At 37.8% G+C, this 144,179-nt stretch overlaps 2 protein-coding genes across 4 annotated transcripts in view; both read right to left on the minus strand.

Moving 5' to 3' along the window:
• The window catches only part of LOC127790943 (NAC domain-containing protein 35-like), a 2,652-nt gene extending 1,386 nt beyond the window's left edge, over positions 1–1,266 (minus strand). The window contains exons 1-2 of the mRNA XM_052320677.1: positions 909–1,266; positions 531–821 (exon numbers count right to left, since the gene is read on the minus strand). Of these exons, the coding sequence (XP_052176637.1) occupies positions 531–821; positions 909–1,266 (649 nt within the window). The remainder of the gene's footprint in view (positions 1–530; positions 822–908) is intronic.
• A 52,551-nt stretch (positions 1,267–53,817) lies between these two features.
• LOC127789850 (uncharacterized) lies at positions 53,818–109,532 on the minus strand. Of its 3 annotated transcripts, none has more exons than XM_052318884.1 (11): positions 109,347–109,532; positions 106,190–106,241; positions 73,385–73,790; positions 70,602–73,192; positions 70,376–70,521; positions 56,652–57,874; positions 56,039–56,570; positions 55,746–55,797; positions 55,391–55,638; positions 55,162–55,269; positions 53,818–54,402 (listed from the first exon to the last, which is right to left on the minus strand). In XM_052318884.1, exons 3-11 carry the CDS (start codon positions 73,569–73,571, stop codon positions 54,168–54,170), a joined length of 5,322 nt encoding a protein of 1,773 aa, XP_052174844.1. In that variant the 5' UTR covers positions 73,572–73,790; positions 106,190–106,241; positions 109,347–109,532; the 3' UTR covers positions 53,818–54,167. The 3 variants fall into 3 exon arrangements, with proteins under 3 accessions (XP_052174844.1, XP_052174843.1, XP_052174842.1); XM_052318883.1 differs by lacking the exon at positions 106,190–106,241 and adding an exon at positions 108,812–108,990; XM_052318882.1 differs by lacking the exon at positions 106,190–106,241.
• Positions 109,533–144,179: the final 34,647 nt, after the last annotated feature.

Raw genomic sequence — 144,179 nt, forward strand, 5'->3', positions numbered from 1 at the left:
TAAATGTCTACTCAGTACCTAGCTCGCTCGCAACAAGGCTACCCACTTGACCCAATGGATTTTGAGTAGGATTTGAGGCAAGGAAAGGTAGGGGTTTGGAACGTTGTTCAGCAGTCAACCCAAGGGACTGTTGCATTCGTTGTTGTTGCGTGTTGTTGGCTTCATGACTGGTGGTCCTGGATTCATTCCAGTGCTGTTCAGAAACGTTAAATGATTGGCAATCAGCGACTACCATAATGCTAGTTGCTGTCATGTTGACATAATTTTGCCGCTATCCTGGAATGTTTCTACCACTGTTTTGGTGTATATAATGTTGCCAGCCATCTTTATCTCTCTCTTCTCCACGAACATATACATTCTGGAGGTACAGGTGGTAACTAAACTAGAATAGAACAGAAAGAAAGAAATGAGAGAGGAATTAACATGGAAAAATGAATCAGAATCACTACTACTACTAATTAGTATTACTCCTCCTACCTAAGATAATTTTCGTCTTTTGCGGCTTCTGCATCTACTGTAATCTCGCTCACTTCTAATTCTCTCGAGAACCCATTGACCATTGTTGTGGGGTAGTGTATACTCGTCCATTTTCCAACTAGTTCTCCTTGGTCTTCCCTGGGGTATCCCAGAATAGTAAGTGAAAAGAATCTTGAGGCCCATAGCTTCTTCTCCATTGGATGAATCACAAATTAGGAAATCGTCTCCAAATGATCTCCAAGAGCCTGCCGCGCCACCATTTCCGACGGCTCGGGTTTGTGTCGTTACCCCGCCGTTAACAAAGAAGAACCACTGTCTCTCACCCGCCGGAGCCTGGTTTGCCACTGCGGAAAACATAAATAAATATATAAAAGATCAGATGAAATTAAAGAAAGAAAGATGAAATATGGAAGAAGCTTCTAGGTACGTACCAAGATCGATAGGGGGCATGCTATAGAACTGTGCGGCATGAATGGCTGGTATCACAGGATAAACGGGAAGAGGATTGCCCAGGTTCATGTTTATAAGATACTGACTGGCCAAATCCTGGTCAGTTGGATCAAATATAACCCCATCTGGAAGATCTATTTCGTCTAAATCTTCGTCTTCTTCTTGTTCTTCGGCTTCGTGGCCTTCTTCTTCTTCTTCTTCTTCTTCTTCTTCTTGCGCAGCCGTTTCTTGTTCGTCTTCTTGTTGTACTGCGCCTTCTTCTTCTTGACGGGGTGTTTCCTTATCCAAACAGAAATGGATGAATCGAATGTGAAGCGTCAACCAGTTCCAAGAGCGCATCAAAGTGAATAGCTACGTATGAATGAATGATTCGACGAATTAATGATCGCTCGATCGTCCTACTGTTTGACGGAAACACGGTATCAGAGAAACGAGATGTCAATGTTCTGTTTGGGATAGGATACATAGCTACATATATATGTATATATATACGGGGCGTAGGGGGGTAGGGGGCAGGGGTATGTTTATACACATAGAGTCTGCATTCGGTTTATCAGTTGGAGTTCGTTGGATATTTACGTAGTGAATTATATTAGGTTTCTTCAAGTTTTATTTACTTTTTTATTATAATAAGTATACTAATAATGTAGTTGATTATATTAAAATAAAACTTATTCATAGATTGTATTGATAATAACAAAAAAACTCAAATATATTAATTATTTATCTATATATATATATATTATAACAAAACAGCAGTCAAATTTTTTTTCGCCCATTTCTAATTACTACTTTGATATTTTATTATGTTTTTTTAATTTTTTTTACTTACCCGAAATGAAATTTTTATAGGTCATTAATTAAGTCTATATTTGTGAAAAATATTTCTTAAAACATGTAAATGATTTTTTTCATGGTTAAATAGTATTTGGAGAATGTGTAAGATATATGAAAAGTCAAGATAAATATTATTAATTTATCTATATTATTAATTTTTAAATATTAGCATAAAATTTTAATTAAAATAAATTACAGAAAAATGAGACTTTTTTAAATCGAAATAAATCTTGATATATTAAGTAATACTGTCGAATACCGACTGTCAAGTAAATTTTTTATCTTTTTATTTATATATAGTTTAATTAATTTAAATTTATTTTTGTATAATTTTAAACGTTATAATGTTATATATAACCTAAATGTTATAATTTTATTTTTTAACTTTATTTTTTTTGTTGCTTTTTTAAAAATGTAACTTGTCTTAAATGTGATAATTGATTGTTAGGAACAATATGTAAAGTCATGTATGGATAATCAATTTTAAAATTTTGATTATTATTATTTATATAATTAATTAATTATTTAAATTGTCTTTATTTTATATATAGTTTAATTATTTTAAATTTATTTTTTTATAATTTAAATTTTATAATTTTATATATAACTTAAATGTTATAATTTTATTTTTTAACTTTATTTTTGATTGTTGCTTTCTTAAAAATGTGACATGTCTTAAATGTGGTAATTGATTGTCAAGAGAAATATGTAAAGTCATGTATGTATAATTAATTTTGAAAATTTGATTATTATCATTTATATAATTAATTAATTATTTAAATTATATGTATGTTATATAGTTTAATTAATTTAAATTTATTTTTTTATAATTTTAAATCTTATAATGTATGGATAATCAATTTTGAAAATTTGATTATTATTATTTATATAATTAATTAATTATTTAAATTATTCTTATTTTATTTATATTTTAATTAATTTAATTTTTTTATATTTTTAAATATTATAATTTTATATATAATTTAAATATTATAATTTTATTTTTTAACTTTTTTTTTTGTTACTGTCCTAAAAATTTGACATATGTAATTGATTGTTCGGAGAAATATGTAAAGTCATGGATAATCAATTTTGAAAATTTGATTATTATCATTTATATAATTAATTGATTATTTAAATTATCTTTATTTTATATATAATTTAATTAATTTAAATTAATTTTCTTATAATTTTAAATATTATAATTTTATATATAACTTAAATGTTATAATTTTATTTTTTAACTTTATTTTTGTTTGTTGCTTTCTTAAAAATGTGACATGTCTTAAATGTGGTAATTGATTGTCAGGAGAAATATGTAAAGTCATGTATGTATAATTAATTTTGGAAATTTGATTATTATCATTTATATAATTAATTAATTATTTAAATTATCTTTATTTTATATATAGTTTAATTAATTTAAATTTATTTTTTTATAATTTTAAATATTATAATTTTATATATAACTTAAATGTTATAATTTTATTTTTTAACTTTTTTTTTTTTTTTCTTTCTTAAAAATTTGATTTGTTTTAAATATGGTAATTGATTGTCAGAAAAATATCTAAAGTCATGTATAGATAATCAATTTTGAAAGTTTGATTATTATAATTTATATAATTAATTAATTATTTAAATTATTCTTATTTTATATATAGTTTAATTAATTTAATTTTCTTATATTTTTAAATATTATAATTTTATATATAATTTAAATTTTATAATTTTATTTTTTAACTTTTTTTTTTGTTACTTTCTTAAAAATTTGACCTGTCTTAAATGTGGTAATTGATTGTCAGGAGAAATATGTAAAGTCATGGATAATCAATTTTGAAAATATAATTATTATCATTTATATAATTAATTGATTATTTAAATTATCTTTATTTTATATATAGTTTAATTAATTTAAATTAATTTTCTTATAATTTTAAATATTATAATTTTATATATAACTTAAATGTTATAATTTTATTTTTTAACTTTTTTATTTTTTTACTTCCTTAAAAATTTGACCTGTCTTAAATATGGTAATTAATTGTTAGGAGAAATATGTAAAGTCATGTATGAATAATTAATTTTGAAAATTTGATTATTATTATTTATATAATTAATTGATTATTTAAATTATCTTTATTTTACATACAATTTAATTAATTTAAATTTATTTTTTATAATTTTAAATGTCATAATTTTATTTTTCAACTTAATTGATTATTGTCATTTATTTAATTCTCATTTTTTCCATTAGTCTACTCTGAAGATGTACTATATGTTGGACTTAGAGAAATTAAATGCAAATTAAATTTGTGTTTTGAAAGTTATGTTAAGTGAGTAAGATTCAAATTGTGTGGCAAAACGTAGGAAAAAAGAGAAACTAATGATGGCATGTGATTTGATAAATTGAGAGAAATAGGAGAATTTGAAGGAAGAGAAATTAATAAAAGAAAGTAAATATCTCTCTTTTCTTCCTCTCCATTCCCGTTCAACCCTTCCATTTCCTCTCTTCTCCTTTTTCGATTATTCTTCTCAAATTTTCCCTTTTTCTTTACTTTTATTTAGTAAATTTTAATCATATTTTTTTACCCAGTTTGATTTTCTGGTATAACATAGCACCACTATTCTGTCAAGTGAGTGATGTGAATGCAACTAAGAAAAATTAGACCTTGAGGGTTCGTGTGGTACACAAATGAGACAAATACACGTGAAAATCCAAAAAAAAAACGTCTACCCTTGAATGCATATTTCAGAATAAAGAGGTTGGTTATCGTTTATTTTTTTCCCGTTATTGTGTAATTTTTGTATTTTTTTATGCATTGCTTATTTATTACATGTTAATTTAGATTTATTTTTTACATGGTTTTGGGATAGAGTTATGTGCTTTTAATTGTTCATCTACCCTTGAATGCATATAAGAAAATCTTTCAAAATCTGTAATCTTTTTGTTGTATTTTCATGATTGTAACATGATTATTTTATTTATTTTTTACTTCTTTACTGTGGTTTTCATTTATTGTAACTACTAAATTATATAACTTTCACCTTAATATATATATATATTTTTTTACGATATCCATGCATCGCATGGGTGATCCACTAGTTTATTAATAAATAACAAGAAAACAAATATATATTTTCATAATTAATATAAAATAACTTATGCATATAAATATCACTTGTAAGGCCCACTCCTTAAAAATCTTGCTAGCATAGAAATGCGAGAGAAGGTCTTCACAAAATTGATACAATCACAATTCAAAATAATTATATTTCCCAACTTGCTCACTAATAATAAGAGTCACAATAACTTGTTATATTATTATTTCTTGACTTTTCAACTCACATAAATTTTTATTTTTATCACATTGATCAAGACATAACAAAATATATTAAAATACCACACATAAAAATAATAACCAAATAATCTAGACCCACTAACGGGTCGTTGCATCATTTGTGTGATAAAAATTAATTTTATTATCATAAAAAATTATTGATTGTACCGTGAGACTAACAATTAAGAGATAAGTTAGATATATTATACATGACATAGGACTTTGAGATATTTGTTGTTAATTGCTAGAATACAACAATTAAAATTTACTTACTTCGAGAAAACTTAGAAAGAGACCGAGAGGGCTTGGCGCAAAATAGCGTCTTTCGAAAGAGTGTCGGGAGAGGCTCCACTGCTATTCGAGAGAAGCTAACTGTCTAGGAGAAGCTTTGCAAGATATATATAAGCAAGCTAAAAGGCATGCAGGGATTTCTTCTGCACAAGCCTTCTGATACTTAAATCAGAAAGTATTATGGTGAAGTCTAAATGCGAGGAAAAGTATGCAGGAGTATGTTATGGAGTGTAGTGAATGGTCTAGTAGAAAGGAATTTCTTTTGGAGGATTGGAATTGTAAAGGGTGTCATGAATGTGAAAGGTCGGGCTTTGAAGGCTAAAAGTCCTAAAAATGAAAAAAGGTCTTGGAGCAGAAAAAGAGTCCTCTACATATGTGAGGTCCAAGAGGTATTTATAGCCTTCGGCCATTACTAAGGCATGTGGCATACATGCATTGTGGACACAGTGCTTTTCTAGTCGCAAGACGCAATGTTATCTGGGCCGCATACGATGCTTGACCAGGTGGTTTATAGCGTGAGATATTTCTTTAGGAGAATTGGCCAGGGATATTGTTTCGTAAGTTTCTCTGAGAGAGCTTCTTTTCCCAAGAGAACTCCTTCGGGATAACCTTGTCTCCTGGGATTAATACACTACAAGAATTTCGAATTTTAGCAACGAAATATTTTCGTCATTAAATCCAAAAATTCGTTGCTAAATCAATTTAGCAACAGATTAGCAACGGACTTTTTTCATCGTTGAAGCAATCGTCACTATCTTTTTTTCGATGGATCCATCGCCAATTTAGTGACGGATTAGCGACGAAAATTTTTTGTCCCCAAACTAGGGACCCACAACAAGATGACATAATTGTCAAACCAATTAGAAACATTACACATCCTCCTTCATATTGACAACGGAAGGCACACTCATACATTCTTACTCATAGACAAATACATTCGGGTCCACATACTCATAACGTAACTTAATATTACACGCCTTATTAGGGTCCCCAACCCACCATATCCCCTCAAGGGTACAACCTAAAACATAAACAAGCATAACTTAATATTACACATCACAAAACACCCCTAAAAGACCTTTAATTGAGACGGCTCTGTACACACTACTACCCCATGGATCCTGATTCACTTGGCTCACCCTTTACTTTAGCCTTACCCTTACCTGGAATGATGCAAGCAAACATGAGCCACAAGGCCCAGCAAGTATAACTGGAAGAAAGCGAGCATAAGAGTCATGGGTAATAAGAAGCAAAAGAGACATGAATGTTATTTAAGGTAGTTTCACATGATAAAATGATGATACATGCATCCATGCTCATATGCAGTACATTTTAGAACTATAAACATGGGATCGAAGTCCATAACGTAAACTTAGGACCGAAATCCATAGCATAAACTTGGGACCGAAGTCCAACTTTGAGCTCAACACTTTCTCTATAGATATATCCTGCGGACTCGTTCGCTGCACACATCATGAGGCCTTTACAGATTTAAAAAAAAAAAAACCATTTTCATGTATATGCTTCATGCATTATCATAACATGCATATTCGGAATAACTTCTCATATATAACTGACATGCAATTAACGAAGCAATATGTACAGTAGGGCAACATTCATGCAAGACAACATCAAACCCTTGCATGTCCACAATAAAGCCTCATTTCCAAGGAAATATAGGGTGATACAAAACCCTATTTGAGATTCAATAGGTATAAATGTAATTCATGGAATAATTTACTAGTAAAAGGGAAATAACTTGTAAAATAAGAAAATAACATACAAGATAGGGATAAGAACATGCTCATTAATAGAAAGACTTAGATCTTGCCTTTTAAGTGGAACAAAGAGGAAGAAGAATTTACCTTAATAGGAATAAGAACTTGTAAATTAAAAACATGAACTTGAGAAGAGGAAAAAACTGAACTTCCAAGATATGAATAAGAACTTGCAAAAACTAGGAAGAGAACTTGCCTTAATTGTTTTCCTTAATTTTGCAGCGTATCGGGGTCGTTGGTGACTCAACTGAAGTCCAAACCAATAAGAATCCACCTTCACTCCCTCCCTTAAACTCCCATTCACTCAAGCATCAATGGCCTATTTATAAGCCAAAGGGGGTTGGAGAGGTGCATATGGGAGAAATTTTACTTTTTTTTTTTTTTTTTACATAAACCTAGCTTTGAACTTGTTTGGTTACTGGTTCAATCTCGCGACCTCTCCCTCCTCAATTAATCAAAATAATTGCTCATTTTCATCCAAAAATTCCATTAAATTTCAATTAATTGGGTCGTTACAAATCCTCCCCCCCTTAAAAGAATTTGGTCCTCCAAATTCGTACCTGGTTATTCAAGCATTTGAGGGAATGAATGATTCATTTCTTCCTCTAACTCCCATCTGGCCTCTTCTAGACTGTGATACTGCCATTTGACCTTTATATATGGAATGGATCTGCTCCTCAACACTTTTTCTTTTCGTTCCAGAATGGCTACTGGCAATTCATCATATGATGCATCTTTCTTAACTCCAAGAGTTCGATAATCAATAATATGTTGAGGATCTGGCACGTACTTTCACAGCATGAACACATGAAATACATTATGAACATTGGCTAATTGTGGAGGTAAGGCTAGCCGGTAGGCTAATGATCCTACCCGCTCCAATATCTCGAATGGTCCTACATACCGAGGGCTAAGTTTTCCTGACATCCCGAACCTCCGCACGCCCTTCACAGGCATTACCTTGAGCCATACATGATCCCCGGCAACAAACTCGAGGTCACGTCATCGTCTATCAACATAACTTTTCTACCTATCTTGGGTTGTCTTCATTTGGGCCCTAATGAGTCGGATCTTCTCAGAGGTCTGTTCAACTACTTCTGGTCCGAGTAAAGTCCTGTCTCCTATTTCTTCCGAGCAAATGGGTGATCTACATGGCCGACCATAGAGCGCCTCATACGATGGCATCCCAATACTAGAATGGAAACTATTGTTATAAGCGAATTCCACTAATGACAAATGATTATCCCAGCTTCCGTGGAAATCTAGCGCACAAGCTCTTAACATGTCTTCCAAGGTCTGGATAATCCATTCTGTCTGCCCGTCTGTCTGAGGATAGAATGCAGTACTAAGTTTTAGTTGAGTCCCTAAAGCTTCATGTAAAGCTCCCCAGAACCGAGAAGTAAATCTGGGGTCATGGTCTGAGACAATACTGGTTGGGATTCCATGCAGCCTTACTACCTCTTTAATATACAACTTAGCCAACTGGTTCATGGAAAATGTCTTCTTAATTGGCAATAAGTGGGCTGAGTTCGTTAATCGGTCTATAATTACCCATATTGCATCATGCCCCTTCGAAGTTCTAGGCAAGTCTGTGATAAAATCCATAGCAATGTGATCCCACTTCCATTCTGGGGTCGGCAGTGAGTGTAACAAACCGGCAAGCTTCTGATGTTCTGCTTTCACTTGCTAGCACACCAAGCATTGTGAGACAAACTTAGCCACGTCCTTCTTCATACCATCCCACCAAAACTATCGCCACAAATTCTGATACATTTTTGTCGTGCCCAGGTGAATGGTATAACGGACTTTATGCAGTTCAGTCAGAATTTCTTGTTTCAATTCTTCGTTCTCCGGTACACAAATCCGACCTCAAAACCGTAATAATCCGTCACCCCTCTGGTTATAACCCACAGCCTCGAATTTCTCCCCGTTGGCTAAAACTTTGGCTAGCTTCTCATCAGTAGACTGTTGGACCCAAATCCGCTCAATCAATTCCGATTGCACCTTCATATAACCGCAAAACACGATTGGTCTTTCCTCAGATGGAGAGATAGATAAACCATTCAGTTGCTCCAACAATAACCATTCTTGCACCATCATAGTTGCAATGGATGCTCCACTTCGACTCAAAGCATCAATCACTACATTGGCCTTTCCTGGGTGATATAAAATGTCACAATCGTAGTCCTTAAATAACTCTACCCACCAACGTTGCCTCATATTCAATTCCTTCTGGGAGAAAAGATACTTTAAGCTTTTATGGTCCGTATAAATCTCCACCTTCTCACTATATAGGTAGTGCCTCCAAATTCTTAATGCGAATACCATAGTCGCCAATTCCAAGTCATGTGTTGGGTAGTTCATTTTGTGCTTTTTCAATTGTCGTGAGGAATAGGCAATTACACGACCATCCTGCATCAGCACACATCCCAATCCTGAATGTGAAACATCACTATATATGGTAAATTTCGCCCCACTCCTAGGGATAGCTAACATTGGAGTGGTAGTCAATCTTTGCTTCAATTCTTGGAAGCTGGATTCACACGCCTCACCCCACTCAAACTTTACCCCTTTCCGAGTCAATTTAGTCATGGGAGCAGCTAAATGGGCAAAGCCCTCTATAAATCTTTGGTAATAGCCAGCTAAGCCTAGAAAACTACGAATTCCAGTCACTGTCGTAGGCCCTAGAGACTACATGGCCTAGAAATACCCTCTCTAGAGACTACATGGCCTAGAAATACCACTTGTCGTTGCCAAAAGTCACACTTGCTAAGTTTGGCATACAATTGTTTCTCCCTAAGTCTCTACAAGACTAGTCTGAGATGGATCTCATGCTCCTCTAAACTCGGTGAGTAAATCAAAATATCATCGATAAAGACAATTACGAAGCAGTCTAGATATTCCTTAAAGACCCAATTCATAAGATCCATGAAAATTGTCAGGGCATTAGTTAATTTGAATGGCATCATCATGAACTCATAATGCCCATAGCGAGTTCTGAAAGTTATTTTCTGCACATCTTCTTCTCTAACGCGCACTTGGTGATAACCAAACTTCAAATCAATTTTTGAGAATACTGATGCCCCTCGAAATTGATCTAGCAAATCATCCACACGTGGCAATGGGTATTTGTTCTTTACCGTCACTTGATTCAACTTGCTATAATCAATACATAGTCTCAAGGATCCATCCTTTTTTCGTACAAATGATACCAGAGCACCTCATGGCGATGCACTAGGACGAATGAACCCCTTATCAATCAACTCTTGCAACTGAGTCTTTAACTCTTTCAATTCATTCGAGGCCATTCTATAGGGAGCTTTTGAAATGGGTTGGGTGTCTGGCACTAGGGTAATAGAGAATTCCACCTCTCTTTGATGTGAAAATCCTAACAATTCATCTGGGAACACGTCAGGGAACTCACAAACCACAGGAAGCTCTGATAATTTTTCCTTATTGTTCCCATCGGTGGTTACAAAGGCAAGGTACGCCTCACAACCATCTCGTACCAGCCTTTTTGCCTTCATTATTGAGACTATTGTGATTGCACTCATCAGCTTAATACCCCTATACACAATAACTGGTTGCTGGGGCAACTCAAAATGAATCACCTTTCTTCGACAATCCACCTTAGTATAGTGTCAAGATAACCAATCCATACCTAGAATAAGATCAAAGTCCTTGATGTCCAACACCACTAAGTTGCCAGGACATTTCTTATCATACACCTTAATCTCACAATTTTGGAGTATCTCACTCCCTACTAACACCACATCCCTAGGTGTAGACACAACCAGGTAATATGGTAAAATAGTTCTAGGGATGACAACATGACATATCACATGCGATACACTAAAAGAATGCGTAGAGATGGTATCAAAAAGCACACGCACATCTACACCATATAAAGAGAGAATACCTTGAATTATCTTGTTCCCTTGCTCTACATTTGCTACCGTTAGGGCGAACACCTTTCCTTGCATTCGGTGTTTATCTATAGTAGCAGGGCGCTGTGGAATCATCATCTATGGGACTAATCCTTGTGCCCTAGGTGCTACTTGTAATACCCCATACCTATGTGAGGTCACCGTGTAATTTAAGTGAATTTAAAATACTGAAAATAAGTTTGATAGTAAAATAAATCGCCGAATCGACCGAAGGGAGTACCTCGGACCCTAGATAATTAAGAAAACTGGTATAGCATCATCAAGTAATATAAGTTATGATTTTAGGTGATGAAAGAAATTTGATCGGGAACAGTTTTTGATACAACTGTCGATCGAGCTGAGAAAATTGAATTGATGTAGGAGAAGACCAAAAAGTCAACGGAGCATGTCAAGAACTAGTATTTTATGTATAGAATAACCCTTAAGTGATTCCAGGTTGAATCGAGTGGATTTAGGGTCAAAACGATCAATCGGGCCTAAGTGATAATTTTCTAAATTTGCCCGAGGGAGGTCAAAACGATAATTTTTTAGAAGTTTCAAAGGAGAAATGAGAAGTACTAATCTTGAGGGTCTTAGTGATGGTGCTAGGAAGATCAAGGGCTTGAGGATAAGGACCAAAATGCAAAAGAAAGTTTCATAAGGGCTAAAATGCAATTTTCAAAAATCTGCCAAAGCATGGCAAATTTGGTTGCGGATTTGGCCTGAAAATCCAGAAAAAATGGTAGCAAATCTCATCAGGGCAAGGCCAAGGACGGTCTAGGAGGCGTGCGGGAGAAGCTATGGCCAGAAATTGGCCACGTGGGGGTCAGTTTTGGCCTATAAATAGTGAGGGTTCTTGGCCGAATTTGGAGCAGCAAATCACTCGAGTTTGAGGGCGAATCGAGGGAAGCCAACAAGAGGCTTTTGATCCTTGAGGTAAGAGGAGCATTTCTGGTAAGTTTCGTGAGTTTTCGAGATGTTTTGAGAGTGTTTCGAGGGCTGATCGGAAAAACGATGTGAACTGTCGCGCCGCGCCCGTAACTGCCCGATCGGGGGCTTTTTCGTTGACCTTTCGGTTGGAGATCGGTACCATCATGATCGACTGGAAGTGGGCTTTTGATCAGTGTAGGAAAATTGGGCATCGGAGCATCGCCAGCGATCGAAAAATCGAAGAAGACGACCAGCGCGTGACTATCACACACCAGCTGAATCCTCCAGACCACGCGCCTTGGAATTTTTTTTATTATTTTTAGAAAATTATTTTATGAATTATTATGTAAAAACATTTGAGAAAATAGTTGCATAGATAATTATTTTAGATTATTAGTGATAAGAAAATGGGAGAAAAAATATGAGGAAAATTAAGAAGAAAATTATATTTGGATAATTGATGGATAGATATGATAAATAGGGTGCCTAGTAGGTTAAGGGGAAGTGACTCATGCGAAGTTCGAGGTGGGCATGCAAATCGAGGCATATCACGCTCTTCGAGAGAATTGAGTTGCGTCTAAAGGTGAGTGTTCGTCCCTATGGCTTGGTTTATTATGATAGTTTATCCAAACGATTATTTACACATGTATTAAATTTCGTACGGTAAATTGCATACATTGAAATGTTGATTTTATATGCATGTTATGATTTTCGGCATTGGCATGTTATGTGTTGTCCATGTGGGACGTAGGTTGTTAACCTGTGACGTAGCCCTTGAGTGACAGCACTCAGGATGCTTGCCGAAGATTAATGCTATATGACCCACTTGGGACGGGGCTGAGATGGACTTCACCCTATGGTACTCAAGTGACGGGGCTGAGAGTAGACACCACCCTAAGTTCCTTTGAGCAATAGCATTAATACCGAGGTGTCGTTGATTCCGGAGATAGTGCTGATATGATACTCTTGGGGCTAGGGTTGCGTTGGGTTTTGAAATGCTTTTGAGTATGAGCGTAATGCCTAACAATGACAATAGGGTGATTCCGAGTTCATGCGACGAGGTTGTCCCTCTTAAGCAATATTATGTTTGCCAATGGGTTGATAGGGTCATGTCACCTTTAGAGAGATTGCATTTTCCTTGGTTAGGGCTAAGTGTTATGTGGGATTCTCTTGGGCTAGGGCGTGTCAGGCTTATCAGTTTCATACATGATTTTGCATATATTCATGAAAATGTTTTAAAATCTCACTTAGATGACATCTAATTTGGATTATGTCCTTGGAATATTCAAACGTTCCAAGTGAAAGCAGTGGCGCCAAGGGAAAGGATGTCATCGAGATGTAGCTGATATGTTTAGCTTTCGTAGGTCTTTGTCTATGATGACGATGTTCAGAGGTCATGTAATATTTTGATATTTTCATGTGAAACATCATTTTGGTTATTTGTCTGTAAAAGGAATTTATCGGTTATATATCATTGAGGTTTCGATCTTGCTTCCGCTAATGTGATTGATAATACCTGTCTTAGTCTATTAATTTTTAAATTTTGATATGCTGAGAAGGTATAATCGGGATTGTCGGGAAATGAATATGATGAGAGTATGTATATTAAGAGACTTATGTTGTGTGTATGATATTGAAAAAAAAAAATATTCTCGAAATCTCGAGGTAATGCGCATTCTGGGAAGACGAGGCGTTACACTGCTGGCCTCTAGTTAAGCTGGGGTCCCTATCCTCTAAATCTTTGTCCTTCGTACTGAGGCTGGGCTGGTTGTAAACAATTATTTACTAGGTGACTCTTTTGTCCGCATCGAAAGCACTTCACTTTTAGGTTAGCCATTGCGTTATCTTGACTACGAGGACATTCTCTTTGCATGTGCCTTGCCTGTCCCCACAAATAGAAAACTCCACTACCTAAGTGACAGGGTTCCTTATGTCTTTTGCCACAATTACCACATGGCGGAACTTTTATCATCCCACTTGATGGGCGTGCTTCCTACTTTCTCTTCTTATTGCCCGTTCCTTTATGCATCCCTTGTTCATTTCCTAATTCAGTCTTATCTCGTTCAATGGCATAAGCTCTCTGTACCACAATCAAGTAATCCAAAATCCTTGCTCCAGCTAATGCATGTCGAATGTCGGCTTGTAGACCCCTCTGGAATTTTGCAGCTTTCTTTGCTTCAGTCGACACTAATTCTGGAGCAAATCTAGCTAAGGAAATGAACTTAGTCTCATACTGAGCCACTAACTTGCTTCCTTGCACTAGCTCAATAAACTCGTATGTCTTCTGCCCTTAAATCCAATCAAGGAAAAATTACCCATTAAATGCTTCTTGGAATTTGGCTTAAGAGGGTTCCCTACCTATGAACCTCTAACGAACGATCTCCCACCATCTTTCAGCATCCCCTCTCAAAAGGAAGGTGGCAAATTGCACCCGTTGTGCATCGCTACACCCCATGGTCCGAAGGTGCTTCTCTATGGACAACATCCAATTTTTCGCTGCCAAGACATCTATACCTTCGTAGAATTCAGGAGGTCTAAGTGCCATAAAATTCTTCAGTTGTTGGCCTCCCACATTGCTTTCCATCCCTTGAACCTCTGGATTGGAGACTTAACCATGATTATTCTCGGCCTCTTATCGTACTTGTTCCTACCCCTGATCATTCCTCACTTGATCGGCAGCAAGCATCTCAATCATCTGTATCCCTGCTAAAGCTTCATGCACCTCATCTATCTCTTGTCGCAGCCCTCCATTGGACTACCCCGAAGTATCAGACACAGGTGCAAGTGTGGGTGCAGGTTGGCCACGGTCTAGGCTTCAAGTCGGTGGCATTCCTCGACGAGCACTCATTTTCCTGCACAACTAACATTTTTAGAGTCTAATTCTTACATAGTCATACATTTATTTGCTAAAAATACTCTTAACTCTACCCAACATTTCTATTTGTACAGAGACTCATCTCAAACCTCACTCTAATACCACCAATTGTAGGCACCCCAAACTAGGGACCCACAACAAGATGACATAATTACCAAACTAATTAGAAACATTACACGTCCTCATTTATATTGACAACGGAAGGCACACTCATACATTCTTACTCATAGACAAATACATTCGGGTCCACATACCCATAACATAACTTAATATTACACACCTTATTAGGGTCCACAACCCACCATATCCCCTTAAGGGTACAACCTAAACCATAAACAAGCATAACTTAATATTACACACCATAAAACACCCCTAAAGCACCTTTGATTGAGACGGCTCTATACACACTGCTACCCCATGGATCCTGATTCACTTAGCTCGCCCTCTACTTTAGCCTTACCCTTACCTGGAATGATGCAAGCAAACATGAGCCACAAGGTCCAGCAAGTATAACTGGAAGAAAGCGAGCGTAAGAGTCATGGGTAACAAGAAGCAAAAGAGACATGAATGACATTTAAGGTACTTTCACATGATAAAATGATGATACATGCATCCATGCTCATATGCAGTACTTTTTAGAACTATAAACATGGGACCGAAGTCCGAAACCTTAGGACCGAAATCCATAACATAAACTTATGACCGAAGTCCATAACATAAACTTGGGACCGAAGTCCAACTTTGAGCTGAACACTTTCTCTACGGATATATCCTGCGGACTCGTCCGCTGCGCTCATCATAAGGTCTTTACATATTTTTTTAAAAAAAATCATTTTCATGTATATGCTTCATGCATTATCATAACATGCATATTCGGAATAACTTCTCATATATAACTGACATGTAATTAACGAAGCAATATGTACAGTAGGGCAACATTCAAGCAAGACAACATCAAACCCTTGCATGTCCACAATAAAGCATCATTCCCAAGGAAAGATAGGGTGATACAAAACCTTATTTGAGATTCAATAGGTATAAATATAATTCATGGAATAATTTACTAGTAAAAGGGACATAACTTGTAAAATAGGAAAATAACATGCAAGATGGGGATAAGAACTTGCTCATTAATAGAAAGACTTAGATCTTACCTCTTAAGTGGAACAAAGAGGAAGAAGAACTTGCCTTAATAGGAATAAGAACTTGCAAACTAAAAACATGAACTTGAGAAGAGGGAGAAACTGAACTTGCAAGATATGAATTAGAACTTGCAAAAATTAGGAAGAGAACTTACCTTAATTATTTTCCTTAATTTTGCAGCGTATCGAGGTCGTTTGTGACTCAACCGAAGCCCAAACCAACAAGAATCCACCTTCTCTCCCTCCCCTAAACTCCCCTTCACTCAAGCATCAATGGCCTATTTATAGGCCAAGGGGGGTAGGAGAGGTGGTAGGGCACATGGGAGAAATTTTACTTTTTTTTTTTTTTACATAAACCCAGCTTTGAACTTGTTTGGCTATGGGTTTGATCTCGCAACCTCTCCCTCCTCAATTAATCAAAAATAATTGCTCCTTTTCATCCAAAAATGCCATTAAATTTCAATTAATCGGATCGTTATAGTAAATTTCGAGTTTCACAAAAAAAAATAAAAAATAAAAATCCAAAACTTCCACCGCACTTAGGATTCCCAATTACAGAGTAGAACAATACTAATGGCAAAACCCATCTGATCAATACAGTAGGTTCTAGATTGTTGAATTTCATCTATAACTCAGAGACAAAATTAAATAGCACAAATAATAAAGAGATATATTTATTTTTTTCTTTGTCAACATTAATGTTTTATACATAACACTCAAACTTTAAAAATAAAAATTAACCCCTATAGTTTTTTTATAGTATAATTATTAAGGGAGAAAACCATTCCATATTTTCGTCCGAAAACCATTATGGACTTATCTTGATACTCTCTTATCATGATCAACACATGTAACTTCTCTAGTTGTTTAGTATGAATGACTTAATTGAACATTTAATTATGTTATAATGTCTATATATTAGATAGTGACATACGATAATGTTATCAAGTATAAGACACAATGTCATCCATATATTATGGTTTTAAAACTTTTTATCTTAGCAAAAAATTCTCCTATTTATAAAGAAAAAGAGATTGACAAATAGCTCCTAGACTCCTTTTTATATAATGTAATTCCTTAATATTGTTTCATTTTTATGATTTCTAAAATTTAAAATAAAGAAAATTTCAATAATATTATGATTTTTAAACTTTTTATTTATTTTTCAAATGTAGTGTTTGTTTACATTTTGTACACATTTAATAAATATCATAAATAATTAATTATTATACATTTAATATATTTTTTATTTTATGCACATGAAATATATTAATTGATATAGTTAGAATTTAGCAATATTATGATTTTTAATATTAATATATTTATTTAAACTTTATAAATTATTTTTTTTATATTCATCTCATGTTTAAATGTATATTTAATTTTTTATAAAATTTAAATATTTATATATTTAAATATTCATCCCAAATTTAAATATTTATAAATTAATTGAATAAAAAAATTAAAAATTAAAAAATTAACATTAACGACGGATTTGTCCAACTTTAATTTTTAAATTTTTGTTATTTAAACTAATTTTAATTTTAAATTTTTTATTGTAAAATTTAGCTACGAAAATCTATTTCCATCTCTAAATTTTAATAATAATAAATTTAAAATTAAAATTTTATTTTAATTATTAAAATTAATTTTTAAATTTTAAATTTTGAGACGAAATTTATTTTTCATTGCTAAAATTAGCAACAAAAATATATTGCATCGCTATATAAAACTTTTTTTATTTTTTTATTATTATTAAAATTTAGCAACGAATTATTATTTCCATCGCTAAAAAAATAATTTTTTTTTATTTTTTTAGCGAAGAAATTTTTTTCCATCGCTAAAATCCGTTGCTAATTCTCTCAAAAAAAAAATTCGCAATCCATCGCAATTCCATCGCTAAATCCCATTTTTCTTATAGTGATACCTTCTTCGGGAGAACTCCCCGTAGAGGATATGCTACAACAATGACTCCCCACTCTTGTATTTGATTAAAACTTAAAAGGAAGAGTATATTGAGAGGTGGAGTCGTTCTGGAAAAACCAAGACTTGCTTTGGTTTTGCACTTTGATTTGCTAGAAGGAAAGCTAAGTTTTTCAGGGGAAGGGTGCATGTTATTGATCCAAGAAAGATTTGTTTTCAATTCAAGAGAGGCATTGCGTGATGATTGTGTGTCGGTTCATCTTCCAAGTAAAGGATTTATAAATAGTAGAGGAGTCCCTTGCAAGGCCCTACTTTTTGGTCACGTTTTGCCAAAGCTCTTGCATGTTTGAATCTTCCCAAACAACTTCGCTTCCTGGTCACTCCGCAGAGTCTTTAGAAGAACGTTGCTAGTCGCCTAGGAGAACTTCACACTACAGAACTTGTCCTGGAAGGTTATCTCAAACAACTTTGTCCCAAATAACTCATTTTGCCTCAAACAAATTTAAATCCCAATTTTTCTCTTAACAGATGGATCGCTTTAGAGTAATAGCTCTAGTGAGAGTTGTTAAGAATGAGAGGCTTTCTTACGAAGTTGAGAGCGTGAGCAACAACAACTACAATAGCAACAACAATAAAAGTAGTTGTAATAAGAAATTGTTAAATGTTAAAGGGAGGTTGAAGTCCTATTCACAAGATGAAGCAAAAGAGAGAGTGACGATGCTCAAGATGAGGTCACCACTGATCATATGGATCATTAGGGGACTTGCCTCCTCCATCCCCTCCCCCCTGCAAGAGACACTCTGGGAAGCATTGGAGGAGGAGGAGTCAATGCAACTTGATATGGTGCCCGTGGAGAAGCACCCTCAATAGGGCCATGCTATTAGCCAACAACCTCGACAGTTGGAGCATTGTGAGATAAAGAGGTTGATTGTCAAACACCCTCAATACTCATTGGCCAAATCTTGGTCTGTTGGATCCATTATCACCCTATCTGGATGTTTTATTTTATCTAAATCTTTGTCTTCTTCTTGTCATCCGTCTTCATGGCCTTCTTCTTCTTCTTCTTCTTCTTATTGTGCAATTGTTTCTTGTTTGTCCTCTTGTTGTACTGTGCCTTCTATTTGTTGGGGAGCCATGTCTTGTTTTCACATCCAAAAAGAAAATGGATGAATCGAATGTGAAGCGTTTACCGGTTCCAAGAGAGCATCAAAGTGAATAGCTATGTAACACCCCACTTTTCCATGCGTGTTATAATTTAGGAAATTCCAAGCTATATATTTTTTCAAGAAACAATCTCGACATAACACATACTCCCAAAATTTCCATCTACCCAGCTAGTGTAGAATTCGTACATCATATAAGCTAGGTTAGGTACTTAATTGATAGTGGAAGACAATAATTGAATCTTAACTTTAACATTAACCATAAATAAGGCTATACATCATCATTCTTCAAAACGTTCAGAATTCAATATAGCAGAACTTAAATAAATAGTCTGCATAAACATATAGCCAATACAACATGCACTTTTGCTAAGTGCCATTACATGCTTCTTCCATGCTCACTTCTACTTCAATCTTCATCTGGAATATTTGAATATTCCTGAAACAAAGTCCAATTAGATGTTGAATCATTTAAGTAAAGGTATAAAATTCATATTTTGTGCATGTATGCAACATGCAAAATGTCCTCATTCTTTTATTTGAGCCAACGAGACATTAACCACTCTTTAATGCTACTCCCCATTTTACAACCTCTTTACTAGGTCGAGGTGTTGTACAACACCCGTGGTAGAGCAGCGATGCATGTCTGTACTCTCAAACGTATGCGATGCATAATCAATAATATCATTATGAACATATGTATATTTCATCATCATAACATGTGAATGCAACTACATGATGTATACATATCAAGGCATGTCAATACGTCAAGGAGATGGTCAAGCATCCTTGCATATACAAATCTCACCGATTTATAAAATATGTTAAGTTTGGATAGAACCATTTACCTCGACATATCACAGAATATCTTGATTCTCGTGCCAGGCTTCTAATATAACCTCAACGTACCCTATCCATCATATTTATTCAATGATATCAATATTCTATTTTTCCTAACTTTCTCATCATTTTTCTCCATTTTTTCCCTCAAAAATTCCAAAATAAATACTTTCTCAAGTAGTTTTTCAAATTTTTCTCCACCATAATTCATAAAATATTTTTCTAAAAATAATAAAATTAATTTTGAAAAAATACCTCGTCCCACGCGCCCTCACGCGCTTGTGGGTGAACTACCGTTGTGTTCCTTACACGCCCATTTTCGATCATCTTCTCCGGCGTATCCCCTTGTTGCTAGTGATTGCAACCTGCTCCGATCTTGGTTTTTTTTTTTTCTTTTTTTTTCGCACCTCTTTGAAGAACTCCACATCTTGAACACGATGGTAACCTCCTTAGCCTGAAAACACCATCAGAAATGCCTCAATTTGGCCAATTTCAATTCGTGTCCAGCGAGGCCCATGTTTTCCAACGAAGATCAAAAGTCACTCGATTCACTTCCAAAGCCTCTCAAACTTACCAGAAACAATCATTTTCTCTTGGGGAATAAAAGCCCCTTATCCACACCCTAAAAAACATTCCAAACACTACAAAAAATGGATTTTTTGCGGCGGTTCACATGGTATTTTGCGACGATTTTTTAATCACAATAAAATATGTTTTTTAAAGCGATTTATCCAATATTTTGCAGTGGTTTTGAAAAATTACCACAAAATTAATTAATTTAAAATTATAAAATTAAATTTAATGGCGTTTTTTTGAAAATCGCCACAAAAATCAGTAATAAAAAAATAAAAAATTAAATTTAGCGATGGTTTTGTCAAAACCGCAGCCAAATTCATTAATAAAAAAAATTCAAAAAAATTAAATTTAGCGGCAGTTTTAAACAACTGTCGCAAAAATCAGTAATTAAAAAATAAAAAATTAAATTTAGCGGCAGTTTTAAATAACCATCGCAAAATTCAATAATAAAAAATAAAAAATTAAATTTCAAAAAAATTAATAATTTAAAAATTAAATTAAATTAAATTTTACAAAAATTTTAAAATTTTATTTTTTTAATCAAATAATTTATTTATATCAATTAATTTATGTAATTTAATTCAATTCAGTTAAATAATTTATTTATTTTAAATTTATTAATTTATTTATTTATTTTTAATTAATTAATATATTTAATTTAATTAATTTGTTTAAAACATTTTATGTTCAATTAATTAATTTAATATGTTAACTTCTTTTTTAGGTGTTTTGAGAGTTCAATTAATTAATTTAATTTAATTCAATTCAATCAAAAATAAAATTATTTTTTATTTTATTTTATTTAATTTGGGGCCAAGAGTAATTTCGAAAACTTGAGTTTGTGGGTCCAAATGGAATTCTGAAAAATAGTGGTTCGATTACTTTATAATTAATACGCACGAGTATATTATAGGGTGGCTTTGTAGATCAGGTGGCTTCGTGCGTGCATGCGCGTACGGAAGGTCATGGGATTGAAACTCGGGGAAGGCCTTTGCTAGAAATTGCTGGAATAAATTCCAGTAGGCGCGATGGGGTGGGCGGATAGGCACGTAGGGATAGGGCCTGCCGCGTGCACTAGTTTGGCCCACGTGCGGGAAACAACGACAGTTTCAAAACTGCTGCAAAAAATTACCAAAATCGTTGTTAAATTATATTTTTGATAATTAAAATTAATATTAAATTAAATAATTTAATATTAAATTCAATTAATTTTAGTGACGGTTTTAAAACCGTTGCTAAATTTAAAAAAACATTGCTAATTGCAACGGTTTGAAAACTGCCGTTAAAAATATCACTTAGCGGCGATTATACCAGCAGTTGCTAAAAATTGTTGTTAAATGCTGCGTGGCGGCTGTATTTGCGGCGATTTTCAAAATCGCTACTAAATGCCAAAGAAAATCGCCGCTAAAAATCATTTTTTTTGTAGTTTAAAATGTGAGCAGTTTGAAGCTCAATCTTATGGAAAACCCTCAATTTTAAACCCTTCTTTATAAAAAAACATTTTTTTGTAGTTTAAGAACTGAGGTAATGTTACCTTGAGGAAACGACTCGTGGGAACGAGTCGTGTATGTTTTGGTTTAGTATCGACTTAGAATATGATATAGCCAAGGTATAGTCTTGAACCTCGTAGATGTTTTGAGTTCAAAAATTTTATGGTTCATGATTTGGATACATAGGTAGGTTACCCCTAAGACATTCGTGGGACTCAAAAATTGTTAACGATATTGAGGTTATTTCTAAGTAAGTTTGGCAGTGGCTGAGAAAAGTGTTTTCCTTTTTCAGATGGTGAAAACTCATAGAATCACGGATCTTAACAGACGAGATGAGAGTGGCAGTAGTAGTAGCCATCACAGTCGTTCTACGAATCATGTCCCAAGCAATGGACTAGAAGAAGAGCAATTAGGTCCTAGTGAGAATAGATTTGATCAAATGGAAAGGATCCTAGAGAATATGCTAAACTTGGGTAAAAAGAAATGAGCCACCAAGGCACACCCCCCATGTGTTGGATCAGTATCACCGGCAAAAACCCCTGGTGTTTAAAGGAAGGGCGGGAGATGACCCTATTGTTGTTGAGTACTGGATGGAGCAAATCGAGAAGCTGCTCCAACATCTCCAATGCAGTGATGAGGAGAAGGACAACTGTGCCACATTCATACTAGAAGAAGAAGCTGGGTGATGGTGGCAATTGACTCAAAGGGTATTACGAAGGACACCCAGGAAAGTAGAGCAAGATCCAAGGCCAAGGCAAGCTCAGCCTTTAACCTAGGAAGCATTCAAGGAAGCTTTTAACGCCAAGTATTTTCCTCGAAGCTAGAGGGAAGATAAGACTTGGGAATTTATGAAGTTGAGACAGACAGAAGAAATGTCGGTGTCTCAATACGATGTCAAGCTTACCCAATTGATTAGGTACATGCCTATGTATGAAGACGACGAGTGGCAAAAGGCACAGAAATTCGTGGGTGGATTGAAGGTGGAACTACAACAAGCTCTCAGCTCGTGTGTTGTTGACACTTACAACGAGGTGCTGGATAGGGCCCTAACTACTGAGGCAAATCTTCTGCGTGTAAGATTAATAAGATCGGATGATAAGAAAAGGGATTCGAATGGCACAGAGCATAGGTCGGGAGGAAAGAATTCCAAAGACGACGAGCCGTGTCCCCGATGTAGCAAGGTACACTTAGGGAAGCAAGGTTTCATGAGGCATATCTGTTGTTATACGTGCGAAGAAGACGGACATAAGAAGGACTTCCCCAAGAATAAAGAGGCACCTTTGACTAGGGATCGAATGGGGATTACATGTTTCACGTGCAACCAACCCGGTTATTATGTGAATAAATGTCTAAAAAGACAAAAGACAAAAGAATTTGGGAAGGTATATGAGCCACAAGGACCCCCCCACTGGATGAGTCTATTGTTTGACAAGAGAGGACAAAGAGGTTTACCCAAGCTTGTCAAGAGAAGACGAAGAGACCTACCCGACAATGACAAGAGGTATGATGATTCTAATTCAAATAGATTTCGATGCATATATGATCATGGCATATGCATTAGTTTGGAAGTAAACTTGAAAATTAGGTCTAGGGTTAAGGTTAAGGCTTGAGGTCTAGAACACCAGAAGTCAAGACGTTAAGAGCATATGGACCTTGTTAAGAAGATGAAAAATTTTGAGTTAGGAAGTAAATGATTGTATGGATCAAGTGTTACCCACCAAACATTGATTATCAACCACGTTACCTGAAAGAGTTAAGTGTAACACCCCACCTCGCCAAGCGTGTCACTATAAGAGTATTTTCAAAAATCTTTTTTTTTTTCCAAGTTCATTATGCCCGGAGATTTCAAGAACAATTTTCACATGTAGATAACGGATCCTGAAAACCCCAGCCTTGCCCGTCTAACTAGCAAGATCAATAATCTTAACAACTAAACGAGACATATCATAATGCAGCGGAAACAATAACATTAATACCGTGGCCTACCACGAGTTCCATACAAGGTGTTCTAACACCGAAACACTTATTACAAAAATACCAAATGATAACAATATTATCACACCCAAATACATACTAAAGCTTCCAAATGATACAATGACTAGCAAGCTAAACACCATTGGTCTCAACTAGCCACGTCCTCGCCCTCGCAACAGTCCTTGGCTGGAACGTTTGAATGTTCCAAGGGCATAACCCAAATTAGATGATAAAACATCTAAGTGATGGCATGAACAGTTTACATAATGCATGAAAGACATACGAGCATGGCATATACAGACAAAACGACACATGCAACACGTCTAACTTAAGAAATCTCCCTGACATACTTGACCTCCCGTGGAAAATCTTTTCCACACACCGTTGGGGTTAACCTTGCCGCTACATACTTAATCCTCGAGTGCCCTACCGTGTAACTCGTTCACCTGGATTAACCTTGTCCCATTCTCAAAAAGACCCCATCCCGTCCCATACAGACCCAATAACGACACGAAAACCAATACCCTGATGATATGAAAATCACATGCCATGCACCGACTCTTTTGCAAGTAAAAATAATTGATGCAATATACCACATGTTCAATATGCATACAATGCCAAAATTACATAAGTAAAAACACATAAGCATAACATCCCGAGTATCAGAGGGTACAACCACCCACTCGAATTGGTTTAATCACGTGTATCCTAAGCTCGAGAAGGTAAAACCGCTCACCAGAACTCATTACACATATCCAACATACTTTCAAAATAAAGTAAGACTAGGATTAAATCACTCACCTAAACGCATTCGGAATGCCTCGATCCTCATGCAACGCCTCAATTTGCATGCCAAATCACAATCACTTGAACTTACACTCAATCTCGAGCCACAACACTTCCTAAACACCATATTTAATTAAGGAAGCATTAAAATCCATTTTTCACAATTTTTCCATAATTTTCTCTATTTTTCTCTTATTTTTCACTTCGATAATTCAAAAATAATTATCTACTCAGACATTTTCAAAAATATTTCAACACAATAATTCCTAAAATAATTAAAGAAAAATACTGGAAGAAAATTACCGAATTGCCCCTATCACACTTGCCCTCACACGCCCTGCGCATAGCTGCGCGTGAATGATGAAGCGTGCAGCCACGCGCCGATCATCTTCCCCAATTTTTCGACGCCAATAACTGCTCCGATGGAAGATCCGATCCCACCCTCTTCAAGCCCTTGACCAGTTAATCACACCCATACCATTTTCCGACCGAAACACCACTGGCAAGGGGCCCAAACTGGCAGTTGCAAGTCCAGCGAGGAGGACCGCCTCGCGTTTTTCGGCTTTGTTCGAACAACCACTAAACAAACACTAAAATGCTCCAAATTACTCCCAAACTCTTCTCCTTGATGCAAGGATCAAAAGCCCTCTATCCACTCTCTCAAAAACATTCAAAATCGCGATCGATTTGTTGCCAAAATCCTTGAAACTCTCGACCCCTTCTATACCCAAAAACCAATCGGATTTCGGCCAATCAACGGCCAATACTTAGCCCCCAAGCCTCCTAGCACTGGATACCACCTCCTTCGAACCTTCCTCGGCCGTCCCATCGCCTGAAATGACGGCCATGTGCGGTGGATTTCGGCGGCCGATTTCTTCCTCACTATGTTCACACTACAAGTTTGGTTAATTACACTTTCACCCCCATAGTTTCTTCCAATCTCATTTTGACCTTTCCAATGCACCCTTGAACTATCCAATACCACCATTAAGTCCCACAAGATTTGTACTTCTCATATCACCCTTGAAAGTCCCAAAAATCTATCATTTTGACCTCCCTCGGGCAAAATTAGAAAATTGCACTTTGGCCCGATTGATCGTTTTAACCTTAAACCTCTTCGTTTTGACCCGAAATCGCTTAAGGGTTGTTTTATACATAAAATCTAAGTTCTCAAGACACTCTGTTGACTTTCCAAATATTCCCTATGTCGATTCGATTTTCTTAGCCTAGTCGACAACTGTATCGAAAACTGTTCCCGACCTTACTTCTTTCATCACCTAAAATCATAATTCGTATTACTTGACGATACCATTACATTTTCCTTGGCTATCTAAGGTCCGGGTTACTCCCTCTGATCGATTCGGTCGCTTAAGACTACAATAGTGTGCCTTACAGCCTCTTTCTTTTGATAATTCCAGTTATACCCTTCATAAAATACTATTTATAGCCTCAAACAATTCCTGGGTATTACATTCTCCCCCCCTTAATAAATTTCGTCCTCAAAATTTGGTCTGTGATAATTGTATCTCTACTATCGCTAATGACTCCCAATTGAAATGTCCTAAATACCATTCATAATTCTTAGCAATTATTCATAACTTACATCCTAACACGATCCATGCTTACCAAGCATTTTACTTATTTTCCAAAATATCCCGTTGTAACTCTAAATAGGCAGTTACATGCATCTCAAAATAATTTGTAACGCTTAATATCATTTCCAATCGTGTCCTCAAAATAAATTCTATTTGACTCTTAAATCTCCTAACCCACTTCTATACTAGTGCATATGTCATGATTGCACAAAAATTGATAACATTTAACCAATTCATCTGTCATGATCACATAGAAATTGATAACATTGAACTAACTCGGCATACCTTTTTCTCAATTATCAGTACCGCGATTGCACATTAACTTTAGAGATAATTTCTTAGCCTCTTGCGGCTGGTCACGTAAATCATCAATTTAGGTCTATCAAGAACTCAATTTCTCCTATGGCGACCTAACATCCTGGCATATTACTATTTCTCTTCCAAACACTATCCATCAATCAAATCAATTTGTCTCAACACAGAATTCTCGTGTCGTTTCAACTCATCATTCATAAATCAACATTCCATAATTATACTATCATCTCGAGTACTTAGACACATACATCATTTGTGGTATCCAACCTAGTACCATCGAGTTGCTTTATCTCAACTAAGTGATGTTTTCGCTTATCCTTCCCACGTGAGAAACAGTTTTTCTATTGAATCAGACAAGATCCCCGATCATCTTCAATTCTAAGAATAGATTTAATCTTGTCCTTCTAGGCGATCTAGTTTTTACACAACTTCTTTAAATGAAAAACCTTACAGGACAACTTTTGATTCTCACTGGATTTTCGGCAACACCCAACAAGACTTTAATAGCTTAACCTTCTGTCTTACAACCCAAATAAAATTTCCATAGTGGAACTAGAAACTCACGCCTTTCTTTATCATAACACGTCTCTTGGAAAGAACAACACTTTCGATTACCTATCAACATATAACTTACCATATCTTTATGTCAACTTCGTCTCTTTTAAAGACCAACTCATGTTCTTGAGAGTACCAAGATATCCCTACGATTGTTCTAATTTTATCACCAAAAGTAAGATTCAAGACAACTAAATCAGAGCTAATTGCTCACAACTCCTGGGGTGTGTAATGTTAAATACACTCAACCAAAACCAGGTCAATAATTGTAATTAAATTCTTCCAAAAGGCTATATCTGAAAAACAATCGTCCCACCGCTTGCTTAATCTGGAAACATATTTTTTTCCTAAGCAACTCCACAACACATGTCTATACCAAGGATTATTCCATTCCTGATTAGGACCCACCTCGACCTAGGAACATAATTACTATTTCACCACAACTCCTGAATTTTCAGGCCCACTCATCACTTTTTAGTAACCATAACCTCACGAGTTTCTGTCGTGGATGCAACTATCCTAGAAGAATCCTTTCGCAACCCTTTTGTAATAGTCTCTCAAACACTATTTCTTCGAGCGAGATTACATTTCTTTCTCGATTCTCTTTTGACAATCATAGCCCATAAGGCAATATCCAGGTTAAGTCATCTTCCAAACCTTCATCCTTTTCATAACGATTAGGGATCCTGCCATGATGCTTTGGTTCCTTGGAACTTGGACTCTAATCCATACATAACATCCACGTTGCTGCCCAAACCTTGGCACCTGACCGTCTCCACAGTTCACTTTGTTGCTCCGACCCATGGGTATCACACCCCAGGCCGCAAGCCAACCACCAGTCCTCTGCCTTGGTCCCTAGGCTCAAATTCGTTGTTACAGGCCAAACACCGATGGTGTTATCGCTACGCTAGAACTCATTATTCCCTCTCCGAGAGCTATAGTGATTCTTACTAATCTAAATCCCTAATCTCTTGGATTCTCAATTTTTTGAAAATATTACTCAATTGAGTGGTGCATCCTAGTCCTAACCATTCCCAGTTCCTCGAATTTTCTTCTATAGTCTAATCTCCTTTACATGTTTCGACTTCTTATTTTGCGATCGACTTTCAACTTGACACTTCACTTTATGGATCGCTCTTTCAATCAATCCTATTTCTTCCTTTGGACCAATTTAGATCAACGTGTTAAGACCTAATCTCCATATCATGCCTCAAGATATCTCTACGAGCTTCTCAAGTTTAGCAAATCTTATCTCATCATTTGGTGCCTTAAAACTCAAGCCACGACCTATATGATTACCCCTTGGTTCTTGACAATCGTCGTGCTAATTATTTTCCTCTGAGTTTGACTTTCTCAAATCAACTAGGGTCATTTCAAGCTTAAGATGTAATCATCTCCTCAGGTTGAAATATCATTTTATCTCCAAATCTATACTGTACGTATAAATTTTCCTTAGAAACATCAAAGTTAAATGCGAAATGCTTTTATCTCGAAATCTTTCTAAGATCCAAGATTCATCCTAAATAAAAAATCTCTAGATTATCTTTGACCCTTATATTATTTACCATCCCAAAATCATCAAGTGAGGTTTATTTTGCAAATCCTCTATACGCTAAAAGATTCTTTCAAATTTCCAATTTAACAGAAAAGTCCCAATCTTCAAAACATGTGGATCTTGCGTTTGATATCCAAGTAATTTTTCGGTCGCAACTTGACCCTAATTATAACCAATTTATGGTTGTTTCCTCTTTGTCTAGCAGTGACCATTAATAAGGGGAGATAAATTGGAAGCACACTTAAAGATTTCACTTCAAGGGAAAATTTCTATTGATTTTCATATCATGTTTACACAATTACCACCAAGATAAACTTTTAGAACCCCGAAATAGGAATTCGATCTTCAATTATTTCCGATTCGTTTTCCTCGTCTGATCCTAACTAATATCCTCAATACTGTTTTTTTTTTCCTTTTACCATTACCCACGCTTCCACAAGACTCAAGGCTATACCCTAACCTATATGAAACCAAACACCTACCGTTCCCCTAAGGTAATCTTTCCTTATTTCCTTTTTCATCGATTCTGGATCTTTTATCTCAATATCCCTATCAACAGTTTCAGATTCCTCAAACCCTCAAATTCTATTCCTAGGAGGAATTATTGAACCATCAACAACTCGCTCATTCTTAATAACCACCAGTTATCCCCATATTCAGCGAAGAGGATTTCTCCTAATGATCTCCAATTTATAATTTCTAAATCTCATAGATCCTCAATTATAGTTATCGAACCAACCTTATATCCAAACCACATCGTCGGCTCTACCTCTTATAGCTAAGTCACTCCAACTCGTTGTTATATCACCTAGCAAGGTTCAGTATTTTCCCATCAATAATCCCAAGGACCTCAACCACAAACCCCCAGATCTCTAAGTAGGGATTTCGTCTTTACGATCCATCAGTTTCTTTTCCCTAAATCTCCATTCGGAATTCCCACTAATTGGTTTTAACTGAATCCATTCCTCTTAAGTCCCTACTTGGGGTATCTAACTCAACTTTAAGATCTTCAAACCATTTTTTTTTTCACGCCCTTTGACAAGTTCTTCTAATAATCTCAACCGTTTCACTTATCCTGTCAGGCCATGACATCACCATTATTAACATGTCCCAATCGGGAAGTACTAAATGATTCACTAAAATTCTTCCAAAAAAGATTTTATGCTATGCTTCAAGTTGTACCAAAATCACCAAGGTATTCATTGTTCTAACATTTTGTTGATCATATATCTATGTCCTTTCGACAACTCTTATTACTGGCTCTCTCACCTTCTACTGATGCGCCCAAAATGTGAATAGAATTTGTTCGTCTCCTCTTGTTACTGAAAGTATATTCAAATTAAAACCCCAAATTTCGCCTCTTTAGAGTCTCCATACCATTTTCAACTCTGTTCCGAATGTCTCTTAGAATTCATAACCCTGTTCTAAGTTCTCATTCAACAGTTCTAACCATGCTAAGTTCAACAACCTAGCCAAACCATCCAAGGGTTTTAACCTAGGTCTCTAATACCAATTGTAACACCCAGCCTCGCCAGCCGTGTCACTATAAGGGTATTTCCGGGAATCTTTTTTTTTTTCCAAGTTCATCATGCGCGGAGATTTCAAGAACAATTTTCACATGCAGATAACAAATCCCGAAAACCCCAACCTTGCCAGTTTAACTAGCAATATCAATAATCCTAACAACTAAATGAGACATATCATAATGCAGCAGAAATAATAACATTAACAGCGTGGCCTACCACAAGTTCCATACAAAGTGTTCCAACACCGAAACACTTATTACAAAAATACCAAATGATAACAATATTATCACACCCAAATACATACTAAAGCTTCCAAATGATACAATGACTAGCAAGCTAAACACCGTTGGTCTCAACTAGCCACATCCTCGCCCTCACAGCAATCCCTGGCTAGAACGTTTGAATGTTCAAGGGGCATAACCCAGATTAGATGATAAAACATCTAAGTGATGGCATGAACAGTTTACATAATGCATGAAAGACATACGAGCATGGCATATACAGACAAAACAACACATGCAACACGTCTAACTTGAGAAATCTCCCTGACATACTTAACCTCCCGTGGAAATTCCTTTCCACACACCATTGGGGTTGACCTTGCCGCGACATACTTAATCCTCGAGTGCCCTACTGTGTCACTCGTTCACCTGAATTAACCTTGTCCCATTCTCAAAAAGACCCCAACCCGTCCCATACGAACCCAACAACAACACGAAAACCAATACCTCGATGATATGAAAATCACTCGCCATGCACTGACTCTTTTGCAAGTAAAAACAGTTTATGCAATATACCACATGTTCAATATGCATACAATGGCAAAATTACATAAGTAAAAACACATAAGCATAATATCCCGAGTATCGGAGGGTACAACTGTTGGAAATGTATGCCCTAAAGACACGTTTTGTTTAATTTATGGTAATGATGTTTCTTTTATTCAGTTTATGGCACATATATTATTTGCATTTAATTGTTGGAAAGGTGTCCATGCTATTAAGTAAGTGATTCATGTGATGGGTCGTTCTTCACAGTCAGGCATGAATCATGGGTACTTAATAAGCAAGAAAATATAACTCTTGATCTTTTGATAGAACTGGGCATTCTATCATGATAAGATCATTGTGCAATAGATCCTAATGGAGGATGGCTTGCCTTAGCCAGTAAACAGTCCGTTTACTCTAATTGTACAAGCGCATTTGGAATGCGTAGAGTGGACCTGTGATAGAAGCTAATGACAAAGTACTAATTATCATGGAGCTAGTCTATCACTGCTACTACGTGGACGAGTACTCTAATACTTGAGTATTAGTTGGTGGTCTAGTGAACCTAGATCTATATTCTTGGATTCATTGTAAGTGAGGTCTATCAAAGATCAATATCTTTTTGAGTTGGGAGTATGGTTTCTAATTAGCTAAGACAGACTATTACAAGATAGTTTCTGTGATTCACCCCCTTGTGATTGTCCAAGAATAATCGAATAATCCAGGGCCCTGGGAACGTGACTTAAGAGTGTGTGCTTCTGGGTAGCTCCCAGTGATAAGCAAGTACATTCGAGTAGTCACGGATTATTGGACTAGTGATCTAAGGATGGTAGAAGTCATTTAGAAAGGTGTTAGTACATTATTCCTTTCTAAATGATGGGTGTTACGCAGAGGGGTATTTTCGTCATTACACTAGTAGGTCAAAGACATGGCATATGCAAAATTATTCGTGGGGTCAGTGTTACCATATGGTGATAGTTGGAACACTTAGAATGACAAAAATATAGCTACTAGGTAGCAGGGATATTTTGGTCATTTTAGCAGCCGTGAATAATTTGTCTTTTGGTCCCCGGGGTAGCTCGATGTAACTCATGTATTTTTAATACATTTGGCTTGTTGGATGAATTACATTAAGAGAGAGTTATTTTATTTAGAATGGTCCATTGGGCTAAAATAAAATAATAGTTCATTAGGGTTTTAATTAATTAATTGGGCTAACCCAATTAGAAAATTAATTAAAAGGTCTTGGCCCATTAGGGTTTGGCCCACTAGGGTTTTAACCCTAGGGTTCTCCCTATATATATCTCTCTTTAGTTGTTTTTCATCCAAGTCGTTTTTTATTCTCCTTCACCGAAGAGAGGCCACGAGTTCGAGTCATACTCCGGAAGATCGAAAGGGGGCGTTTGAGTTCTGATGCGACGGAGCCGAAGGCTAGCAGGACAGCCGTCGTCTCCTCCACGCGAAGAAGCTCCCATCGCTCCATTCCGTCCGGTAATCCGCCGTAAAAGTAAGTCTCCTAGACTCTAACCAAATACGAGGATCGTTTTTATTTTAAAACGCTTCCGTTGCATGCTTTTGATCCTCGTTCATGATCCTACAACAACCACCCACTCGAACTGGTTTAATCACGTGTATCCTAAGCTCGAGAGGGTAAAACCGCTCACCAGAACTCATTATACACATCCAACATACTTTCAAAATAAAGTAAGGTTAGGATCAAACCACTCACCCGAAGGCATTCGGAATGCCTCGATCCTCGTGCAACGCCTCGATTTGCATGCCAAATCAAAATCACTTGAACTTACACTCAACCTTGAGCCACAACACTTCCTAAACACCATATTTAATTAAGGAAGCATTAAAATCCATTTTTCTCAATTTTTCCATAATTTTCTCTATTTTTCTCCCATTTTTCACCTTGATAATTCAAAAATAATTATCTCTTCAGACATTTTCCAAAATATTTCAACACAATAATTCCTAAAATAATTAAAGAAAAATATTAGAAGAAAATTATCGAATTGCCCCTATCACACGCGCCCTCACACGCCCTGCTCGTGGCTAAGTGTGAAGGATGGCGCGTGCAGCCACGCGTCGATCATCTTCCCCAATTTCTTAACGCGGACGACTGCTCTGATGGAAGATCCGATCCCACCCTCTTCAAGCCCTTGACCAGTCGATCACACCCATACTATTTTCCAGCCGAAACACCACTGGAAAGGGGCCCAAACGGGCAATTGCAGGTCCGGCGAGGCGGACCGCCTCACATTTTTCAGCTTTGTTCGAACAGCCACTAAACAAACACCAAAATGCTACAAATTGCTCCCAAACTCTTCTCCTTGATGCAACGATCAAAAGCCTTCTATCCACTCTCTCAAAAACATTCAAAATTGTGATCGATTTGTTGCCAAAACCCTTGAAACTCTTGACCCCTTTTATACCCAAAAACTGATCAGATTTCGGCCAATCAACGGCTAATACTTGGCCCCTAAGCCTCCTAGAGCCGAATACCACCTCCCTCGAACCTTCCTCGGTCGTCCCATCGCCTGAAACGATGGCCACGTGCGATGGATTTCTGCGGCCGATTTCTTCCTCACTGTGTCCACACTACAGGTTTGGTTAATTACACTTTGACCCCCCATAGTTTCTTTCAATCTCATTTTGACATTTCCAATGCACCCTTGAACTATCCAATACCACCATTAAGTCCCACGAGATTTGTACTTCTCATATCACCCTTGAAAGTCCCAAAAATCTATCATTTTGACCTCCCTCGGGCAAAATTAGAAAATTACACTTTGGCCCAATTGATCGTTTTAACCTTAAAGCTCTTCGTTTTGACCCGAAATCGCTTAAGGGTTGTTTCATACATAAAATCTAAGTTCTCAAGACACTCCATTGACTTTCTGGATATTCCCTACGTCGATTCCATTTTCTCAGCCTGGTCGACAGTTGTACCGAAAACTATTCTCAACCCTACTTCTTTCGTCACCTAAAATCATAATTCGTATTACTTGACGATACCATTACATTTTCCTTGGCTATCTAAGGTCCGAGTTACTCCCTCTAATCGATTCGGTCACTTAAGACTGCAATAGTATGCCCTACAGCCTCTTTCTTTTGATAATTCCAGTTATACCCTTCATAAAATACTATTTATAGCCTCAAACAATTCCTGGGTATTACATTAAGCATGATATAGAGTTTCAATTCCTGGGTGATGTAGAATTTTATTTTAAGGACTAGTCTGAAAGATATTTTGATGAATTAATTTAGGATCTCTTGAAAACACGATTAGAAATAAACGTGGCAGAAAAATTGTGGTGATACTGAGTGATATAAGTCATTTTGGGGGAGATGTGTAACTACCTGTAAAGGAGCTACTGCAACACCCTGACTTTCTAGGGCGTTAGGTAACGTTAGATTTCAGGGATATATATTTTTTTCAAATAGAAACCCAACACATAAACCGATCCCCGAAGATCCCGTTACACCTTCTCATTATATTAACTTAGAAACATTAATAAACTAAGACAGGTAAATCACCTCAAATGCGGAAACAAGATCGAAACCTCAATAGATCATAACCGTAATCACTTTATTCATATTATAAAGCCGAATCAACGTTTTATATGACGTCATCAAAATGAACAACACAATTGAAAACAACATACTATAAACTATCCACTAATCGCCGTCACTCCTCGGTAATCCCTTTTCCTTTCGCACTGCTGCCTTCACCTGGAACGTTTGAATATTCCAAGGACATAGTCTATATTAGATGATGAATCATCTAAGTGAGAGTTCAAAAATGCATTTTCATGAATGAATGCAAGACATGAAATAAACCAACACAACCCGACAATCCCTAGCTGAAGAGAATCCCATAGTGCTTAACCTTACCACGGGGAAAGAGCAATCTTTTTAAAGGCCATGCCACCATATCGATACATCGACACAACGCGGTTCTAGTTTAAGAGGGGCAAGGTCAACCCATCTCTCTAACATCTCGGGAACAATAGTTACCACTCCCAGCTCAAGATGGTCACATCAACGCAGGAACTCGGCTCACCACATTTACGTCAGGGATTATGTTCCCACTCAAAAGCATTCAGGAACCACTACTATAACACCCTGCCTTCCTAGGGCGTTAGGTAACGTAAGATTCAGGGGATATATATATTTACTTCCATTGGATACTCAACACAAAACCATTCCCCGAAGATCCCATTACACATTTTCAATATATTAACTATGAACCATTAATAAACAAAGACATGTAAATCACCTCAAATGCGAAAACTAGATTGAAACCTCAATAAACTTAATTTAAATCATAAAGTCAAACCAACATTTACATGATGTCATAAAAATAAATCGTGTAATTGAAAACGACATACTATATATTATCCACTAAACGCCGTCACTTCTCGGCAATCCCTTTTCCCTTCGCACCACTGCCTTCACCTGAAACGTTTGAATATTCCAGAGACAAAATCCATATTAGATGATGAATCATCTAAGTGAGAGTTCAAAAATTCATTTTCATGAATGAATGCAAGACATGAAATAACCCAACACAACCCGGCAAGCCTTAGCCTAAGAGAATCCCACAATGCTTAATCCTACCACGGGGAAAGAACAATCTCTCTAAAGGCCATGCCACCATACCGACACATCGACACGGTGCGATTCTAGCTTAAGAGGGGCAAGGTTAACGCATCTCCCCAACATCTCAGGAACAATCGTTACCACTCCTGGCCTAGGAGGATCACATCAATGCAGGAACCAGGCTCACCACATTTACGTCAGGGATTACGTTCTCACTCAAAAGCATTCAGGAACCACTACTGTAACACCCCACCTTCCCAGAGCGTTTGGTAACATAAGATTCCGAGGATATATATATTTCCTTCCATCAGATACTCAACACAAAACCTTTCCTCGAAGATCCCGTTACACCTTCTCAATATATTAACTATGAACCGTTAATAAACTAAGACATGTATATTATCTCAAATGCGTAAGCTAGATCGAAACCTCAATAAATCATTACCAAACCCATTTTATTTATATCATAGAGTCAAACCAACGTTTACATGACGTCATCAAAATAAATCACGTAATTGAAAATGACATACTATATACTATCCACTAAACGCCATCACTTCTCAGCAATCCCTTTTCCCTTTGCACCGCTGCCTTCACCTGGAACATTTGAATATTCCAGGGACAAAGTCCATATTAGATGATGAATCATCTAAATAAGAGTTCAAAAATGCATTTTCATGAATGAATGCAAGACATGAAATAAACCAACACAACCCGACAATCCCTAGCCAAAGAGAATCCCACAGTGCTTAACCCTACCACGGGGAAAGAGCAATCTCTCTAAAAGCCTTGCTGCCATACCGACACACTAACACAACGGGGTTCTAGCTTGAGAGGGGCAAGGTCAAGGCATCCCCCCAACATCTCGGGAATAATCGTTACCAATCCTGGCCTAGGAGGGTCACATCAACGCAGGAACCCGGCTCACCACATTTACGTCAGAGATTACGTTCCCACTCAAAAGCATCTAGGAACCACTACTCAATCCCAACTCAAAATCCCATATGGACCACCCAGTCATCTTAGTGCAACTTCCCTGATCAAATAGTATGGCACGAAAACCAATGCGGTTATCTCGGCATGCACACCAGCACAAAATACCCCTATTATTTCATCACGCCCTTGGAGAATTATGGCTTCACTATCCAAACAAAATTTTAGGCTAACATTCCATATGAATAACATAATATGCAAGACAATGCCACATTTCACAATTCAATGCATCATATAAACAATGGTTTTATAAAATGCAATGCACAAGTACCAAAACATTTTGGGATGAACCTCCCTCATAAAACCAACTGTCACCAGTTACCGTTTGCATGCAACAAAACCATTTTACATGAAATCACAACACGTTAAGATAGAACAAACACCAAGTTTTTAGGGTAGAAGCACCCATGCTAAATCAAGTTTTGGGTAAACTACTCACAAGTTAAAATCAAGCTTTGCGGTAGAACACGCCCTACGCGTGCCAAATCACAAACACCCGTACTTATACTCAATCTCGAGCCACGACACTCCCTAAACACCATATTTAATTAAATGAGCATCAAAATCTATTTTTCACAATTTTTTCATAATTTCTCTATTTTGCTCCCAATTTTCACCTCGATAATTCAAAAATAATTATCTCCTTATTTTTTTCCAAATTTTTCAACACAATAAATCCTAAAATAATTCAAAGAAAATACTAATATAAAATTCTAAAAAATACACCTATGTCACACGCCCTCACACGCCTTGCGCGTGGAGTGTGGCGCGTGTAGCTCACGCGCCACCTTCTTCTCTGATTTCCAACCTCCAACGACAACTTTGATGGCCGATCTGAGGGTACCCCCTTGAAGCTCTCTCAAAGTCAATCACGATGGCCCTACTTGGAGCCTAAACCCTCACCGAAAAACCTCTCAAACGGCGAGTTACAGGCGCAATGTGGCAGTCCGCCTCCCTTCTCCGGCCGAGCTTCAAACGACCACCAAACGCGATGAAAACTCTCTAAAAACCTCCAGATTTCTTCCTCTTGATGCAAGGATCAATAGCCCCTTATCCATTCTCTCAAAATCACACCAAAACGGGGCCAATTTGTTTTCTAATTATTGGCCGAACCCTTGCCCCTTTTATAGCCAAAATCTGGCCACTCCTCGGCTAATCACCGACCAAGGCTTGGCCCCCAAGCTTCCCACGCCGTATACGACCTTCCCCAGCTATCCCTCGGTCGTCCCATCACCAAAAATGACGGCCATGTACGGAGGGAAAGAGGCGGCCGATTTTCTTCCCTTGCGTTCACACTGCCAAATTTCCATTTGTTACACTTTGGCCCTTAACTAATTTTCAGCATCAGTTTGCCCCTTTTATTTAAGCCTCTAATCTTTCCAACTATACCACTAAGGCCCACAATTTTTGTACACTTCATATAACCCTCGAAATTCCCAAAAAAACTATCGTTTTGACCTCTCTCAGGCAAAATTGGAAAATTACACTTTGGCCTGGTTGATCATTTTGACCTTATGTCCTTTCGTTTCAACCCAAAATCGCTTGAGGGTTGTTCTAAATATAAAATATTGGTACTCAGCACATTCTGTTCGCACTTTGGAAGTTTCCTGTCTCAATTCAGTTTTTTCAGCCCAGTCGACAATTGTACCGAAAACTGTTCCCAATCCAATTTATTTTGATACTTAAAATCATGCCTCTTATCACTTATCGATACTATTCCATTTCCCTTAAAAATCTAGGGTCCAGGGTACTCCGTCCGGTCTATTCGATCGCTTAAGACTGTGTTAGTGTACCCTACAGCCTCATTCTTTCGAAAATTCCACTTATACCCTTCATTAAATTCCATTTATACCCTTAAAAATTTTTCGGGTATTACAGCTACCCAATCCCAACTCAAATCCCATATGGACCATCTAGTCATCCTAGTGCAACTTCACTGGAAAAACGGTCCGGCACGGAAACCAAGGCGGTTATCCCGGCATGCACAGCAAGATGAGATACCCCTATTATTCCGTCAATATCCTTGGGGAATTATGGCTACACTATCGAGATAACATTTTAGGCTGACATTCCATATGAACAACACAAAACGCATGACTATGACACATTTCACAACTCAATGCATAGGTATAAAACATTTATGGACGAACCTCCCTCATAAAACCAACCATCATCGGTTGCTGTTGGTATGCAACAAAACCATTCTGCATGAAATCACAACACATTAAATCAAGTTTTGGGTAAACTACTCACCTTGAACATATTCAGAATGCCTTGATCCTCGTGCACGACCTCAATTTGCGTGCCACACCTCAAACACCAAAACTTATGCTCAACCTCGAGCCACGATACTCCCTAAACACCATATTTAATTAAATGAGCATCAAAGTCCAATTTTCCTTAATTTCCTTTATTTTTCTCCTAATTTTCACCTTGATAATTCTAAAATAATTATCTCCTGAAACACTTTTCCAAATTTTTCAATATGATAATTTCTAAAATAAATTTAGAGAAATACTGAAGCAAAATATCAAAATTGCCCCAGTTCCACGCGCCCTCACTGGCCCTACGCGTGTTTGCGTGTGAAGTGTGGCGTGTGCAGCTCATGCACCACCTTTTTCCTCAATTCTGGCCGCCGGCAACTCCTCCGATGGCCAATTTGAGCACACCCCCTTGAAGCCCTTGCTTAGTCGATCCTAGGGGTACCACTTGCTGGACGAAAGACCACTGGAAAAGCCCCTGAATGTGCAGTTGTAGGTCGGTAGAGGAGGTCCACCTCGAGCTTCCGGCGAGCTTCGAAACCCTCCCAAAACTACTCATTTGCTCACCAAATGTTCCAAAATCCTTCCCTGTGATGCAAGGATCAATAGCCCCTTAACAAATCCCTCAAAAACACTCCAAAATGCGACCAATTTAATGCCCAAAGATCCAAAACCCTCAGCCCCCTTTTATAGAAAAATCTAGCCACTTCTCGGCCAATCAATGGCTAAGGCTTGGCTTCCAAGCAAGCCCCCATCGTATACGACCTTTCTCGAGCCTTCCTTAACCGTCCCATCGCCAGAAACGGCGGCCATGTGAGGTGGAATGCAGCGACTAATTTCCTTGTTGTGTTCACACTGTAAGTTTTTGTTAATTTCACTTCAGCCCTTTGATTCTTCAAATGCCATTTTGGCCCATTTCCAAAGTACCCCTGATCTATCCAACTATACCATTAAGACCCACAAGTTTTGTACTCTTCATTTCATCCTCAAGATTTTCAAAAACTATCCTTTTGACCTCCATCGGGCAATTTTAGTAAATTATACTTTGGCCCGGTTGATCGTTTTGACCCTAATTCCCTTCGTTTCAACCCGAAATCGCTTGAGGGTTCTTTCACATGTAAAATCTAAGTCCTCGAAACACTCTATTGACTTTTTGGAGGTTTCCTACGTCAATTCAATTTTTTAGCATGTTCTAAAGCTGTACCGAAAACTGATCCCGATCTAATTCCTTTTGATGCCTAAAATCATAACTCGTATTACTTGTCAATACCATTATGTTTTTCTTAATCATCTAGGGCCTGGGGTACTCCCTCTGGTCGATTCGATCGCCTAAGACTGTGTTAGTGTACCCTCCAACCTCATTCTTTTGAAGATTCCATTTATACCCTTCATAAAATACCATTTATAACCTTAAGGATTTCCCGGGTATTACGGCTACAATGGGAAATTATGTGAAAAACACATCGTACCTTGTAAGCATTGGGCGCTTGATAAATGCAAAGTTGGATAATTGATATATGATTGAGGTATTTAGGTCATTTCAATTGAGGGTTGTTTGCCAATATCAGTGGCCTGACTAAGCAAGTGCAAAATTTTGAGGACAAAATTTCTTTAAAGGGGGGGGGGGGGGGAGGGAGAATGTAATACCCCATATTGGCATAAGGTTTCCACATAAGTTAAGTGAGTTTAAAATACCAAAAATTGGCTTGATAGTAAAAATAAGTCACCGAATAGACTGCAGGAAGTGCCCCGGAACCTTGATGTCTAAAGAAAATGATATGGTATTGACGAGCATCCCGAGATAGGATTTATAGTATTAAAGAAAATCAGAATCGAGACTATTTTCGGTATAGTTGTAATTCAAGCTAAAAAATCAAATGATCGTAAAAGACATTTGGGAAGTCAACAGAACCCTAAGGAGGGCTCCAATTTTACATAGGGATCAACCCTGAAGTGGTTAGGGATGAAACAAAGGTCTTGTGATGGCGTTAGGGAAAAATCGTCCTTATCGAGTAAGGTTGAACTTATTAATCTTGGATTTTAAGTATCTCGATGATTATTAATTCGATATTTGAGGATTGTGCAAAGTCTAACATGGGGTTATGAAGTTAATTGAGGTTAATTATGAGGAGAAATTTAATGACCTGTTAGAGGGTCTAGAATTTATTTAGAATTATTTAAAAGTAAATTTGTCAATTAATGATTTAATGTGACAATTTAGAAATTTTTAATTGAGAAATAACACTTAATGGTATTTAGTTATTTAAGAATTAAGTGCAAGGACATGATGGTCATTTAAGAAGTGGTTATTAGAATTTAATTTCTAATTAGTGATATTATGAGTTGGCTTATCCTCACGTGAGGAGAAGTCCGAGAGGTCTCCAAGTTATAATAGGAGATTGAGATGGGCTTTTAGGGTTGTTCTCCATTATATATATATATATATATATTCATAGTGTTTAGTTTTTCTTCACGCTGTGAAGAACATAGAATTGGAGAAGTTTCAACAGTGATATTGGCATAGGAGATTTCCTTCAAAATCGATCAGAAAGATTGAAAGGCAAGTATCTTCCGTGTAATCCCTTCCATTACAAGTTCTTGTGAGTACATTTTCATATTATTCAATAGCTTTATTAAGTTTCAGTCTTGCATCAGCAAACAGATACGTCTATATATATGTATGCATATAACAGTGAAGTCATGAGCAAGTATCTATCCTGGTAAACCATTCTTATGGGATCACATTTCAGTATTAATCTCAGTTTCAATATCTCTTTATTTGAGTTTCAGATTGATCAGACAATATGTTTATATATATATATATATATACATGCAATATATCAATGTGCATTGAGTTTTGATAAGTTATGCATGATTCTCTCGCAAGCGTTTCCTTTCCCACTAGGATTGTTGATTCATCTTGATGTTATTCTATATCGATTGGAATTGTTCTCCCAAGATTTCTTTAGAAATGGTGTAGTAATATTAAGCTTCAATTCAAGATGCAGTCTTTGTTACTGTAAGTTAATTCTTATGATGTTTCAGACATTCAAATGAGTTTTGGGTGTTATCCGAATGAGTTCTTAGTGTTTTCACATCATTCGAATGAGTTTTGTGGTCTTTGTTATCGTAAACTTTATTTCGTATGAGTTTTCAGACATTCGAATGAGCCTTGTGTCATTCGAATGAGTTTTTGTGGTATCCAAATGAGTTCTCAGTGTTATAGTATCATTCGAATGTGTTTTTGAGGTTTTCATTGTGTCATTCGAATGAGGTTTTTTGTCATTCGAATGTGTTCTTAAGGTTTTCAGTGTGCCATTCGAATGAGTCCTTTTGTCATTCGAATGAGTCCTTGAAAGATCTGAGTAAGCCTTTGCTTTGTTTCATCTAGCATTCGAATGAGTTTCCCTATCATTCGAATGACTCGTGTGTATTCCATTCACTCATTCGAATGGGGTACTATTGCATTCGAATGTGTGACATTCTATCCGTTCAAATGCTTTAGTTCCTTCAAATTCATTTGAATGAATTTTGGAGACATTCGAATGGAAGTAGGGTGCAAGTCACTCACACCAAATTTTTCATACACTGTATTCCTTTTGGCAACCAATAATGCAAGAACTCCAAAGTTAACCGTGCTCAGCTGGGAGTAGTGATAGGATGGGTGACCCCCCCGAGAAGTTTTCATGTTGCACCCTCAAAATTAAATAAATAAATAATTATCAGTAAATTCTATAATTCAAAAGGAAAATTCAAGTAATTAATATGTGGATTCCAATCATACTAATAACAGCTTGTGCATTTTATACTTTTGTTAAGACATGTTCAACATTATTTCGTGAGATTATGTGCATACATCTTGGTATGAGTATTGAGCATGACTTTATATGGAGCACTACATATCGTGTGCCAGCATTTATATGAGCATTGCATTATGCGAGACAGGTGGCTTGTCCGCAAGGATCCCATCAGTATCAGTTTCAGTTACAGTTCAATTTATGAGTTACCCGCCTAGTGGCCACCAAGAGGCTAGGGGCATATTTCCCACAGTATGTACTTACGATTTTTATGTTTGCAGAATTCAAATCAGTCAGGTATGTATTACACTTATGTGGGCCTATAAGCTAAAGTTACATACTTGTATTTATTTTACAGTTTATGTGCATTACGTCTTGTAAATGCAACCTTACAGTGATTATTATATCTCTCAGTGCAAGGACAGTTAGTATTTTTGTGAGTATCGATATTTCTCAATTCAACTTCAGTTATTCTTTCCAGCTTATACTTGTTGAGCTTTGTAGCTCACCTTGTACTATTCACCATTCCAAGTTCTAGCGGGGGAGTACCATATGTGAAGCCTAGTAGCAGTGGTCAGTAGTGTGTGTGAATAGAGCCGCTCAAGACAAAAGATGTATGGGAGTTTGTCAGCTTATAGTGTCTTGTCAGTTAGGGTTATTTTATAATTCAGTTGAGAGATTGTCTTTTAGACAGAGCTTATGATTTTCAGTTTATGTTGACTCAGAGTTTTAATTCAGTTGTTTGAGATATTCATTTATGGTATTAGATTTCAGTTTATCAGTTAGTTTTATTTTATTTCCCGTAGTACCTTTTCTTGGGCAGTTCTAGGAGAAGAGGTGTTACAAGTAATGAGGTGAGGTGATGTGTTAGGTATGGGGAAAAGTGAAAAGTATGGTGAGGTGATGTGTTAGGAATGGGAAAAAAATGAAAGGTATGGTGAGGTAATGTGTTAGGAATGAGAAAAAGTGAAAGGTAAGGTGAGATGATGTGTTAAGAATGAGAAAAAGTGATATGATTGCAGATTTCAAAACTCATTTCATTCCAACTTTGGATCACTTTAGAGTCTCAACCTTTTCAAGCCTTTAAATAGGGCCATGGGGTTATTCTCAAAACCATTCCATTTGAGAGAGATTGAGATGAGGGATTTGTGCTTGAGAAAGATGAGAGAAATTTTCAAGATGAAGGAGGAAGGTCGGAGCAAAATCAAGGTTGTGCACGAGAATCGAGGTGGTCTTAGATATGTTTAAGGTGAGAGTTCCTAATCGAAGTTTTGTTTTACTGTGAATAGTTCTATCGAAAACTTGGTTTTATTGTGAGAGTTTCCACTTCAAACTTGGTTTATCATGAGTGGTTCTACCAAAAACTTGGTTTACTGTGAGTGTTCTTACTTAAAAAAACTTGATTTTATTTTGGGTGGTTCAACCCTATACTTGATTTGTTTTATACAAATGATTTAACCTGTGATAGGTTGTTTTCATGCGGATGGTTTATCCAAAGTGGTTATTTACATGTGCATTAAATTTTGTACTTTAAATTATGTGCATGGAAATGTCATTTTGTGTAATGCATCATTACATGTTGTGGTTATGGCATTGGCATATGTGTTGGACATGGGTAGTGTCTCTAGGATGCTTCTGAGCGTAATCTCTGACGTAATTATGGCTAGCCAAGTTCCTGCATTGATGTTGACCTTCCCGTGTCGAGAGTGGTAACAATTGTTCTCGAGATGTTGGAGAGATCAGACATGCATTGATGTTGCCCCTCTTAAGTTAGGATTGTATTATGCCAATGTGTCGAGGAGGTTGCGTTGCCTTCAGAGAGATTGCTCTTTCCCCAAGGTACGAGTTAAACGCTGTGGGGGATTCTCTTGGGTAGGGATATGTTGGGATATGTCAATTTGTTTCATAATCTTAAATATATTCATGAAAAAAAATTTGAACTCTCACTTAGATGATTCAGCATCTAATTTGGACTATGTCCCTGCAATATTCAAATGTTCCATGTGAAAGCAGCGACGCTAAAGGAAAAGGGGTTCTCAAGATGTAGCCATCATTTACGTTGGTGATCTTTAGCATATATTTTATCTATGTTTGAGGTGTTTAGTAGTTGTTGTTGAGAGATGAGTCTCTATATATTTTGTTTTGAAGATGTCATGTCAAACGATGGTTCGAATTTTATATTATAAATAAAAGAATTATGGTTATGTATATTCAAGGTTTCGATTTTTCTTCTGTTGATGTGACGATATTACTAGTCTTAGCTTATTCTTTTAAGTTAATCTGCTGAGATGGTAGATCGGGATTGTCGGGGTTTAATTTACACTGAGCATATGTTAAATGATTGTTAAAAAAAAATATATATTCCCGAAATCTCGAGTTAACGCAAGCTTGGGAAAAACGGGGCATTACAAGAGTTCTCCCGGAAAAGGCCTCAATTCCGAGAGAAGAAGTTCTCCTAGATAACCTTACAAAGCAATATCCCCAGGCTAGTTCTCTAGGAGAAATATCTCACATGCTATAATCTGCCCAATCAAACCAATCTCTTAGGGAAGAACATGGGAGCACAATGTGGCCTGCCTGAAAAAGGCTCTCCTTCCTCTAAAGGACTATTCCCCTTGAGAGGTTCTCACAAAGGCCTTTTAACATCACCTCTTGCGACGGAAGAGCATCACATTTCCCATGCATACGTGCCACGTGTCCCAATCATGGTCAAAGGCTATAAATACCCCTAGACCCCTCACATGCAAGGGACTTTTTTCAACTCCATGACCTTTTTTCCTTTCTAGGACTTTTGGCCTTCATAACCCGACTTTTTACATTCCAAACACCCTCATAACTCCAATTCTCATGGAGAAATACCTTTCTCTAGCTAAATACCTTTCTCCCAAACCATTCATTGCACTCTAGCATACTCCTACATAATTTTCTTATATTTTGACTTCACCATAACACTTTCTACCTTAAGCATTGGAGGTCCCACATGGGAGAAATGTTAGATATAAGCCCTTAAGACTAGTTCTAGTGATATAGTGGGGTTTGATCTTGTAACTCTTTAAATTTTATTCAATGAAAAATTTATGTTTTATTTAAATGCAATATGGTTTAAATTAAACACACACACCCACACACACACATAATATATATATCATTTAGTATAATAAGGTGTGGATACCATTCTTAAGTGTTAAGAAATATACGTGACGGATAATCCACAATTCGTTATACTATAAACATGTTCCTGGCCATAAAGTTCCTAACCCAGATATTAGCAGCTCACAAAGGCCGACACATCATCTTCCTCCTTATTGAGTATGAGATATTAAAAGATAAGGTTAGTGAGTCTTGTGCCATTATGTATGAGATATAGAAGAAATATGAGTAGGTGATCGTTATAGGAATGCGTTCACTGAATAGGACTATTAACATTGAATCACATGGGTTCTATCTCACAGATCAATGATTCAATGTTAACTACGAATTTGCAACTAATCCTTAGATTTGAGATGACATGGTTATCTGTGTGTTGGTGGATTACGATATCAGTAATATTATTTGGTTGTTCTAATCAAGGACGACTATATGTATCTATGTCCCTAGTTTAGTTACACATGGGGTATGTATGCATCAGACATGGAATCTATCACCTCGAGATATATGAGGAGGATATCCTATGCGATTTAGTAATCACTTGATGATAAATCCTTACCCGAGGTAATATGATGATAGAATGTGTGTTCCATAAAGGTTGTGTCATATTAGTCAAAATTGATTTTGGATTTGGTCATATAACGAGATTAAGAGATTTGACTTGCTGACTGTTATCTCATATCTTGTTGGGATATAGGATGATAGATGGAATGTATTGCATGATATCATAGTGTAAGGTTCGCATTACCCGCTAAAGTACTCATCCAATGGTCTAACCTCCATCCCAATAATAATACTTGGGAGTATCTTCTAGATATCCTCAAGAAATTCCCTCAAGTAGCAAGCCTCCTCAACATTTATAAGGACAAGAAAATTTTAAAGGGAGAGGTAATTGTCATGTACTAGAAAAGTATGGGGAAAGATATTGTAATTAAAATGTAATAGAGGGCAAAAATAGTATATCAGAAAAGTATGCAGTAGGGATTATACTAAGTTTGTTACTGCATTAGCAACTTGTACATTCTCAACACATGTAAGCGGTTACCCGCACATGGAAAAGGTTAGGATCCAACTATAAATACAACTAATCCCTTCACACAGAATATGTGAAAATACACTGAAATTATGATTTCTCTCTCTTTCTCTCCCATTTCTTCCTCCCTTCTCTCTACTTATTCTCTCCCTAAATTATCTCTCGTTTCTCCTTATTTCTCTCTCAATCCTTCTATTGATCGAGAATTACTAGTCAGATCCTCAGGGAGCTGACAGCTTGCTGCCTTTTGCATCTTGCATCCAACAATGTGACTATTAGTTCTTCTCTTTAAGAACCTAACCATAGCATCTCATCACTTGCGTAGAAGCTTTGACTAGCACAAAAGCTCTTGGAGCATGGACTGACTTGGTTCCTCGTGTTAGCGAGGGTGGATTGGTCATCCAAAAGAGATAAGTTTGGAATCATTCGCGATAGTTGGTGATTGTTCCTGGAACTGCTTCGAGTGATTACAACGAGGTTGGGAAACAAAGATCTGAGGATTTTCAACCCAAAGACATCTCTTTATTCATCCATAGAAGTATACGTTTCTCACCCCCTATGGATGGATTTGTTTCAATCACATATAGTTGTTATATACAAAGTCTTATAAGGTAATCTTGTTTATGTTTCCGTTGCCTATGTTATTGTTTTGAAAAATTACTAAAACCCTTTCATGAACTACCAAGTGTTGGCCTTGTCTTTCAAGAACAAAAATAATCAACCGAATTAATGAATTGTCAACCTTTTGGCATAGTGATAAAATGATTGACTAATGTTCTGGAACTGTTGACCATTTTTATCAATGAGAATCAAACTTGCATGCATTCTCTCGTTGCTTTTGGAAATAGAGCAATTAATGCTCTATTATAGGTGTATTTAATGCTCTTTCCAGAGAAATTAATGAGGAAAGATGAGCAAGAGACAAAAATGAGGGAATTTGGAGATAGTCTCCACCCATTGCAAACTAAGCATACAAGAGAAGCTTCTTGGCTTTCTTTCTTCTTCTTCTTGCACTGTTCTTTTTCCTCTCTTTTTGGTCCACTTGCAACTTCTTCTTCATCTCTTGTTGTCTTGAGACCGTGCAACGATCATCCTTGTTTATAATCGAACAACAACCATTTGTTAACTTCGCTTGAGACTAGCTATCACTATGGTCCGACGAAGGGTTCTAGTGACAGTCTAGGTGGCTACGGACTTGGTCCCCTACGTGTGTGGGGGTGGTAGGGTCGACCAAGGTGCAAGTTCATGAGGAATCAGAGGCGATTCGTGGTTATTCATGATGGTGGTTTGCAGGTGTCCGACGAGAGACTAAAGGAGCTTGAATTGAGGCGCATTGGAAGCAACCGGCAGCAACATCTTCATCTTAAGAGATAACTATTATCGCTTTCCATTTTTGATGGATGGTTTGTGTTGCATATAGTTGTCTACAATGGCTCTCGTGAGTGGATTTTGTTTTTATTGTTTTACTATATTATAGAGATTTTAAAAATATTTTGAAAACCATCCTGACCACTTGCATAATACGCTAAGTGTTGACATGAACATTCACTAGATTCATTCCACTATTGTTGAGAGGTGTTAAATGATTGGCAATCAACTACTACCATAGTTCTAGTTGGTGCCATGTGGCCATAATTTTGGTATATATTCCATAACATGCCATTCCAATAATATTTTATTTACTTAATATTTATTTTTTTGAACTGTTCTTAATAGTTCAATACAACGGAGTCTTAGTCTTTTGTTTGAATTGCCTGTACAAAATATATAATTATTACTATACATTATTACGACTACCCTTATCCTTTTCTTGATTTTGGGTTGGGCCATGGCAGGCGAATATATTTTTAGGAAAAATATAAGCATTTAAGTTTATAAAAATAGCAATACATATACATTATTATTATTTTTTTTTTAAGTTTTTATGCATTTTAACATTTATAATATATTTTTAGAATGTATATATACATTTTTTTAGTTTCAATTTTAATATATTTAGAAAAATATTTTTGTTAAATAAAATTTATACATATTTTTTGTTTAGAGAGAGAGAGAGAGAGAGAGAGAGAAGAAAAATAAGGCTAAAACAGTGACATTGGTTGTTTCTTAGCAGCGGCGCCAAAGTTATTATTTCAAAGTATGGGAATAGTTTTTGTAATTAATCATTCTAATCTACTCTGTACTGTTTTTTTAACAAAAATGTTATTTGACTATGTGGGCTATATCTTGAATTATACAATTTAATTAAAATGATAAAAATATTCTTCAACCAAAGCGATGAGACGGCGTGAGAAGATGAGGTATATGACTAAAATACTCCTTACCTAAAGCGGTGAGACAGCGAAAGATAGTGAAGCACGAAGAATATTTTAGTCATTTGCACACGTGTGTCTAACCTAAAGTATAGCCCTTGATGTATAAATGTTCTTTGCACTATATTTGAACCTATTCTCATTGAGTGTAAAAATGCCTTTTTTTTTTTAAAAAAAAAAAAGTAAAAAAGATAATAAACATGACCCTTAAATATCAAAAATAAATTACAAAGTCACCTTAAAAGGAGCCCAAATCACGAAAGGTCCGAAAATAATTTAAATTTTTTTTCTTAGGTTGTAATTTACCTTTAATTTAAATTAGGATTTTTATAAAATTTATTAGGCTTATCTCTCGATATTAATTTAGAGTAAATTACAATCGACAACCTTAAGATTTTACTAAGTAAAAATGAACTAGCCTCCTATGGGTGAAAAAGATTACTTAATAATAGGTAAATGTAAACAAGAAAGTAGCCTTATTTGAATTCAATACAAATTACTTTCAATTAATACAAATTACTTAATAATAGGTAAATGTAAAAAACAATAGTTTGCTGTTGTTTGTAGGGTAATTAATGTAGTAAATATAGATTGGTTGCAATGTCTCCTTTTTAGTTAATATATAAGCCCTTATGGATTTAAATAAAAAATAAAATAAAATTTGTCTCTTCGTGTTTTCTTATACGTTTGGAAGGCCCCGCTTAAGTTGTGTCATTATTATTTGGGTTAATTATCCAAAAAATACTTAATTTTAACCAAATTTTTAATTTTTTTAATAATAACATCTATTTTTATTTAGTTTCAATTATGAACCGAAATCCATCCAATTAGGTATTATCATTAAAATATATGACATAATAAAATAATGTACAGTAAAAAAATTATCCACCTAATTAACTCAGCGCTAAAAACAAATCGATAAAAACTAAACAAAAACACTAAACGACGACGAACAAACAAATAAAAAATATTGGGTTAAACATAGTTTGGCTCAAAATTACACATTAACTTATCACATTATATTTTAATGGTAAATATAGAACGGTTTAAAGTTAAAATTAAATAAAAAAAATTAAAATTGAAAATCTGGGTAAATTTCATTATTGTTTTGTAATTAACCCTTTTATTTTTATGATTTGACAGGGACAAAATGACAAACTAAAACGTAACAGTGGCCAAACAATTTCTTAAGGATAGGCAAATTAACTAACTAACTAGTGTTATATAAGTCAAGCAACGAACTCCTAACTGATACAAACAAAAAAAAAAAAAACCGACTCTTTTAACTAATCAACCCATAACAGCGTGAACACCCACATACACGCGCGCGTATATATATGTATATCGATAGAGCTATCTACCCATTCCATATCCCAAACGGAACATTGACAAGCTAACAAGTCTCTTTACTCTCTGAGAGAACTTCCTTCATTTGCATCATCAAGGTTCTTCTTGAATTAATATCCTTTCCATTCGTGGGTATATTTCAGTTCGATCTGCTTTTGGAACTGCGAGAATTGCTGCTTGACAATATTTCTCAATTAATCCAATCTCTGTTTGGATGCGTGCAAATTAAAGACATGGCAGAAGGCAAACAAGCCTGTGCAAGTATATGGAGAAACTTCACAAGAAGAAGAAGAAGACTACGACGAAAACCAACTTGGAAGGTGGTTGGTAAGGTTTAATCCAACAGACCAACAGTTGATCAGTTCGTACGTCGCAAACATGAACTTCCACAATCCTCTTCCCCCTTATCCTGAGATACCCGCCATCGACGCCGCATACTTTTATAGCGTGCCCCCGAGGGATCTTGGTACGTACTTTTACGTATAATATACTTACTTGGGTTGGGTCCATTTCATTTCATCTCTCTTTCTTTCTTTCTTTCTTTCTTTCTTTAATTTTCTTTGGGGATGGGGTTTGGGGTTGGTTTCTGCAGTGGCAGGCAGGTTTGCGGCAAGTGCGAGGCAATGGTTCTTCTTCGTTGGCGGCGTGGAGACAACGCGAACCCGAGGGGTCGGAAATGGAGGGGCGGCGGGCTCTTGGAGGTCATTCGGAAACGAAAACCCAATCCATGATTCCGATGGACAAGTTATGGGTGTGAGGATTGTGTTCACTTACTATTCTGGAACCCAAGCAAGTAGGAGAACTTATTGGAGAATGGACGAGTATCGACTACCCCGCTATAATAATAATAATAATAATAATGCTCAATGGGTCCTCGAAAGAATTAGAAGAGGCCGAGAATATTATGGCAGTAGAAGACTAGGACGCATAGCAGAGGAATAGCTAAACCAACTCCTACCTACTTGTAGCATAGCAGTGGATTCTCATTCATTTTCTCATATTAATTCCTCAATTCTTTTCCCTCCTTTCTTTCTTACTTCGATTACTATACGTACCTCCACATACACATATATGTGCGTGGAGAGGAGAAATAAAAATAAAAAAATAAAAAGTGGCTGGCAATAATATAATATATATCCACAGACACACACGCATATATTGCCGGCTCACCATCCCACGGTTTAGGGTTCCACATTTTGTGATTGCTTTCCTTCTTCTTGTTGACGTGTCCATATTATAATCAATCTGCATGCCCGTGTACGTATGTGTGGCTCAAAATGTTGAAATAATAAAATTGGTCACTTTCTCTATTTGATATTTGACGCAATCTATCTTTAGCCACAAACTAATTAAATGCTTTTCAGTTTATTTTTGTTATGTTTTAGCGTTGTTCTAAACACACTGTAATTAATATTTTGTCACTGATTTTTGTATTCTCTTAAGATAAATGGAAACGTCAGTTTAATTGAAATTTAATTTGATAAATATATATATCAATATATATATATAGTGATGAGCAAAAGTTAAGTGGTATTCCCTTTCTGTTTCAGTTTTGAATTTTAAATTTATTTTAAATTTTATGTTTTAAGTGTCTGTTTTGAGATTTTTAAAAACACGTTCTTTTTATTATTTTAAAAAAAATTTCTTAAAACAAAAAACTAAAAAATGCATTTACTTTAAAATTTTGTAAAATGTTATTTTATGATCATTTATTTAAGAAATTTGATTCAAAATAAATTATAAATTTAATTTAAAGAATTTCAAATATAATACAAGTTATATAATTTAATCATATATAATATATTAAAATTACAAAGTACATTCTAAGTCATTTTTAATTTCACTCAACTATTAATTTCATAATAAATTTATTTTTACCTATAAATTAAAATCTGATATCAATTTTGAGATTTAAATTATTCACAACATAAATATTTAAAAAAATATAAATCATAAAATAACAAAGACTAGCACGAAAGGAAGAAATGGCAGAGGGCGGTGGCAGGCGACTGGATTTGGGTATGGAATGAGGTGGCGATGGCTTGGGTGTGGAGGGCACTGGACGGGCAAGAGCGATGGCAGTGGCGATGGCGAATCTTGGCATGGAAGAAAGTGACCAGCGGTGGCTGTGGCGGATCTGAGCTTGGAGGGACACTGACAGGCAAAGGCGAGGGCAAGGGTGATGGCGATGACAGTGGCGGTGGTGGATCTTAGCATGGAAGGCAGTGACGAGCGGTGACAATGGCGGATCTGGGCTCGAAGGGCTATGGTGGGCAAGGGAGATGGCATTGACAAGGCGAATTTGGGCGTGGCAATGATGGTCGTGGAAGGCGACTGTAATGATGGCAGTGGTGAGTGTGGATGACAGTGATGGCGATGGCATGGATGGTGGTGGCGACCGAGCTTAAAGAGAAAAGAAGAGAGAAAAGAGGTGAAAACGATGGCTATTTTCCGTGTTTTGGATGGAGGGCTGATTTTGACTGAAAACAGCCAAAACGTGTTTTTGACATTTTAAGTTTTCTATATAAATTTTGTGTGTTTTGCAAAATACGTTTTTAAAAATGAGTAAGTAAACACGTTTTGAGTGTTTTAAAAAACTAAAAATGAAAAACAGGCTAAAAACACCAAAGAGAAGATGCCCTTATTTTTTAAAGGGTTGGCTTGGGGGCAGAGGGCATTACCCTCAAAAGAGCTGCATTTTTACATCAAAGCTTGAATTATTTCAAATATCTTCTTTTGGATGATAGAAAGGACACTAAAATATTTAAGAAACATGTTGAGAATGCTGAAAAGCTTCAGACATTTTTTTATGGCATGTTCTAATAATAATAATAATTGGAGCATGATACAATTAATTATATATATTATATACACACACACACACCCACTAGACCAAATTAAAATCGCCTCAAACAAAAATTCATCCAGATTTCTCTCTATATTCTTATTTTCTTTCTTTTTCCTATTTCCAGAGTAATTTTTTTTTTCCAAATGAGTATAAATAAATATACATTACACCAATCTGGAGAATTTAACTATCCCATTTTGATTCCTTTCTCTTCATCTCACAGAAGAATGAAGTATTGAAACAGCCCAGCCAAAATGATAGTAATAACAACAAATTTGCATCTCCAAAACCATATGATCTGCTCAGAAACCATAGGAAAATGGAAATATACACATGATTCTAACCTGCACAACATGAAGTTGCACCTAAACTTTTGCCCATTTGCTGCAAAAATGGCCATTGTAGAAAGCCTTTTAATTTCCACATAAATGTACAAAAGACTAGAACTAATATTTCCCAAGAATGACAATATATATATATATATGGCATCACGAATGGACTGGGTGGGAAAAGAATTTATAAAACATTAAATGCCCTCATTTCTTCTTTGTAAGGGAGAACCTAGCATCCATTCTAGGAGGATTGGTCAAAGTGCCAGCATATATACATACATATATATAGCTAGCTAGCAAGAAATTGAATCATAAGAGCGCAGGGATGCAAGAAGGTAGAGAAGAGGAAAAGAGAGGACAAATAAATAAATTAATGATCAAAGGGAAAGACACTGTACCCTGTCAGGGAGGATTCTGGGCACTGGGAATGCAGTGACGTATCGCTCAGGGGGGAGTCTCTGAGCGTTTGGACCTGCAGCAGAGGATGACGAGGTCTCGGTCCGATCAGCTTGGCCCCGACCATAGTACCTAGCAAAACGATTGACAAGAGAGAAGTTTTCTACATCTTGGCATTCCATTCTTAAGTCTAAGACTGAGGCTCTCTTATCCAACCTGCACCATAACATAAGGATGATTAAAACACAAAAAAAGGGGGCAAAGACATATTGGTAGCAACACCAAATAAAGCCAAACTCTGGGCAATTTTGTTATTTAGTAACATTCTGAATTATTAGCAAAAGAGAGAAAAATACAAAGAAAAACTTGGGTGACTCGGGAAACTCTTAGGTATGATATGAATTATAAAAATCAAACAAAAGACGAGGCCATAGATAAAAATAATTGAGCTAGAATTCATTGGTTAGATCAACTCTTGGTACCTTGTTTTTAACCTTCTGGATTATTCATGGTCCAATCATTACATTAACCCTTTAAACTTTGTTTGCATTATAAGAACATGAGTTTTCTACAAGCAGAGAGACATTTTTTTTTTTTTTTGCTTGGGGGCGGGGGGGTGGATACGAATTACAACTTAATTACCCAACCTTAATTCGCTATAAGCTTCATGTCTTTCTCTTCCTAAGCAATACCTTAAATTAATTCACAAATCAAATGCCCCATGCTATTCCTCAGTACCACAAAAACACCAACCAGCTAATTATTTCTTAATTCCGTAATGTCAATACTGCAACTGAATAGACTAGAAAGGACAAAACTAAAAACCCAAGAAACCAACTAATAGAGTCAAGTAGAAACTGGAACTAGTTAAGCATTAAAAGAGTATATCATAATGCAATAGGGAAAGAAACAAATTCATCGATCACAGAAAGGAATAAACTAAATGCCTTACCAAATTAGTGATCGGCTGCTTACCTCATAAAATCGTTTTCTAGCTCCCTTGCTCTACGAGTGAAGCCTTCCACAGCTTTGGAGAGATGCTGGTTGCCATTTGTTTCAGATGTTCTACACTTATCAGACAAGCTGTAATACAACTTTTAGGAATCACATAACCATATGGAGGGGGGAAAAAATCCTATCTGAAACCAAATATCACAAGGACATTGGTGAACAAATTCCAGTAAACTTCAAATTAAACTCTTACAGGTTTCTGCTGTCAAGAGGCACATGGGAATCACTTTCTGAGAAAGGAATTGAGCTGCAAGCATCCCCAAGTGCCAGCCTAGCAACCATGTAAGTTAGAGTCTCATAGTTTGAACCAGCATCCGCAGAGAGAACAGCTCCCAGGGGAGGTGGAAATAATTGCTGCATCAGCTGTGTTGTCAAGATAAGCCGCCTCTTAGTTCTAAGCATGGTTGGTCCGTCTTCAGTAATATCAGCCTCATCTTCCACCTGTTACCAAACGCAACACAAAGCCTTAATAGCATTAAAAAACCATATGAACACTTCAATAACAGACATGAAGAAGTAAATAATAATAATAATAACAATAACCACACCTTGTCAGCTAGCCGGTTTGTAGCAGCTTTGACCCAGTTAATTTCTGCCATGCTGCAACCAACAACAACCCAATCAAGATTACTATAGCTAAAAAAAGAGAGGCAACTATGTGTTATCCACAAAAATATGCAGTTGTACCAACATTAATATATCATATTCATAGAGCAAAAAGAAACACATATCATATTCAAAGAACACAATAGAAGAAGAACACAGAAAAAGAAGGAAGAAGCCACTTTCTAAGAGGAATTCAGCATGGACAGTAAGCTCAATTTAGTATATCTGCAAGTACCTCATAGTCAGAAGACTTCGAGAACCTGGTGTCACCTCTTTATGCCAAGGAAGAAGCTCTGATGTGGCAGTCTTCCTCTTCTTTGGTCTCACAGCAACCAAATATTGAGCACCAATATTCTGGGCTGGTGACAGTGAAGAAGAGACATGTTCAACTGGCATAGATGTAACAGTTGGCCTCTTCCAGATGTTGCCCACCTCACTTGAATCAGCAGCAGCATCTACTTGCTCCAAAGGACCATGAGCACAAAAACTGTCAGTAGACTTTGCAAGTGTAAATGGTTGTTCCAATGTCTCTGCAGTTAAATTTTTGTGTGTGCCATACATAGGCAGCATCTGCCCATTTTTAGAGGATCCAAACTTATTAAACCAGGAAGGTGCCATCTGGGGACCAATCTGGGATTGTTCAACTCTGATGGAAGCTGTACTGTTGCTATGAGTCTCAGAATCTGTCCGAATAAAAGCAGGCACGTCCTGAGAAGGTACATTGCCAAGTTGAAAAGATGGTTTTCTTTCCAAATTATCCGATGGCCCTGAGAAGCATAGCATTTTAGAGTCTCCAGATGGAACTACACTACTATGAACTAATGAATCTCCAATTATGAAGCACTCACCTGACTGCCCAGCTGTTGGAGCCATCTCACTTCCCAGACCACCATCTGCCCCTGCCGATCTCTTCAAAATCATATTACTCGAATTAATCTTTGTACTCTTCATCACCTGAATTTGATGCAATAAGGAGTAATTTTCATGCAAAAGATTATTTGGTTTTAAGGAACGACCAAAGGCTTCAATCTCTCTCTGAGTTGAAGCAGAACAAGAAGAAGCCTTGGCCTGATTCTTGATAATAGATTCCTTCCCCTGGGATGCACTCATCTTTTCAGCCAAGTCAGTGTTCCCTGAAGAAACTGGCTGATGGAAGCTTCCCTTTTCTGGTTCTTGTGATTCCCTTGAATTTGCACCGACCTCAGACAGACCTTTACCTTCTTCAAGCGCATTATCCTGTGAAGTTGATGAGGTTGACCCCAAATTATCATTTAGCTTGTAAGGTTGGGCTCTTAGATGTTGATGACTAGGATTAGTAGCCCATGCATTAGGCATCATTTTCAGGAAAGCACCCTTTTGAGAGATGCCAGATGCAACAAAAGGCTGAGACGATGGCAAAGCCTGCCCCGAAATTAGTGTGGTCGAGGCTCTTTCAATAGAATAATTGGTATCACTGGACGGCGATGCCTCACCAGATGAAATGTGTTTATCACCAGAGGCTTCTGGCATAGATTGACTTGTAAGAGGTCTATTGATATATTCATCAGTCTGCTGAAAATTGGAGAAATTCCTATCAAAAGATACTTTTGTGGGTTGGTTTATTGGAACTTTTCCACCTGGACCAATCATTTGTTGACTCTGAAACTTACTTCTTGAGTTGCGAAAACCAGCAGTTGATGTTGAGGATAGGTTTCCGGGCATATTACACTGTGAGGCTTCATTGTCAGTTTGGCCTGTCATACCGATCTTATTAGTCTTGAGTTTTCCTTGAGATGTTCCACGTGAAGGCTTCAAAGACTGTCCCTGAACTGCGGAACCCAACCATGCATGACCCTGGTCTCTTAACTCAGGAGTTGCATGCCTCAAACTGGAAGAACTGTCTGTCTGTGTGGACTTCTGAGAAGCCAATAAATGGTTTTGGACAGGCAGGTGTTGTGATGGAGGTGCAAGTTGTAAACCAAAACCTTGTGAGACAGAAGACTGATTTTGCTGAGGGTGATCAACAGATCCATCATAATCGCCACCTTCATTGGATTGGTCCACTTTGTGAAGGAGCTCAAGCATATTTTTTCTGTGATGAAAATAGAGCATCTATTTAAGCATGCAAACGACTATTACCAAAACATTTCACACAGAAAATGACAGAAGCCTTAAATAGTTGAAAAAGCTGAATCAAAGACTTGCCAAACCATGACACATGTATTCTATCAATGTAATTCCTTCCTGATACACATCCTTCGGCATAGCACATCTCACGAGGAATTCAGATTACTAAATTTTAATGTTTGATATTAGGATTTAGGTTTTATTTGAATTTAGTTAGATTTTATCTTTAGATTTATCTTTTGTTTATTATGTTAAGATAAATTTAGTTAAGAGTAATTATCTTTTAGTTCAGACTTAAGCATATAAATAGGCTTATTACGTAATCAAAGATTAGGCTTTTGATTGATATCGAATAAAATTAATCATTATCTCCCTGATTTCTCTCTTCCTCTCTCTTTCTCTCTCAGGTTTTCTTCCCTTCTCAAACTTCTTTTTCAATCTTTTCTCTAGTTGTTCTGCAACATCATATCATATGCCAGAAAGACCCGGTATGGTCAAAAAAATAAGTATACAAACATAAACTGTAACATCCAAATGGGCCTTTTCTGACGGGGCAACTGAGCAGACAAGCACTAGAGCTCCACAAGAAAACTGAAAGTGGAGTTCAATGCCAAGAAGGGGGATGGACCATGGACAAGTTCATGGGTGAAGTGAGTGCCACCAAGTGTCTATAAATATGGAATGAGACGGCTCTTGAAGCATTAACCGTCAAGAATGGCCTAACTAGATTAATTGGTACTTGCCAAATCAGCTTCTTTGTGCAGTTGATAGATGATTTACACATGTACAGTCCAAGAACAGCCTCCTCATCCATCTGAGGCATGATTAAGAGTGGCTCTTATTGAAGATATGTATGAAACAAGATTAAGATGGTTTCGTCATGTGAGAAGACTAATAGAGACTACATGAGGAGATGGGATGGAACAAGTCTTTAACAAAAGAAGTAAAGAAAGACCAAAAAGAACTTGGTGGGAAACTTTTAGGTAGGATAGGAGTTACAAGGGCCTTAAAAATGATTAAGCCATGGATAGAAATTATTGGTGAGCTAGAATTCATATAGCCAACTGACATGGTGGGATTAAGGCTATATATGTTGTTTTGTTTGTTGGGCTCACTTTAAAGTATATTAGTCCACAAGTTATCAAATATACCTGGTTGACCTAACAAATCATGGAATAGACAACTTCATCAGGCTACTCATGGTTCATGCTAGGCCTTCTTTTTTTTCATTGGCTCATTACAACATATGTCTCACACTACATGAATCATCTAACCAATAACATTGTGTCATGTACCTAGACCTTAAGGCTTTTACATTGAGGGGTAGTTACAGCTGTAAGGGAGTTGTACCTAGCTGTAAGCATTACAGATTGTACTCGGAGAATTGGTAACCGCTTTTGGAGCCAATCTTCTGCTGTGGCTTAGTATATAAGAGCTGACCCAGCCATTTTTCAAATCATCGAATACAATTGAAGAATTCTCTGGTTACCTGCCTCTCTCTCTCTCTCTCTCTCCCCCCTCCCCCAATTCTCTACTATTCCCTCTCTTTCCACAAAACCCTCAATCTCCTGCCTAATTCTCATCCAAATCAGTTGAGAATTCTCTGTCAGATCTAGGATCTAACATTCTAGTATCAAGGCAAGTTCCTGGCCAACGATCTCTCAAGCAATCAACTCACCAATGCCTAACAGCACCTGAATGAAGCAAATGGAGTCTCAGTTGCAGCAAGTGACAATGGCGGAGATGCAGACTCGTATGGGATCCATGGAGGAGATGATTGCAACACTGGCGGATAAGAAGCTGGACGATGTCACGGATCGGCCGCGGGGGGATATGAGCAATCAAATCCGAGAAGAGATGCAAGAGCAAAGCAACATGTTGCATGAGCAGATGCAACAGTTCATGCTCATGTTCTCCAACCAAAATTAAGTAAGGATTTCAGCTGATATTCCTCCTAGAGATAGGCCGGAACCAATTCTCCCAGGAATCGGAACCAACCACAAGGCAGCGGGATCCTCAGAGTTGAGGTTGAACTAGCCATTGTGGGAAAAAATGTGGTGGAGAAGTGATAGGAGATACAAGGGTGACCCCCCACCAATCCAGTTTTCCAGTGCCAAAAATGGAATTACCTCTATTTCAGGGCCAAAAGCCTAGATGGGGGGTGAGGCGATGTGAGAACTTGTTCAGCATCCACCAGGTGGCCAACAACCAAAGGGGTAGCATCTACCTATCTAAATGATATTGGAGATGTGTGGTTCTAGGGATGGTCTAGAGTTAGGGATGGTTGCAATTGGGACAAATTTGTTAAAGGTTTGTGTGAGAGGTTTGGAGATCATGGCATGATGGATATACTAGAAGAATTTAACAAGTTGAAACAAGGTAGGGCAATATAGGAATATCAACTCAAATTTGAGGAGTTGAAATCACCCATGCTGAACCGTAACCCCTACATGACCGAGGAATACTTCGTCTCGAGCTTTGCCAGTGGCTTAAGCGATGATCCTAGACCTACGGTGAAGATGTTGACGCCTAAGACAGTGCAAGACGCAGCTGAGGGTGCTTCACTGCAAGAGCTACTGGTGGAAGCACCAATGTAGAAGCAGAGGATGCAAAGTAAGGGGGGGAAACTATAATGTGATGCAGGTAGGAGGAAAGGTGCAAGGGGAGGAACTTGCTAAAACTAGTGCAGGTTTCAGATATCAAACAGTACCACCATCTGCCCCATTGATGCAACAAGGGTGAAAACTCATAGAACAAAGGATTTGCCAGGGCATCAGTGCAGGAAGCAATTACTTCTATTGGAAGGGGGGAGAAGAAGAAGAAGAAGAAGACACTGGGGAAGACGGGCTGACAGTAGGGAATGAAATGGAAGAAGAGGACAATGGAGCAATATCCCTACATGCAAATAAAGGAATGGCCAGCAGTAAAATAATTAAAGCAGAAGGAAGAGTGCAGGACAGTACACTCATGGTTCTAATTGACAGTGGGAGTACCCACAGCTTCATTGATGAAGGGACAGCCAAGAAGATGAAGTGTAAGCTGGCCAGCACACAGCCACTATCGGTAACTGTTGCTAATGGCAGTAAGGTCGTGAGTAAGTCGTCCACTTGCATAGGCTTCTGTTGGGAAATGCAGGGGGAGACTTTTGAAGCTGATATGATATTGTTGAAACTCGGAGGCGGTCACATAGTGCTGGGGGTAGATTGGATGAAGGGGCTGAACCCAATTAGCTTTGATTTCAATAAGATGAAAGTATCCCTCGAGAAGGAAGGCCAGAGGGTGATTCTCTAGGGGAATGTAGAGATGGGAAGTTGCAAGATGATGAAGGGGAAAAGGTTGCAGAAACTGTTCAGGAGCAAATTATCCCAGGTGGCACAACTATTTTCAATTGAGGCTAGGGAGGAACCAGAAGGTCATGAGGAGCTGGAAGGGGAGTGTATGATGGCTATCAGCAATCAGCCTCAAGCCTTATGGCAGGTACACGAACTGGCCCCACTAGATATATTATTAGTTGAATTTCAGGACCTATTTGTAGAACCTAAGTCACTGCCACCTAAGAGACCCTTTGATCATTCCATACCTCTCCAGCCAAATGTTGAACCAGTAACCATTCAATCATACAGATATCCTCCCAAGCTTAAATCAGAAATTGAAAAGCTAGTGAAGGATATGTTAACCAATCTATAATCAAGCCGAAGCCTTTTTGCCTCGCCCATCCTGTTGGTTAAAAAGAAATATGGTACATGGCATTTTTGCATTGATTACCATCACTACGTGTTGGATGAACTTAAACACACCTTAGTATTTCCCAAATAGGACCTCAAATCCGATTATCATCAGATCCAGATGAACCCTAATGACATATCAAAAACAACCTTCAAGACACATTATAGCCACCATGAATTTATAGTAATGCCTTTCAGGCTTACCAACGCCCCAGCTACATTCCAAGCCCTAATGAGCCAAATATTTGAACCCAACCTTAGAAATGTTGGTATTCTTTGATGACATTCTGATCTATAGCCCTTCATTCACCCAACACATTACCACCTTAGGACTACATTTGAGGTCCTTAGTTTCAACCGACTATATATCAAGAGGTCAAAGTGTGCTTTTGCACAGAAGCAGGCGGAATACCTTGGACATGTTATTTCCAATGCTCGAGTTAGCACAAATCACAAAAAAATAGTTGCAATGACTATTTGGCCTAAGCCTACCAATATTAAGGCCCTAAGGGGATTTCTAGGGCTAACCGGTTATTATAGAAGGTTTGTGAAGAATTATGGGGTGATCAGCAAACCCTTGAATGAACTATTGAAGAAAGATGGGCTCAAATGGAATCTCAAGGCTAAGGAGGCATTTGAACAACTAAAGAAGGTGATGAGTGAGGTACTAGTGTTGGGATTACTGGATTTTAGTAAGACATTCACATTGGAGACAAATGCTAGCAACACAGTGATAGGGGCAATCCCAACACAAGATGGTCAGCCATTGGCTTTCATTAGCCAGGCCTTAGCCCTAAGGCACCTAGCGCTTAGCATCTATGATAAAGAATTGTTAGCAATCTTGATGGACGTTGACAAGTGGAGACATTATTATTATTATTTTTTTTTTTTTTTTTTTGGGGGGGGGGGGGGGGGGGTTGCGCTCAAGTTCTTACTGCAACAAAGGCTACACACACATCTACAAAAGAAGGGAATTTGGGGGGGGGGGGGGGCGCTCAAGTTCTTACTGCAACAAAGGCTACACACATGTCTACAAAAGAAGGGAATGGCCAAATTGACGGGGTTGGATTATGTAATACAATTTAGGAAGGGAAAGGAGAATGTGGCAACAGATGCATTATCCCACTGTCATGAAGAGGGAACATCCGCAGCCATCATAGCAATGGTGCTAGATTGGTATCAAGAAGTCATAGCTCACTACGAGACAAGGGAGTGGACAAGGGAATTATTGAAGCAGTTTCGTATTGATGCCAATAGCAAACTAGGATACACATTAGTCAACGGGCTGGTGAGATATCAAAGCAAGTTGGTAATTGGGGACTATGAAACACTGAAAAATAAAATCCTCCAATCCTGTCACAAAAGGGTTTTGAGAACTGATGATTCAAATAGCTATAAGTCTTAGTTTGTTTTTTGCTTACTAATGTAATTTCTCTATTGCTGTAATTTTGTTATTCTATTGTTGTAACTCTACTAGTGATATTAGTTAGCAAAGCTGGAAGATTCCTCACATGGAAGGGGAATAGAATAGGACAAAAGGGCGGTTATAACCGCATGGAGAAGGGATCTGTTGTGGCAGCCCTCCACCCATCGATTGTATAAATATTCCCAAGCTTGCTAGGAAGATCATCATTGAATTGAATATTAGAATCGATTCTTCCTTCTATTGTTCTTATCTCTCTCCTCTTCTCACTTTCTTCTCTCTCCCTCTCTCTCCCTTCCTTGCTCTATTATGTTCTGTTTTGGTAGAAACTATCTCCTAATCCATTATGGGCTAGGAGCGCTCTAAATTTACGAACGAGTCGTAACATTTTGGTATCAAAGCCACCTTTCCTCGGTCAGTTAAGGAAGAAGATGGAGATAGCAAAAGGGACCCGCATGAAGAATTTGAAATCCCAACTACAACAGGCCAGGTCGACCATGGCTGATTGTCAAAATTGGATCGACCAACTGGAATTAGGAGCTACCTGGAGCCATGAGACGATCATGGCGTTGGATCGCTGAGTGGAGAGCACCATGGATGGATTGGAGCAAAGGCTGGAAGGATCCATCGCAAGGGTGCGAGATGAACTAGGTGCTCAAATGCAACAGTTCATGGTCATGTTTGCTCGCCAAAAGCCAATAAGGTTGTCTCCTAATTTTCCACCCAGAGAGCATACAAAACAAATCTTACAGAGGAATAGGACTAACAGGGGACGAGGAGCTTCGGAGATTGAGGTGGACCTAGAGGAGAAGTTGGTCGGATTGATGGATAGGGGTCGGGAAGGCCCTATAAATCATTAGCACCCGGGGTTTCTGATGCCCCGAATGGAGATTCCCACCTTCGAGGGGGTCAATCCTCGATGGTGGCTGAAGAAATGTGAGAGGATGTTTGAGTGGTATGGTGTTCCTGAGAGGCAGAGAGTACCCCTAGTTGCGACTTATTTCAATGAGGTAGTGGACGCATGGTACCAAGGGAGCATTAGACAGGGGAGGAATTCTCTGAAAGGTTGTGTGAAAGGTTTGGGGAAAGAAGTATGGTGGACATTGTAGAGGAATTTAACGAGCTGAGGCAAATCAGTAGTGTGAAGAGCTACCAAAAACGTTTTGAGGAGTTGATTTCTCTCACAATCCAACATAATCCTCACATGTCAGATACCTACTTTGTGTTGAGTTATCTAAGTGGCCTTAATGATGAGCTCAGGCCAATGGTAAAGGTGTTGAGGCCTCAGTCGGTGGAGCAAGCCTCAGAGAATGCTAAGCTGCAAGAGTTGGTGGTAGAAGCCTTAATGAGGAAGCAAAGGCAGCAAACGAGGGGAGTGGTAGTAGGATCATCTAATGTTGTTGGGAGACACCCCAATCAGGATCTGATAAAAGGAAATAGTGGGGGGAGAGGGGTGGTGGGCCCTAACCCAGCTCCTTTTGGAGAGCAATTGAGGGAACAGAGAAGACTAGCCAGATTGTGCTTCCGGTGTGGAGAGAAGTATCATGTGAGACATCAGTGCAAGAGGCAGATACTACTGCTAGAAGGGGATGAGGAGTCAGACCAAGAGGTAGTAGAAAAAGAAGATGAGGAAGGGGCCAGGGAGGACAATGGAGAAATATCAATCCATGCCTTGAAGGAGGTAACTAACAACAAAATAATAAAGGTAGAGGGGCAGATTAAAGGAAAATGCTTGATGGTCTTAATTGACAGTGGAAAGTACCCACAGTTTTCTATATGAAGGCACGACCAAGAGGCTGAGATGTCAACTCACGGGTACACCACCCTTGAGTGTGCCCGTGGCCAACGGGTGATGAGTACCTCGTCTTGCAACGGGTTCTATTGGGAGATGCAAGGTGAAAAATTTGAAGCAAACCTAAGATTGTTACAATTGGGGGGATGTGATATAGTATTGGGGGTGGATTGTATGAAAGGAGTAAGCCTAATTAGCTTCGACTTTAACCGAATGGAGGTGTAATTTGAAAAGGAAGGACGAAGGATGATATTGACAGGAGGTAAGGAAGGTGGAACATGCAAGATGATAACAGGAAGGAGGCTGCAGAAAGTACTTAGGGGAAAATGGAGTCAGCTGGCCAATCTCTTCTCCATCGTAGTAGCTAAGGAGCTTCCAGGAGGGCACAGAAGTGCTTACCTAACTGTCAGCTCAACTAGGGAACTCCTGACAAGGTAAATCACTTAGATTGTATTAATGAATTGATGGCAGAATATGAGGACCTTTGCATGGAACCCAATTCCCTACCTCCCACCAGATCATTTGATCACACCATTCACCTAAAGCCAAATGTCGAGCCCATTAATGTGAGATCCTATCGATACCCTCCACTTCAAAAGAATGACATAGAGAAAATGGTTAGGGAAATGCTTCAACAGTCCATTATTTAACCCAACCAAAGCCCTTTTGCTTCCTATCCTATTAGTCAAAAAGAAAGATGGATCATGGCAATTTTGTGTGGATTACTGCCAAGTTAATGCCATGACCATCAAAGAAAAATTCTCTATACCTTTGGTGGAAGACCTCTTAGATGAACTTCACCAAGCCTAAATCTTTTCAAAGCTTGATTTGCATTCGGGGTACCATCAAATTAGGATGAGGTCGGAAGACATACATAAGACAGCCTTTAGGACCCACCACGAACACTTTGAATTCTTGGTAATGCCATTTGGGCTTACCAATGCCTCAACCACTTTTCAATCTTTAATGAGCCAAATATTCGAACCCTACCTTCGGAAATTTATCCTTGTGTTCTTTGATGACATACTAGTCTACAGCCCTTCCCTTAGCCAGCACCTAATTCATCTTAAGACCACCTTGGACATCCTCAAATCTAACTGGCTTTTCATTAAGAAATCTAAGTGTTCATTTGGTCAAAGGCAAGTTAAATATTTGGGGCACATTATATCCAAGGTAGGGGTTAGCGCTGATCCAAAGAAAGTGGAGGCTATGGTGTCCTAGCTGAGGCCTAATTCAGTGAGGTCTTTGAGGGGGTTACTAGGATTGACCGAGTACTACCGTCGGTTCGTAAGAAATTACGAAATCCTTAGCAAACTATTAACAGAGTTATTGAAGAGGGAAATTTCAGTTGGGGCCCTGAGGCTGAAGGGGCCTTTGAGAAGTTAAAGGAAGCCATCAGTGAAGTGTTGGTATTAGGGCTGCCCGACTTTAGCAAGCCCTTTGTCCTAGAGACAGACACATGGGGCAATGGTGTAAGAGCAGTCCTAGCTCAAGAAGGGAGACCATTGGCATTCTTAAGCCAAACCTTAGGCCCAAAACATTTGGGGCTTAGCATATATGAGGAGTTTCTCGCAGTGCTGATGACTGTAGATAAATGGAGACATTACTTGGAAATGGGAAGGTTTATAATTAAAACAGACCACTAAAGCTTGAAGTTTCTTTTACAGCAGAAACTACAAACACAGTTCCAAAGAAAAGGCATGACCAAGTTGACGGCTTTAGACTACTCAATACAATATAAGAAGGAAAAGAAAATGTAGTTGTAGATGCACTTTAAGGTGTCATGAAGAAGGGAGTGTAGCAGCCATACTATTGTCATTCCCGAATGGTGTCAACAGGTGATAGAAAGCTATGAAGGAGATGATAAAGTGAGGGAATTACTAGAAAAGGTGGTCATGGGATCTGAAGGGGTCGAAGGGTATACATTGGTGGACGGGATGTTAAGACAGTAGGGCCGGATTGTAATTGGGAATAATGAAGATCTCAAGAGGAAGATCTTGCAATCATTGCACAAATCTTCATTGGGGGGACACTCCGAGATCCTAAACACTTACCTTCGGGTGAAGCAACTCTTTCATTGGCCAGGGCTGAGAATGGAGCTAAGAAAATTTGTGTTAGGCTGTGACATTTGCAAGAGATGCAAAACTGAGAATGTGACCTACCCTGGACTTTTACAGCCCCTGCCAGTGCCTAAGCAAGCTTGGTTTAGTGTCTCTATGGATTTCGTCAAAGGGCTGCCTAAGTCGAAAGGAAAGGACAGTATAAGGGTTGTGGTAGACCGGTTCACAAAATTTGCTCATTTTATAAGATTGGCCCATCCTTATACGGCTCAAGAAGTGGCTAGAATCTTCATGGATCAGGTGGCAACTTTGCATAAGGTTCCCAGGACAATTATCTCCGATCATGACAAGGTTTTTACAAGCACTCTATGGAAGGAGGACGTTTAGAAAATTACGTCTTCAACCTATCACCCCCAAACAGATGGGAACACTAAGCGAGTAAACCAGGGCTTAGAAAATTATTTAAGGTGTATCTGCATCTTGCAGTCCAAGAACTGGCATAGATGGCTATCCCTAGCCCAGTGGTGGTACAACTCCAACCACCACTCTTCCTTAAAAATATCTCCCTTTGAGGCTCTTGTCATATACAAGCCTCCTCTATTACTGGCTATAGGAGAACATTTCACTGCAGCCTCAGTAAAAGAATACTTATAATAGAGAAGGGTGGTATTGCAACAACTAAAACAAGAATTGGCTACAGCTCGAAATAGGATGAAGCAAGCTGCATATAAGAAAAGAAGTGACAAGGAATTTGAGGTAGGGGAGAAGGTATACTTGAGATTGAGGAAACCTCACTTGAAGTCTATTACTCAAAGGCCGTTTTCCATATTGGAGAGGGTAGGGAAGGTGGCTTATTGGCTACAGCTTCCAAAGGGAACCCGAATCCAGCCCGTTTTCCATGTCTCCCTATTAAAGGAATCAGGATCTAAGAACCCCACAATGCCCACCATTCCTGAGGAGAAGGATAGTATGGAAGAACCATAAGCTATTTTGGATAGACGGGTAGTTCACAACCAAGGGGTTCCACTCATCCAAGTACTAGTGAAGTGGTAGGGTGGAGCAACAGGAAGCAACACTTGGGAGTACCTGCCTAGTTTACTCAAATGGTTCCCCAAAGTTGCCAACCTCCTCAGCATTTCTTGAGGACAAAAAAGGTGTAAGGGATGGGGAATTGTCACGAAAGGGTTCGAAAAATTGATGATTCGAATAGCTATAAGTCTTAGTTTGTTTTTTGCTTACTAATGTAATTTCCTTATTGTTGTAATTTTGTTATTTTACTATTGTAACTCCACTAGTGATATTAGTTAGCAAAGCTGGAAGATTCCCCACGTGGAGGGGGAATAGAATAGGAAAAAAGAGCGGTTATAACCGCATGGAGAAGGGATCTGCTGTGGCAGCCCTCCACCCATCAGTTGTATAAACATTCCCAAGCTTGCTGGGAAGATCATCATTGAATTAAATATCAGAATTGATTCTTCCTTCTATTGCTCTTATCTCTCTCCTTCTTCTCACTTCCTTCTCTCTCCCTCTCTCTCCCTTCCTTGCTCTATTATGTTCTGTTTCGGTAGAAACTATCTCCTAATCCATTATGGGCTAGGAGCCCTCTAAATTCACGAACGAGCCGTGACAAATCCTTGCATGGATCACCACTTGGAGGACACTCAGGCATACAAAATACCTACCAGAAGGTGAAGCAACTATTCTACTAGCCACATCTAAAGAAATCAATGATGGAGTATATCATGACTTGTGACACCTATAAAAGGTGCAAACACGAGACAATGGCACATCCAAGCCTCTTGCAGCCCTTAGCCATTCCAAAACAAGCATGGACCAATGTGACAATGGATGTCATAGAGGGATTACCCAAATTGGAAGGGAAGGACTGCATTTTAGTGGTGATCGATAGGTTCACAAAATGTGGCCACTTCTTGAGCTTATCACACCCCTTCACAACACAAGAAGTGGCCAAGATCTTCTTGGACAACATAGTGAAGTTACATGAGGTACCACGATCAATAGAATGAGACAGGGATAAGGTGTTTACCAACTTGTTTTGGCAGGAGTTGCTACAAACTATGAGCACAAAATTAAACATGTCCACTGCCTACCATCCAAAGACAGATGGACAATCAGAGAGAGTCAATCAATGTCTAAAAGCATACCTCCAGAGCTCGTGTTTCCTACAGCCTAAGGGGTGGTAGAAATGGTTGTCCCTAGCTCATTGGTGGTACAATTCCAGCCACCACAGCTCAATCAAAATGACACTATTTGAGGCTTTATATGGATAAAAGCCATCCCTACTTCCAGCTATTGGAGGACACACAATAGTAGCAGCAGTTGAGCGTATTTATAGCAAAGGCAGAATATATTACAAATACTAAAGAATGAATTGGCTAATGCACAGAATCAGATGAAGCAAATTGTAGACAAGAAGTGAAGTGAGAGGCAATTTCAGTAGGGGATGAGATCTACTTAAGACTGAGCCACCCCCACCTGAGAACCCTATCTCGTCAGCAAATCTCTAAACTGAGCCCAAACTTCTATGGCCCTTATCCAGTTATTGCAAAGATAGGGAAAGTGGCTTACAGATTGCAACTACTGGAGGGAACACAAATTCACTCAGTATTCCACATTTCCCTTCTCAAGAAATCTATTGGGACAGATGTTGCGAGTCCTGACCTTCCCCCTAGCCTCAATGAAGAAGTTGGAACAATGGCACCAACGGCTATCCTCAATAAACGAGTAATCTACAAGCAAGAAGCCACTCTAACCTAGGTGCTAGTCAAATGGTCCTCCCTACACCCCAACAACAACACATGGGAGTATTTGCCCAATCTTCTCAAGCAATTTCCCAATACCGCCAATTTACTTAGCATTTCTTAAGGACAAGATCGAAGGGGAAAAGTTGTCATGTACCTAGACCTTAAGGCTTTTACATTGAGGGGTAGTTATAGCTATAAGGAAGTTGTACCTAGCTGTGCGCATTACAGATTGTACTCGAAGAATGGGTAATCGCTTTTGACACCAATCTCTTGTTGTGGATCAGTATATAAGAGCTGACCTAGCCATTTTTCAAATCATCGAATGCAATTGAAGAATTCTCTAGTTTCCCACCTCCAACTCTCTCTCTCTCTCTCTCTCTCTCTCTCTCAATCGATCGATTGATCTTTCCTCCCCCAATTCTCTACTCTTCCCTCTCTTTCTACAAAACCCTCACTCTCCCACCTAATTCTCCTCCAAATCGGCTGAGAATTTTCTGTCAGATCTAGGATCTGACACATTGCTGACCAAGGAAAATACAGCATAATAGAAGAATCACGATACTATCATAGCACAAGCATCAACCATAATGGCAACTATCCTGTTTCAAACTAAGACACAAATCAGACTTAAGTACAGCTAACCAAATTGGACTACATCACAGTAAAGTAAGCAATAAACATTAAGTTCAATGATCAACTACCTTGAATGAGCAGACTTATTTGTTGCATATATGCTAACTGATCTGTCAAAGGGCACAGATGTTCTGGGTGCAAAACCTGAGTGACTGACTGTGGAAGGTACCTCCGCTTCGCCTTTTCTGGTTCCTTGAAGATAATGTGAATGCTCCTGTCAAAAAAGTAGTTTCATATTCACTACCTGAAATATATACAATATTATGGAAAAGGACAAAAAGCATAAAGCTTCACCTTTTCCATCTCACTGGAAGTTTTAGGAAATTGACCAGAAATTTTGGACTGCCCAAAATATCCCTGATTCTGAGTATATGATGCTTGTGGGATCGCTTGCAAGATGACCTGTGAATGGGCAGTATGCTTCATTCCATAGGAAGGTTCAACTTCCTCCTCCAAGTTCCCCATTGGATGATACTGAAATTTGCGAGCACCAGTAGTTTTCTGGCCAGCTTGACCAAATAACTTCTGCCTGCCTCCAGGAAAATTCTGTGGATCACTTGCATCGGACCCACCATTGTCCCTTGAACCACCAATAGGGTGCTGGGATAAGTTAGAGCCATGGCTATCACTGGAGTTCTCTTTTCTATCACACTTGTCTGCCTCATGCAATTTAACTGCATCCTTGTCAGGAATGTTCATGGACGACTCCAAAACCGGCAGATTGTTCTGATGATGCTGGGAGTTCCCTAAGTTTTCACCTCCTTTATTTTTCATTAAAGAATTAGCATGTTGCCAGTAATTAAAGTGATGACTATTGGAGAGCAGTAGGCTGGCATTTTCCAGCATGGCACTTCTAGTGCTAGAATTTGGAACCTCTCCAATATTATTCAAACTACGGTCCTCGTTGTTTACCTGTGGACTTCCTACAGAAGAGTTTATATGTTCCAATCTAACAGATACATTTGGACCAGAATCAGCCTTCCACAAACGAATGCCATGACTCATGTCCTCACAGATATTGTGGTCCTTCCTGTGCAACTGCTGCAATTTGTCCTCGTTGCCATTAACTTTCAAGGTTGCACCCCCAGCAGGTGATGCAGACTTGTCAACATTGCCACTATCAGTTCTATTGTCAGGCTGGCTAGAGTTAAAGGAAGAACCACTCCGTTGAGGGACCCACATCCCCAAAATGTTCTTCTCATTCCTTTCTGTATGTGAAGAATATGCAGCATTACCATAAACTTGACTCCCCTCTGCAAGTGGCTTTTGTAAAGGACGATGACTTAACCAGTTGATTCCTTCTTGGGAAGACTGATGAATATCTGGACCCGTAAAATCTGTCTGCTGCATCTCACCATTCCCATATGAATATTTCCGTCCAGATTGCCACATTCTTCGGACAGCAGGATGATTTTTGTTCATGTTGGCATCATCCGAGAGGGGAACTGGTCCAGAACTTGATGACGACGCAATCTGTGAGCTGTTTTCAGCCAAAACCTTTTGTTGTTTTGTTTTGTTTGCATATGCTGAAGTCTGGTGACTTCCTGCAGGAATTGGAGTATTCTGAAAACTCACACCATTCCAATCTTCTTGAAGCCCTAAGTCATTGCTAGATGTTTCTGCCACGGCAGACTGCATAAGAGCACTCCAACTCCCACTTTGTAGGGAAGGAAATCCATTCAAAAATCCTTTACTATACAATCGATTATACCCTCCTCCCATGTTCGCATCACTGCCAAAGGCATCCCATATATTATCATCCCCAAATAATATCCTCTCCTCAGTTGGGTCTAGGGAAACCACATTCTGTGAAGAACCATGGGATGTTATTTTTTCAGGCAACATTTCAGATGGACCAGCTAATTCCTGCCTCTCATGGACCTCCTGGGCAGGGGCATTTCTTTGCCCAGACCTCGCTTCCTGGAATTTTTCTAAATTCATCCCACTATCGAGACGATCAGTGTTTACTTCCTCCTGAAAAGAATTCTGTCCAGAAACCAGAGATTCATCCTGCATGTGAACCTGATCTTGGAATCCAGTACATTGATTACCTGGGGAGGTCATTTGCTGCATTTGAAGCTTATCTGGTAGGATATGAGAATGATGGAGCGGAGTACCCCTTCTACTAGAAACAGGAACCCCATACAGAGCTTGGTCAACCTGTTGGGGAACCAAACCCATTAAGCTCAGTGTCTGGCCTTGCTCAGGAGGAAACCTAAATCCATTAGAGGATCCCTCAATAGCTGGATTAGCATGCTGCAACCAGTTTGTGCTACCAGCCAGGGGCTCAGTTGCCCAACGATAGTCTGATGCTGCGGTAAAGAGGGAGATAGGAGTGCTATTAGTTAGGACAGATGAATTGGTGCCAGACACCTGTTTTATAATAGTAGGGATCTGATTTGTTTTATTCTGTTGTTGTCCTTCTATTTGCTGAATCTGTTGCTGCCTCTGAAGCTTCCGCAACATGGCCTGCTGCTGCAGTAGCTGCATGTCATTGACGCCAGACTGCTGCGGTGGAAAGGTTTGCAGCACGCCTGTTAGCTGGCCACTCATTTGTTGACTACCAAAAAGATTAAAACTAACAGGCACTTCAGATGATTCTGACCTAACTGAAGAAGTATAATTTTGAGGGCTAGTCTCTTGCTGCAACCCATAGATAGATAAGCCTCTTGATCTATTACAGTGATCAGATTCTGTATCCACTCCCAAAAAATTTGCTTCACTCTCTCTTGTCTGCAAAATCTGGTGCCTGTGCATATATCCATTTAAAATTGGCTGTTGGTTTTGAGGATGACTTTTGGCAAATTCAGGACCCACTCTAGGTTGTGTAGGGTTCAAGCCATGTGGTACTGGAAATGTCTGGATGCTATGTCCTTTGTCTGTGTCTGTTATATGAAAAGAAAATGTTATCCATGTGTAAAAAGGCTGAATTTATTTTGATCAAAGATTCATTAACCTCTAAAACCTTGGTCTTGAAAAATGGAATGAAGAAAGGAAACATAAATTTCATTTTCAAGAGACAATTGATCAAAACATTCATCATTGGTAACTAGTCGGCTAGAAAGCCAATTCAATACCTGATTGCTGCAGATTATAATTTTTTAAAACCGAATTTGGTAAGCCAATATGTCTCTGACTTCCAGGCCACAGATTGTTACCTAGCACTGGCCAAGTTCCGTCAACCTGTGAGTCTTGCTGTCCCTGGGACAAGTTCTCTTGAGCAAAGAAATTGTGAACCCTGTCTCCAACTTCGTTGCCAGGCATAGATAATTCAATCCACAATTTTGGCAGCCAAAAATTTTTAGTTTCTAGAACAACTTAGCAGATGAACAAAGTCAGAACTTCATCACTCCTATTGGAGATCCAACAACATGAGCATCCAACCATATTTAATTCAATATCACTAGAACATTCATGGAACCAAACTTCTGTCTGATTATTCACTCCAGCAACCAAATTCCTAACTTCCAGAACACGTCCTGCCTGATGTCCATGAAGAAAAGCAAAGACAATCAGATAAAACAGAGGCAGAATGACAACTTTTATGCACAAGAGGTCATATCCCAAAGCTAGTGAAATAAAATTTCCAGTAATGGGAGATGTTCTGTTCCTTTGTCTTAAATGAAGTGTCTTAAATGAAGAACACATCTATGATAGACAATATCAAATAGAAACCAAATGTCCAAGGTAACCAGTTACCAAGTCCAATCAAGATGGTAGTAACAATTATCAACCACGCAAGCATATGTTTGCTTTAACAACACGTATATATGTTGAAACCTCAATTTCGCACTCCTCTATAGAGTTCCAGACATCGGCTCAACATCAATACCACAAAAATACCAAGACAGGAGAACAGAAGGCAGGAAAGATTGGCACAAAGAATATAGTTCAGGTCCAACCCACATTTCAAAAAACACACTATAAAACCTAAAACCAAATGAAAAAGAAAACAGCTCACACAAGGAGAGTATTATGGAAAACTGTCAGTACCTGAATGTGAGACTAAAAAAGTAGAACTTCCAACTCAGCGTAAGAAAATGCAATCATAGACCAAAAAAGTTCACAGAAAATTCAGAACACAGGTTGACTTCCCATCACAACCATCAAAAGATAATCTATACACCAAGATGGCTGATAATATAAAGCAAAAAAAGCTGCTTACGAAGTGTGTCAAAAGACTATTTATACTAGGGTTACAGTGGTAATGAATCCTTGCCATTGATCATAAACGAATCTTTCTAATCTTAGCCATCCATTTTATATTAAGTCACATGCTAGTCACACAACTACTTATTAAGCTAATAATATAAATACTAATTACAACCTAATAATGTGAATACTGACCATAAGCTAAACAAATAAGAAAATAAGAACATTACTAAATCAAGAAAATACTTCTGCATCAGCAACTCAATAAGTCACACAAAGCGCATGGTTAATGCAGAAAATTAGAAAAATTGCATCCTATTCACTTCCAGGATTCCAAGCTTGTTATTACATGCAATAATCCCATAAATCCTTTTCAGCTCTGTAAAGTCCTTACTCCTTAGGACTATTGGTTTTGGTGTTACCAAAACCACTAAACAAAACAAGATGCTTTAGCCAATGTATTTCATTTACTTGTAGCTTACATTGGTTTCTAGCCAAGGGTGGCCCAGGTGAGGGTGCAAAGGTTTGACAGCCATTTTTAGGATTTACAAAACAACAGGCAAAACAAGAAAAGAGCATGCCAACAGTGTTCCTTGAATGCTATGATCAAGATTGAAGAATTCCAGAGGTCCTCATAGGATAAGCCAGAGAAGTCCATTTCCCAGACCAGGCACCACTGGATAACTGTGGCAAAACCATGGCCCTGATTAGGCAAAACCTAGACAAAGAGGAAGTCAGGTCCTTACGGAAATTCATGCTAGCTATTTTGGAAAGTCAACGAGGGTAAAATTTCTTATTGCCATTCAAATCTAGGATGTAAGGCGATCAATTAGATCTTGTCTAGAACCTATTCTTCTAGAATTAGAACTCTAATTCCATAGATTTATTCATTCTAACAGAACTAGAATTGTGATTATTTCATTTCAAACAAAATGTTAAAAATCGGAATTGAATTCTAAGTTTTATGCTCGGAACCAAAATGAGAATGGAATTAAGTATATAGTTTGACCATCTTACCCTTAACAGCTCAATCAAAATAAAATGCAACATAAATCATAAAAATTTTACTCTAAAATTTATAACATAAAGTTAATACTCTAGCATTGTAGAAGAAATTTAATTAAAAGATTAATTACCAAAATAAGATTAAATAAATGCCATCACATGTACAACCATTACATACAAATACCGTCATAAGCCCAACAAAATGAACCGATTGAAGTTGCAGTTATTGATAACCTAACAGACTACACTGGTCAGTTATACAAACCAATCAAATTTAAAACAGACAAGAACGAAATACAAAAGTTAAAACACCAAATAGATTTAAATTGCACTCAGAATAGAGACTATTGTTGCCCTTGTGATTAGCTTAGATGTGACTCTTTGTTATCTTTCAGTGAGAAAATCAATTCTGAAAGTTAAGAGAAGAAGAAAACAAGAGAACACTATGAATTTAAACAAAATAGTGAATTAGGGTATTCTCGGGAATAAAGCAAATGACTAAGTGTGACCTAAGAATTGTAGTTCTTTCATCTAACATTTTGACCAACTTTGATCAAAATTCTATTCTGTAAGTTTGTGGATAAATATGATTCCAATATTGAACTTCCTTTATTCCAAACACAATAATTACTTAAAACTCAAAAATGAGATTCTAACTCCTAAGTTTTATATGCATCCAAACAGGCTTAAGGGCTACTTAACACAAATTAATTTTACTTCATAATTGGCATACAATCACCATAATTTATCCTAAGCGCCTGTTTGGTCGTGTGGTCACAAAGAAGAAAAGTGCTTTTTTACAACTAAAACGCATTTATGTTTTTTTTTTAACTTTAGTGTTTGGCCAAAATTAAGAAGTGTTTTATGTGACAGTGAAAGTAGATTTTCTGCTTTTCAGAAGAAGCAAGAATTTGGAGCTTCTGTTGTACAACAAAAGCAGAAAGCAGAAAATAAAATTATTATTTGGCACAATTAACCTCAATAAATATTTAAAATAACAACAACTATCCTCTCATTTAACATTTGGTTCTTCAATCCCTTTTCTTTATCAAACCCTATTTCTCATCCACCAACAAAGAGCAAGAGCAGCATTGTCACTGCTGCCATCAATCTCACCAGATGCCACCGTTGACCTCCTCAATTGAAGCAACCTTTGTTAATCAAATCTCATTGTCAATTGTGTCACTTTCAATGTGAAATCAGCACAAGCATCTCATGGATCTCCACTCACCATGCAAAACTCAAGTTTGGACTGTAAATTAACAACTTGGCTTTTGAAACAAAGATGATGAAATGATAGAACATAATGCATAATTCCAAAAATTAGTTGAATCTGAAAATTGAACTACAAATTTTACGAAAATTTTATGTAATATTTTTGTTCTTTTCTAAACATGGATGAATTGGGTTTTAAAGTATACGGTTTATAATTGTGTTAAATTAAAATTTGTATTTATATTTATAATTATTTTATTTAAAGAATTTTTGTGCACAAAAAGGTAATGGCTTTTTTGTAATTGAAAATAATAGATATAAAAATTTAAAAACTGTTGAAAGCGTACTGGCCATCAAAGCAATTTTGTTGATGTCTTTTTTAGTAATTTGATTGTTAAAAGTACTTTTTTAATCATTAGCCAAACACATATAACAACATTAAAAGAATTTTTCGGATAATTTGGCCAAACACTAAACTGCTTGTTTTAAAAGTGATTTTTGTAAAAGTACTTTTTACAAAAGTGATTTCACAACAGCAGAAATTTCACAGCAATGCCAAATAGACCCTAAGTCATTGGCATTCTTTGCTGAAGCATTCTAGAGCATATGATCTTCTTGCAACTTGCAAGAACCTGTGACTTTTTCCTCCATAATTTCATGAGCCTTCTAGCTACAAATAACAACATTCTTGGCCTTTGGAATACTAAAGCCATAACAATCTTTGGGAACGACACTTAGCAAGTAGCTGAGCAGTAACATGGGCAGCTGATCGAGAAGCATCCCATTAGAAACCTCAGGAGAGGTTTAAATCTCTTCTAGTGAGCCAAGGAAAAATGTCCTCCTTGCATCCTAGGAGATAGGTGAGAAATCCTAGAAGTACAAAGTCATCACAACCAATAAAAGTTAAGTTGAGGTAATACTACAAGGGTAGTGCAGGAACTTCTAAATGACCATGTTCACAATAGTGGAAGTTTCAATTGGAAGCAGGTCCCATCATTTTTCTCAATCTAGGTTATACAACTAAAAACTGCTTGCCGTATGTTCTTACTTTTCAATAGTTTTTATTAAGTTTGTGGATGTTTAATTTTTTTTATCTTTCAAATCTAATCTATCTAGATTGAGATTTGTTGAGACAAGGCCATCCACTTAATTTTTATGTAAGCCTTCTACTCATGCTACTCCTGACCCTTTACCTGAAGCTCTTTGGCACATATCATGATTGACATGGTTATACACTTAAAGCAATTCAAATTGTAATAAGCTATTATGTTAGTGCTACGTGACATTTCAAACTCGAAGATCTGCCAATTGCTCTTCAAACCGCAATAGGAGCAAGCAATCTGCTGTCAACCTTACATCAAATCATTTGAGAGTCTCAGACATCTTACATTTTCCAAAGGCATCTTATATACATGCATATATATATATATATATATAGAGAGAGAGAGAGAGAGAGAGAGGCTGGCATAGGTATGATCCCACATTTTACACCAAACCCAGGTCTACAAAAGCATTTACTTTTTATCTTACTCATCTAACACATAATATGACAAGTCCAATTCAAGCATCAGGAATCTTATTTACATGCTTTGCACAAAACTGCAGAAAAATATGGGGGTACAATATCATATCCAAAATCTTTTTGAACTATATATATATCTTCCCAATTCTTTCAAATTCATAAGTTGGTCCTACCAAATTCACTAACTGCACGTTTCTTAGCTTCATATTTTGCCAAGACCGCACCAGCCAACACCCACACCCCCCCCCCCCCCCCCAAAAAAAAAAAAAAAAAAAAAAAAAACAAATCTTAAAAGAATAATTCAGAAGCAAATTTTCCATGCAACAACAATGTTCTATGTGTAAACTAGTTACTACCTATATCATCTTCATGGCAATGATCCCAACTTAAGAAGTAAACGTCTTTGCAACAGTACCCATATATCAGGTTTATGGTAAAATGTAGTCTGTCCTAGAAATAACAACCACTTCCTCTTAATTGTTGGATTAAGTGAACACAAGCCAAGTAGATTCAAATGTCCAGCTAAAACATCTAATATTTATAGTAATGAAACCAGATATCAAACTGGTAGAAATGTCAGATTACAGTTCAATGGTTCAACCAATATTACAACTTGTATTGTATTTCATTTGTTATTCCAGTTTCCCCATAGCTATACTTTGTCACTGTACATAACCACATGAAATAAGTGACTAGTTTTCAAATCTAGCTTCCATAGGATGTTCTGGAGTAGCCTAAAAATGCTCATTTATCTATATATTTAGCTTTTCACTCTTTGATTAGTAAGAGTGCATAGACAAGCTACTCGAAGGGGCAAAGATATCCTCCACCCATGACCAGAAAACTAGGGAAACAAGATGAGTTCCCTTCAAAAAGAGTATGGAGCTCTCTGTCAGGTTCCTAGACCTGTTCTAGGGTTTCTTTAGGTATGTAGGAAGAAATTGAGAATGAGAGAAGTTGAGGGATAGAAAATAGAAAGAACCGAGAGAGAGAGAGAGAGAGAGAGAGAGAGAGAGAGAATTTTAGAGGGAAAAGATTCTGTTATTTCTCATAATGAATCCCCATCCTCCAATAGATTGCCTTTTATAGGCTATCTAACTTTCAGTTGTAATTGTAACTGAAAGGTACAAGTTGTATCAGCAGCAAAAATTACAAGAAGAAAAATACAAGTATGCTATATTTACCGCTTTAACCCTTGGATTTTGACATTTCCCCCTCCTTAAGATATTTCTTGTCCTCAAGAAATCTCAATAACTGAGCCTCTCAAGGAAATTGCTTAATAAATCCGGCAAATATTCCCAACTGGTGTAATCCAAGTGGAGATGTGACCACTGCACCAAAACTTGAGTGATGGGCAGTGTATTCTGATAGATGACCCACTTCTCCAAGACAACTAAGGGCTCAATTGTTAAAGTTATGCCCCACAAGCCAATCATATTTTATGTAATTGATCATACTTTACATTGGGATTCTTTATCTTTAATCAATTGTTATTGCAAGGCATTATGTTTTATTTGTCATTGATGGTTGTCCGTCATTATTCATTGCAATCCATATTTGACAAAGTCCATAGATTAAATAGGCTCATAGAATATGGTTGTACATAGAGATAATAATCATGAAACATGTTCCTTATAAGCCTTGATCTTAAATGTTCCTAGTCATAGAGTTATTAGGAATGGACACTAATAACTCGGATAGACTAGTACATATGATGCATGCTCAATCAAGAGAATGTCTTGTTTCATAGACATTGGTGTGAAGATACTAGTGCGTATATGTAGGTGCTTAATTATAAGAATAAATACACTGAACTGACCCGCTACAGAATTCCTAATGGTTATTGCTTAATGTCGAATTGGAATTCTTGTGTTGCAATTCTGCAAATTGATCCTTAGACTTAAGATATCATGGTAGTCCTATATTTGACTAGTTACGCTTTGGTGCTTTTTGGATTCTAATAGAGTCATTAACAAACTGTCATTGGGCGTGCCCTTGTTACATATGAAGGCTCGTGAATGTCGAAATAGGATTCGTCACTTATCATCTAGATGAGAAGATGTCCTATGTATTCGATCATTTCATGACTGAGGAAATCCTTTACCAAGGTGAGGTGGAAATCAAAAGGTGTTTTGATTTCATCTATCAAGTCATAAATCTAAAATTGATACATAGTTATTGAATGATTAGGGTTTCGTCATAAAACCATACCCTAAATTCAATTAGGACATAGATCGATGAAAGGATTTTATTGCACGGTAATTGCAATTGAAAAGGTTCGTGTTTTTCATCATTGGCTAAGTATTCATGACATGTTGCTAGACGTTAACCATGATATGTAGGGTATTAGAATTAATTTGATTAATTCTAAAATTATTAATTAAAGAGTTTAATTAATAAGCCCATGAAATAAGGTTAATTAAACCAATGAGTTGGGCCCTAATGTAGCCCAAATAGAATTGGCCTTACATCTAGTCTAATGGTGGACCTAAGGGGTCACACACTTAGGTCGAGCCCATCCACAATTAAAAAGGAAAGAGAGCCGGCCCAATGTGATTAAAGGTTGAGCCTAAAGTGTTTAGGGTTTTCTTAGGCATGATTAGGGTTCTTGAACTCTATTTATATGCCGCTTAAGAAGCTGGAAAAAAAAAAGGTAGTGATTTTCGGATTCTCTCAAAGCCGTCTAGGGTTGCTAGCACGAACAAAGATGAAGTGGAATGATCGATCGTGTGGACTAACTTAGAAGAGATCGCGTTTGTGTCTCTATAAATCGAAATCGGACGGAATCGAAGCCTACACGGTCGCGGTTCCTAACATCAATGTCCACTAAGAGATCTTCATCTGTTGAAGGAAGATCAGTACTTGTAATTTCAGTTGCTCCCACTGATTTTTTAAGCAGAGAAACATGAAAAACAGGGTGAATTTGCACATCATCTGGTAGCTGCAAATGGTACCTTTCCCAACTTAGCCACTACTAGAAGAGGGCCATAGTACTTAGGGATCAATTTAGAGGCAGGAGAATTAGAAAAAGGATGCCACTGAAAATGTTTCACCCATAAGTAACCCATATCTCGAACTTCAAATATTCTTTCACACCTTCTTTTATCAACAAACTGTTTCATTTGATTTTGAGTTGTAGTCAATTCCTTCTTAATCAACTACAACATCTCCTGTTGTTGCTGTAAATATTGATCTACCATTACTTCAGAATTAGAATAGTGCATCACAGCGGTAAGAGAGGGGGTTCATACCCAAATAAAGCCTCAAAAGGGGTCCTTTTCAGAGAACTATGAAAGCTGGAATTGTACCACCACTGAGGCAAAAATAACCATTTGTTCCAACTCTTAGGTTTTGAAAAACATATACATCTTAGATAAGTTTCCAAACATTGATTCACCCTTTCAGTATGTCCATCTGTCTCCGGATGATAGGCTGTGGACATGTGTAAACCAACTCCCAAACTTCTAAACAACTCTTGCCAAAAATTACTGGTGAAAATCTTGTCTTTATCAAACACAAGGGATGGTGGTAGCCCATGAAATTTGACTACAGAATCCAAGAGTAATCTAGCAACCTCTTGAGCAGTAAAAGGGTGAGCAAAGCTCCAAAAATGTGCAAATTTCGTTAACCTGTCAACTACTACCAGGATAACATCTCCGCCTTCAGACTTAGGTAATCCCCCCACAAAATCCATAGAAATTCATTCCCAAGCCTGCTCTAGAATGTCTAATGGCTGCAGTAAACCAGGGTACGCAACCTGTTTGTGCTTGCAGCTAACAAAATGCACAAGCTAACACAAATGTAGTCACATCCTTCTTAAGACCAAGCCAAAAGAACAGCTGCCTCACCCTATGATGGGTAACTCTTAAACCTGATGTCACAACCTGGTTTGCAACAAGCTGGTTTTTAGCTCCCGATAAGAATAGGAGCAGAATGAGAAGGATAGAAGAATGAGTCAGGGAGAAAGAAGAGAAAGAAAGGGGAAGGAAATGAGATGTAGAAGGAAATTCTGATTCAATTCATAGATGCCTTCTCCAGAGAACCTTGGAGAGGATATAAACTAGCTGGTGGTAGGGTAAGTCTGTCATAGCAGATTCCCTCCCTCAGGTGGTTACAACAACCTCTTTGTCCTATTCGCCCCTTGCACGTGGGACCTAAAACTAACTCATAACAGAAAAATACAGAAATAAGCTGTAATATAATATTTGGCCACTAAAGAAAAAAAAGATTCCGATCCAGCTGGTTCATCCCTTGACACCTGAGTGTCCCCCAAAGGAAAGCTATGTAAGGACGGTAAGATCCTGTCCTTAAGTTGTCTATCTTCCCCAACCACTAGTCTTCCTTTAAACCTGATTAAACCAGCAGAAAATTAAAGTCACTTCAACTTTAAGTCTCAAAGCATCCTAATCATCATATTTATTTAAATAAATATTAAAACCTATTTTTCCATCATTTCTTGCAATTTCTTTATTTTTCTCTCTATTTCTTCATTTTTTTCCTCAATAAATCCAAACTAAATATTTCTCAAATATTTCACTATGACAATTCATAAAATAATATTCCTGAATTTCTAAAATTTTCTAGAGAATTTTACTTACCTTAACTTAGCCTCTCAGGCTTCCTCGATATGTGTCATTTCCTCGAAACGCGTGCCCGAATAATTTACTTGATTAGGCATGCTCTTCTAGTCCCAAATAAATTCCTAGAACGATTCGGGATTTTTTCGAAAATTTTCCCCATTTTTTTCTATTTTTCTTCTATTTCTTCTCTTTTCTTCCTTTTTCTTTTCTTTTCTTTTTCTTTTTTCCTTTTCTTTCTCCTTCTTCTTCCTCCCGCCTGCGCGCAAACTAGCCATGCCAACCGCCACCCGCGCGCCAGCCAACCTTGCCGTCGCTCGCTAGCACCACCGCGCGCCCCCACCGACAACACCACGACCGCCGCCATCGCGGCCTACTTGTTGGTCGCTTCGACACACCAGCTTGCTGCGCTGCCATGGCAGCCCCTGCTCGCAGCTCCAGCACCTCCGCCCAGCCTCTGGCCGTTGCTTCAAGCCGCCTTCAGGACCTCCACCGAGCCCATCGATCGTCGCCGCACCGTGCGGCCATCACCATGGCCGATGCTGGTTGTTGTCGTTGCCCCTGCTTCACTCAAACTTGCAGCCATGGCCGCTTGAAGCTTGCGGGTATGGCCGCTTGCTGCTTTGGGCCACCACCGATCGGCCTCTCTCTCTCTCTCAATCTCATGCCCGGCCAAAGCTCTCTCTCGACCATTTTGATTTCAAGAGAGAAGGCCACTACGTGCTCTCTTCCTCACTTCCATTCTCCATTTGCTACCTATTTATAGCCAATTCATCACCAATTCTCCTGCCTTGGCCATCCTTCCTTACGTGCAAATCACACCATTTCAGCCATCACATTTGCAGGGCATGGAGTTGCAGGGGTATGGCTAGGTTGCAGAGGCATAGCCAACCATTCCCACGCACACACAGCACGCGTATATGTATATGTATATATATATCTATATAATACACCCACATATATGGGAATTGCACATTAATCCCCAATTTTATCATAATATCACTTGGGTAATTTCCTTATTGCAACTATGCCCTTAAACCTCAAATCAATTTGCATTACAATACCGAAAACGCACAATTAATAACTTCAAAGTTACTCGATAATGACGATTTTGCCCCAGTGTCCTTACCGGGCTATTGTTTCATCTCGAAACCACTGAAAAGTTGCTCATTACGAAAAATCGAAGCCCCATCAGGCTTCCGTTGAGTTCCCGGAAGTCCCCTACGACCATTCGATTTTGCAGCCTAGGCAACTGCATTTTAGCTGTACCGAAAATCGTTCCTGATTCGATTTCTTTTGATACCATAAATCCTATCTCGCAACACTCGTCAATACCTTATCATTTTCCTTAAACATCTTAGCTCCAAGACACTCCCTGCAGTCGATTCAGTACTGATAACTGCTATCAAGCCAATTTTTCGATATTCTAAACTTGCTTAAATTACGTGGCACCTTCACGAAAATATGGGTCCTTACACCTGGCGTTGCAAATTTTCAAGAGCAGATCGGACAGCAAGGAGAAGGCAGTTCGTTGGACAACCAACACCGGCATACAGCACCGAAAACTTCCGTTGAGGTATATTGATAAAACCCCCTATGGAATGGTTTTCTATTTTATGCATATGGATGATGAATATCAAGTCTTTCTAGGTTGTTTTTGTGTCCGCTATGTTTTGTTTTGCTTCCGTTGTGCATGTTTCTATTTGTGAAAATGCTTTGAAAATGTAAAAATCTTTGCATCGATCCACTAAGAGTTAGTGTTTTGGCCCCATTTCCATTCACTAAAAGGTTGCAGGGGCATTAGTTAAACTAAATGGCATAACTGTGAACTCATAAAGATCTTGATGAGTCCTAAAAGCAGTCTTGGGTATATCAACAGGTTTCATCCAAATTTGATGATATCTTACTCTAAGGTCCTATTTAGAAAAAAAACAGTGGCTCTAGTCAATTCATCAAAGTCTTCAACGATAAGAATTGGAAATTTGTTTTTAATGGTAAGGGCATTTAATTGATAATAATCAACACAAAATCACCAAGTTTCGTTTTTCTTTTTAACAAGAAGAACTGGGGATGCAAAGGGACTTTGGCTTGGCTGTACAATAGAATTAGCCAACATTTCTTTGACTCATTTTTCTATTTCAGCCTTTTGGATGGGAGAATACATGTAAGACCAAATATTTACAAGTTCTACATTAGGTTTAAGATGGATGGAATGGTCAAAAAATCGAGCTGAAGGTAAGGTAGAAGGTTACGCAAATAAATTCCCAAATTCAATCAAAAGTAATTGTAAAAGATCTTGGTGTTGTACCTTAGGAAGGGACTAAGAGGTAGTAGTAGATGCAGGCCTTGAGTGACTGTTAGCCACAAATGCACCGCTACTATCTTCCACCACTGTCCATTCTCCTAGCTCAAAAGCATATATGGAATATATTTGAGCCACTGGAGTCCCATTTTGCTGAAACATCTTCTGTAATTTCTTTCCCGTGATCATCTTGCATTCACCAATTTCTAAACTTCCAGTCAATGTCAACTTCTTTCCTTCCAACTCAAATGTCACTTCTAATTTGTTAAAATCAAAGATTAAAAGGCTAATTGTCTTCATCCAATCGACTCCCAAGACAATGTAATAGCCTCCCAATTTCAAAATTCATAAATCTATTGTAAAGTCATGTCCTTGCATTATCCAATTAAAATTTTGGCATTTGGATTTGCTAAACATCTTGCTTCCATTGGCCACGGTCATTGATAAAGGAAAAGTGGCTAATAGTTTACAGTTGAACTCCTTAGCTGTAGCTTCATCTAGAAAACTATGAGTGTTGCCACTTTCTATTAACACCATCAATCATTTTTTTCCAACCATTCCCTTCACCTTTATAATTTTTCTAGTAGGACAGCCTTGTAAAGCATGCAAGGAAATTTCTCCCCCTCCCTCTTCTAATATTCCTTGATAATTTCTCTGTCTTCTGCAATGACGTCCTTTTCTTCTATTTCTTCATCCAGTCCTTCCATTTGCAATAACTACCTTTTGCACTAATGGCCTGGACTGTACTTCTCTCCATATCTGAAACACAGTCCTAGCTACTTCCGTTGCTCCATTATGAGTGGCTTAACCGCATTTGAATTTGGTAAAGCCTTAGGATTCGAATTTCCTCTATACATCCCCAGATTGGCAATCCTAAGATTTCCTCCAGGCCATTGCCAATCAAAGGATGGCATTTAGGATGAACCATATGCTTCCTAAAGATCAGTTCCAACGCCAACTCCTGTGATCTAGCTTTCTCAGTAGCTTGCTTAAGAGTTGCAAGCTGCATCATTTTCACCATTGGCCTTAGCTCTGTCACAACCCGAGGGCACTACTGTAATTAGGGGTGGGTTAAAATTGTAACTAGGAGTGGATATATTGGTAATTAGAGCCCAATCACACATAGCCACTTGGGTCCTAACTGCCGAGAGTTTGTTATGGGAATTCTCTAGAATAACTCTCCTATAAATAAGAAGCTCATGAGAGGATGGGGATCATGTGAGGTTTATTCCACTGATTTTTTCCCTCTCTCTCTCTCTCGAATTCTCCCAGTTCTCTTTCTCGCCAATTCACTCTCTTCCTCAATTACAGAAGAGGCCCCTCTATCAAATCTCGAGTCTAACAATTGGTATCAAAGCCAACGATCTGGCTGGAGCATTGGACATGGTTGAAGGCACCAAGGCGAAGCAAATGGAATCCAGATTGGATGCCATTGAATTGAGAATGTGCCAGAATCAGGAACTGATGGATGATCAATTGGAAACCTTGGAATTGGGAATCTAACAAACTCAAGAGGAGATAAGCCAAAGCCGATTGGAGAATGCGGCCAATTTGGATCGGGCAGTTAATGGGATCAAGGAGGAATTTGCTAGACTAAGCCAATAGTTGAGTGTCGCCTTGAGCATGTTTGCTCGACAGCCCAACACTAACTTATCGATAGATATTCCTCCCAGGGCTTCCTTGGCGCCAATTTTGACAACGCCAAGGAATAGGCAGAGGCCCAATGAACAGATGGAAGCAGAGGATAGAGGTGAGACAAAGGAGGAGAATTTGCCCCAGGGGGTTGGGGGAGCTCACTCCACGCTTAAGGGGTCGAGGATGGACATCCCCGCGTTTGAAAAGGATAGGCCTCGATGGTGGAACAGATGGTGTGAGTGAGTGAGTGGTCTACCAGTATAGAGTGGCCAAAAGGTAGAAGGTGAACATGGCTACAGCATAAACTAGTATAGAGTGGCCGAAAGGGAGAAGGTGAAGTGGTGAACATGGCTACAACATAGACCAGTATAGAGTGGCCGAAAGGGAGAAGGTGAACAGGGCTACAACATATCTAGATGATGTGGCTAATACCTAGTTTCATAATTGGTGCAGAGGCAGGGTAGAATGGAGTTAGCCCGAGTTCGTAAGCGGCCTATGCAACTAGTTTGAGGAGAAAACCAAAATGGATGTTATAAAAGAATTCAACAAGCCAAATCAAAAGGGAGCAGTAGAGGAGTATCAGGTGAGATTCAAGGAACTCAGATCCTTATTCTCCTTGTCTCACCCCTCCTTGGATGAAGCTTACTTTGTGTCCAGCTTCATCAATGGGTTAGATGATCAGATCCAACCCACCGTGAAGATGCTCTACCCAACATCAGTTGGACAAGCAGCAAAGCAAGCTCACCTCCATGAGATGGCCCTGGAAGCTTTTGCAAAGAAGCATAGGTTGTCCCCTAAGAGAAACTAGCAAAAGACTTCTTACAATGGAGTGAGTAGGGGAAGTAACCAGCCATGGCAAAGGAGTGGACCAATAGGGAGAAACCAATCAGCCCCACCCCTAGCTAAGGCCTTAACCATGGATCAGAAAAGGCAATTGGGGCTCTGTTTTCGTTTGTTAGAAGTTTGCCTCAAGTCAAGCCTAGGATCAATGAAGGTAGTCAAGTCAAGCAGCTAAGTATAGATAGACGGTTCTTATTCCTCAATGGTAATTCAATTAGTTGTGGAGGGTTAAAATCAATAATGTCAAACCCGATTAAGTTGTCTTGGGTTGTCCGCCCCTTAATTCTATAAATAAAGGGCAACAGGTAGTCGTTGGAGAGGATGTTATAAGGGAGTGCAATATTATATGAGAGGAAAGGCTAGATTCTGATAGTTCTTTGTAATCTCGGGGTGGTCAAATTGTACTCGTGGTTCAAGACTGGTTGTTTTGATCAATTTCTAAATAAAGGCTGCTCTCAGAGAGGTTTTAAGGCTAGATGTAGGATCGTCCCAAGAATGATCTGAACCAAGATAAAGATCGGTGTTTCTCGTGTGGTTTGCTTTATGTTCTTGTTTTTCAATCTCTGTTATTGTTATGTAATTTCTGTTCTATCAATACATACGTGATTGTGTGCAGTTGTGAGAGGTTTAATCCATCTAAAGAACTGAATTCTAGTGCTCCCTTGTTAACAACTTGATATCAAAGCACGGGTTCTACTCCAAGAAAAGCCAAGATTTCATTGGATTTAGTTTTTTGTCATAGAAATGGCATCAAATATGTCTGCCACTACATATGATATTGAAAATTTTGATGGCCAGAATGATTTTGGCCTTTAGAAAATGAAAATGAGGGCTTTGTAAGGGAACTTAGGACTGGAAGAAGCATTAGATGGAGAAACTAAAATGCCTGCCACATATTCTATTGAAAGGAAGAAAGAAATAATCAAGAAAGCCTATAATACACTGATTTTGAGTCTAGGGGATAAAGTCTTGCGAGAGGTCTCTAAAATGACAACAGCAGCAAAACTTTGGCTTAGATTAGGGAGCCTTTATATGACTGATCTTTATCAAGTAGGCTGTATTTGAAAGCCAAGTTTTTTACCTTTAAAATGAATGAAGGTCAAAGGCTACAAGAACACATTGATAATTTCAATAAAATGTGTTTAGATTTGGAAAATATTGATGTGAAATACAATGATGAGGATAAAGCTTTAGTCCTATTACATTCTTTACCAAAATCATATGAAACATTTGTAGATATCTTAAAACATGGCAAGGATACCCTAACCCTAGATGATGTGATAGGAGCCTTGAATTCAAAAGAATTACAACAAAAGGTAGAAGGAAAGAATTCAGCTGGTGATGTTCTCTCGGTTAGATCTAGACCCCATAGGAGAGACCTAGACAAAGGGGAAGATCTAGGTCAAAGTCTAAGAATGGCAGGAAAATTATAAAGTGTTATCACTGCCATGAGGAAAGGTGAATTGCCCTAAGAGGAAGAAAGATTTTATAGAGAGAACAAATTCTGAAATTTCATCTATTTGTGAATTTGATTATGATAGTGCAGATGCACTAGTTGTATCCGAAAATGCTGATAAAGAAGCATGGATATTAGATTCAGGCCGTTCATTTCACATGTCACCGCATAAGCAATGGTTCTTGAACTTTAAAGACATAGCTGGTGATAAAAGTTTTGTTAGGTAATAATCAAGAATGTAAGATAAAGGGTATTGGAGATATTCGGATCAAATTACATGATGGTTCCATTAAAACTTTAAATTTTAAAAGATATGTTCCAGATTTAAAAAGGAACTTAATTTCCCTTGGTGAGCTAGATAGAAATGGTTACTCCTATAAAGGAGATGGTGGAGTCCTAAGAGTATCAAGAGGTTCACTAATAAGTATGAAAGCAGTCCTAAATAATGGCATTTATGTGGTGCAGGCCTCCACACTGTGTGGAGAAGCTGCAGTCACCGAAGGAAAAGCCTATGATAAGACAAGGCTTTGGCATTTTAGGATGGTTCATATTAGTGAGCTAGGTCTTAGGCACACTGTGTGGAGAAGCTGCAGTCACCAAAGGGAAAGCCTATGATAAGACAAGGCTTTGGCATTTTAGGATGGTTCATATTAGTGAGCTAGGTCTTAGGGAATTAGCTAAACAAGGGATATTAGGAGATGGAAAACTTACAGATTTAGATAAATGTGAGTCATGTATATTTGGAAAATCTGAAAAAGTAAAATTCTCCAAGACGGCCATACATTCCTCAAGGCCCCTTTAGATTATATACATTCTGATTTATGGGGTCCTGCCCAAACTTTAACTCATGGTGGAGCTAGGTATTTCTTGTCTATAATAGATAATTTTTCTAGAATGGTTTGGGTCTTTATATTAAAGTCTAAAGACCATACATTTGAGGCTTTCAAAAGCTGGAAAACCATGATAGAAAACCAAAAAGATAGCAAAATTAAAATCATTAGAACAGATGATGGATTGGAATTTTGCAATAAGGAATTCTCTCAATTGTGTAAGGAAAATGGAATCCTAAGACACTTGACAGTCCCAGGAAATCATAAGCAAAATGGGCTTGCTGAAAGGATGAATAAAACCTTGCTAGAAAGGGTAAGATGCATGATTTTTCATGGAAAGTTACCTAAATCTTTTTGGGGAAAAGCTGATACAACAGCAGCCTATGTGATAAATAGGTCACCCTCAGCTGCTATAGGATTTAAAACCCCCTATGAGATGTGGACCGGTTATAAGACAAGCTTGGAACACTTAAGGGTGTTTGGATGCTTAGCCTATGCCCATGTCAAGCAAGGAAAACTAGAACCTAGGGCTAAGAAGTTTTTATTTATAGGATACCCCTCTGGTGTGAAGGGCTATAAGTTGTGGAATTTGGAATCAGGTATGCCTAGGACTATAATATCTAGGGATGTGACATTCGATGAAAATTCCACTATAAAAGATACTAAATTAGATGAGTCTAAGGATGAGGAAGGGAAATTAAAAGCTCTGGAAGTTGAACAGCAGGATGAACCCCTTGAAAATACCTTAGACAGCCCTAATAACCAGCAACCAGAAAATGAAAACGAGAGTGAAGGGTCATCTAGCATAGAAAATGAACTAGGCCATGAAAGATACAATGTTGCTATGGATAGGCAAAGAAAAAATATAAGGCCAGCAGTAAGGTATGGATTTTCAGATTTAGTTTCCTATGCATTATCAAGTGCAATGGAAGAGGCTGGAGAGGAGCCTCTTACATATGAAGTGGCAATGCACTCTAAAGACTCCAATAAATGGCTGGCAGCCATGCAACCGGAAATGGAGTCACTTATGAAGAATAAGACTTGGACTTTGGTGGATAGACCCTTAGGGAAAAGGGTAGTAGGCTGCAAATGGTTATATAAAATTAAAGAAGGTGCTGGAAATGAAAATAAACATAGGTATAAAGCTAAGTTAGTGGCAAGGGGTTTCACTCAAGTGCCCGGAATTGACTTCAATGAAGTATTCTCACCGGTAGTGAGGCACACTTCAATTAGAATCTTGCTAGCCATAACAGCACATTTAAATCTTAACCTAGATCAAATGGATGTTACCACGGCCTTTCTACATGGTAAATTAGAAGAAAGTATTCTAATGGAACAGCCAAAGGGATTTGAAGTCAGAGGGAAAAGAGAGCAGGTATGATTGCTAAGGAAATCCCTCTATGGGTTGAAGCAGTCCCCTAGGCAATGGTATAGGAAATTTGATTCTTTTATGATAGTCCAAGGGTTTAAGAGGAGTGCCTTTGATAGCTGTGCATATTTCAAACATACGCCTAATGAAACATCTATATACCTTCTTCTATATGTGGATGATATGCTGATTTCAGCCATAGAAATTCAAAACTTAAAGCTGAGATTAAGATCAATGTTTGAAATGAAGGAATTAGGGGAAGCTAGGAAGATATTAGGCATAGAAATAAGTAGAGATAAGCAGAAAAGGCAGCTGGTTTTGTCTCAAAAGTCTTACCTAGATAAGATTGTTAAAAAGTTTAATATGATTGGTGCAAAGGAGGTCTCGGTTCCCTTTGCTCAACATTTCAAACTATCCCATGAGCAGTCTCCAAATGATGAATTAAGCATGAGAGAAATGAGTAGAATTCCCAACTCAAATGCAGTTGGAAGCCTAATGTACAGCATGGTCTGTACTAGGCCAGATTTGGCACATGCTATGAATGTGTCTAGCAAGTTTATGACAAACCCAGGTAAGGCTCATTGGAATGCTGTAAAATGGATATTCAGGTATGTTAAAGGAACATTAGATATGTCTTTGGTTTATGGTGGAGCAAAAATGGAAGAAGAGCCTTGTATTTTAGGGTTCATAGATGTTGACTATGCAGCAGACTTGGATAGGAGAAGATCCTCAACAGGTTATGTGTTTCAGCTATGGAATTCGACCATAAGCTAGAAAACCAACCTGCAACCTGTTGTGGCACTTTCCACCACTGAGGCTAAGTATATAGCTATTACCGAAGCTATTAAGGAAGCCCTTCGGTTGAAAGGAATTGTTAGTGAACTCCTAGGAAGAGATGCTAAGGCTAAGCTCATGTGTGATAGCCAAAGTGCTATTCACTTGGCTAAGAATCAAGCCCACCATGAAAGAACCAAACACATTGATATTAAGTATCATTTAATTAGGGAAATCCTTGAGAAGGAAGAAGTACGCCTAATTAAAGTTGCAGGAGAAGATAATGCAGTTGATATTTTTACCAAAGTCGTTCCTTTGCCAAAATTACAGCATTGTTTAAGTCTTATAAATGTTTATTGTGTAAAAGATTAGGTATAGCATGCAGGACCTATGGAGAGCAGGATCAGCTTTGGAGATTGGGCTATACTCAAGGCAAATGGTGGAGATTTGTTAGAAGTTTGCCTCGAGTCAAGCCTAGGATCAATGAAGGCAGTCAAGTCAAGCGGCTAAGTATAGATAGACGGTTTTTATTCCTCAATGGTAATTCAATTAGTTGGGGAGGGTTAAAACCGGTAATGTCAAACCCGATTAAGTTGTCTTGGGTTGTCCGCCCCATAATTCTATAAATAAAGGGCAGCGGGTAGTCGTTGGAGAGGATGAGAGAATGCAACATTATATGAGAGGAAAGGCTAGATTCTAATAGTTCTTTGTAATCTCGGGGTGGTCAAGTTGTACTCGTGGTACACGACTAGTTGTTTTGATCAATTTCTAAATAAAGCAAGGTTGCTCTCCAAGAGATTCTAAGGTTGGATGTAGGATCGTCCCAAGAACGATATGAACCAGGATAAAGATCGATGTTTCTCGTGTGGTTTGCTTTCTGTTCTTATTGTTTTCAATCTCTGTTATTGTTCTATAATTTATGTTCTGTCAATACATACGTGAGTGTGTGCGATTGTGAGAGGTTTAATCCATCTAAAGAACTGAATTCCAGTGCTCCCTTGTTAACACAATTGTGGTGAGAAATTTGGTTCGGAACATCAGTGTAAGAGGATGTTGCTTACAATGGAGAACCAAGGAGAGAAGGAAGAAGAGGAAGTTGAAGAAAGGGAAGAGCCAGAAGGGCAGGTAGATGGGGAAGAAGGAGGGGAGATATCCATGCATGCCCTGCAAGGGTGTGCCTCAAGCAAGGTGTTGAAGGCTAGGGGGATTGTGGGAAAAAGAAAGGTAGTAGCGCTCATTGATAGTGGCAGTACCCATAGTTTCTTAGATGAAGAAACGGCCACTGCCTTGCAATGTGAATTGCAGGAGACTCCCCCATTGTCTATTTTGATTGCTAATGGGAGCAGGATGGTAAGTCAATACAAATGCAAGGAATTTGAATGGGTGATGAGTGGTCAGGAATTCTTAGCTGATTTGAAAATTCTCATATTAGGAGGATGTCATATCGTATTAGGGGTGGATTGGATGAGGACGGTGAGCCTCTTGGTGTTTGACTTCAACACTTTGGAAGTCACCATTGATATGGGGGGTCAAAAGGTCACTCTTAACGACTGACAAGAGAAGGGGGGGTGCAGGGCAATGTCCGAACAAAAGCTACAGAGACTTCTGGAGCAAGGGGGAACATCTATTGGGCAACTACACTCCTTATATGCCATGGAGACAAAAGTGGTTCAGAGGGAGGACAATGCCAATGCTAGGCAGGGGAGAGGATGGCAGCCCATGCCCTGGGCCATGGTACCAGCCACCACTCAGGTACACTCCTATGAACCAATTCACTTACTGTTGATGGAATTTGAGAAAATCTTTGTCAATCCCTCAACCCTTCCCCCACACTGGTTCCTTGATCATTTATTCACCTCAAACCCAATAGTGAACCAATTAACCTAAGAGCCTATAGATACTCCCCTGTACAAAAAGCTGAGATTGAAAATTTGGTGAAAGACACGCTAGGCAAATCCCTAATTCAATCGAGCCAAAGCCCATTTGCTTTCCTGATCCTCCTAGCGAAAAAGAAGGATGGATCATGGAGATTTTGTGTTGATTACAGACAACTGGACTCCATAACCATCAAAAATAAAATCTCAATACCCATTATTAAGGAACTCCGTGATGAACTTACCAGGGCCTCCATTTCTTCTAAACTAGACCTTACTTCAGAGTATCATCAGATTAAGATGAACCCAAATGATTGTCCTAAAACAGCCTTCCAGACCCACCAAGAACATTATGAGTTCTTAGTAATGCTATTTGGAGTCCCTAATACCTGTCACGCGTCACCAGCTCTAATACCATATATTTTACTGCCGATTTAATTTTCTTACATTAGCTATATTGCTGTAACTTTTATTTCAGTATTTCTTTATTAGTAGAGTGGACAAATAGAATATTCTATGCAAGTGGCCAGCTAGCTGTTTGTTGCAACGGCCGGGCTGGGAATTTGCCCTTGGGCAGCCTACATATAGTCAGTTATCTGGCTATGGATGGTATGAAATGAGAAGTCACCCTGAATTCTACTTCTTCCTATCGTTCTTCTCTCTCTCTTTTTTCTCTCTTCCTTCCTCTCAAAATCGTTTCTGCGACTGCTCTGTTTGAGCAGCACCTATTCCAATCCTAACCGGGTTGGAAATCACGCCATTGCCACGCTTGGGTCGTGACAATACCCCTGCAACCTTCCAAGCATTAATGAACCATATTTTTGTTTCTACCTTAGAAAATTTGTGCTGGTATTCTTTGATAACATCTTAGTCTACAGCCTTAATCTAGACCAACATTTGACCCACCTTAGAAAGGCATTTGAAATCCTCAAAGCCCATCAACTTTATGTGAAAAGGTCCAAATGCAACTTTGCAAAAACTAGAGTGGAATACCTTGGCCACATCATATCAAGTCAAGGGGTGAGCACTGACCCTCAGAAGGTTGAAACCAATGCTGTGGATTCATCAAGGGGTATGGGGTGATAAGCAAGCCCCTCACCAACCTATTGAAGAAGAATAACTTCCACTAGGAAGCTAAGGCTGAGAAGGCCTTTGAGACAAAAGAGCTATGACTCAAGCCCCAATTTTGGCTCTACCAGACTTTTCTAAGGAGTTCATTCTTGAGATAGATGTTTGCAATACAAGGACTGGGGTTGTACTGATTCAGGAGGGCAGACTTGTGGCTTACATGAGCCAAGCCCTAGCCCCAAGGCACTTAGGCCTGAGTATACATGACAAGGAGTTGTTAGTTGTGTTAATGGCCATAGAAAAGTGGAGGCACTATTTGAAAAGAAGGCAGTTCATCATAAGGACAAACCATGAGAGTATGAAGTTCCTCTCCCAACAGAGAGCACATAATCAGTTGCAACAAAAGGGAATCACCAAGCTGATGGGGATTGACTATATTATTTATTACAGAAAGGGGAAGGAAAATTTGGCGGTAGACGCACAATCAAGAAGGGAGAACACAGCTAGTTGCCATGCTATATCAGCCTTGGTTCCTGATTGGGTACAAGGCATAACAAGCAATTATGAGGCATAACAAGCAATTATGAGCAGACTACATGGATCAAGGAGATACTGACTAGGCTGGCAGTACAACCCCAAGAGGAGCTAGGGTACACTTTTGAGGGGGGATTGCTAAGATACTAAGGCAGAGTGGTCATTGGGGAGGATGATCAGCTAAGGAAACGTATCCTCCAATCACTGCATGACTCCTCTATAGGAGGGTATTCTAAGCTAAATGTGACTTATCATTGGGTAAGGCAACTTTTTATTAGCCCGGGCTTAAAAAGGATGTGACCAAGTATGTGCGCAGTGCACCATTTCTCAAAGGTGCAAACATGAACAAGTACCCTATCCAGATCTCCATGGATTTTGTAGAAGGGTTGCCCAGTGTTAGGACTTGAGGGGTATTATTGTAATAAGTAGAAGGAGAATGAAAGGCAGGAGAGGGGGTTAGAACTAACTAACCTACCTACCTATGAATAAATAAGGGAAGGCTGAAACAGAAAGATAGTTTTGGAATGAAATAACAACTCTCTTCTTTCTCAATTCTCTTCTCTCGTCTCTCTCTATCTCTCTTTTTTGTCTCCCTAAAACTCTGTTCTAATGGAATTTCCTAGAAATTCCGATTCAACTCTAGCCCATTTTAGGGGCTGGACAAGTGGTATCAGAGCTAAGCCTTCTTCAGCGGCTTCTGGCGCGCGATTAGAAGGTGACGGAAGGTCCGATTCAGCAACCACGAAAGCATGGCGGAAGGAACACGCCTGAAACAACTGGAGCTTCGCCTGGAGAATCTTGATAGATTAATGGGCCACACGCAAGAAGACGTGAGGGCCCAACGAGAAGACATGGCAATCCAAAGGGAGGATATGGCGATCCAAAGGGAAGATTTAGCTGCCATCAAAGACAGTATACGGGAACTAGAAAAGGGTCAAGTACGGGCCAACTTTTATGGATAGAAGATAGATCGCATGTTTGCAATCATGTCGACATGGCCACAATTCCGATCGCAAGAAGAGTTTGTTCCAAGAATGGAGACAGACGTAAGGAGCGATGGAATATTACCAAAACCAGGAGGCCCGAGGGGAACGGAGGAAAGGACTACATGGGAACGTGAAATCCATGGCAAGAATTCCAGGTCAAGATTGGATGGGGGACACCCGCCAACGCCAAGATTGGAAATTCATCTTCGATGGATCTAAACCACGCTGGTGGGTACGGCACTATGAAAGATTCTTTGAATTGTACCGGATAGGAGAAGAACAAAGGGTGACGGTGGCAGCGGCCTACTTGGATGATACCGCATATGCATGGTACTAGAGTTGGAGGCAATCAGAAAGGGGATGGGTGTCGTGGACCAATTTTGCCAACGAACTGTGTGGTCGTTTTAGCGAACGAAATCTGGCGGACACGGTTGAAGAATTTAACAAATTAAAATAGCAAGGATCAGTCGAAGATTATCTTAGGTGATTAGAGGAATTAAAGGCGTTGATAGGAGCAGCTCATCCAAGCTTACCCAAGTCCTACTTCGTCTCGAGTTTCATCAGCGGACTCAGAGACAATTTAAGATCTATAGTAAAGATGTTGGGTCCAATATCGGTAAGACAAGCAGCAGAAAAAGCACATCTCCAAGAGGTAACATGGGAGGCAGTATTCAAGAAAAATAGGCCATGGCCACAAGGAGTGTCGGCCGTCAACAGAGGGGGAATTCCTTTCGGAGGAAGTAATTTCAAATCGGGTATGGGTTGAACAAACCAAGGAGGCGACAAGAATGGAAATGGAATAAGAACAAGCAAGAATACGACATTGGAGCAGAAGCGCCAATTAGGCCTATGCTTCAAATATGGGGAAAAATATGGACCTGGCCATCAATGTAGGAGGTTAATGTTGAAGATGGAGGCTTCCGATGATGAAGAGGCAGAAGAAGATACAAAGGAAGAGCCCTATGTTGGGGAAGAGCAGGAAGATGATGGAGGACAAATCTCCTTTCACGCGTTGAAAGGGGTCCTACAGGGAAGATCATACAAGTTAAAGACAAGTGGGAAGATGAAGGTTAGCGGTGTTGATTGACAGCGGAAGCACCCATAGTTTTGTGAACAAGAAGACAACCCAAGATCTCAAGTGTGAAATGACCAGAACCAACCCACTACCAATGGCCGTCGCTAATGGGGACCGAATGTAAATGTTTGAATTTCAAGTGGGTAATGCAAGGAGTAGAGTTTGTGGCGGACTTGAGGGTATTGGAGTTAGGAGGGTGTGATATCGTGCTGGGGGTAGATTGGATGAAGAATGTAAGCCCTCTAACCTTTGATTTCAAGAAGCTAGAGGTGACAATGGAGGTTGAAGGCCAAAAGCTAACACTGATGGGGAGCCTAGATCAAGGGGAATGCAAAGTAATATTGGGAAGGAGATTACACAAGCTAATGAACCGGAAAAGTGAGCAAATTGCAGAATTATACTCTATTCATGCAATGGAGTATGAGGAGGAAGAAGGGGACAAACCACAATCTACGAAAACAGCAACTACAATGCAACTGCTAACAGAGGTAAACACTTATGATCCCTTGCACTTATTATTGCATGAATTCCAAGACCTCTTCCAAGAGCCGACTACCCTACCACCCCAAAGACCTTTAGACCATGCTATCCATCTTAAATCCAATACAGAACCTGTAAATATTCGTTCATACCGATATAACCCTGCCCAGAAAACTGAAATTGAGAAACAAGTAAAGGACATGCTAACTAATTCAATCATACAACCTAGCCAAAGTCCCTTTGCCTCTCCAGTGACCCAGTCCTTCTTGTCAAGAAAAAAGATGGCACTTGGAGATTTTGTATAGACTATAAGTAGCTCAATTCCCTTATTATAAAGAATAAATTTCCTATTCCTATCATTGAGGATTTATTAGATGAACTCAATGGAGCTGCCATCTTCTCTAAACTAGACTTAAGGGCTGGTTATCACCAAATTAGGATGAGACCAGCCGATATCCCTAAAACCGCTTTCAGAACACACCAAGGGCTTTATGAATTCACTGTCATGCCCTTCGGTTTGACAAACGCTCCTGCCACTTTTCAAACTTTAATGAACTAGATTCTCAGTCCATCCCTTCTCAAATTTATACTTGTTTTCTTTGATGATATTCTTGTGTATAGCCCAACCCTACAAACCCACCTATCTCACCTCCGAACCACTTTTGAGGTCTTGCGAATTCATCAATTATATGTCAAGATGTCTAAGTGTACATTTGCTCAAGGAGAGGTGGAATATCTAGGCCATGTAATTTCAGCTAAGGGGGTGAGTACAGATCCTAAAAAAATAAAGGCAATGGTAAATTGGCCATGGCCTAAGAATGTGAAGGAGTTAAGGGGTTTTTTGGGTTTGACGGAATATTATAGAAAATTTGTCAAAAATTATAGAGTGATTAGTCAGCCTTTGATAGAGCTATTGCGGAAGGACAATTTCCATTGGAATCCTAAAGCTGAAACAGCCTTTGGAATCCTTAAACAGGCCATGACTCAAGCCCCTGTTTTAGCTCTTCCAGATTTCTCAAAACAATTTGTTGTTGAAACAGATGCTTGTGATAGTGGAGTGGGTGTTGTCCTCATGCAAAGGGAAACCTTTGGCTTACATAAGCCAAGGTTTAGCTCCTAAACATCTAGGCTTGAGTGTGTATGATAAAGAGCTGATAGCTGTCTTGGTAACTGTTGAAAAGTGGCGCCATTACTTGGAGAATAATCCATTTGTGATTAAAACAGACCACGAAAGTCTTCAATTTCTGCTTCAACAACGGTTACACACTCATTTACAGAGGAAAGGAGTTTCTAAACTCTTGGGATTGGATTATACAATCCAATACCGAAGAGGAAAGGAGAATTTGGTGGCAGATGCACTATCCAGAAGAGAGGAAAAAGGGGTCTGCCAAGCCATATCAGTTGTAACTCCAGAATGGGTGAAGGAAGTGGTGAGGAGCTATGACCAGACACCTTGGTTGTAGACATTGTTACAGCAGTTAGACAGCAGGGCTATACTCTTGTTGGGGGACTCATTCGATTCAAAGGCCGAATTGTGGTAGGGGAGGATGACCAGCTGAAGTTACAGATTTTGAGGGCCACGCACGGATCAGCAGTAGGTGGACATTCAGGGGTAAGAGCCACTTATCATCGGGTAAGACATTTTTTCCATTGGCCAAGATTAAAGAAAACAGTGGTGAAATATGTGCTAGAATGTGAAGTATGCCAAAGATGCAAGCATGAAACACTTGCTCTACCACGGTTATTACAGCCACTACCAATTCCGGATCAAGCATGGGAGAACATCTCAATGGATTTCATAGAAGGCTTACCGAAATCAGAAGGCAAGGATACAATTTTGGTGATTGTGGACCGTTTAACTAAGTTCGCTCATTTCCTTAGTTTGACACACCTCTTTACAGCTTCAGAAGTGGCCAGATTATTGCTGGATTCAGTCATTAAAATTCATGGAATTCCCAAGACCATTGTGCCCGATAGAGATAAGATATTCACCAGTAAATTTTGGCAGGAATTATTCAAGAATTTAGGAGTGGGTCTACACTTATCTACAGCCTATCATCCGGAAACGAACGGACAAACGGAGAGAGTAAATCAATGTTTAGAGGCTTACCTTCGCTGTATGTGTTTTGCTAGGCCTAGGAGTTGGCACCGTTGGCTATCACTTGCTCAATGGTGGTACAATTCTACATATCATACAGCTATTAAACGTACCCCTTTTGAAGCTATGTTTGGGTACAATCCACCATTACTTCCTACCATTTCCAGTTTTACTGCTACAATGGCAGATGTAGAACAATACTTTCAGAAAAGAAGAGAAGTCTTAGCAGAGCTTAAAAGGGAATTAGCAACTGCCAAGAGTGAGATGGTTCACTATGCAAATAAAAAGAGAAGTGAGCGAAAGTTCAATGTGGGGGATGCAGTGTTTTCGAAGGTCAGAAGATTTTTGTAGCTTGCTTTTACTAAGAGAGCAGTATCCAAATTCAATCCAAAATATTTTGGACCTTATGCAATTGTAGAGAAGGTAGGGGAGGTGGCCTATCGGTTGCAACTACTAGAAGATGTGAGAATACATCTGCTATTCCACATATCTTTATTAAAAAAGGCTAGAGGAGTAACAGCCACTACTGGGACTTCACTGCCACCAGTAGAGGAAGGAAATGAAGGCCTATCACCTGCTGTCTTACCACTTATAAAGGAGGAACCAGAAGAGCCCATTGAACCTCGGGCAATTCTAGATAAAAGGGTGATCTATAGAGGAGCTGCCCCTATTACTCAAGTGCTGATTCGATGGTCTCATTTACCGCCAGACCAGCCGACTTGGGAATACTTGCCAGATGTGTTGACAAGATTTCCCCATGCTATCAACTTGCTCTAAATTCTTGAGGACAAGAATTAATTCATCGAGGGGGGGGGGGGGGGGGGGATTAGGACTTAAGGGATATTATTGTAATAAGTAGAAGGAGAATGGAAGGCGGGAGAGGGGGTTAGAACTAACTAACCTACCTATCTATGAATAAATAAGGGAAGGCTAAAACAGAAAGGTAGTTTTGGAATGAAATAACAACTCTCTTCTTTCTCAATTCTCTTCTCTCATCTCTCTCTATCTCTCTCCCTAAAACTCTGTTCTAACGGAATTTCCTAGAAATTCCGATTCAACTCCAGCCCATTTTAGGGGCTGGACACCCAGGTCTGAGGGGTTTGACACTATCCTAGTGGTAGTGATAGAATAATGAAATTTAACCACTTCATCACTTTGGCACGCCCATTTACTGCTACAGAGGTGGCTAGGAAACTAATGTACTCGGTGTTTAAGCTACATGGGTTACCAAGGGCAGTTGTCTCTAATAGAGACAAGATATTTACAAGTCAGTTTTGGAAAACCTTGTTTCAGGGACTGGGAATAGGGTTGCAATTTTCATCAACTTATCATCAAGCAACTGATGGACAAACAAAGCTAAATAAGCGCCTAAAGACATATCTAAGATGCATAGAACCAAGGAGTTGGAGTAGGTGGATGGCATTAGCATAATGGTGGTACAACACCAACTTCCATATAGCCCACAAGAGAACTCCATTTGAAGTACTCTTTGGGTATCCACCCCCTATAATTCCGACTATCATGCATTACACTCTAGCTGAAACCTCAGCTGATCAGTACCTACAGGCAAGGCCGAAGTCACTGCAAGTTATAAAGAAAGAGCTCACTATGTCACAACAGAGAATGAAGCAGATGGCCGATAGACACCGCTCAAATAGGACCTTTAAGGTAGGATAGGAGGTCTATTTGAAGATTAAAAGGTTTCAACAGCAACTTTTCACTAAGGGTCCTACGTCTAAAATATGGGCCCTTCAGGATCACTGCCAAGATTGAGACAATGGCCTATTGGTTACAACTTCCTGAAGGAGTAGGGTTGCACCCCGTGTTCCATGAATCCCTCTTGAAGAAGGCAGTGGGAACAATTGAGAAGTTAGTAGGGAGGTTCCTGAACTAGTTGAAGATAGGATTGTGGAGGTGGAGCCTTAAGCAGTGATGGACAAAAGGGTGATCTACAAGGATTCCATTCTCCTTGCACAGGTTTTGGTGCAATGGACACAACTGCACCCCGACAACACCACTTGGAAGTACTTGCTAGATCTTCTTCAACAATATCCCAAGGTGGCCAAGCTTCTTTGATTTCTTGGGGAGAAGAAATAATTCAAGGGGAAGGGGGTTGTCACAGCCCAAGGGCACTATTGTAATTAGGGGTGGGTTAAGATTGTAATTAGGAGTGGATATATTGGTAATTAGAGCCCAAGTGCACATGGCCACTTGGGTCCTAACTGCTGAGCGTTTGTTATGGGAATCCTCTAAACGTAACTCTCCTATAAATAAGAAGCTCACGAGAGGATGGGGATCACGTGAGGTTTATTCCACTGATTTTCTCTCTCTCTCTCTCTCTCTTGACTTCTCTCAGTTCTCTTTCCCGCTAATTCACTCTCTTCCTCAATTACGGAAGAGGCCCCTCTGTCAGATCTCGAGTCTGACAAGCTCTTCATTTAAGCCACTGATAAGTCTTAATACAAAATAAGGCTCATTTAAAGTTGGATGAGTAATAAGCAACAAAGACTTCAATTCTTCAAACCGGATCTAATAATCCATCACCGAACCTTCCTGCTTCAATTTAATGAATTCCTCTATCACATCGGCCATAGATCTTCACCAAATCTATCACAAAAGTCCTGCACGAATTCAATCTAGTTAAGTTCAACTCTCATTCTACTCCATCCTTGATACCAAGCATCAACCATATTATGAGATAAGCTACTGCTAGGGTTAACTTTATGGCACTCAGCCACATTATAATACTGGAAGAATCGTTCACATCTCCTTATCCACCACCTCGGTTTAACACTTCAAAAGTTGGAATTTCTAACCTTGGCATCGATGTGTGGTGGTGAGCTTGATAGGATCCTCTAACCACCGAATCCAATTCAGATTATTCCTCAACTTCTTGTAAGTCAACAATATGAAAAAGGATTCCAGGTCTTGCTAAAATCAAATCTGCAGTGGCCCTCGAAGGAAAATCCACTGGTAGGCTGGCCTAAGGCATCTTTGAAAACATGTTCAAGAATCCATCCAACCTTTGGTCGAAACTAGAGTACTCTTCCTTGATTCCTTTCTCCAGCATCTACATGATCTCCCTGGTTGCAGCGTTGCAGCATTCTCAGCCCTGCCTCGACTCACCTCTTCCTAAGTCTAGCACAAACTGAACTCCATAGTGTCCAACCTTACCTCTAATAGTTTCATCCGAGTGCCTTCTGCCATCTCCACAAATCATTTCTTCGGAATTTCACCTTTAAGAACAACCTCCAAGAATCACCTTGCTTTGATACCAAATGCCAGGTTCCTAGACCTATTCTAGGGTTTCTTTAGGTATGTAGGAAGAAATTTAGAATGAGAGAAGTTGAGGGAGAGAAAACAAAAAGAACTAAGAGAGAGAGAGAGAAAACATAGAAAGAGAATTTTAGAGAGAAAATATTCTGTTATTTCTCATAATGAATCCCCATCCTCCAATAGATTGCCTTTTTATAGGCAATCTAACTTTCAATTGTAAATTGTAATTGTAACTAAAAGGTACAAGTTGTATCCATGGAAAAAAAATACAAGAAGAAAAATACAAGTAAGCTATAGTTACTACTTTAACCCTTGGATCTTGACACACTACATATTAGAACACTCTTTAGGTGTTTCTCTCCAAAGCATAACATGATTCATAAAGGTGTAATATTCCAAAGCAACATAGAGCCTATTCTAGAGGATTTCCTTGACCAAGCAAGAAGACAAATCCAAAACTTTGGCCAATACCTAAAAACACCTCAAAAGAAAGCAAGAATAAGATCTCACAGCTCGCAAGTTACACGACAATGAAAAAGAAGGTGATTGACTGATTATCCACCATCCTTATATAGGAAGCACTACTCAACCATAATATGTTCCCTCTTTCTTAAATGGTCAATAGTAAGCATGAGACATGGATGCCACCCGTGCAAAAGAAACCACACTAGGCAGCACTCACTTTGAGATACTCTTTTCTCAAAAAACTACTTTTTGTGTGAACTATAAGTATCTCATAAAAGGACCAAATAATGAAAGTACCTCCCCTAGATACATGCCAAACCCAACTCCCCTTGCCCAATCATGGATTGGTTCCCAATTAATCCAAAGAAGGCAATTGTAGATTATAACTACCAATTCCACTTGTCTAAAGTCAGGGTCACCATACATTAACTATCCATGCAAGAGAGAAGTTCTTATCTAGGCGTCTTCATCACTAGCTAGCTGAAAAATGCCTAGGAAGAGCTCTTGAGTCCAAATTGGTTTGTGTTGACACAACTATCATGCCAAAATTTTGTCCTCAGCCCATCACCAATCTCAAAGGCCACAGAAACAAAGAAGCATCCTAAACTCGAAAATTACACTCCAAATTCCCAGGCTAGCATTTAAGCCACCCATTTGCTTCCCAAGGCTCTTTCATGTCAAAAATTAAGGGCATGTTCTCTTTGTCGTTTTCAATTTTTAGTTTTTCAAAACAGTGAAAACATGTTTACTTTCATGTTTTCAAAAACGCATTTTCGAAAACAAGGAAAAATTTTGTAAAGAAAACTCAAAACACCAAAAAGTTGTTTTGAGTGTTTTCAGCCAAAACAAGTGCAAAATCTGAAAACGCAAAAAACAACTTGACAGATCAAGCATCCCAATCTCGCACAGCATCAACCTTTCGTCTCTCTCTTCCCTCTTCTCCTCCTTCTCAAGGCTTGGCCGTCGACCGCACCAACCACCGCCATCACTGTTGCGAGCTGCCGTCGACCACCCCCTGTCGTTTGACCACCCACGCCTTCCATCGTCAAAGCCATTCGCTCCCCTTGCATCGCGACTAGCAACCTCTATAAATCACTAATTTTGTGTTTGGTCGGAGGTTTAAGCTTTAGATCTATGCAGATTCAGCAATTGGATCTTGTTGGTCTTTTGATATGTTGGTCGATGGGGATAAGGGTATCGAGTGGTTGTCTCTGATCGCCGGAAACCACCAGCCACGATGGCCGATGGCGACTGATAGTGAATTTTTTAGTTTTGGCCAAAAATTAAAAATTAGATCTATGAAAATGTAGCCGTTAAATCTAGCTCATTTTTGTGTACGTTAACCCCCTTGACTTAGCGTTTCTAATGGTAGGCTCCAATCGTGGGAATCTCTGGCCGGCGATGGTCGCTGGCGACCGCTAATGGCAGCAGTTGTGGCTAGTTTAGACTGTTCACTGAATAAAATATCATAAAATAATTTTTCTCAAAATTCTAAAGTAAATGCATTTTCCAATTTTCCATTTTGAGAAACAATTTTCTAAAATGACAAAAAGAACGCGTTTTCAAAAACCTCAAAACAGACACTCAAAACACAAAACTAAAAATGAATACAAAACTCAAAATTGAAACATAAAGAGAACACCACCTAAGCATCCATGTGGTTAGATTAGATGGTGGGTATAAGTTCATAGTTTTAACATGTAACACTATATTAGATTAATATTTTGGTGAACCAATCAAATTTAAGAATCAAATTATCATACCTTCAAATTCCTAATTCAATCATCTAAAATGGTCATTATGGTCCAATTTTGACAACCATAGTTATAGCCTTTTAACGTTTTCAAAACCAAATAATTACGAGAAACATGTTTCTATCGCTTAGATACATAAACCACATGGCAAACTTCTCACAAGGTTAACAGAAACTTGATGGTTAATGATTAAAATTAAAATAATATAATCCTACACCCATTTCCATTCATGTTGCCCGTAGTATTTTTATCATAGATAACTCACACTTCCAACTTGCTTAAAACAAAGATCCATCTTATCAATAAAAAATCTGTATAAATATAAAATCACAAAAGAAGTATCATCCAAGCATATTTGACAGGGATAATGATAAGGATTTATTTCTATGTTGAGGTGTATTCATTAGTTTGGTTTATGTCAATTGTTTTAGATGATGGAGTTATCATAGTTTTTAGATGATGTAATTATATTTGATTTAAGGATTAGAATCATATGCCCTCCCTCCCTCAGCTTCATTTCATATTCTTCTATCTTTCTGCAAGTCTCTACTGTCCCGCATCAATATTGTATTACCAAAAGAGACGGAAAGGAAACCTTTTCTTTGATATGTAAAAATAGTATGTCCAAAATCCACCAAGGAAGCCCCCTATATACAAAAGAAAAAGGTTACTGTAAGTTAAACATCTAAACTTAAACAACAAGAAAAAAATTGGCTCAAAGGCGGATCCACACCAGCTGAAAACCAATTCTACAAATTCAGCAAAATCTATTCTTTGACCTAAAGATAGAAATTTCCACCCCAAAAAAACTTTGGGAGAGACATTAAAGTTTGGTATGAAGTGTATGGGCTTAAATGAAGATATGACAAAAAACAGAAATACATGGAAGTCTAGAATTCATGTAGCCGACCCCACATAGTGAGATAAAATCTGAATATGTTGTTGTTGTTGTTGTTGTTGTTTAGAGTATCTTCTATCCTACTCACCAACATCAGGAGTAAGTCTTATGTCTACCTTCAGATATTAATGACCCTAGAAAGAGCAAATGAATGACAACCACATTAAGACTCAATGTCCATAGCCTCTAGCAATACTAGTTACATATCACAAACTAGTTCATTGGGGTATCTATCTCCTCTTATTTAAACTATCATTTCCCAAAATACTTTTACATGTCCACATAAAGAACCCAAACTTTGATGGGACCTCTTAAACTAGCTATCTTTCCAAGAAAAATAAAATACATTTCCACCACCAAGGCCTTGTTAAAAGACCACACCTAAAGCCAACCTACTGCTATCTCTTCTCCAATAGTCACCCACCAAGGCAACTCTATTATTCATAATCTAAGCCTAGCTATGAAAGCAACCTCAAAATCTCATCCCCGCACTAAAATTAGTTAGAAAAGATGTCTCTCAACATTTCCAATAACATGCAAATGGGCTGCAAAATTTCATCTCAAATTCTATGAGTCTTTTTATCAAATCCTACACCTACGACTGTAAATGAGTTGAGTTGAGTCAAGCCAAGCTTGGCTCTGTTCGAGGCTCAGGTTGTTCATTTATTTGTGTGTTCGAGCTCAGCTAGTTCATGAGTTGAGCTTATAAACGATGTTTGAGCTCTATTTTGACTTTTTGAGTTTGGGCTCAGCCTGTTTATATGCATGAACAAATTCATTTATGTTCATGAACCATCTTATAGATGGTGTTCAAGCTCTATTTACCTTTCCTTTAAAGCTCATTTATTATTCATATATAATATATATCCCTCTTAACCAAATAACAAACAAACAATAAATGAGTTTTGAATGAAATGCAAACGAGTTGGGTCATAAACATAAATGAGCCAAGCTGACCTATGTTCAAGCTTGGCTCATTTATTAAACAAGCTTCAAAATCTTGCTCACTTTCATTCAATTAATTAATAAAAAAACATGTTTTCATTCAAAACCAAGCTTGTTCACAAGCTGTTCGTCAAGCATATTAGTTCGTTTACACCCTACCTACACCATGGGACATGCAACTCCTGGTGCAGAAAACTTCCCTCATATATTCCCATATTTGCAATCAACATCCGCTATCAGAAGTTTAGCCATGAACAGTTTCTCTCCCAATAAAACGTGGTTGAAGATCTCAAGTCAAGAAATGCAAAACTACTATCTCCAATAGATGAATAAGACATCTTCAGCCTAATAAATGATATTGGCATCAATCATCAATATGCAAAGAAGGGAAGTCATTGCAGCTTCTTCAATATATTGACCACTGAAGATGGCAGTGAAACAAAAACATATAAGTAGGAAAACCAAGTATGACACAGAAAATCATTTCAAATCCAAGATAACACTTCAGAGCTCCATGCCAAAGGATAGAAACCTTCCTAAAAGAGTGACCTTTCATCCATCATTACATATTGACTGAACCACTCTTCTCCAAACCTAACCACTTCTAGAGCACACTCAAAATCCATTTCTCCTAAACAATTGAGCTTTTAAAGTAGAAACAACTGTTATATTTTTAATGCTTCTTCTCTAACATAAAAGAATCTAAATAATGAATAATACTTTACTGCATTGAGCTAATGGGAAAAAAAAAATTGAGCTAATGAAAAAAAAAAAATATGAACTAAAGAATGAATCAAAAGTTGTTTGTGTACCTATATAGATATACAAGTCATTATGTCCATGCCCTGTCATATCATATTTGTGTTCAATGAATTTTTCAAGTATTTATTAGATGATTTTGAGACTAAAAATAATAATGAAAAAGACAAATTTACCACCACCACCCCTCCTTTCTAGTCTTAAACGTTTAAATGAGTTTGGTTGCCAACAATTTTACACAAACAAGCAATATTCCTAAGCTCAAATTTCACCATCAAACCAATATATAAATAATTGCACATGTTTTCCCCAGCTATGCTGTCAGGTCTAACCATATATGAGGGGGATATGATGTTGAGAGTAAAAATATACTAATAAAGAAATAACAACACCCCTGTCTCTAACAAGCTAAGGTTTTAGATGTGTACAGGATTAACAATTTCAGAACCAACAACAATGTAAAGGACCTGGTTTTTGTCTACTGCTATATGGAAGAGTCTGGAGTGGCCAATGCTACAGTTAAGTTCCAAACCTTTCATAAATAAGGAATTTTCTAACTTCAAAGGAACCTAGATGGGCATTAGCATTCTAAGGAACCTAGATGGGCATTCTAACCTCAATTTATTTCCTCATCTTATATGATACTGCGCACTAACAGGGAACCAGGGACAAATAAGTCAATGAAGATTCAGGAACATTGAAGTGATAGACAGTTCATTGCCTCCAATGCCAAGTGCAAATCACCAAGATAGCACAAATTGGACTCTGTAGATTCCTCAATATCCGATCAAAGCCTACATTGAATTAAAAAAATAATAATAATAATCATACTAGAACCAACGAAATCACTTAGAAGTACAAATTGAAGTCACAGAAATACAGAAGAAACAATCAATTGCTAAATCTCTCATAAACCCTAAAATGAATGTTTTTCCTTTTTGCAAACAAGCGCTTTAATTGCCAACAAAATATAATTTCAGCAAGGCCTCCAAAAAGATCGAACACGCAATAGCAGAATTCGGCAGAACAAAGCAGAACAAATAAAAGAATGGAAAACGCCAAATTCCATCAACAACTCTATCATTGGAATATAGTGGGTATAGAGGACAAATTAGGGATTCTGAGGAGAGAGAAAAGGGCATGAACTTACACAGATGTAGAGAGGTCTCCGTCTCCACCAATGAAGCACGAAACCCAATCCTCCAACAGACCACCTTGTTGGCGATTAATAGGGTTCGAATCGGGGAAGCAATGGAGGTCTCAAGAGCTTTGTGAGAGGGGGAAATAGAAGGAGAAGAGGAGAGAGAAAATAAGGTGTTGTTGCAGACAGAGATAAAAGTGTAGGAAGGAAATTTTCAACGAACAGTGGAGCAAGGTTAGGCTCGGGTCGAGACTGAGACTCGTGTACCAAGCCTAGTGGTTCGGGACCGAAGCTGAGACCTTGGGGTTTTGATTGAGAGAGAGTGAAGCGGCATTTTTCGTAAGTTTACAGATGGCGAGTGCGCAGTGGATGAGATTAGGCCATTTTTCGTACCCCGCCAATCAGAATATGACACGGTTTGACAAAAAAATTGATATAATCTTGTCCTTATAAATTTTAGATAGGGTAAATTAAAATGTATGTATAAAGCGTGAATTTTTAATTCTTTTCAATGCAATAATCGAACTTATTAATTCATTATAATTATAAACACCACTAGCCTTTAGACTTATATAACAACTTGTGAATTAGTTGCATGTATAATTTTAACGATAATATTGTATTAAAATAAAATTAAAATATTTTTTAAATTAAGATATAAAATAATTAAAATAAAATTAAAAAGTATTTCAAGATTTTTATTAAATTATTTGTTAAATTTTTTTGAATGTACTGAAAGACATATGTGTCATTTTTTTTTATTTGTAAAGTTCATAATATGTTTATTTAAAAGGAAAAAAGAGATAAGCATATTTAAAAAATATCAGATAAAAAATCACGTAACTTCTTTTTTAATAATTACTAAATAATTTTAACAAATATATTAGAAAAAACAAAAGTCTTGAATATTTTACATATCTTATATTTTCTAATTTATATCTTAGTTAACAAACACGATCTTAATAAATTAGTTACATAGAAGAAAAGATCATTCATTTAGCCCAATCCATCATCCTTATGCATAAAATACATTATTATTTGTTGAATCTTTTCAACATACATGGAAGGAAGCAAAAACTACAAGTGATTGAGAATAGAAGTTTGTAGACTTCAATTTTGTTGGGAAAAAATACTCAACATTTAGGCTAATGATAAGCTATCCCCTTCCCCAACTTTACATGAGCTCCTATTACAGCTTTAAAATCATTTTTTTAATAAGAATTACATTAAAAAGAATAATGCAAAGCATTTACACCTTTAAACTGGGATATTCTTGAGTCTCACAACAATTTTAAGAAGATAAAAAGCTACCAAACAACTAAAGAAACCCTTCAAATTAAGGAAAAAATAGAAAAAAAAAATACTATATACAAGAATATACAACTATCAGATGAAACCTTCAAAAGATAACCATAAAGCAGACAACAAACCCAACATTTGATAAAGAGCACTAGCAAAAGTCAACACGTCAAACTAAGCCATAAGGATTACGCTAGCTTTGGTTATCCAAAGTTGAATATGGTGCAGAAAGCCCCAGGATACTCACAAGCATAATCACTTAGGACTAAGATAATCGTCGATCCATAAAACCTCCCTCAACATTAGATCAGTATGTTCGCACCATGCAACCTTTGCCCAGTGGGAATCTAACTCATTTCCACTCCAAATAAAAATTTGCATCATTTGCTCTAGTTCTTGAAGTACCCACTTAGGCATAAGGAAGATAGAAGCCCAATAAAAGTAAATAGTAAAGATAACATAATACGTCAACTAGAGCCGACTCATAAAAGATAGCAATCGACTACACCATGAAGATACTATATTCTTCACCTTATCTAATATAAGTTTGCAATCCCCATACGAGAGCTCAGTAGATAACAAAGGAATCCTCAAGTATCTCATAGGCAACAAACCTCTCATAAAACCCAAGGTAAGAAAAAGCTTCTCCATGAAGGTTTATCCCAAGGCAATATAGGTGTAACACCCCGCCTCCTCAGAGGGTGTGTCACTATGTTGGGGCCCATCATACATATACATAATCTATTTCTTAAATACATTCCCCAAACCTCAAATACTGTATTTCAGAGAGAAACTCACCCAACATATTAGTACAAATGTGGAAGCGATAATCGAAACCTGATATAGTATATACTCAATTCACTATATTTAAATCATAAAAATTCATATCATAGTTAACATCATATCTTTAACAACCTTAATACATGGATAACCTTAATACACAGACATTTCCCAACTTATCTGAAACATATCCGGATCTTCCTGAATGAGCAAAATACCGAAACAATCTGCTGAATCCATCGGACACATCTCCCTGTGCCGTCATATCTCAATCATGTCCTTGCCTACGTTGCAAGTCTCAACTATAATGTTGAATGTTCTAGGAGCATAACTCATTAGAAGATGAAACTTTTAGTGAGGGTCCAAAAACATATATATCAATAAATGATGCAATAACATGAACAACATTTACCTTAGTGTAACTTCCTTGGCCCAACAGCCCGACATGGAATCTTAGGCAAAATCTCGAAGCTCTACAAAATAAGCCTAACGTTATTCCATCAATTGCCCTTGGGGAATTACGACTATACTATCAGAACGATATCTCATTTCCATGCACAAATATCAATATGCCAATAATATCGTGCTATGAAAACATCATGACTTTCTATGCAATATGACAAAAAGAATCATATCTTTCATAAATATCATGCATAACAAACAATCATATCATATAGGATAAGACAACTCACCTTTAGAGATAAACTTGAATTTCCTCGAAAAACGTGCATGACCTCAATTTTCGTGCAAATCCTCAATTCCCGTGTAAATCCTCGATTCTCACACCACCTTGATTCTTGTGCATTACCTTGATCTTGGTGCACTAACCGTGATTTTTATGTATCGCCTCAATTCTCGTGCATTGTCTTGATTTTCGCTCCAAACCTTTAAACGCATACCCGGATAATTTTTCTCGCCAAAATATCCGAAACATTACTAAATCTCCAAATCCTAATTTTCTAGGATTTTTTGGCATTTTTTCCTATTTTCTTTCCCTTTTTCTCCTTTTCTTTCTTTTATTTTCTTTTTCTTTTCTTTATTCTTTTTCTTTTTTTTTTTCTTCTTCTTCTTCTTCTCTTCTTCTTCCTCCCGCATGCGTGCTAACTAGCTTCAGCCAATCGTCGCCCACGCTCCAGTCTCCTTCCTCCCCGGCTGTCGTTGGCCTCCCCGGCCACTGTCGCGACCGCCCCCTAGTAGCTACTTGCAGCCGTCTTCGGCCGTGGCTGGTCGCCGCCTCATTGTTAGGGCTAGTCGCTGCGACTATGGTCGCCGCTGCTGTGCGGCCACCTTCGACCACTCTGGTCGACACTTCGACCTCCAACGAGTTGCGTACCTTGCTTGGACATCGCCTTGGCCGCTGTCGACGGGCCATGGCTGCCACAAGCTAGTTCGGCTTGCTCTAGCCATCCTCGTGGCTGCCTCCAGCCTTTTGCATTGCCTCCTAGCTTCTCCTCGATCACCTCAGTTATTGCTTGCTTCCTTCAGCTTCCATCTTGCTGCCACGGTTCCTTCTTCTCCCATTTTCCATTTTGTTTCTTTTCATCATTTCTCATCTATTTATAGGCTAAGCACCGACTCAAATTGCCTTGGTCATTACTCCTTGCTCCCACTTGCATCAAAACTTAGCCATGAAGCTTGCCAAGAAGGATCTAGATGCTTACAAAAGCTCCATTGCAGCCACGCACGATGTATTATATATATATTATATAACTATTATATAATACACCACCATATATGGGAAATTACATTTTTAATCCCCATAATTCATCTTAATATCACTTGGAAATTTCTTTAATGCAACCATGCCCTCAAACCTCAAATTAATTTGCATTTCAATACCAAAATGCAAAATTAATAACCCAAGATTACTCGATAAAGACGATTTCGCCAAGTGTCCTCACCGGACTATCGTTTCATCCTGAAATCACTGAAGGGTTGTTCCTTATGAAAAATCGAAACCTCCTCAAGGTTCTGTTAACTTCCCGGAAGTTGCTTATAACAATCCGATTTTGTAGCCTAAATGGTAGCTATATTTTCGCTATAACGAAAATCGTTTTCGATCCGATTTCTTTCAATACCATAAATCGTATCTCGGGATTCTCGTTAATGCCACATCATTTTACTTTGTCATCTCAGCTCTAGAGCACTCCCTGCAATCGATTCGGTCATTCATAGCAGTAAGAAATTAACTTTATACCCTCTATTTATCTGAAAATTCCCTTTTTGCCCCAAGACAATTTACTCTTGAGCCCCTTTGAAATTCTCGGGTATTACAATAGGGTTTGAAATCAATGGTCTAGCTTCTTCTATGTGTTTCCCTTTATTTTTACGTTAGGTTCTATAGTAGTAGGTGTTGGAACCCATCACCTTTGGGGTAGTGTTCCCAATGCAGAAGAATGTATAGTGACAATCTTATTCCTAAAATCCAACATCATTATATGATAAAATTTAAAAGACCCTAATGGTAATTTATAAATTCATCATGACTAATGAAGAGATGATTGCCAAATATTCATATAATAAGTGAATCCACGCCATGGTTTAAGGCGAAAACACCAATCGACCCCTCACTAACCCATCCATTCCATTTGTTGTCCACCAAGCCATATGCATACTCAATGCATAAGTAACATGACATTCAAGTTCAAATGTAATAAGTCATAACTATAAACATGCACACATTTCATGTCTAAAATGTATATTATGCAAATTAAATAGCCATAATTGCAATAACAAATAACTTTCAAGGTGCTCATGAAATTTCATCGAAAATGGAAGTAAAATAAATAATTTTAATAATTATTGAGTCTAATTGCAATAACTCAAAAAGTTTCGATAAAAGGGTCACTTCGCGAAATTCAAACTTTTGAAAAAATACACCCGTATCCTTCTTCTTCCCTATTAAACTGCTCGTTGCCGACAACCTTATCCTACTGCTGGCCACGCCCCACAACCTTCGTCCGCTGTCAATTGGTTTCTTTGCCAGAACCCGTTGTTCTGGCCCCCAAAACATGCTTTATCTCCCCTTTCTCACCCTCTCTCGTATATGCTCTTTATTATGCTTCCAAACTAAAGGAAAATGCAACCTTGTATAGTGTTCCTTCTAGACTCAAAGAGAGGTGATCAGACGCGAGCTCACCACGATCGGGAATGAACTCCGGGAGGTGGCTAGCACCTGTAAGCACTCCGACGCTCAAGTCAGTAAGAGAGTAAGTTGGAAGAGTATCAACAGGATAGAAAAGAACATACCTGGCTCTTGGAGAGAGCTGGTTTATATGGAGGGAGGAAAGGTTCTCATGTATGCATGCGTCGTGCGTTTGCAAGGTGACGAGACTAGATATCCGGCGTTGACGGGGCTCCCTGATGGCGGCATAGTGCCGACGAGGCCCTTATGAATGTGGATGGGATCAGTCATTAATGGGAATGAGATCTACCATTAATAAGGATCGGATCTTGAGCGGGCGCAGGAATATCCAACATGCAGTTGCAATGATATTATTATAGGCTAGTGCAAGGCCAGGATTGGGCTGTAGGCCGAGATTGGGTCTGGCTTGGTCTGTGGGCCGAGGGTTAAGATTAGGCTAATATGGTCCACAGCCCCTAGGTCAATCGGTTGCAAAATGAGCATCCGAGCTAAAAAGAGGGAAAGTTGGGTGAGCTGAGGTCATTGGACCGATTTAAGTTGAGGCATGGCTCAGGTGAGACTGAGGTGACTCGAGGTCTGCTAATACTTATTTGATACAAAGTGTGGTTTGGGTGAGACCGACATGACTCGAGGTCTGCTAAATCTTGTTTAATACAAGGCATGGTATGGGGTGAGACCGAGATGACTCAAGGTCTGCTAAAGCTTGTTTGACACAAGGCATGGTTAGGGGCAAGACCAAGATGACACGAGGTCTGCTAAAGCCTGATTAACACAAAGGCGTAATCAAGACAAAATCGAGGTGACTCGAGGTCTGTTTGTGTCTGTTTGATACAAGGCGTGGTTTAGGGCGAGACTGAGATGACTTGAGGTATGTCAAAACCTGTTTGATACAAAGGCATAGTTTGGGGTGAGACCGAGATGACTCGAGATCTGCCAAAGCTTGTTTGATACAAAGGCATGGTGAAGGAGAAAGGTAAGGTCTTCAGGTCCACCCGCCAGGATGGACCTGGGGGCTTAGGGCTAACTGACTGCATCGGTTTGATACACGAAGCATGACTTGAATCGAGATGACTCGAAGTTCGACCATGTCGAACTGACCCTGACCCTTATCTGGTCCCAAGGGCGATAAATGACACGATAAAAGAAAGGCAAGGCTAAGCCTCATGGTCTGTCTTCCGAGATAGACCTGGGGGCTTAAGGGTGGACTGATCGCGCCAATTTGATACACGAAGCACAACTTGGACCAAGATGACTCGAGGTCGCCATGTTGATCCATTTCCTTGTCTGGTCCTAAGGATGGTAGATCGCATGGCAAACGAAAGGCAAGGCAAGGCAAGGCCTTACAATCTGTCTATCGGGATAGACCTGGGTGCTTGGGGCGGATTGACCGTGTCGGTTTGATATAGATAGACGTAATATTTAGAAATTTAATATTATTTAGTATTCTTGAAATTGATGGATGAAGTTATTTTGAAATAGCTAACATATATTTCATTCATAATAAGGAATTAGGTTGAAATAATCATGTTTTTAAGCAATATTAATTCATTTTGTTATAAAATTATGTCATTATAAACTTATATTTATATAGATTAAAGGGAATTTTTAATTGTGTAAAATTTTACGATCCAAGTTTACAATTCGATTTTATGGATCCTCTTTCGATCCCACTTAAAATCTTGATTTTAACAACCTTGTCAGGCTCTAACAATATCACCCACTATGAAACTCTCATAGTCGGCATGAATTTAGCTATGAAGTTAGAAGTACAAAAGCTTGTAGCTCACAATAACTCTCGGTTGGTTGTACAATAGTTTCATGGGTCATTTGAGACAAAAGAGCCTATTCTGATGAAATGCTTGTAGCAGGTGCGAGAACTTGTCCAAAAAGTGCAATCATGTGACCATCATGGTCCTAGTCCGTCCACACCTAGTATGTAGGTCGACATCGTTCCGATCACCTTTTCCCATGCTAGACATAAAGGCTCCTCGTATCACCAACACATGCGTCTCAAAATTTCCCGCGTGACAATCACGCACTTGTAATTTAAATGGAAGCATAAACAAAAGAAAACAAAAGTAAAAATTATAAAGGCAGAGAAAGCAGTAAACCTCTTTATAATTTTCTCTTCATTTAAACCCATTTTCAATCTTCAATTGCCTCAGCCAAACCCCTTTCAATCGGCCAACACGTGGCACCCAAGTAAGGCAGTAGCTGGGGGAGCAAGACTCGACTTCCCTTTCTCCAAGAGTAAACTCTCATCCCCTTTGCGAGTAGACTCTCCAAGGGAAAGTTGACTTTTCGGGCCTGTAAGTCAACTTTTGACTCACGAATCCCTGAGACGCTTCAAGCACACGATATCGATACCAGACACAACACTATATGGTGTGTGTGACATTTTAGATTCACTGTCTGCTAGCAATCAGATAGCACAAAAACCCCTTTCGATACTGGCCAACCTTTTAACCCATTACCAAAATCTCTCCATATCCCATAACGATCTAAGAATTCTTGAATAGCGCTTAACAGGTGTAATACCCTGAGAGCCCAGAGAAATTAGTATATATCGAGGATAGTGTAAAAAAGGAAACAACACCAGCTGGTTCCTTTTGGGTTGAATGTTGGTAAAGAACTCCCAAGTTAAGCATCTTTAACCTGGGGTAATCCAGGGATGGGTGACCCCCTGAGAAGTTTGCGTAGCCCCATCAGGGTAAGTTGTTCTGGTCCTTCCTATCGCTGGATCGAGATGTTACAACAGGGGTTCAGGACAGTAAACGCGGCAGCGAAGTCTCACTTCAAGTGAATTTATTATAATTAACGATTACCGTGTGCTATGATCTGTCCATCACCTAACGTTCTGACTGAGCAAGAGACATGGAGTGATAAACTCACAAAATCAGTAACTATCACTACAAAAAAATTGATTTTTAGAGGTGATTTTTAAAACCGCCGCAAAATACTATTTTAGCGGCGATTTTTTTAACATTTTGCAGCGGTTTTTAACAACCGTCGCAAAATTCATTACAACATTCAATTTCGCGGCGGTTTTCAAAAAATCGTTGCTAATTTTACAAAATAATTAAATAATTAAAAAATTAAATTAAATTTAGAAGCGATTTTTGAGAAACCGTCGCTAAATTAAAAAATAATTAAATAAATCAAAATTAAAATTAAAATATATTTGCGACGGTTTTGAAAAACTGCCGCAAAATTCATGAAAAATTTAATTTAGTGGCGGTTTTCAAAAATCGCCGCTAAATTAAAAAAAAAATAAATAATTTATAATTAAAATTAAATTAACATTTGCGACGGTTTTCAAAAACCGCTGCAAAATTCATTAAAAATTTTAATTTAGCGGCGATTTTTCAAAATTGCCGTTAAATTAAAAAAATAATTAAATAATTTATAATTAAAATTAAGTTAACATTTGTGGCGAATTTCAAAAAACGCCGCAAAATTCATTAAAAATTTTTATTTAACAGCGATTTTTAACCGTCGCTAAATTTAAAAATAATTAAATAATTCAAAATTAAAATTAAATAATTCAAAATTAAAATTAAATTGAATTAAATTAATAAAAAGAAATATAAAATCATAAAAAGAACTTGAAATTTTAATTTAAATTAATTGCAAAATCTTTATATATATAAAAGTAGGATAGTCTTGAAAAAAGAAATTTCCTCTCTAAATTTGCATTAATTAATGATTTGGAATTAACACTTATTGTATTAGTAATTTATATTTTGTAATTTGCATTAATAATTTAAAATTTTCAATTGCTTTGAAATAATAAATAGTTATAAAATTTTACCCCAAAACTTGCATTAATGATTTACATTTAGTACTTATTGCATTAATAATTTATATTTTGTAATTTGCATCTTTATATATATAAAAGTAGGATAGTCTTGAAAAAAAAAATTTCTTCCTAAACTTGCATTAATGATTTACAATTAATACTTAATGATTTGCGTTTAATACTTATTGCATTAATAATTTATATTTTATAATTTGCATTAATAATTTAAATAGTTCAATTGTTTCGAAATAATATGTACTAATTATTGTAAAATTAATAATAAATTTTAAATATACAAGTTTTTCAATGCTAATTGTTTTGTATTAAATTTGCATGAGTTTTATAAGAAATATTAATAGACAACTTAAACTATTAATTAAGTCATAGAAAATTATCTATTTATTTAAAATATTATTTTTATATCATTATTCTATGTACATTTATATAATATTAAAATATGATAGTCAAATAAAGTATTTTGCAAAGTGTCAATCAATGGTGAATTTTGTTCTTAAAAAATTTGCATTAAATCAAAAGTAGTGATTAATTAATTATTAATTACTTAAATAATTATACTATAGTATTGAAAATGTGATGTCTTAACAAATTCATAAAAAATTATTTAAGGTTGTCAAAGGTTAGGGTTTTTCAATGCTAATTAATATTTAAGGTATCACATTTTTAAGACTATGAAAGAAATCAAAATTAATTTTTTTAAAATTTTGTTATTATTGAAAAAACTTATTCTTACTCATATTTAAGAGTTTTAATTTATATTTATATTTATAATATAATAAATAGAAAATAAGGAACATTTTTAGGTGAAAATATTTATTTATAAATAAATATAATATAATAAAAAAAATTATAAGTATTTTCTCAAGTGACTTATTTAATATGTTAATTATTCTTTAATACATTGAATGACAATATATTGAATTAAAAGTGTTCTCCATTAGTATATTGAATAGTGAATAATTAAGTAAACTTAAATTTTTTCAATATGATTAAAGATTAAAAAAATTATAATTATCAATTCTATTAAAATTATTTCAAATAATAAATTTATTTTTTTATTTTTAAATTAAACTCTCCCATATATCACACAAGTTCACCACTAGTTAATTAAAAATTTAATTTAAAAAATTAAAATAAAAATAAATTTAACAAAATTTTAATAATTTTAAAAAATATATAATTTTTTTATTTTTAATCAATTAATTTAGTTAATTTAATTCAATTCATTTATTTTTAATTTATTCCTTTACTCTTTTAAAAAATAATAAATTAATTAATATTTTTTAATTTATATTAAAAAATATAAAAATAATTCTGGAAAGTAGTGGTTGTTTTAATATATAATTTATATATGCGGTTATATAACAATGGGGCTTGACAGATCAGACGGTCGCGCGCATGGACGTGCACAGTGGAGGTCGCGGGTTCGAAACTGGGGAAGGGGAGCCTCGCCACGTGGCTGCGCGGCACAGGCAGGTCTAGGCGGGCGGGTGGGATAAATTAAAAGTTTTAATTTTGTTTTAATTTTAGCGGCGGTTTTCGCTAAAATTAAAATTTTTAATTTTCTTTTTTAGATGGTTTTTACCGCCGCTAAAATTAAAAATTTTAATTTTTTAAAATAATTTTCACTGCGATTTTTCAACCGCCACTATATATTTTATAAACTGCCATTAAATCACTAATTTTGTGGCGGTTTTAAAACCGCCGCAAAAAATATGATTAGCGGCGGTTTAAAAACCGCCGCTAAATGCTAGTTTTTTTTTGTAGTGTATGTATCTGACCTAACTAATGGAACTAGATGACACCTCAACAAACTCATTTCCTAACATTCAATATGCCCTGGTTAGGGACTGTTCTGTCATAGTAATAATGATCGCATAGGATGTTCACCCCGTCAATTACAGACGAGGGCAACGGATCCTATCCCTGAACACTTGTCTCCATACACTTGCAATGCAAAACCACATAGATAAACATTCCCATCTTCCAATTGGATGGTTCGGCTCATTAGCAAATCCCGCACACCAATACATAAGACAACCGCGTCAATTCAAGTCCAAGGATCAACACACCATCGTAACTTGACAACATGACCATTATCCACTATGTCATGTGGTCAGTCATTAGTGTCACATTCGGCTGGTTGTTTCCAATAATCACCCACAGGTCTATTAGCACCATCTTATGGGAGAATCATATGGCGTGTGACACACTATACTCCCATTAATATTTCATACTGAACAATGTAGTAACCCCTATATTAGTCAATACTTGACTAATTGGAGTCCCCATCCAAGGAATCTAAGGATTAAGAATAGTTTAAGAAGTTATGTTATCAGAGAATCTTGTCACACAGTCTCAATATCATGGGAACAGAATTCCCAAATAGAAAATCTAGAGACTCATTCATGTGGTAAACTAGAGAGCTCATGAATGAAGAAACCTTGCCTTTTATTAATATATACAAAGATACAACATTTGTATTTATTACAAGCTCGCTAAATGTCATCCAAATCTAGCATTAGGGCATACAACACTAACAATTTTTCATTTGTACTAATGCTAATTTACTATAAATCTACAACTAATACTCCACCATCGGTAGGTATTAGATACCTATCTTCTTAAGATGTCGATCCAGCTGTGACTGAGTTATAGCCTTGATGAGCAGGTCAGCTACATTATCTACTGAATTTTATTCTCTACAATTTCACGTCCCTATGTGTTGTAATCTCTCGAATCAAATGAAACCGACATTCAATGTGTTTGAATTTCATATGAGTCTTGGGTTCTTTAGCTTAAGCAATAGCCACAATATTATCACAATACAAAGGGACTGCCAACTCAATAGATGGAACCACACCAACCTTCGAAAAAAACTTCTAGATCGAAACAACTTCCTTAGCAGCATCACATGCCGCCATATATTCGTCTTCTGCGGTTAAATCGGCTATGATCTCCTACTTGGAACTCTTCTAGTTAAATTAGAATAAGCCCACTTAAAACCTTGACCTTTTGTGCGCTTAACTTTTAAGCTCCTCAGACAGTCTGGGTAATTCCTCTTCTAATGTCTCTTCTGGCCACAAAAGTAACGATTACCCTTGCCCTGAACCTCCTTACCCCTTGACTCTGTCTGTCCTTTACCTTTCTTTTCCTTGAGAACACTTCTTTTCCTCTTCCTAGATTTGGGTTTATTTTGGGAAAAAGATGAGGCAACAACGAGAACTTCTTCTCAACCCCTTTCCTTTATCTGTGACTCGGTAGTTCTTAACAACTCAGGGAAATAACACTTAGTTTTATTCATATAAAAATAGGTAATGAAAAAACTAAAAGATTCCAGGAACGATTACAGGATAAGATCGATACAAAGTTGAGGATTCATTGGAAACTCCAAGGCATCAAGCTGACTAATCGCATTGATTATGCTGATGACATGGTCTCCAAAGTCAACACCCTTAGTCATCCATGCTCGAAACAGCTTCTTTGATATCTCATATCTAGTTGTCTGACTATGCTCACCAAAGAGATCCCTCAAATGTTGAATCATGCTCGTTGCACTCTTAAAGTGCTCAAGCTAATGCTGCAAATTGTTGGATATCAATGCGAGGATATAATTATGGGTTTTCATATCATGTTCTTTCAAAATATCCCAAATGATACTTACCTCCTCAGTCACTCCTTGGGAAATATCAGTAGGTGGTGCATAGGACAAGATGTAACACCCCACTTTTCCCGAGCGTGTCACTATGCTGGGGCCCATCATAAAAATACATATTTTATTTCTTAAATACATTCTTTATACCTCAAATACCATATTTCAAAGAGAAACCCTCAACATATCGTTAGAAATACGGAAGTAATAATCGAAACCTAATATGGTACATAATCAATTCACTGCAATATAATACAGAATCTGTACCATAGTTAACATCATATCTCTAACAATCTTAATACATGAATACATGAAGACTCATTTCCTAAAATAACATCTAAACACCCTAGGTGAAATCAAATGATACCTTATATACATAGCCATTTCCCAGTTCATCTAAAACATACCTGGATTGATAAATTCCTAGAACCACCTGCTGAATCTGTCAGACACGTCACCCCATGCCTTCATATCTCAACTGTAATACCCGAGATTTTTCAGAATCAAATATGACTTAATGGCTGAGACAAAAGTTCATTTTCTGAGCTAGGGGCAAAGTCGTAATTATGGAAGTTCAGGTACAAGTGCAATTGACCAAAAATCTTGGGAATTAGTATAAAAGATATGAACTTAAAAATATCTAGAATTTCAAACTCAAATCAAATGAAGCTTTGGATTCCAAATTCTATTAAATTCAATTAAGGGACAAGTGGCACAATTTGGATGTAAACACATGGAAGTAATGATGATATAGAACACATGATACCATTTGGATGGAAACACATGGAAGTAATGATTATATGAGACACATGACATCATTTGAATGAAAACACATGGATAGAAAATTCTAATCCAAGTCTTTACTTAACCTCCAAGTTTGGGAGACATGGCACCATTTGGATCAAAACACATGGATAGAAATGATTATATAGGACACATGGCACAATCCTATTGGTTCGAATTTCAAATAACTTTCAAATTCAACTTTGGATTTCAAATAATTCTTCAATTTGGATTCCAAACTTTCTTTAATTGTAGCATAAGACACATGTCAAGATTTGATTTGGACAAGTGACAAGGTAATTATTGTTGTGCTAGGTGGCGGGACATTTGGCAAAGAAAGATTGGCTTAGAATTCTATAAATAGGCTTGAAATCTAACTTTCCAAGCCATTTCAAAATTTTGTGAGCGGAATCCATGCCATTTTGAGAGAACTTTTAGAGAGAAGTAAGATCTCGAGTGTGAGGGGAAAGTTTTGTAAAATAGAAAGAAAGGGAGATAGTGAAAAACAAAGGAGAAAGCGAAGGAGAGGCAAAGGCTTGACGAGAAGCGGACAGCCACCAAAGAACTGCTATAACAGTCAAAACAATTGAAGAGATAAGTTTGAATTCTTTATATAATACTACAGAGTACTGAAATAGAAGTCCGTAGATTTAAACAGAAGTCGAATCGGAGTTAAAATGAGGGAGATATGGCCGAAATACGGAAACTATGCAAAGCTAGTCGAAAATAGGAGCTGTGCGTGAGGCCCCTTCCCTGGACGTGTGAGCGCGTCCGGCCACTTTTTTCCTTGATATTTTGTACCAATGACCCTTACTTTAATACCCACACTTTTGAGTAAATATATTTGGAATTTACCTTACAAACACTCGTCTTTTTCAGTAAATAATCTCGATTTGTGTGTAAATGGTACACCTAAAAGGTAAATAGCCAAGTTGAGTGGTTCTTGTGCATGCTCCTTGATTCCTATTTATCACTCATAGGTTCATCTGTGGATGGTTTGTTGCTTATGTCTTATGTTTCCTTTTTTTCGAGCATATCTGTTCTACTTTGTTGCATTGGGTTTGAACATGATGGATTTCGAGTGAGGCTTATGCCTACATATCATATTCCTTCTGCTTTGTCATACAACATGTCATGGTTGATGGCTTACATCTCATGTTTGACTACTTTTGAGCATATCTTGCCTATTTTATACGCATCTCGGTATTCGTATCTATGGTTTGTTGTTAGGACATCACGGGGGATCTCGTGCTCTTGCGGTGAGCTACCATGATGACTGCAAGGGTGATTACAACCCCCTGACCTGGTTACCACATGGGAAGTTTTATATTAGCATGAACTTGTTGGAGATCACATGACATGACTAACTGAACTTTAGTTAATCGTTTCTATGTTTAGCTTTCTGTTAAGCTTGTTGATTATAAATTAAGTGTTGGCTTTTACGGTAGTTTGTATTAGGAGTTGGCTGGTTATATATATCAGCATTTGTTCTCATTTTTTGTAACTTGGAAAAATGACATAATATAATTTCTGCTCTATCTCAATTCCTCTCTAAATTGTTTCTTGTCGGTATCATATTTTAACATGGTATCAGAGCCTCTGGATTAACATCCATGGCGTCACATCCGAGTTCGGCTTTCGCTTCTCCTCTTCCTCCTCATGTCTCTTCCTCACTCTCGTCTGCATCTTAGTCAAATTTTGCTGAGATGACCAAGGCATTCAACTATGTTCCAATCTATCTCGATTTGAACAACTTTCTTTTTTGGAAAGCACAGATCTCTGCCACTATTCGTGCTTTCAACCTTCAGCCATTTATCAACAAGACTCCACCTCCTCCGAAATTTATAGACACTTTAGACGCTGATGCAAGCGACGGTACAACGATGAATCCAGACTATCTAACTTGGATGCGATCTGACAAGTTGTTGCTTGGCTGGCTGTTTTCAACCATTGATAAGGAAGTTTTAGCTCAAGTGATTCATTGTGAATCATCCTCTGAGGTATGGTCATATCTAGAGAATTTATATTCGAGGCAAACAACCGCTAAATCTTTTCAACTCAAGCAACAACTTCGATCAGTCAAGAAAGATTCTATGTCAATTAACAACTCTGTACTCAAGATTAAAAAGATAGGACACTCTCTCCCTTCTATAGGTGAACCAATAAATGATAAGGATATACTTCTAGCTATTCTTAATGGATTGGATTAAGAATATGAGACTGTCGTCAGTCTCATAACCTATCAAATGGATGACATAGATTTGGACAAAGTGCAGTATCTTTTGTTAATGCATGAACAACGATTGAGTGTCAAGAATTCTGTAACTACTGAGTCGTTTTCACCATCGTCAATGAATGTAAATCTTAGTGACAGCAAAGCAAGAGGTGGTGGTTCAGTGAATCAAGATGGAGGTTACATACAAACTAGAGGTGGCTATAATCGTGGAGGAAGAGGTAGAGGTCGTCAATCTAATAGACGTGTGTATTGTTAGCTTTGTGGAAAGCCAGGACATGTTTTGGATCGATGTTATCATCAGTTTGATCATAATTTTCAGAGAGATGATCGTAACTTCCAGAGAGGAAGTTCTTTTCAGTCCAGTCAAAATCCTTGTTTGGTCTATGGCAGAGGCAACCCGAGTTCTTCTTTTGATCCAAGGGCTTATGTAGCTTCTCACTGTGACTCTAACGAGCCCTACATTAGCGATGTAGGTTCAGCATATGGAACCTTTGGCCATTTTTCTCAACCATAGAATTTTGACAACACTCAGTCTTCTGTTTTACCCAATTCTTCATGGTTTGTTGACTTCGAGGCAACTAACAATATTACCTCCAACCTCAATAATCTTTCCTTACATGTTCCATAGAACGGCAATGACAAAGTCTCAGTTGGCAATGGTAAGAAACTTCCTATTTCTCATGTTGGTCTTGGACATTTGAATACTCATATACAACCAGCTTCTACCATTCCTTTTTCCAATGTTTTGCATGTGCCTAACATAACTAAGAATTTAATCAGTGTCTCTCCACCTACTAGAGATCATGATCTTGTGACTGAATTTAACTCCTCTTCTTGTTTGATCAAGGACAAGACCTCCGGGCTAGTTCTTCTTAGAGGATTTCTTAAGGATGGACTTTATCAGCTGCATTCAGCATTTGGTCATGCTAACAGCATTTCTGCCTAGCCTTTTCAATCAACTTCACGTTCTTCTTATTCCAGTAGTGCTTGTTTTTCAGCAAATAACTATAATTAGTAAGATTCTTTTTCTTCTAAACTGCCCATGACGGTAAATGTCGCTCTTAATAGCGCGGTGTGTAATCAATGGCATGCCAAGTTATGTCATCCCTCGTTTCATATACTGAAATTGATATTGAATAAAATTCACATTCCTTGTTCTCGTTCTACACTTTCCTTTTGTGATTCTTGTAAGATTGGGAAACTTCATAAACTGCCATTTGCTGATTGCTCTATAACAGCCAAACAACCTTTTCAATTACTCTATTCTGATCTTTGGGGACGTTCACCTACTGTTTCTGTCGAAGGTTATCGGTATTATATTGTTTTTGTAGAAGCATATACATGGTACACTTGGCTATACCCTCTGAAACTTAAATCAGAAGCCTTGTCTGTTTTTGTAACCTTTCACAAGTTAGTTGAAACTCAACTCCAGGCCACAATTAAGGCTTTACAAACTGATAATGGAGGCGAATTTAAAGCTTTTCTTCCTTATCTTCGTCATCATGGTATCCAACCTCGATTCACATGTCCCTATACTCACCAACAGAATGGAGTAGCTGAACGTAAACATAGGCATATTGCTGAAATGGGACTTACCTTACTGTCTCATGCCAATGTGCCTCTCTCCTTTTGGCTACCATCTTTCAGCACTGTTGTGCACACCATTAATCTTTTACCTTCTTCTTCTCTTCATTTTTGTTCTGCATTTGAAGCCCTTTTTCATAAGCAGCCGAATTATCTTAAGCTACAGCCTTTTGGTTGTACATGTTTTACTTATCTTCGACCTTATCATAAACACAAGTTTGATTTTCACTCCACCAAGTGTGTTTTCATTGGGTATAGCTATGGTCAGCCTGGATACAAATGCTTGCATCCTTCGTGTAAAAACTACATTTCTCGGCATGTAAAATTCAATGCAATTGAGTTTCCTTATACTCAGTTGTTTTCTTCACCTAGAATGGCTTCTTCTTCATCGTCTTCTACCTCTGGTGGACTTTCCACCATTGTGCTTCAATCTCTTCCGTTGCATAAATCCTCTAGACAAGCTCGGCCTGTGGAGTCTTCTCCTGTTGGTTCAAATGGTTCAGCCACTATATCCTCTTCCAGCTCAATCCTCAACTCCATTCCAATGGACTCTTCTCCTATAGTCACTCGCCCTTCATCCCGGATTCCTCATATTTTACCTCCACCAGCTCCCGGTATTCATCCTATGCAAACCCGATCCAAAACCAAACTTCTTGCTTCTTCCCCCTCATATTTGTTTTAGTTCCCTGGAACCTACTTCTGTTAGTAAGGCCTTGTTAGATTCCTAGTGGGTTAAGGCTATAACTGATGAATTTTCAGCATTGCAATGCAACCATACATGGGATTTTGTTCCTTTCTCTCATGATATGAACTTGATTGTTTGCAAATGGGTGTTTAAAATAAAGTATAAATCTGATTGTACCATATTGAAACATAAGGCTCGGCTTGTAGCCAAAGGATTTCATCAAACACCCAGCATTTTTTTTAAGGAGACCTTTAGCCCTGTTGTTAAGGCCCCCACAATTTGAGTTTTGTTTACTCTAGCAGTGACTTATGGCTGGGATATTCAACAAGTGGATGTGAATAGCGCTTTCCTAAATAAAGATCTTCATGAGGATGTGTTTATGATCCAGCCAGAGGGTTTTATTGATGATTGCTTTCCTAATCATGTTTGTAAACTTAGGAAGTCTCTCTATGGCTTTAAACAGGTGCCTAGGGCTTGGTATACAAAGTTGAGATCAGCCCTGCATTCTTGGGGTTTTATTAAAGCCATCTCTGATGCTTCTCTGTTCATTAAGCGGACTGATCAGTGTGTTATGTATGTTTTGGTATATGTCATTGATATCTTGATTATTGGATCTAAACCATCAGCTCTTCAAGCTTTCATTCATGATTTGGACACTCACTTTACTCTCAAGACCTTAGGGTCAGTTCATTATTTCCTTGGATTTGAGGTGCTTCATAACTCCACTGGAATTTTTCTACTCAATCGAAGTATACAGTTGATTTGCTGCGGAAAGCTTCTATGCTTGACTGTAAACCTTGTGACACTCCTATGATTTCCACCGGTACATAAACGTTTGAGGGTGAACTCTTTTCTAATCCTTCATTGTATCGAACAATCATTGGTTCTTTACAATACTTAACTTACACTTGGCCTGACATCTCCTATGCTATTAACAAACTTAGTCAGTTTCTGTCCTCTCCAAAACAGCAACACTAGGTGGCTTGCAAACGCTTATTGCGTTATCTTAAAGGCTTTGTTGGTCAAGGGTTACTCTTTTCTCCAGTTCCTTATGGTTTACCACTTGTTATTTACTGTGATGCTGATCATGCAAGTTGTAAAGTTACAAGAAAGTCCACAAGTGGTGTTTGTGTGTTCCTTGGTAACAATTTAGTGGTGTGGAGTTCCAGAAAGCAAATTGTTGTAGCCCAGTCAGTTGGCGAGGCTGAGTATCGGGCTATTGCTCAAGGTGTCACTGAAATAATGTGGCTGGTCTCCTTGTTTTCTGAATTGGGAATTAAATCTTAGCCTATGCCTATTATTTGGAGTGATAATATGGAAGCTAAGAGCATTGCTGAAAACCCGATCTTTCATGCTTGAGCAAAACACTTTGAGATTGATCTTCATTTTATTCATTAGATGGTTGAGAAAGGTGAAATTGAGATTAGATATGTTCATACTTCTCATTAGTTGGCGGATATTTTTACTAAGAGTCTTCCTAAGCCTAGATTTCAGTTGCTTTCTGCTAATCTGGGCATTCGGATGTCTGCTGCTTCTGTTGGAGAAGCTCACTCTAAGACAAGTGAAGAACAATCAGCTGCCAGCAGGAAGTTTGTTTTGAGAGGAATGTTGGAGATCACGTGACATGACTAACTAAACTTTAGTTAGTCTTTTCTATGTTTAGCTTTCTGTTAAGCTTGTTGATTATAAATTAAGTGTTAGCTTTTATGGTAGTTTGTATCAGGAGTTGGCTGGTTATATATATCAGCGTTTGTTCTCATTTTTTGTAACTTGGAAAAATGAAATAATACAGTTCCTGCTCTCTCTCTCCATTCCTCTCTAAATTGTTTCTCGTCGGTATCATATTTTAACAGAACTTAGGAGATTTGTACTTATCTCTGTGTATTTCCTTGCGTAACTGCATATTGCTCTTGCATTCATAGTTTTCTTTCTTCTAACACTCACTTATATATAACAATCTAACTCAGGTGTTTCATACCCCTGGGATATTCAACGTCCCAGGTATATCAGCATGTCAGGTAAAGGACATGAGAAAAAGAAAAGGGCTATGAGGAGGTCGAAGTTCAGTTTAATTTCCTGTTCTCACGAACTACGGATCTATGTAATCTTTGGGTTTGTTTGAGAGTTGTGTGTCGCAATTGTATAAAACGGGGTTATGTTTGGCTTGGATTTACTTATTATGCTGTTAAAGTCGTAAGTCATGAATGTTATGAACTGTGATCGTGGTCAGAGATATTTGATGATTTTTGGAAGTCATGCATTACTGCGTACTGATATTAGAGGTTTTATTATTGGAAATCATTTTTATCTAGCTTTAGCTAGTTATTAGGTTTGATCTTTCGTTCCGTTAGTAAGGATTTCCATAACGCCCTTGTGGAATATTAGCTTGTATTTAGCATCATTATATAATTAAAAAGTGGGGTGTTACATCAATCCTCTTCCTTGCCTAAGCTGCAACTCTTAACTGGAATGTTGAATGTTCCAAGGACATAACCCATTAGAAGATGAAACTTCTAGTAAGGGTCCAAAAACATATATATAAATGTATGATACAATGACATTAACAGACATTTGCCCTAGTGTAACTTCTCTAGCTCACAAGCTCGACACAAAACTCTAGGTAGAATCCCGAACCTGTGCAGGATAAGCCTAATGTTGTTCCATCAATTGCTCTTGGGGAATTACTCCTATACTATCGGGGCGACATCCTATCCCATGCACGTATATCAATATGCCAATAATATCATGCCATGCAAATCACAACCTCCATGCAATATGACAACATGATTATAACTTCATAAACATAATGCATAATATAAGCAAACATATCATACATATGTTATTGGGATAAAACCACTCACCTTTTCAGGGGATTTTGAATACCTCGAAAAGTGTACATCGCCTCGATATGTCTGCTCGACCTCAATTTGCATGCCAACTCTCAAAAGTTGCACAAATCATTTTTCCTCGTGCACATCAATCATATAAATGATATTTTATCACTAAATATCTCAAAACTCCATTTCTTTTATTTTTCCTTCATTTTCTACCATTTTTCTTTGTAAAAATCTGAATAAATACCATCGGGTCGATTTTCTCAAATATCTTTTCACAACAATTCATAATATCCAATGAACTTCAAAGGAAAAATACTGAACCTACCCAGATGTTGCGTTATCATGCAAAACGAGATTGATCGATGCAAAAATTGAGACATCGAGAAGGCTAGATCCAAATCTTTTTTCACAAACCATGATAAAACATTTTTCTCGATTTTTTAACATTTTTTCAACCAACCACGCGTCCTCACGCGCTAGGGCGAGTGGCAGCACGTGAAGACTAGAGCGTGTTGCCCACGCGTTGGTCATTCTCTCCGGTGACGGCTAACCGGCGATGTTGGTTGGCACCACCAGCTTCTTCTCGTCATTCATTCGATCAGAATGGCCCATCTTGAGGCCTAAAAGAACCATCGGAAGACGTCCAACTGGGGCCTCGAAAGCTCGGCCAGGCATACCACCTCTCTTCCCCAGCGAGCATCGAACAACCCTTAAACCTTTAAGAAAATGGCTCAAATTCTCCAAAATCCATCCTCAGGCCCTGGGCAACAAAAGCCCCATGGTTTCGACCCTCAATTTGTTCAAAATTGGGAGCAATTTGAAGCTCCAAGCCTCTGAAACCCTAGGCCACCTCTGGTTATTTATAGTCAGAATTGAGGGATGAAACCCCTTTGGCCGCTTAACCCGACCCCTTAGGAGCTTCTACCTCCCTCAGATCGCCTTAAAAGCATCCTTATCTGAGCAACAAATCGATTTTCAGACTCGCGACCAAGCGGCCAAACTTTCGATCGCTTTTTCCCGATTTTTTGACCAACCCAGTGGTTGTTTTCGGCTAGGCCTTTTACCAAAAAGCCTCCCCCGACCATCCCTCGTGCAACCCCGTGGTCCATTTCGATGGTTGCCAATTGGCCATGCTGCATGTCGAATTCAATTGGCCAAACTTTTGATAAATTGCACTTTGACCCCTCAACTTGTGGCTTTCCTTACTTTGACCCTTTTCACATAGCCCCTTAACATTCCATAATTGCTTTCAAGATCCTCAAGTCCTAAAACATCCATTTGACCCCCGAAAATTACTAAAAAATATTGTTTCGACGTCCCTCTAGCAATTTCGAAAAACTACACTTGGGCTCGAATCTTCGTTTTGGCCTTTAACTTTTTCATTTCTTCCAGAAACAAATGAAGTGTTGTTCCTCATGAAAAAAAAAAAAATCCCCTTAAGCTTCCGTTGACTTCTCGAAAGTCGCCTATAACAATTCGATTTTGCAGTCTAAATGGCAGCTGCATTTTAGCTGTACCAAAAATTATTCCCGATTCGATTTCTTTCGATAGCCTAAATTATGCCTTGAAATACTCATCAATGTCATATGATTTTTCTTTTGCATCTCGGCTCCAAGGCACTCCCTACAATCGATTCAATCATTCATACGGTAAGAAATTACCCTTATACCCTCAATTTATCTGAAAATTTCATTTTTGCCCCAAGATAATTTACTCTTGAGTCTTTTTGAAATTTTAAAGTATTACACAAGACATCATCAATTCTTTCCATATTTAGCACAATTTATAAATTATGAAACCAGTTAGAAAAATTATGCCAACGGACCTATTAGTTTCTAGAATATGTGATAACGAATTCAATCCTGACATTTTATCTGTAAAAAATACATAGATATGTTAATATTGTATCTTTGTAAAGCTCCATTTAATTAAAGACTTTAAACTAAATGGGCACTCCCTCTAAATTTTTCAAATCATGCACTTCCCAAGCAGAAAACGTGATCCTTATTGGTCGAATTCTCTTTCATAAGAATACCCCTCACATTTTAGTTATTTAAAGTACTTTCATAATTGAGAAGGCAACATTTTCCCCCACATCATATGTGGAGCTCGACCTTCAGCTTTTGACCTATCATGACCCTTACATTTTAGATACTTGGTCTAATGAACTACTTAGATCTCACCCATTGCCTGGTTAAGTACAATGAGTTGAACATCACCCTCCCTCATTGAACACCGCCTTATCTCATGGTTAATAAGAGAAATCAAACAATCTTTCATGAAATTCACCCTACATTTTAGTTATTAGATACACGTAATCAGACTGATGGACCCATCCGATAGTGAAAAGTCACGACGAATCAGATTCATCTCTTAGATCTAATATTAATTGTTGGGAGGATTTTTGGGCTTTTATTTATAGGTCTCATCATACACCATTCATTCTATCATACAACCATTGCATAATAAAATGAGCAATAATAAACTAGAATGACCATAGGCTTGAACACATAAAACACCTGAGCCTCAAAAGTTTAAGTCATGCTACACATCAACTCCTTGATGGACTACTTACTTTACAGCTTTGCAGCGATCAACTCCTTGACGTTGTCGTCATTTACAACATTTGCAAATCAAAGACTAAAAGAAGCTACTTGAGGCTTACACCTCATTACATACCAGAATGAATAAATTATTACAAATTGAATCAAATCAATCAAAACCATGTAACATTCATTCATTCACAACAAACCTATGTTCATCTTGAACATACATCCGCTTCAGCTATTTCAAAACACTTTTGAAAACACATATATTGCATATGTAAAATATTACAAGTAAGCATCCAAACGTGTATATCTAACTTCTCATATCGAGGTCGAATGCAAATTACCACACAACCATCAACAACAATGCATTGGAACATGTTGTCTAGTTGCTAGAATTGGAAAGAGTCGACTTTTCAATGCTTGGGAGTCGACTTTCTGCATGCCCCTAGACATCTGTGATGGTTAAGTTCATTCGCAAATCTCACACACCAATACATAAGACAACCGTGCCAATTCAAGTACAAGGATCAACACACCATCGCAATATGAAGACATAGTCATAATCCATTATGCCATGTGGTCAGTCATCAGTGTCATATTCGGTTACTTGTTCCCAGCAACCACCCACAAGTCTACTGGCGATATCTCATGTCATATTACGTGTGATGCAACATCCTCTTATCAGTATCTCATACTGAACGAGGTAGTAACCCATGTGCTAGTCCATATTCGATTAATTGGAGTCCCCATCCAAAGAATCTACGGACTAGGAATGGTTTAAGAAGTTCTGTTGCCAGAGAATTCTATCACACGATTTCAACATCTTGAGAATAGGATTCCCAAATAGAAAATCTAGGGACTCATTCTTCTTGTAAACTAGAGAGCTCATGAATGAAGAAATCATGTCTTTTATTAATATATATGAAAATACAACATTTGTATTTATTACAAGCCCGCTAGATGTCATCCAAATCTAGCATTAGGGCATATAACACTAACACTAAATGCATCATCTAGGTCTCTCTAGATTGATAATTGGTTGTCAAAATTGAGCGCGACAACTGGAAAGAATGGCATCAATCACCTCTTGATCAAACGGGAGTTTACTTCAATCTCTTGGATTGCTAGAGGCTCTCTTGCTACCTCACAACTAGCTCTGACCTATCCTTAGGAGTCTGCATATTGTAGTGGCAAGAGTGGTTCAAGAATGGATGGAATGACGGGGGGGAGAAGGCACTGATAAACCTGTATCCTCATGCCTAACCCTTTTTCTCTTCTTTATTGCCCCATCGATTTCTCCTTTTCCTTCATCGGCCTCTGAAAGGTCGGTGAATGAAACTCGGGTAACAACAGTCGGGGGCAAATTTTGGTAGTTTAGGTGGTAGAGGAGGCGGAATTGCTGCGGCGTCTTTAACGGCCATTCTTGTAACGCCCCGCTCCCACCTACAGGTGTTACTCACGAATAATCAGCTTATTATTCACACGCTAGGGCAAAGATGAAGATATGGCTATGTTTCAACGGGAAACGACCTAGGTGGGAACTAGGCTTTGCCCTCTCTTCGCTCCACTCGAGGGTCTAGGAATTATCAAAACGACCCATTAAAACCCGAAACCTCACAAAGTGTCACCCCTTCTCAAACTCTTTGATGAAGAGCTAAGGATGACTTCCCAGGATCGAAAGAAATAAACTAACTCGCTTTGCTTCATATAAATTATGGCATAAAGCCTTAATTATAAGAAAATAATTCTTCTTTGCCCCAACTATTAATCCATTTTCTCACTTTCAATTGCTTTAGAAAATATTTGGATTAATATTTCTTTGGAAAAATTTTAATAAAATTTTCCTTAGTAAATCTCCATTGATTTTTTTCCCTTTAATTATTTCAAAATACCATAATTTTCCAGCCATTAGGAAATTAATTTTTGAAATACAAACCTCAAGGCATCCTCATCCAATTCCAAAATTTAAGGAAAATACTCCATTATTTAATTTCCAAAATATAGGAATTTTTTCCCAATTTCCTGAAATTTATATTAATTTAATAATTAATTTGGAGGCTAAAATACTCATTTATTTATTTATTTAAACATAAATTATTTCAGAATTTCCAAAATAACACAATATATTTAAATAAACAGAAAATAATAATAAAATAAAAATAAAAATCCAAACAACAGCAGGGGGCGTGTGGCAGCCAGCCGCGCCCCCTAGCGCAGGTCGCGTGCGCTGGCCGCATGCCATGCGCGCGCGCGCATGCTGGCGCGCGACCGAGCCCCCTGGGCCAGCGCACTACCACAACTTTTTTTAATTAAAAAAATATATTTTTTTCTTTTTAAACCCAAAATTTCCAGAATGCTTTTACACTTCAAATGGATTCCAAAACATTCAAGTTTGCCACTATTTAACCACATTAAGCATTCATTACATATTTAACAAAATAAATACAATATCAACCACTAAATCCACAAAATACATACAACTACACATGCACTTCCCTTACTCTATTACCTTCAACCTTGCAAAACTCATTTTCCTTTAGATGATTCTCCACCTATATAGAGGTCAAAGGACCTTATGAGCCAATGCTCAGAAAGGGTGCTATCTAAATGTATATGTAACATGAGAATATAAACATGTAATGCAAATGCAATGCATATTATGGGTAGTCCTCCATGCCCTCATAACCACTTAGGTTAAGGTACCAACCAACCCCTCTCTTATCACTAGTCCTCCTTATGGCCATACGTCCACCAGAACACAAAACATGCAAAAAGACCATTACATGTAACTCATTCAAAACATGTACAAATGCAAGCAAAACCCCCACCACTTGGGGTTATCCCTTACCTCTTTTCTTGAAGCTTCAATACTTCCACTTGCCAAGACGCTCTCTTTGGCTTTTAATCACCTTAAGAAAATATCCTTAAAGCATTAGATATCTTCAAGACTAAAGAAAGAATGGAGAATGAAAACATCCCTACACACTTGAAGAGATTTAAACTAAGGCTTACCTCTTTCTTGCCTTTCTTCTTCCTTCTCCTAACCTTAGCTCTTCTTGCTTTCTTTCTCTTCACAAGTGGGAAAACCTTGAACTAAATTCTCAACTCTCTATTTAGAGAGCTTTTCTACTCAATCCATGCCAAAACTCAAGATTACATCTTAGCCATTGATTTTTCTTTAATTCAAGAGACTCAATCTCAACTCTCCAACACAAGCACAATCCTTGTGCTTCTCCTAATCCTCAATCTTAGCCATTGGTTTTAAGAGAACTCATCTCTAGTCTCTAAAGAAACACAATCCAAGAGACTTAGTCTCTTTAAATCTCAACCTTTGACTTTCTTTGGAGATTAAATCCTCAACCATTGGATCAATCTCTCATTCCCATAATTCTCCACTTTTTAAAATTAATAATTAATGACTAATTTCAAGATTGACTAATTTCTCCATTTTTCATTTAATTTAAATCCATAACTTTTCAAGCAATTAATGGAGACTATTATCTTTTCGTTTTGAATTAATTTAAATTGCTCTTGAAAGACATAATTGCTTTTTCTTTGCAATTTAATTAAATCCACCATTTTCCCACATAAATGCATGATTAATTTTCATTTAATATGGATTTTCTTTTAACTCTCTCCATAATAGCTCTCATTTAATGCTTGAGAGACTAATTTCTTTTCTTTTTTGAATTTCTTTAAATCCCACTCTTGCTTCACAAGATCATGCCAAGTGTCACCAATTACACTTAATCAATAATTTTTTATTCCCAAATTTAATTAAATCTCATTCCATGAGATTTTACCAAGTGTCACAAATCTAACCATACTTGGCTTCCATTTTAATTTCCTAATTATCCATACACTTAATCAAGAATTAAATTCCCCAAAAATAAATTCTCGAATATAAATAATTTCTCCAAAAATAATTTATCTTTTTATGGGACGGGACTCCAAATTACCATTTTGCCCCTCCTAAGGCATCCTACATATTATGGGCCTTCTCTTTAATTCAAGGGAAATTATGAAATTTTTTATATACCAATATTCTCTTAATTGATAAAATCTATCATGACTCATCAAGGGTATTACAATTATCTACATGGATTATACAAATCACCTCGTGTCTACAAAAAGGAGAAAATTCACGATTATAATTTGGCAAAACATAAAGAAGATAGAAGACAGAAAAAGCTTGAGCAAGCTAAAGTTAAAAGATGAAAAAAATGTGTTGGTAGGAAACTAAACCCTCAAGATACACTTTCTCTTTTAAGGGAATGACCTGTTCCTCTGTAGGAATATGGGCTGAAAGAAGGGCTGGGGGAGCTGCAAACTATCCCCCATACCTTGAAGGCTCTCCCACATGGATAACCCCTGTAATACCCGAGATTTTCTAAAGGGACTCAAGTACAATTTATCTTGGCTCGTAAGTGAGATTTTCAAAAAATTTAGTGTTACAATGTAATTTCTTATAGTTAGGAGTGACTGAATCAACTGTAGGGAAAGCCTTGCAATGTAAATATCTAAGCAAAATGATATGGGTTTGACGAGCATTTTGAGACATGATTTATGGCATTGAAAGAAATTGGATCAGAAGCAGTTTTTGGTACAACTATGATTCAAGCCAAAAAATTGAATGGTCGTAAGGGACCTCCGGGAGTCAACAGAACCCTGAGAGGGGTCCATTTTTTGTAAGGATCAACCTTGAAGTGGTTTCGAGATGAAATAAAGGTCCTATGAGGGCGTTAAGGCGAAATCATCCTTATCGAGTAAGCCTTAGAGTTATTAATTTTGTATTTTAGGTATTGTAATGCAAATTAATTTGATGATTAAAGGTGTAATTGCAATTAAAGAATTACTCAAATGAAATAAAGATGAAATATGGGGTTTAAATGTGTAGATTCCCATATATATTGGTGTAATATATAGTTATATATATACATATTTGTGTGTGTGGGTGTGCATGTTCGTGGAGGCCAATTTATGTGAAGACATAATAGCTAAGTCTTCTGCAAGTGGTGCAATTACACTTATTGCAAGAAGTGATGGCTGGTAGCAAGAAGCTTAATGGCAAAATCTTCTCTTCTACGAGTAAGATGCAAAAGGTGATGGCCAAGGTAGTTGAGATGGTGGAGAATAGGTGGGATCCCTATAAATAGATGGAGAAATGAAGAAGAAAAGAGAAATAAAACAGAGAAAGAGAAATGGAAGAAGATGGCAACAATTGGGAGCAATCATGGCAGTAGAAGGTGGAGGCAACAAGCTTGGCAGTGAGGGTGGTCGGCCAATGGCCAGTGATCGGTGGCCACAAGCTTCAAGCGACCATGGCAGAAAGCACAAGCAGCTAGAAGGCGACCCATGGGCAGTGATAAAAAGGTCAGCGAGGCCGACAATGTCTAGCAAGGGTGGTAGCGACCAGTGGTGATGTAGTCATGCGCAGGAGGTAGAGAAGAAGAATGAGAATGAAGAAAAAAAAGAAAAGAAAAGAAAATGATTGAAAAATTAAGGGAAAAATAAGAAAAAGTTTTCAAAAATTCCAAAAATTTCTAGGAATTAATTTGGGGCTAAATGAGCATGCCAAATTTAGGAAATTATTTAGGCATGCGTTTTGAGGTCATGGCACACATACCGAGAAAGCTTGAGAGGCTAAGTTAAGGTGAGTGATTTTGCCCCCCAAAACTTGTTTGTGTTATGTTTTGCCTATGTTGAGCATGATATTCATGAAAGTTGTCAAATTATTTATAATTTATGCACATATTGTCATATCTGTACATGTTATATTGCATTGATAGTTGTGATTATTTCACATGGCATGATATTGTTAGCATATTGATATTTGTAAATAGGATGGGATGTCACGCTGATAGTGTAACCGTAATTCCCCACTAGTGTTTACCATAATAATGTATAGGGGTCTCCCGTGCCTTATGTGCATGCTGGGATGACTGCCTATGGTTCCGTGCTAAGCCGAATGGCCAGGGAAGTTATACTAGGGTATATGTTCATTCATGTTTTTGCATGATACATTCATGTATCTGGTTTTAAACCCTTACTAAAAGGTTGATCTTCTAATTGGGCTATGCCCCTGGAACAGTCAAACGTTCCAGTTGGGACTTGCAGCTAAGGCAAAGAAGTGGTTGAGATGTAACGGCACGAGGTGATGTTTTTGATGGGGTTTGGCAAGTTGTTTTCATATTTTGCTTCTTCTTAAAGATTCAGTATATGTTTTTAGTTAAGTTGAGAAAGTTATGTTTCCTTGATGATCCGTCCTATTAAATGTAAGAATGTTATGTATTACGAATGATGTTTGAGATTCGATCGTGTAATACTATTATGATTTGATGTTAATTTGAGGTATCCTTTGATTAAATTTGAGGCACAAGTATTCATCTGGGAGATGGTTCTCCATGTATTTTGTTTGAGGATATGATGTTATATTATGGAATGGTTTCCAAGTTATGATTAAGTCCGAGTACGTACTATATTAGGTTTTGAGTATTGCTTTCGCACTTATAGTGATATGTTGGGGGATTTTCTTTAAAGTACGGTAGTTGAGGCATTAAAAAATGTATCGTGTAAAGAGAATGTATATTTTTATGTTGAGGCACAGCATAGTGACACACCCCGAGAAGGCATGGTGTTACAACCCAGCTAATCCTCCTAAATCAATCCTCGGTGAGGAGGTTTAAGAGGCTCACTAGAGCTCCACACAAGAGTTGAGTCATTAATTCATGTTATTCTTTTAAAGTCCCTTAACCTCAAGAATATCAGGCTTCGCTACGATTTTATCATCTAAGCACCAACCACGATACGATGCCTATGTCCAAAAATGATTGGCCTTGGGCGGGTAGTCGATAAAAATGTGAACCTTAGGTTATGTCTTTTGAAAAGTATAGAAGTAGTCTCCCCATTCCACCACGCTTGAATGACAGAAGCAGTGGAACAACTCGAAGGTGGGAGCCACTTCTTTCTCCTGGCACATCATGAAAAAGCCTACCAGTTGGGCCCGGCCATTAAGGTGGAGCTGGGCCGAGACCAATCGATTCCTCTAAAGGAACTTTATGCTAAACAAATGAAGTGGGAAATGTAGCTGATTCCTTGTGTAACACCCCAATTTCCGGTCATGTTATAACTTAGGACAATTTTGGAATAATAAAACTTTTTTTAAAAAAACTATCGCTAAACCATATCATTTTTCATATCCATCCCAAAATTTTCACACATCTATATCAGAAGAGAATAATCATAAACATCAAATGCGGAAGCTAGAATTGAACCTAACATCTTAACATAAATTATAAATCAATTCTTACTTCCTCATTAACCATGAATAAGCTTATACATCATCATTCCTCAAAACGTTCAGAATTTGAAGTTGCAGAACTTAAATACATGGGCTACATAATATATATTCAATTCATCATGCACTTTGCTGAGTGCCATTTCATGTTTCATTCATCCTCATTTATGCTACAATCTTCATCTGGAACATTTGAACATTCAAACAACAAAGTCCAAGTTAGATGATGAATCATCTGAGTAAGGGAACAAAACTTTTAAAGCACGTATCATCATTACTCTTATGTTTGGGTCGATCGCTCTCAACTGTTGTCCGTCATATTTACATTCTCCCTGCCAAACCGAGGTGTATGGGTCCACCTTGGCAAAGCAATGGTGCTAATCCTTAATTCAAAACCCAAGCAACATATGATTGTGAATCTCATCGTACTTATATACATATTTCATTATCAATACATGTAAACGCAATTTACATGACACGTTCATATCAAGACATGGCAACATTATAAAATTATTTACATAAAATCAGGTTTCTAGGGTCGAACCAGTTACCTTCTCAAACTTATCGGGCTACCTCGATATTCGTACCTTGTCTTGAAATACGTTTATCATCTCGATTTGCGTGGCAACCTCAAAACTCCCACAAGTCACTTTGACTTAATTCTCAAAACACCCTAATCATCATATTTGTTTAAATAAGTATTAAATCCTATTTTTCCATAATTTCTTACATTTTCTTTATTTTTCTCTCAATTTCTTCCTATTTTTTCTCAATAAATTCAAATTAAATATTTCACAAATATTTCATTATAATAATTTATAAAATAACATTCCTGAATTTTTGAAATTTTCAAGTAAATTTTACTTATCTTGACTTAGACTCTTAAGCTTCCTCGATTTGCGTACCCTAACCTCAAAACATGTGCCCTATCAATTTCCTAGCCAAAATCTCTAAAATATTAATAAATCTCTATCTCCACATGCAGCCGTCACGACCAGCACCGCAGTCACTGGCTGCACTCTCACCCTACAATTAAAACACAATAAAATTTTTATATTTTTTCTTTATTTTGGTGAGAGGTTTATACTCGTCAGTGTACGAGTGTAATTGTAGTCGAAATTTAAATTTGTATTTTCTAAATGAGTCCAAGTCGGCCACTGAGAGATGTATTTATGACAAAAGAAAAAAAAATGTCACACACACACACAGGCATCTGGATGAATTGGCAACATGATTCTTTTTATTGATTTTTGAGATAATAACGGATGCTAGGAAATAAAGTAAGACAGAAATTAAAATAAATAGTGAATGTGAGAATATAGAATTGAATAATACTTGAATTAAGACAATTTCAACACCAACCCATTGAACCTCAATTTTTAGCAGAAAATATTAGCAACATTAATTTAATTTCAGATATGAGGGTTTGTTATTAAATGCAATTAAAGATGATGATAGTTCTAGGTTAAGGAATCCCCATACATAATATGAAAGATTATATTTTAAGTAACTACTATAAATCCGATTACAATTAATACACAAAATAACTAAATAAATTATCCAGGTTTGGGTATGATAGCGTTTCCAGTTCTAGTAACTCCCATACGTAGTATGAAAACTCTAAGTTAGGCTTACGCTCCAATCCAAATCTAGTGATTTCTCAATAATTAATAAACACTCATACTGAAATTTAAATTAATGTTACTTATCTAAAGCGCAGCTTTCTTTGGGAATCATTGGCGTTAAACACTGTCATTGCCTTAACCCATGATTGGATTTAGCTACTCATCTTCATTTGAAAGTTAATTGACAGAAATTTAAATGATAGAATTTAAATGATAGGAATTAAAACAGTAGAAATTAACTGGCCATTTAGGCGGTGGATAATAAAAAAGACATGAATTAAAATTGCTGGAATTTAAAGGCAGAAATTAACCGGCCATTTAGGTGGTGGATAATAAAGTAACAATAAATGACATGAGAATTCAAGAAAAAAAAGAAAATAGGTAAGATCACAAGAGAAGACAAGAAAAAAAAAAAGAGAGAGAGCATAAGAGCAATTCTCAAAGAGAAACTCTAAGAAAATAACTAAACTTTTATTCAAGAATAATATTCACCCCTTATAAGTGCAACCAAGTGAGCTATTTATAGCCCACAAGATGTAATACAAACTACACAATTTCAATTATACAACTAGACATAATTATATCAAATGGGCATTCACCTAAAGAAGCACTCATAAAACAAATATTTAAAAAAAAAAAATAAATTTTTACAAGTTGGGTTTTGAGTCTTCTCTATGTTGGATTTGGGCCTTCATAGAAATTAAAATGCTTGGGCCTTCTTTGGTTAGACTCCATTTAATAGTTGACCTAATTGCACTAGATTTTGAGTAGTAACGTTAGCCATCCGATTAACTCTTTAACATCTTCAATTACTCGACAAATGTCAATTTCTTCATATCATCCTCGCAATAGTGCATAATTATTCAAATTAAACAATAATATAAGATAAAAAATAGGGATATAATTCATTAAGATTTAGAAAAATTAACTCCTCATTAGTCACCGGTCACCCCCGTTCCTCCATGCACAGCTGCTTCCACCCACAACGACTGCCACCTACTGTCGTGAGCACCTGCAGGCAACCTCTCGCGCCCCTGCCTACACGCACGAACAGCCGTTGTGCGTGGCTGCCACTAGCGGCTGATCACTGCGGCCACCATCGACGTATCTGTGCCCTGTCGCACGTCCTTGGCTATTACTCCTACGAGCCACTAGCCGCTTGCAACCATCATCAATCCCCAAGCTCGCCGCTGCATCCACCCCGCCATGGCCGCCTCTGCTTCACTGCGCTATTGCTTCCATGGCTGCCACCGGCGGCCGCAAATCTGGCCAATACCGGCTTTCTGTCTCGATCTCTCATTCTCAGTCTCTTTCTTCTCATTCGGCCACTCTCTACGTCAAACCTCTCGGCCATTTGCTCTCTGCTTCTTTCATTTCCATTCTTATATATATAGATATTAACTTGCATCCAAAACTTAATCACTTCAGTCATCACTTCTTGAAATCCACTTGCACCATTTACAGTTGGCCATCACTTTCTCCCTCGACATGCCCTCGAATGGTGCAAAATTCGCCCCCCATGTCTCACGAGTATACATGTATATATATGTATTATATGTGTGTAAATTACAAATTTACCCCCATCAATTCTTTTTAATTATACTTAGGAATCTTGATAATGTTATGGGTATTTCCCGCTGTACTCCTTATGGGTTGGGCTCGACTCAGCGAGCCGGCCCAGTCACATAAGGTCTAGTATACCTTGAGCTGGATTCATCGAGGGAGCTCGCACATTGCTAGAACCCGAGTTTGGATCGCAGGACCAAGCGGGCTTAGTACGAGCGAGCTCCCAACTACACTTCAAGCTGGCTCCCAGCGATTCTTATAGTTCGTCGGCCTAGCTAATTTGCTCACATAACGAGAAGGTCACATGCTAGGGAATATTAGTAGGCTAGGAGTCGTCCTAACTAGGCCATTCAGGCCCAATCTAACACCGTTCTCTCTGCCCATTTGATCAGCCCATGCGAGTCCCATCATGACCTCTTGCAACATCATTACGGTCGCGTCTAGATTTTTGTGCGTTTCCCCTAGATCCTATTTTCATTAATGACGGATCCCATCCACATTAATGAGGGTCCCGTGGCACCTTATTTTTGCATGGACTATTTCGCCAGCGCCAGATATCCTGTCCCATCACCTGCAGACATACGACACATGCAGGAGGACATCTCCTTCTCCCATATATCAACCAGCTCTGGCTAGAGCCATGGTATGTTTTTCCTACCAACTTGCCAATACTCTACATCTCCTTACTCCCTTATTGACTTAAGCATATGAGTACTTTGCAGGGATCGGCTAGCGGATCAACAAACACAACCAGATAACCTCTTTTGTCCCTCTCGGATTCACTACACCAGTGTGGGCCAACGAATCACGGTCGACCATTTCCGATCGTCGTCAGATAATTACACTATAAATTTTGATAATTGCTCTTGGACTCTCCAGGGCCTTAAAACAGTTACCCTCAAGCCATCTAATATCTTGATTTATCAAAATTAATAACTGACATTTACTTGATAAAGATCGATTTCATCCCTGCGCCCTTACAGGACC

The sequence above is a fragment of the Diospyros lotus genome, chromosome 14 (assembly GCF_014633365.1).
Source record: "Diospyros lotus cultivar Yz01 chromosome 14, ASM1463336v1, whole genome shotgun sequence".
Classification (NCBI taxonomy): Eukaryota; Viridiplantae; Streptophyta; class Magnoliopsida; order Ericales; family Ebenaceae; genus Diospyros; species Diospyros lotus.

Excerpts from the sequence above, each read along its gene's own strand:
- LOC127789850 (XM_052318882.1), bottom strand. The coding sequence starts at position 73,571 with ATGCCTGGCAACGAAGTTGGAGACAGGGTTCACAATTTCTTTGCTCAA. Across the intron at positions 70,522-70,601 it reads CTTCCAGTGAGATGGAAAAG|GAGCATTCACATTATCTTCA; the intron begins GTGAAGCTTTAT and ends CTTTTTTGACAG. Across the intron at positions 55,639-55,745 it reads CAAACCGGCTAGCTGACAAG|GTGGAAGATGAGGCTGATAT; the intron begins GTGTGGTTATTG and ends GTTTGGTAACAG.